The 123860-nt window shown below is 46.7% G+C and overlaps 2 protein-coding genes and 2 pseudogenes across 8 annotated transcripts; 2 read left to right on the top strand and 2 right to left on the bottom strand.

Moving 5' to 3' along the window:
- Positions 1-7028: 7028 nt before the first annotated feature.
- On the bottom strand, positions 7029-29777 carry LOC147185879 (uncharacterized). 3 transcript variants are annotated; one of them, XR_015099176.1, is made up of 3 exons: positions 29354-29777; positions 8533-9051; positions 7029-8134 (listed from the first exon to the last, which is right to left on the bottom strand). XR_015099176.1 is itself a non-coding variant. In XM_086102965.1 (3 exons), the coding sequence occupies exons 1-3, from the start codon at positions 29382-29384 to the stop codon at positions 7746-7748; spliced, it is 561 nt and encodes a 186-aa protein (XP_085959091.1). In that variant the 5' UTR covers positions 29385-29777; the 3' UTR covers positions 7029-7745. The 3 variants fall into 3 exon arrangements, 2 of the variants coding, with proteins under 2 accessions (XP_085959091.1, XP_085959092.1); XM_086102965.1 differs by having other exon boundaries at positions 8911-9051; XM_086102966.1 differs by lacking the exon at positions 29354-29777 and adding an exon at positions 28973-29346 and having other exon boundaries at positions 8911-9051.
- On the top strand, positions 20829-21928 carry LOC147185880 (uncharacterized; annotated as a pseudogene).
- A 12902-nt stretch (positions 29778-42679) lies between the features above and the next one.
- On the top strand, positions 42680-59727 carry LOC147185878 (uncharacterized; annotated as a pseudogene). The gene is made up of 2 exons (XR_015099396.1): positions 42680-43104; positions 58488-59727. The product of XR_015099396.1 is annotated as an uncharacterized LOC147185878 (transcript).
- An 8740-nt stretch (positions 59728-68467) lies between these two features.
- LOC147185877 (uncharacterized) lies at positions 68468-123473 on the bottom strand. Of its 4 annotated transcripts, XM_086102935.1 has the most exons (4): positions 122973-123458; positions 105015-105539; positions 73838-73954; positions 68468-69708 (listed from the first exon to the last, which is right to left on the bottom strand). In XM_086102935.1, the coding sequence occupies exons 1-4, from the start codon at positions 123133-123135 to the stop codon at positions 69674-69676; spliced, it is 840 nt and encodes a 279-aa protein (XP_085959061.1). In that variant the 5' UTR covers positions 123136-123458; the 3' UTR covers positions 68468-69673. The 4 variants fall into 4 exon arrangements, with proteins under 4 accessions (XP_085959061.1, XP_085959059.1, XP_085959060.1 ...); XM_086102933.1 differs by having other exon boundaries at positions 68468-73954; positions 122973-123473; XM_086102937.1 differs by lacking the exons at positions 68468-69708; positions 73838-73954 and adding an exon at positions 102209-104930 and having other exon boundaries at positions 122973-123449.
- Positions 123474-123860: the final 387 nt, after the last annotated feature.

The following is a 123860-nucleotide window of genomic DNA, read 5'->3' as shown; positions in this document are numbered from 1 at the left end:
ATAAGTTGGGGGGTTCACATTTTCAGCTAGTGGTGTGCCACGAGATTTTTTTCAATGAAAGAAGTGTGCCTTGGCTCAAAAAAGTTTGAAAAACACTGACTTACAACATGAAATGGGTGCAGGTGTTTTTGGTGCAGGCACGTAAGTGGATGTGTCAGTGTGGGTTCCAGGGCGTCATCGAAAACCCCTGAGTCGCAGGGCGCAGGAGAAGACTCCGAGTCGCTGGGCTTCACACCCTCAATATACAGAAAAGCTTGCCGAGCGCTGGCATCCATGCTGGAGCGAAACCTTTCACTGTACTATTTCGCCTTCTTGCCCTAACTGAACTGATATGTGCTTAGGATGAAGTCAGGCAATGAGATAACTTCTTGTTTGTACCACAAGATGTCTGCCAAACTGTCGTGGCTGCAGGCAAGCGTCACTGCTGCACCCTCCACGGTGTGGACGCCATTCCAGCTGGTGCACTGTCTGGCCGCTGATTCCTAACACTAAAGGGCAGCAAAAGCTATCAGACATCAGTGGAAAGCGGCAGTGACTTCACATGTCGACCTCACCCGGGGCTCCAAGCAGCCGTCAGGCACATACAAGCGCTCGACTGATGTCTGCACTCGCCATCTGCATGAACGCTGATTTGTCCCTGAGGAGGCGGGGCCTTTCTGAAGTAGTGACATCACACACACACAATGGAAGTGAGGAGAAGAGTGACCTCCTTCGTCGCAGCAGCGTTCGTCATTGTCTTGATTTAAGATAAGATGAGATATCCTTTATTTGTCCCACACTGGGGAAATCTACAGCAGCAAGATTGTGGGTAGAAAGAAGAAAAACAAAGTGTTTGCATTCACAAAATATAAAATATTTTATAATTTTGTATTTTATAAAATATAAATTATAAAATTTGAATCCTACCTTTCCTTTGGAAAGACTGGCTGAACACAAAATAATTTTTATGTGGCCTTTATTCCCGCCTGAACAATAAAATTTGTACAGCATTAATTTGAAAGTCTGAGAGGTTAACTAAATTTTAACAGTTAAAAAAGGGATCTAAGAGATCAAAGAAAATTATCTAATGATCCATCCATCCATTTGCCACCGCTTATCCAGCGTCAGGTCACAGGGGCAGCAGCTTTAGTAGGGAAGCCCAGACTTCCCTCTCCCCAGCCACTTCTTCCAGCTCTTCCCGTCGGATCCCGAGGCGTTCCCAGGCCAGCTGGGTGACATAGTCTCTCCAGCGTGTCCTGGGCCGTCCCCGGGGTCTCCTGCCAGTGGGTCATGCCCGGAACACCTCACCAGGGAGGCATCCAGGAGGCATCGTAATCAGATGCCCGAGCCACCTCATCTGGCTCCTCTCGATGTGGAGGAGAAGCGGCTTGACTCTGAGCCCCTCCCGGATGACCGAGCTTCTCACCTTATCTCTAAGGGAGAGCCCGGACACCCTGCGGAGAAAACTCATTTCGGCCGCTTGTATCCGGGATCTCGTTATTTCGGTCACGACCCATAGCTCGTGACCATAGATGAGGGTTGGAACGTAGATCGACCGGTAAATTGAGAGCTTCGCCCTTTGGCTCAGCTCCTTCTTCACCACGACAGACCGATACAACGTCCACATGACAGCAGACGCTGCACCGATCCGCCTGTCGATCTCTCGCTCCCTCCTGCCCTCATTCATGATGAAGACCCCAAGATACTTAAACTCCTCCACCTGGGGCGAGATCTCCTCACCGACCCGGAGAGGGCACTCCACCCTTTTCCGACTGAGGACCATTGTTTCAGATTTAGAGGTTCTGATCCTCATCCCAACCGCTTCACACTTGGCTGTGAAACGCTCCAGTGAGAGTTGGAGGGCCCTGCTTGAAGAAGCCAACAGTACCAGATCATCTGCAAAAAGCAGAGATGCAATCCTGAGGCCACCAAAACGGACCCCTTCAACGCGTCGGCTGTGCCTGTCATGATTCGGTTTGGGACCAGCAGGTGGCACTGTAGGGCTCCCCCTGCAGCTGCACACCTGTTGGTCATTAGGTAATTAGTGCTTTAAAAGGACTCCCAGCCCGACCACTCATTGTCGAGTCATTGTTTGCTCTTTGCTTCTGTCATGTTCGTTTGTTTGTTTGTCATGTTTCTGTTATTGATAGTTTTGAACTTCAGTCATGGTTTTTGTTTGCGACTTTGGACTTTGTTTGTTTAGGATTTAGTTTTCTGTGTTTTATCAATACACTTCTTCAAATACACCCTGCTCCTCCCTCCTGCCTGCTTTTTGGGGTCCACCATCACCGCGCAACGTGACAGAATGACCCGACCACCTGGACCCCGCAGGTACTAAGGACTGGTCCCTATTCCACCATGTGCCTGGCGGAGCGCGTCTGCGGCTGACACCCTTTTCCCTTTCAGGCAGCATTGGCGATGCGGCTGTCCTGTTTTTGTCTCGTCAAGCCGCGCCTATGGTGAGCCGAGCCCCGTCCGCGTCCACGTTGAGCCGAGGCTTGTTACGTGTCTTTTCGAGCTGAGTCACATTCACGTCGACGACGAGCCGTGCCACGTCCACGCCCACGTCAGGCCGAGCCCCTGTTCACGTCCGGCTGTCCCATGTCCCCCGTTATGTCGAGCTTCGTCCACATCAGGCCATGCCCAGCCAAAGGATTGCCGTCGCTTTTGCTCCTGTTCCCTGGCGAGGCGAAGGTCACCGTCGCTTTTGTTCCTGTTCTCCGGCGAGGCGAAGGTCGCCGTCGCTTTTGTTCCTGTTCTCTGGCGAGGTGAAGGTCACCGTCGTTTTTGTTCCCGTTCTCCGGCGAGGCGAAGGTCGCCGTCGCTTTTAGTTCCCGTTCCCCGGCGAGGCAAGCCTTCTGAACAACTTTGGGACGTCTTGGATCCGTCCCTTGAGGGAGGGGTACTGTCATGATTCGGTTTGCGACCAACAGGTGGCACTGTAGGGCCCCCCCCTGCAGCTGCACACCTGTTGGTCATTAGGTAATTCGTGCTTTAAAAGGACTCCCAGCACGACCACTCATTGGCGGGTCATTGTTTGCTCTTTGCTTCTGTCATGTTCGTTTGTTTGCTGTTGCTTTTTGCTGCTGTCATGTTTGTTTGTTTGTTTGTCATGTTTCTGTTATTGATAGTTTTGAACTTCAGTCATGGTTTTTGTTTGCTACTTTGGACTTTGTTTGTTTAGGATTTAGTTTTCTGTGTTTTATCAATACACTTCTTCAAATACACCCTGCTCCTCCCTCCTGCCTGCTTTTTGGGGTCCACCATCACCGCGCAACGTGACAGTGCCTAGGAATTCTGTTCATAAAGGTTATGAACATATGGATATATATGGATATGCATATGGAAAGTTTACTTTTAAAAAGTTGCCAGATTGTTCCACTGACAAGACCAAAGTTACCTGTATGTTTTGCAGTCGTAAACATGATCATTATAGTACGTCGAGTCTGAAATACCGCTTAATGGCCAAGCTCACAGCTGGCGTGAGTACCCCGTCCCCTCGTCTCAGACAGATAGCTATGGATCATTACAAAGCGAAGAAAATAGAGGGCAGCCTTGGCGGAGTCCAACCCTCACTGGAAACGATTTCGACTTATTGCCGGCAATGCGAACCAAACTCTGACATCGGCGGTCTAGGGAACGAACAGCCCGTTTCAGGGGGCTCGGTACTCCATACTCCTGAAGCACCGCCCACAGAACCCCCCGAGGGACACGGTCAAATGCCTCCTCCAAGTCCACAAAACACATGTAGACTGGTTGGGCAAGTTCCCACGTACCCTCGAGGACCCTGCTAAGGGTGTGGAGCTGGTCCACAGTTCCACGGCCAGGACGAAAACCTTGACTTCCCGACGGACCCTCCTCTCCAGCACTCCTGAATAGACCTTACCAGGGAGGCTGAGGAGTGTGATCCCTTTGTAGTTGGAACACACCCTCCGGTCCCCCTTTTTAAAAAGAGGGACCACCACCCCGGTCTGCCAATCCAGAGGCACTCTTCCCGATGACCACGTGATGCTGCAGAGGCGTGTCAACCAGGACAGCCCCACAACATCCAGAGCCTTGAGGAACTCCAGGAGCTTTTTAACCACATCGGTGACTTCAACCACAGAGATAGGAGAGCCCACCTCAGGGTCCTCAGACTCTGCTTCCTCCAAGGAAGACGTGTTGGTGGAGTTGAGGAGGTCTTCGAAGTACTCTGCCCACCGGTTCACAACGTCCCGAGTCGAAGTCAGCAGTGCCCCATCCCCACTGTACACAGTGTTAGTGGTGCACTGCTTCCCCCTCCTGAGACGTCGGATGGTGGACCAGAATTTCCTCGAAGCCGTCCGGAAGTCGGCTTCCATGGCCTCACCGAACTCTTCCCACGCTCTGGTTTTTGCCTCGGAGACCACCGAAGCTGCGTTCCGCTTGGCCAGTCGATACCCGTCAGCTGCGTCTGGGGTCCCACAGGCCATAAAGGCTCGATAGGACTCCTTCTTCAGCTTGACGGCATCCCTTACTGCTGGTGTCCACCAGTGAGTACGGGGGTTGCCGCCACGACAGGCACCAACCACCTTCCGGCCACAACTCAGATTGGCCGCCTCAACAATAGAGGCATGGAACATGGTCCACTCGGACTCATTGTCCCCCGCCTCCCCCGGTACATGGGAAAAGCTCTGTCGGAGGTGGGAGTTGAAACTCCTTCTGACAGGGGATTCCGCCAGACGCTCCCAACAAACCCTCACAATACGTTTGGGTCTGCCAGGACGGACCGGCATCTTCCCCCACCATCGGAGCCTACTCACCACCAGGTGGTGATCAGTTGACAGCTCCGCCCCTCTCTTCACCCGAGTGTCCAAAACATGCGGCCGCAAATCCGATGATACAACCACAAAGTCGATCATCGAACTACGGCCTAGGGTGTCATGGTGCCAAGTGCACATGTGGACACCCTTATGTTTGAACAAGGTGTTTGTTATGGACAGTCCGTGACGAGCACAGAAGTCCAATAACAAAACACCACTCAAGTTCTGATCGGGGGGGCCGTTCCTCCCAATCACGCCCCTCCAGGTCTCACTGTCATTGCCCACGTGAGCACTGAAGTCCCCCAGCAGAACAAGGGAGTCCCCAGCAGGAGTACTCTCCAGCACACCCTCCAAGGACTCCAAAAAGGGTGGGTATGCTGAGCTGCTGTTTGGTGCATATGCACAAACAACCCGTCAGGACCCGTCCCCCCACCCGAAGGCGGAGGGAGGCAACCCTCTCGTCTACCGGTGTGAACCCCAATGTACAGGCACTGAGCCGGGGGGCAATGAGTATGCCCACACCTGCTCTGCGCCTCTCACCGTGAGCAACTCCAGAGTGGAAGAGAGTCCAACCCCTCTCGAGAGAACTGGTACCAGAACCCAGGCTGTGTGTGGAGGCAAGTCCGACTATATCCAGTCGGAACTTCTCTGCCTCACACACCAGCTCGGGCTCCTTCCCTGCCAGAGAGGTGACATTCCATGTCCCAAGAGCTAGCTTCTGCAGCCGAGGATCGGACCGCCAGGGTCCCCGCCTTTGGCTGCCGCCCAGCTCACACTGCACCCGACCCCTTTGGCCCCTCTCATGGGTGGTGAGACCATGAGAAGGGGGACCCACGTTGCCTCTTCGGGCTGAGCCCGGCCGGGCCCCATGGGTGTAGGCCCGGCCACCAGGCGCTCGCCAACGAGCCCCACCTCCAGGCCTGGCTCCAGAGGGGGGCCCCGGTGACCCGCGTCCGGGCAAGGGAAACTGAGTGCCATCGATTTTATTTATCATAAGGGGCTTTGTGAGACGTGCTTTGTCTGGTCCCTCACCTAGGACCTGTTTGCCATGGGTGACCCTGCCAGGGGCATAAAGCCCCAGACAACTTAGCTCCTAGGATCATTGGGACACGCAAACCCCTCCACCACGGTAAGGTGACGGCTCACGGAGGGGTCAACAGAATACCGGCATTGACACAGAATGCCTGCTCTTTATTCACCAGAGGCTCATCAACCAAAGGAGTGTTCACACGGCAACATTTGCTCCGGTGCTGCGCCAGTGGAGCAGTCACACGTGCAAATTTGCTCCGGGGTAGCCCCTGAAAACAGTAAAAGTTTTTAAAAGAACCAACACGACAGCTCATTTGTTTTCTGTCGTTTTGCTTGGCTGCAGAAACTGCCTTGTGACCGCAAGTGGAGCTGCACCGACGCTGCGCCGGTGCTGACACACTCAGCGGCTTTGTACATGTGACCACTCCATGTGACCGGGCGAAGATCCTGTGGGACTTCCAGACAAGATGGTAATGGCGAACCAACCAGATATCGTGATCATAGATAAAGGGCAGAGGAAAGCCGTTGTAGTGGATGTAGCGGTCCCAAGTGATGGAAACATCAGAAAGAAGGAACATGAGAAACTCGAGAAATACCAAGGGCTCAGAGAGGAGCTGGAGAGAGCCCGGAAGGTAAAGGTGACAGTCGTGCCTCGTGTTGGTCGGAGCACTCGGGGCAGTGACCCCCAAATTAGATGAGTGGTTGCAACAGATCCCGGAAACAACATCGGACATCTCAGTCCAGAAATGTGCAGTGCTGGGAACAGCAAGGATACTGCGCAGAGGCCTAAAGCTTCCTGGCCTCTGGGAGAGGACCCGAGCTGAATGGGGTACGGACACCACCCGTGGGGTGAGACGAGGATTTTGTATTTATATGTAATGAAGAATCCAAAAGTATTATAAAATTATTAACAATGCAATTTTACAAATTCTTTACAACAACTAAAAAAAACAAATAAAAAAAACACTTCAATGCACTCAAGGAAAACTTCAGCATCTAAATAAGAAGGTAGATGTAATACGATTTGCCTGATGAAACCTGATTAGATGGGAGTGGAAAATTTCATTGATAACTGTTCATCTCGTCGTCACACTTGTGATTCTTAATCTGAGACTCCCACGAGAATATTTGGCCACAGTATGAGCAGGAAAAATGTTTCTCACAATTGTGGGTTTCTGTGTGTCCTCTTCGGTGTGCCTTCTCACAGAATCTTTTGCCACAATCTGAACAGGCAACAGATTTGGTTTGGTTTGGTTTGTTTATTTAACATAAAACATATACAGTAATAATTTGACAGACAATAAGGTAGATAAAATAATAAAAAGAAAGAAATCAGTCTTCATTCAACACAGTTATTAGTAGGAAGAAGTAGGAAGAAGGAGTAGGAAGAAGTAAAAAAACGTATCTAGTCCGACCCCGTTATGTGTTTATATCTAATAAATCATTTTTATATCAATCAGAAAAGAAAAAAAAGTAAGAAGAAAGAAGTCTCCATTAAGGCTCATACTTTACCCTTAACCGTGATATTTTTACAACTTTTGGTTTGTATCGGGATTATATACATCCACACCCTGGCACTCTTGTTTCAATTTTCTCTTGTATTCATCATGGATATTTCAATACCTTTCTCTATTTATCAACGTATCATTATATTTAATGTTTAGAATTTATCATTTTAACTCTGATTGATGTAGGTTGTTTGTTCTCACCAGTGTGTGTTCTGGTGTGTTTTTTAAGGTTCTCTTGTCAGAGGATGTTTGGCCACAAACTGAGCAGCAAAAAGGTTTCTCACCAGCGTGGGTTCTTATGTGGTTAATTCGGCTTCCCTCAAAAGAGAATCTTTGGCCACAGTATGAACAGGCAAAAGGTTTCTCACCAGTGTGTGTTCTGGTGTGTCTTTTTAAGGTTCCCTTCTCAAAGAATCTTTGGCCACAAACTAAGCAGGCAAAAGGCTTCTCACCAGTGTGGATTCTCACGTCTTTTCAAAGCACTCTGACAAGTAAACATCTTCCCACACTGACAACATTTCCAGGGTTTGTTGTCAGTGTGACATGTCAGATCACCATTAGACTCTTCATCCTCATCATCATCAAGATTTAATGATGTGTTTTCACCATCTTTCATGCAAGGGTAATCTGGCTCCTCCTCTCTTTTAATGTATGGGATCTGCTGTTCTTCCTCTCTGTTCTCCTCTTTCTCTTTAATGTGAAAGGGCTCGGCATCCAGCCGCTCCTCCTCTCTTTTAATGTATGGGACCTGCTGTTCTTCCTCTTTGTTCTCCTCTTCCTCTTTAATGTGAAAGGGCTCTGCATCCACCCGTTCAGGAAAAGCATCTTTGCTGATATCTGTAAGACACAAGAAGACAAAAACATCTATGGGATTCTAGTTTATAATTACAATGAAGGTTACTCAGAGAGCTAGATTAGTTCAGATTTCAACTCAAAATGTGTGACATGCCCAGCATCACATAGTCGTGGATTTTGCTTTCTTTGATTATTTTTATCCATGGTGGTTTACAACCCCCCCCAAAATAAAAACACTTTTCAATGCACTCAAGGAAAAGAAAACTTCAGCGTCTCAATAAGCAGGTCGATGAAATACAATTTGCCTGATGAAGCCTGATTAGATGGAAGCGGAAAATTTCATTGATAACTGTTCATCTCGTCATCACACTTGTGATTCTTAATCTGAGACTCCCACGACAATATTTGGCCACAATGTGAGCAGGAAAAATGTTTCTCACCATTGTGGGTTCCTGTGTGTCCTCTTAGGTGTGTCTTCTGACGGAATCTTTAGCCACAATCTGAACAGGCAAAAGGTTTCTCACCAGTGTGGGTTCTAGTGTGATTTTTTTTTTTAGTTTTCCTTCTGAGAGAATCTTTGGCCACATTCTGAACAGGAAAAAGGTTTCGCACCAGTGTGGGACAAGAGAATCTTTGGCCACAAACTAAGCAGGCAAAAGGCTTCTCACCAGTGTGGATTCTCACATGTCTTTTCAAAGCACTCTGACAATGAAACATCTTCCCACACTGACAACATTTCCAGGGTTTGTTGTCAGTGTGACATGTCAGATCACCATCAGACTCTTCATCCTCATCATCATTTGATGATGTGTTCTCACCATCTTTCGTGCAAGGGTAATCTGGCTCCTCCTCTCTTTTAATGTATCGGACCTGCTGTTCTTCCTCTTTGTTCTCCTCTTCTTCTTTCATGTGAAAGGGCTCTGCATCCAGCCGCTCAGGACAAGCATCTTCGCTGATATCTGCAAGACACAAGACGACAAAAACACCCATGGAATTCTGGTTTATAATTACAATGAAGGTTACTCAGAGAGCTAGATTAGTTCAGATTACAACTCAAAATGTGACATGACCAGCATCACATATTTGTGATGGATTTTGCTTTCTTTGATGATTTTTATCCATAGTGGTGGTTTATAAATTTTTTTTTATCCTTGGGTATTTGTGAAAAAGACTTGAGCAGAGCGTGACATTGCACATTTTTGAGTGGTGGCTAAATCCAGAGCGCAAATTCTACTGCGTGATTTTTACTTTTCGTGGGGCGTTTCTGAACCGCGAAAAAAAGCGATTACGATTAATCATCCCTTGCTATTTTGCGCTTCATTTATCGCAGTTTCCGTACATCACATTTTAATTTTTTTTCCAAAGTATTGTATTCAGAAAAAAATGCCAAACAATTCAGAGGTTTTGTACATGCCTGTACTATTAGGCAATGGGCACTGCCTCAAGGCGCATGATTGGTTTCCGGTGTGATGTCGACCAATGACAGCACGAGTGGATTTATCCTGTGAGCTGATTGGCTGCGTATCTTCGCAGCCTCGCCCAGCATGACGAGACACTTGAGAAGCCTTGTGTGTGTCACGTCATGCTGTTGATTCTCTGGCATACTGCCTCTTCTGTTTGCTTCATGCGCAGTGGCAGAGAGAGAAAGAGCGAGAGAGTGCGAGAAAGAGGGGTGGAGAGAGAGAGAGAGAGACAGTGCTACCAGTGCGCTTAGAGCAGGGGTGTGCAAACTACGGCCCGCGGGCCGGATCCGGCACGTTGGTGTTTTTAATCCGGCCCGCCGTAGATTGGTGCACAATTAAGGTTTGATTGCATTCATTTCGTTTGGACTTGTAATGACAGGTATTTCAACACCAGGTGGCACAGTTACTTCAAGTTGCAGAGCAACTTTTTAGCTTTTTAGGGGAAGACGAAGAAAGAGGGAGAGAGTAATGACCATGGAAGGGAAAGTGATATATATCTGATTAAACGAAGCGGGTAACAAAGTACGAAACATTCAGGAGACGCCTGGAGTCGGAAAGACTCAAATCTATGAGACTTTGAAAAACAAGGAAGCAATTCTTACTCAGTCCGATTCTGGCAATTTCCATGCTCAGAGTGAATTGCTTGTGGCTCGAGTAAATGAACATTTCCTAGAATGGTTTGATTGTTATCATGTTAAAAACTTTCCGCAAACTGGACCACTAATAAGAGTCGGAGAGCAGTCAAATGTGTAGAGCGTGAACAACAGGGGGCTCAGTACACATCCTTGAGGAGAACCGGTGCCGAGTGTGATGGTGGAGGAGAATGTTACATTATTACTGGCATACAAAGACATTGTGTTATCTTCTTTATTTTCTATTTCTATTTCAAACTTTTGGCCCGGCCCTCCACAATATTTTCTGCTTCTCATTTGGCCCCCCCGGGAAAATAATTGCCCACCCCTGGCTTAGAGGGAACATTGGTTCTGTTGCATCTTCGGTAAACGTAAATCTAAATGAAAAATACCTTTCATTGTATTGCCTCGAATCGGAAAATTTCCTCGCTACTGCTGCTTCCTACCGGTATGGAAGAGTACTACATGGTTACTCTTCCAGGCGATCGACCGCACAGGCATCCATCCATCCATCCATCCATTTTCCGAACTGCTTAATCCTCACTAGGGTCGCGGGGGGTGCTGGAACCTATCCCAGCTGTCTTCGGGCAGTAGGCAGGGGACACCCTGTACCGGTTGCCAGCCAATCGCAGGGCACACAGAGACGAACAACCATGCACACTCACACTTCGGGACAATTTGGTGTGCTCAATCAGCCTGCCACACGTTTTTGGAACGTGGGAGGAAACCGGAGTACCCGGAGAAAACCCACGCAGGCCCGGGGAGAACATGCAAACTCCACTCAGGGAGGCCGGAGCTGGAATTGAACATCTGCACTGTGAAGTCGACGTGCTCATCACTGGACTACCGGGCCGTCGGCATACATACAGTATTGGATAATTTCCCACGGCAGACCTGACAATTGCCACGGCACAGGGTTTGAAAAACACTGAATTAGACATTCATAATAAAGACCCAATGAGGAGATGACACACTGGTTCTGGTCCCAATCACTCAAAGGGGGAAATGAGGAGAAGCGTGAGGTTTCAGTTCTCTGTACGTCACCCCAATGATCTCCCCATTCGCCCTCTAATTTACTTCTCAATGGGAATCTAATACAGGGGTGTATCCAACCTAAAGGGTGAGGGCTGTTGAAAACACACTGAACTTGTTAGACTATGGGTGTGTATGTGAGTGAAAATTAGGTTCATGTGTGCAATCATGACAAAAACACCAAGTTGCAGCTGGCATTGGCAGCTCCATCCACGACCGACCTTGCTCGTTTTGTCAAAATACTTCTCTTTCCAACCACTTTCTTGGAAAGGTGGTTACGTCACTCATCTATGACAGTGCATTTAGAATTCTTCATTGTAAATGTGAACATATCTTTATTAAAAGCATAATTACTGTATGTCTTTATTAAAAGCATAAGTGTTCTTCATTGCAGGCATAATCAATTTATAATTGCAGGCATCAGCATTCTTCATTGCAAGCATAATCAATTTATTATTAATAATATGCAAATGTATGATAACTAAAAACAATCAACCGAACACCGAGCAAAACCTCCTTCGTGGGTTTTCACTTATCGCGGTAAGGGCCTGGTCCCCATGAAGATATCCTTTTTTTTTTTTTTTGCCCCACACAGGGGAAATTTACAGTCTCCAGTAGCAAAATTGGGGAATAGAAAGAAGAAAAACAAAGTTTTTGCACGCACAAAAATAAATGTCTCAAGATAAGTGAAATATAAATATAGATATTGATATGTAAATCCTCTCCGTGAGCCGTCACCTTACCGTGGTGGAGGGGTTTGTGTGTCCCAATGATGCTAGGAGCTAAGTTGTCTGGGGCTTTATGCCCCTGGCAGGGTCACCCATGGCAAACAGGTCCTAGGTGAGGGACCAGACAAAGCACGGCTCACAAAGCCCCTTATGATAGATAAAATCGATGGCACTCAGTTTCCCTTGCCCGGACGCGGGTCACCGGGGCCCCCCTCTGGAGCCAGGCCTGGAGGTGGGGCTCGTTGGCGAGCGCCTGGTGGCCGGGCCTACACCCATGGGGCCCGGCCGGGCTCAGCCCGAAGAGGCAACGTGGGTCCCCCTTCTCATGGTCTCACCACCCGTGGGAGGGGTCAAAGGGGTCGGGTGCAATGCGAGCTGGGCGGCAGCCAAAGGCGGGGACCCTGGCGGTCCGATCCTCGGCTGCAGAAGCTAGCTCTTGGGACATGGAATGTCACCTCTCTGGCAGGGAAGGAGCCCGAGCTGGTGTGTGAGGTAGAGAAGTTCCAACTGGATATAGTCGGACTTGCCTCCACACACAGCCTGGGTTCTGGTACTAGTTCTCTCGAGAGGGGTTGGACTCTCTTCCACTCTGGAGTTGCTCATGGTGAGAGGCGCAGAGCAGGTGTGGGCATACTCATTGCCCCCCGGCTCAGTGCCTGTACATTGGGGTTCACACCGGTAGACGAGAGGGTTGCTTCCCTCCGCCTTCGGGTGGGGGGATGGGTCCTGACTGTTGTTTGTGCATATGCACCAAACGGCAGCTCAGCATACCCACCCTTTTTGGAGTCCTTGGAGGGTGTGCTGGAGAGTACTCCTGCTGGGGACTCCCTTGTTCTGCTGGGGGACTTCAATGCTCACGTGGGCAATGACAGTGAGACCTGGAGGGGCGTGATTGGGAGGAACGGCCCCCCCGATCAGAACTCGAGTGGTGTTTTGTTATTGGACTTCTGTGCTCGTCACGGACTGTCCATAACGAACACCTTGTTCAAACATAAGGGTGTCCATATGTGCACTTGGCACCAGGACACCCTGAGCCGTAGTTCGATGATCGACCTTGTGGTTGTATCATCGGATTTGCGGCCGAATGTTTTGGACACTTGGGTGAAGAGAGGAGCGGAGCTGTCAACTGATCACCACCTGGTGGTGAGTAGGCTCCGATGGTGGGGGAAGATGCCGGTCCGTCCTGGCAGACCCAAACGTATTGTGAGGGTTTGTTGGGAGCGTCTGGCGGAATCCCCTGTCAGAAGGAGTTTCAACTCCCACCTCCGACAGAGCTTTTCCCATGTACCGGGGGAGACGGGGGACATTGAGTCCGAGTGGACCATGTTCCGTGCCTCTATTGTTGAGGCGGCCAATCTGAGTTGTGGCCGTAAGGTGGTTGGTGCCTGTCGTGGCGGCAACCCTCGTACTCGCTGGTGGACACCAGCAGTAAGGGATGCCGTCAAGCTGAAGAAGGAGTCCTATCGAGCCTTTATGGCCTGTGGGACCCCAGAGGCAGCTGACGGGTATCGACTGGCCAAGCGGAACGCAGCTTCGGTGGTCGCCGAGGCAAAAACCCGAGCGTGGGAAGAGTTCGGTGAGGCCATGGAAGCCGACTTCCGGACGGCTTCGAGGAAATTCTGGTCCACCATCTGACGTCTCAGGAGGGGGAAGCAGTGCACCACTAACACTGTGTACAGTGGGGATGGGGCACTGCTGACTTCGACTCGGGACGTTGTGAACCGGTGGGCAGAGTACTTCGAAGACCTCCTCAACTCCACCAACACGTCTTCCTTGGAGGACGCAGAGTCTGAGGACCCTGAGGTGGGCTCTCCTATCTCTGTGGTTGAAGTCACCGATGTGGTTAAAAAGCTCCTCGGTGGCAGGGCCCCAGGGGTGGATGAGATCCGCCCGGAGTTCCTCAAGGCTCTGGATGTTGTGGGGCTGTCCTGGTTGACACGCCTCTGCAACATCGCGTGGTCAACGGGGAGAGTGCCTCTGGATTGGCAGACCGGGGTGGTAGTCCCTCTTTTTAAAAAGGGGGACCGGAGGGTGTGTTCCAACTACAGAGGGATCACACTCCTCAGCCTCCCTGGTAAGGTCTATTCAGGGGTGCTGGAGAGGAGGGTCCGTCAGGAAATCGAGCCTCAGATTGAGGAGGAGCAGTGTGGTTTTCGTCCCGGCCGTGGAACAGTGGACCAGCTCTACACCCTTAGCAGGGTCCTCGAGGGTATGTGGGAATTCGCCCAAACAGTCTACATGTGTTTTGTGGACTTGGAGAAGGCGTTTGACCGTGTCCCTTGGGGAGTTCTGTGGGGGGTGCTTCGTGGGTATGGGGTACCGAACCCCCTGATACGGGCTATTCGGTCACTATACCACCGATGTCAGAGTTTGGTTCGCATTGCCGGCAGTAAGTCGGAATCGTTTCCAGTGAGGGTAGGACTCCGCCAAGGCTGCCCTTTGTCGCCGATTCTGTTCATAATCTTTATGGACAGAATTTCTAGGCGCAGCCGAAGCGTTGAGGGCGTCCGTTTTGGTGGCCTCAGTATTGCATCCCTGCTTTTTGCAGATGATGTGGTGCTGTTGGCTCCTTCAAACGGGGCTCTCCAACTCTCACTGGAGCGTTTCGCAGCCGAGTGTGAAGCGGTTGGGATGAAAATCAGCACCTCCAAATCTGAAACCATGGTCCTCAGTCAGAAAAGGGTGGAGTGCCCCCTCCGGGTCGGGGGAGAGATCTTGCCCCAAGTGGAGGAGTTTAAGTATCTTGGGGTCTTGTTCACGAGTGAGGGCAGGAGGGAGCGAGAGATCGACAGGCGGATCGGTGCAGCGTCTGCTGTGATGCGGACGTTGTATCGGTCTGTCGTGGTGAAGAAGGAGCTGAGCCAAAGGGCGAAGCTCTCAATTTACCGGTCGATCTACGTTCCAACACTCATCTATGGTCACGAGCTATGGGTCGTGACCGAAAGAACGAGATCCCGGATACAAGCGGCCGAAATGAGTTTTCTCCGCAGGGTGTCCGGGCTCTCCCTTAGAGATAAGGTGAGAAGCTCGGTCATCCGGGAGGGGCTCAGAGTCGAGCCGCTTCTCCTCCACATCGAGAGGAGCCAGATGAGGTGGCTTGGGCATCTGATTCGGATGCCTCCTGAATGCCTCCCTGGTGAGGTGTTCCGGGCATGTCCCACCGGGAGGAGACCCCGAGGAAGACCCAGGACACGCTGGAGTGACTATGTCACCCAGCTGGCCTGGGAACGCCTCGGGATCCCCCGGGGAGAGCTGGAAGAAGTAGCTAGGGAGAGGGAAGTCTGGGCTTCCCTGCTAAAGCTGTTGCCCCCGCGACCCGGTAAGCGGTAGAAGATGGATGGATGGATGGATATGTAAATAGTCAATATAAATATAGATATATAAAAGCATTAATGCAACTGGTATAAGGTGGCTGTGCAATTTACAATTGTTACTGGTTTTCACATATTGTATTTTTTTTTCCGCAGCCTGAAAGCAGTCGCAGGTGCAACAATTAATTTATTAAATGTAAATAAAATTAATTAAATTAAAGTAAAAGTAGTTAAATTAAAAAAGTAATTAATTAACCACGAGAAGTGGGTTATAACAGTGCCTATATACACACACACAAAGGTGTTTGTTCTGGACAATCCGTGACAAGCACAGAAGTCCAATCACAAAACAAAAGTCCAATCACAAAACCTCCCAATTACGGTTTCCAATTCCAGGTCTCACTGTCATTGCCCACGTGAGCATTGAAGTCCCCCAACAGAACAAGTGAGTCCCCAGCAGGAGTACTCTCCAGCACGCCCTCCAAAGACTCCAAAAAAGGTGAGTACGCTGAATTGCTGTTGGGAGCGTACACACAAACAACAGTCAGGACCCCCCGCCCACACCCAAAGGTCGGAGGGAGCAGTGGCGGTTCTTGGGGGGGGGGGGCAACGGGGGCCAGTGCCCCTGTAGCACCGATTCGGGCCCCTCCTGTGGCCCCCCCCTCCGAGCGTAGATTACGCAGTCGTGTCGAGTCGCCGACGCGAATGGTGGAACCAAAGTGCGTGATTTAACATTCTAGTCGGACCCTTTAGTGCGCTGCGCCACTTAAAAATGAGCAGGAAAATGAGAAGCAGTCCGCAGAGAAGGCAATTACCATGACACGAGTGCTATTTGCGTGTGTGTGCAACTTTTTTAGTCTCCCTTTTTATTTTAATTTTTTATTTAACAGGATCAATATATAAGACATTGCCTTTTAAAATTTTGATAATTATATGCATGTAAAAAATCTAGCTTGAGTGTATTTGCAATTTTTGTCCCCGGCAGGCTGGTACCATATCATCCCCTGGCTTGAATATTCTCAACAGATGGACACGGCGTATTGTTATGCTTGCAGACATTTTAGCCCTCCTAATACTGTTTTTTTTCTCATCACTGTAATGTTATGACTACAATTTCAAAGTCTGAAGAAATAAAAAGTCAAATAAGATTTCGAATCTGTCTTTTTAGCCCTGGGTTGAATGTGCCCCCCCCCCCATCAAAACCCCTGGCCCCAGCCCGGCCCCCTCAGTGAAATTGATCCAGAACCGCCACTGGGAGGGAGGCAATCCTCTCGTCTACCAGTGTGAACCCCAATGTACAGGCGCTGAGCCGGGGGGCAAAGAGTATGCCCACACTTGCTCTACGTCTCTCACCGTGGGCAACTCAAGAGTGAAAGAGAGTCCAACCCCTCGAGAGAACTGGTACCAGAACCCAGGCTGTGTGTGGAGGCAAGTCCGACTATCTCCAGTCGGAACTTCTCTACCTCGCACACAAGCTCGGGCTCCTTCCCTGCAAGAGAGGTGACATTCCACATCCCTCAAGCTAGCTTCTGTAGCCGAGGATCGGACTGCCAGGGTCCCCGTCTTCAGCTGCCGCCCAGCTCACACTGCACCCAAACCCTTTGGCCACTTCCCATGGGTGGTGAGCCCATGAGAAGGAGGACCCACATTGCCTCTTTGGGCTGAGCCCGATGGGTGTAGGCCTGGCCACCAGGCGCTCGTCAACGAGTCTTTCATTATAAGGTGTGTTTTACTTACACACACACACACAAATATATGTGCCTCGATGGGATCACCACCTTATCGTGGTGAGGCACTTTCCGTGTTTCCATGACCTCTAGATCTATGTCGGCAGGAGTCCTGTACTCCTGGCAGGGTCACCCAAGCCGAACAGGTCGAAGGGGAGAGGCCAGACAAAGAGTGATCCCAAACCGGCACCTGGGGGCAGGCACAGGCGCAGTCCAACAGACCGGACTACTGGCAGCCCCCTGCAACTCCTGCCAGAAGAAGGTCGTCATGGGTACCCTCATGCCACCGGAAACCACCTGGTAGGAGTGAAGATGGTGGGAGTGAGGACTGTGCACCCACACCCTCACCTTAATCCGAACCTCTGTGCAAGCTTCTTGCCCCAACCCCACAACCTGCTTCCCCCCAATCCCCCAAAGTCCTGTGGCGATGTGGAATTGCGGGGGGCACAGGCCAAGGATGTGGCTGGGAGTGCCTAGCCAAACCATGCACACAGGCTGCAATGGAGTGACGGTCGTTGACACTGCGGGATGGAGCAGCGCATCTCTTCGGCAGCTTCCATTGTGACTGAGCAGCTCCACACTGCTCACCCCTGTGATGGGGAGGGACCTAGAAAAAGTGGTCGAAAAATTGTCTGCTCTACACACTGCGGACGGTAAACCGCTATCATCGGAGCACCCACCTTGCGGTCGAAATGACTATAAACGAAATAGAAAAAATCTACGCGTAGCTTCGTGGAACGTCCACACACTGCTGGACCTGCCTGAAACTCCTAACAGGCCCCACCGGAGGACAGCACTTGTGGCCACAGAGCTCGCGAGGTATAACATCGATATCACAGCTCTCAGCGAGACCAGACTACATGGAGAGGACTCCCTGACAGAAGTTCGTGCAGGGTATACCTTCTTCTGGAAAGGGGTCCCTGAAGGCACTCGTCGAAACCATGGAGTTGGCTTTGCTGTGAACTCCCAACTGCTGAAGCGCATCCCAGAATCCCCTACCGGCATCAATGAAAGGCTGATGACATGGCGCATTCCCCTGGCAAAGGGGCGCTTTGCCACTCTCATCAGTGCTTACGCACCAACTCTGAATGCCGAGCACAATATTAAGGAGGATTTCTACAGAGCTCTGGACACCATCCTGCAAAATGCACCGGCGACGGAAAAGCTCATCGTCATGGGAGATTTCAGTGCTAGGGTGGGCACGGAACAGCTGGTATGGAGTAAAGTTATTGGTCAGCCTGGAGTGGGAAAAATGAACAACAACGGCCTTCGGCTCCTCTCCCTCTGTGCAGAACATCAGTTGGTCATCACTAACACCATTTTCCAAATGAAGAACAGGTATAAGACCACCTGACAGCAACCCCGCTCCAAACACTGGCATCTCCTGGACTATGTGATTGTCCGTCAAAAGCACATACGTGATGTCCTCATCAACCGTGTCATGCGCGAAGCCGAGTGTTGGACTGACCACCTCATGGTCAGATCCAAACTGCTCATGAGCATTCGACCCCATCATCCAATGACAGCTCCCAACAAAAGGCTCAACTGTGCAGCATTGAACAACCCCACCACCAAAGCCAACCCTCGGCGACTCCTTGCTGAAAACCTTGGCAAGATCCTGGAGGAATCAGGTGACTGACCAGCTCTGCACCAGGCTATCCAGAGTACAGCCTCGGAGGTGCTAGGCCAGTCAAGGAGACGCCACCAGGATTGGTTTGACTGCAACTTAACCGAGATAATTACACTTCTGAAAGCAAAGGATGAGGCCCATAAAGCTCTTCTGTCCTGCCCTACATCTCTCACCCGTAAAGCCACCTTTACTGCAGTTCGAACAGTGACCCAGCGAGCACTCCGTATCATGAAGGACCCCTGATGGGTGCAGAAGGCAAATGAGATCCAAAACCTGGCAGACTGTAACAACACCCAGGGCTTCTACAATGCCATCAAAGCACTGTATGGTCCCAAGAAGCGGGCAATTGCTCCAGTCCGATCGGCTCTGCACTCCTCAAGGACCACCATGAGATCCTTGCCCGTTGGGCAAACCACTTTGAAAATCTTCTCAACCACACCAACCCTGTCAACCCGTACATTCTGGACAATCTTCCAGACCTGCCAACAATCATGAGCCTCGACACCCCACCATCTTATACTGAAACCCAGCAAGCCATTGCGGGCCTCAAGAAAACCAAAAGCGCTGGACCTGATGGCATCCCCGCAGAGGTTTTCAAACACGGAGGTCATCTACTCACGCGCCGACTGCACCTCCTGATTAAAAACATCTGGGAACATGGGACCGTCTCGCAGGATTGGAAGGATGCTAACATCGTTATTTATAAGCAGAAAGGGGACAAAGCAGCCTGTGGGAATAGCCGAGGAATCCCTCTACTCTCCACCGCAGGAAAGATTTTGGCCAAAATCATGCTCGGCAGGCTGGTCAAGCACATCTCAGAAGGTGTTCTTCCAGAACCTCAGTGTAGCTACTGGAAGACTAGATCCACCATTGACATAATCTTTGTTTTAAGACAGCTAATGGAAAAAAGCAGAGAGCATCACAAGGACCTGTACATAGCCTTCATCGATCTCAGCTAAGCCTTTGACACCATCAACCGTGAGTTGCTCTGGAAACACCTCTCCAAACTTGGGGTGCCACCCAAGTTTCTCTGCATCCTCCATGCAGCTGCATGAGCTCTTTAAGGTGAACGTTGGGGTGAAGCAGGGCTGTATCTTGGCTCCAGTGCTTTTTAACATCCTCCTCTCTGCCATCACGTGCCTCTTCCACCACGGCATGGGACATGATGACGGTGTCCATATGTCCTTGACGGAAGCCTCTTCAACATCAGATGGCTCCAGGCTCACACAAAGACAAAAATCTGTCAGATCTGCGAGCATCAGGATGCTGATGACTGCATTATACTAGCTCACAGCTCAAACTCTATGCAGCACGCCCTGGACACCATTTCCAGTCTGTGCCAATCCTTTGTTCTTCAGATCAACATTAAAAAAACTGAGGTCATGTTGCAACTCGCTACCCCAACTTCCACATCCCCCAGCTTTCACATTCATGGCACTTCACTAAACGTAGTGGACCATTTCACCTACCTTGGCTCCACTTTGTCCTCAAACTGCTCCCTTGACACTGAAGTCCACACCCGTATCAATACAGCATCATCATCCTTTGGTCGCCTACGCAGCAGGGGCTTCGAAAACCGGAACCTGAAGATCTGTACCAAGATTGCCGTGTACAATGCAGTATGTCTCTCCACTCTGCTCTACGGGTCAGAGTCATGGACCCCACACCGCCAGCACATTACTACCCTGGAAGGCTTTCACATCCACTGCCTGCAAAAGATCCCTGGCCTGTCCTGGGAAGATCGAGTTCCCCATATAGACATCCTGAAAAGCACCAATTCCATCTGCATGAAAGCGGCCGTGGCGAAGAAACATCTTCGGTGGATCGGACACACCATTCGCCTGCCCCGCCAAGTCCTCTAGAGCCAACTGAGAGGTCCAAAGCATTCTGCTGGGGGGCAAAAGTGGCGCCTCAAGGATTACAGCATGGAACTCCTAAAGCGAGCCAACATCAACCCCACGCAGTTTGAAACACTTGCACTCAACAGACCAACCTGGCAAATCACTTGTGCCACTGCAGTCTCTCAAATACACCAAACTAACCAAGTCAGACAAACCGAGAGACGCACTCAACGACACCGGCGGGCAGCTGGTATCCCCCTGGTGTCCGGTTTCCCTTGCTCCATCTGTGGTCGAGTCTGCGGCTCAAGGATCGGTCTCTATGCCCACGAGAAGTGGTACCAGCGGCAGAGTCGCTGACACCCAACTTGCTGTTGGAATGAGGAGGTCCAGGAATGTATACAGAGAAAGAGGTTAGCTAACAAGTGGGACACTGAAAGGACTGAAGAGAGGAGACACGAGTACAGGGAGATGCAGCGCATGGTGAAAGTGGAGGTGGCGAAGGCCAAACAAGAGGCCTACGATGACTTGTATGCCAGGCTGGACAGCAAGGAGGGAGAGACTGATCTTTACAGGTTGGCGAGACAGAGAGACAGATGGTTAGGACGTGCAGCAGGTTAGGATGATTTAGGATAGAGATGGAAATGTATTGATAGGTGCCAGTAGTGTGATGGGAAGTGGAAAGAGTACTTTGAAGAGTTGATGAATGAGGAAAATGGGAAAGAACAAAGAGTAAAAGAGGTAACTGTTGTGGACCAGGAAGGATTAGCAAAGATTAGCAAGGATGAAGTGAGGACGGCATTGAAGAGGATGAAGAGTGGAAAGGCAATCTGGCCTGATGATTTACCAATGGAGGTATGGAAGTGTCTAGGAGTGGTGGCAGTGGTGTTCCTGACTGGGTTGTTCAACAAGGTCTTAGACGGCGAGATGCCTGAGGAATGGAGAAGTGTGCTGGTGCCCATTTTTAAGAACAAGGGAGATGTGCAGAGTTGTAGTAACGACAGAGGAATAAAGTTGATGAGTCATACAATGAAACTATGGGAAAGAGTAGTTAAAGGTAGACTGAGAGCAGAAGTGAGCATTTGTGACAGGAGTATGGTTTCATGCCAAAAAAAAAAAAAAAGTACGACAGATGCAGTATTCGCTTTCAGGATGTTGATAGAGAAGTACAGAGAAGGTCAGAGGGAACTGCATTGTGTATTTGTAGATCTCGAGAAAGCATATGACAGGGTGCCCAGCGAAGAACTGTGGGATTGTATGAGGAAGTCTGGGGTGACAGAGAAGTACGTTAGAGAGGTGGAGGACGTGATGACTGTAAGACAGTGGTGAGGTGTGCTTGTGCTTCCGGTGTGACAGAGGAATTCAAGGTGGAGTTGGAACTTCACCAGGGGTCAGCCCTGAGCCACTTCTTATTCGCGATGGTGATGGAAGGGGTGGAGCAGAAACTGGAGAGGTGGAGGTTTTTTCAGGTGTGATATGCGATAGAAGAGTTTCAGCTAAGATGAGAGGAAGGGTGTATCAAACTGTGGTGAGACCAGCCATGCTGTTTGGACTGGAGACAGTGCCACTGAAGAAAAGACAGGAGGAAGAGCTGGAGAGCAGAGAGATAGATGTTAAGATAAGATAAGAAAACCTTTATTAGTCTCGCAATGGAGAAATTCCCAATTCACAGCAGCAAAGTTACGAAAGGAAGAAGTAGAACAACAAAATATAGGAGCTGCTGGAAAGGCAGCCACTCTCGCGGCACCATTTTGAAGTCAAAATAACAAACAACACAACACATAGGACACAGACAGTCGTGCAATCTTCACCACTTTTCTGCATACACTTTGTTGTCTGAAGCAGTTCTAGATGAAAGAGGAGAGGATCAAAGTGTCCTTTCACCAGTGGATCAGAGACGTCATGCTGAAAATGTGCACACGTCTGCTACAAGCTAAGTTTTGAAAGCAAACACGAAGCTGTAGCGTCCATTGACGAAAAGAGATGAGTTCACTTCTCCTGTCCCACGTAATCCGCTTCAAACTCCAAGCCGCGACTCCCAGTTCCAAATCCGCATGGGCGCTCCGCGCTAACGCTCCTTTCTTCTCATCGTCGGCTCCTCAAGACTTACATCCATCCAGCCGCAGACCGTTCAACAGCACCGATCTCTTCGCTGAACAAAGCGGGGCTGTGAAAAATGCTGTCCATTACAGGCGCAAGACACAAGCGCCCCGGACTGTCCAGCAACGACAGTCAAATGGCGCCGACATTCCTCCCAGTCAAAAACAGTGCTGGTATACCCATGCTGCCGAGAAGGCGCAACCACCGAGCACAGAGTCTCCTCCTTGATGAATGTCGTGGCCAAAAAATGCTGAAAAAAGTCCACATCAGGTCCACACGACGTAAACAACACAAAGTGACAAAACAAACACAAAAAAAAAAAAAAAAAGCAAGGCTCATGAGAGCACTTGCTCACGGCTGCCTACTCGGGCGCCATCTTGACTTCAAAGTTGAGGTTCTCTTTGGGAGTGACCAGGTTGGACAGGATCAGGAATGAGTACATCAAAGGGACAACTCATGTGAGAGGTTTTGGAGAGAAAGTCAGAGAGGCCAGACTGAGATGGTTTGGACATGTCCAGAGGAGAGAGAGTGAATATATTGGGATATGGATGCCGAGTCTTGAACTGCCAGGCAGGAGGCTGAGAGGAAGACCAAGGAGGAGGTTTATGGATGTTGTGAAAGAGGACATGAAGGTAGCTGGTGTGAGAGAAGAGGATGCACAAAACAGGGTTAGATGGAGGCAATGATTGGCGACCCTGGAGTGTCGGCCCCTTCCCGACCCACGCCTCCTCCCGGAGATAAGGGGCACGCAGAGGCGTCTCGCCTTCTCCCGGGGGTCAGCAGAGGGTAGGAGGGCCGACACTGAAGTTTCTTCGTTGAGCCGCAGACCAGGGGACGCACCAGATGTTTCTCTGAGTTGGAGGCTGGAGTTGATCAAAAACTAAGTACAAACTTAGTCAAGAGTCCAAGTTGCAGGCTGGTCACAAGCGAGTTTTATTCAATCAAAACCCGGAGAGGGACAGATGTGCACATCGGAGCTCTGAATTCTCCAGAGACAAGACACAGGTTTTATAGAGCTTGGTGGGGCCAACACCTTCCATTTCATTGGCTGATACCAAAGAACGCCCTTCACTCTTTATCAATTCTAATGGTATCATGATGCGTTGTGTAATCCTGATTGGCTGTGACATTCTTTGTCAGCTAGATTCTAATGGTATCTATAAGCGGCTTCATATCTTGGTTCTGATTTATGGGCTTTGTTTTTAAAATATAATAGAGGCCTCTATTGGGCCGTTGTGTGATTGCATGTGAGTGTAGATGTAACTGTATCCCCGAAGGTTTGGCGACCTGATGATAATTATTGCAACTCCATAATGGAACACTTCAATCACAAAATCCTTAAGATCCATCACCAACTCCATCAAAACCTGCCTGCTCCCCCCCCATCTGAACCTTCTTCTCCTTGTCATCTCTTCTCCAGTTTTGTTCCACCAACGACTGCTGAATTATCCAACCTCATACTCAAATCCAAGCCCACCACTTGCCAGCTTGATCCCCTCCCTTCATCCCTTGTTAAATCCTGCCTTCCTTCTGTGCTTCCTCTCATATCTGCTATTATCCACTCCTCACTCTCTTCTGGTATTGTCCCATCACTCCTCAAAACTGCTGCTATCACCCCCACACTGAAAAAACATGGCTCTGACCCCAACAACTTTGATAACCTCCGCCCCATCTCCAACCTTCCATTTATCTCGAAAATCCTTGAAAAAACTGTTGCTGCTCAACTCCACTCCCACCTGTCCCTTCACTCTCTCTATGAACCCTTTCAGTCCGGTTTCCGCCCCCGCCACAGCACAGAGACTGCCCTAATCCATATTGTGAATGATCTCCTCATAGCATCTGATTCCGGTTTAGTATCCATCCTCATCCTCTTAGACTTGAGCGCTGCCTTTGACACAATCTCTCACCCTATCCTCCTCAATAGACTCTCCTCCATTGGTCTCTCCCACACTCCCCTCAGTTGGTTCCACTCCTACCTCACTGGCCGCACTCAGTTTGTCCAGCTCAAATCCTTCACCTCAAAGCCCTCCCCAGTCACCACAGGTGTACCACAGGGATCTGTCCTAGGTCCCCTTCTCTTCATCATCTACCTCCTGCCTCTTGGCCATATCCTCCGCAAATTTAACATCCACTTTCACTGCTTTGCTGATGACACCCAGCTCTACCTCTCCTGCAAGCCAAACTCCATACTCCCACCCCCCTCCCTCACCTCTTGCCTCTCCGAACTCAAAACATGGTTCACAACAAACTTTCTTAAATTAAATACTAATAAAACTGAAGTCCTCCTTCTTGGCACCAAATCCACTTTATCCAAAGTAAACAGTTTTTCCTTCAACATTGACAGCTCCCTAGTGTCCCCCTCCCCCCAGGTTAAGAGTCTGGGTGTCATCCTGGATAGCATGCTCACCTTCCACTCGCATATCAACACCATCACCCGCACTGCTTATTTCCACCTCCGCAATATTACCAGACTTCGCCCTTCCCTCACCCCCCGCACCACTGCTATTCTTGTCCACAGTCTTGTCACATCCCGCCTTGATTACTGCAACGCTCTCCTCTTCGGCCTACCTCAAAAGTCCCTTCATAAAATCCAGCTGGTCCAAAACGCCTCTGCTCGCATCATCACAAAAACATCTTCCCAGCAGCACATCACCCCCGTTCTCCAACAGCTTCACTGGCTCCCTGTTCAACATCGCATCAATTACAAACTGCTTCTATATACATATATGGCCATCCACAACCTGGCCCCTCCTTACCTATCCGACCTTCTCCAGGTGCATATCCCCTCTCGCTCCCTCAGATCCTCGTCCTCCCTCCGCCTGTCAGTGCCCCCTGCCCGACTGAGCACCATGGGAGCCAGAGCCTTCAGTCACGCTGCTCCAAAGCTCTGGAACAACCTACCTCCGGACCTCCAAAACTGCACACCTCTTTCCACTTTCAAGTCCCGTCTAAAAACACACCTGTTCAGGATTGCCTACAACACATAGCTCTTCCATTTCCTATGTTTTTATGATTTTATGTCCTGTTTTTATATAATATCTCGTTTACTAATTTTTACATTGTATTTTCTTATTGTCTGTACAGTGTCCTTGGGTGGCATGAAAGGCGCTTTTAAATAAAATGCATTATTATTATTATTGCAAAGCAGACAGCAGTCATCATGTGTATGTACTTCGCCGCGCACAAGCATTTTGCTTGTCTAATTATCGACATTTTTGCTCATCTAAGCTAAACAGACAGCAGTCATTTCGTGTATGTACTTTGCTCCTTCCTGTTCCAAGGTGACTATTGCCGAGCATGTTCATTGCTTTCCCTGACAACCATATGCCTGTCCTCTACTTGTTACGTTATGATATATTAGGTTATATATTTATCCATAAAACAGACACAAAACAGATGTAAAACAGACACCACAACCCCTGAAGGGAAAAGCCGAAAGGAAAAAAGAATAACAATTGACGTTGACGCACATGGCCCTCTTTTGTTCCACAAAGGTCCTCCTCGTACTCTGCTGTCCTTCTTGCGCACATTTTCACACGAAAATTAGAACAACACTGCACTTACAATCTCTGCGGAGCGATGTGTTGAGCACAAGCGCCTCTATGTTAGCGGCAAGCCGGCTCAGTTAAGCACTGCGGCCAGACCAGCCTCCACTCGCAAAGTTGAAGTTAAGACAGCCGCCACAGCTATTTTTAATCCTGAGCATTACGGTTATCTGTTTCCAGTGAGCGGCGTTGGCCACCTTCAAAATCAAAGCTCTCCAACAAATGCATGCACGTCAGTGGTTTGGATTTAAAATAATGCAACAAAATAATTTCTTAGCTGTCAGACAACCATGAGTTCACCCAGGGAGTATGAAAACTCTAAGAAGAGCACAGAGAAGCGTTCTGAAGTTTAGATGGAAAAAAAGGTCAATGTTAACTTAACATCAATGACAAAAATTTCACCTGATTTATAAAAAATAAAATAAATCATTAAAAAATACATTTTGGTTATCCCGCAACCAGATCAAGTCGAAGGCACACTGGGTCACCCCAGGTATCCAACCAGACTACTGTCATCAAGATCTGATTTTCCATTTCGAAATAAAAGCCTTCTGAAATGGCGTATTGACCTTTTTGCCTGATTTCAAAAAAAAAAATTTTTTTTAATTAATTTTAGTGATCGCGCCACCAGACCAGGTCTAACGCATACTGGGCCACCCCAGGTAGACAACCAGACTACTGTCATAAAGATTTGATTTTCCCTTTGGTTCTTAACTATGTTAGAGGTACAGAACCCAACCAGTTCATATGCACATTCACCGAACCCTTCATTGGTGAAAAATAAAAAAGGTTTTCTTTACAAATTCAAGACATAAAAAACGCATTTATTAAAAAGAGAAAAAACATCTACATAAAATTTCAATACATAAGAATACGTTTTTTGAATTGTGCACTAAATTTCTCCATTGTGAGACAAATAAAGGTTTTCTTGTCTTATCTTAAACCCTGGAGAAGCCACGGGGTCAAATTTGGCCCCTATAAATTCTGATACTCAAATGCTACCCTTAAATCCCAAAGGGTCAAATTTGGCCCGAATCCTAAATTGAATATTTTGGTGTTCAGTGAACATACAGCAGTCAGTAAATGTATAATTCGTCATTTTCCAAAGAAGAAAAGGAAGGAAAGTTAACATTGAATTTATTTGTTATGTCAACTTTGGAAGGCTTCTTGGTGCGATTCAGGACAATTTTTCATTCTCCCTGCGTTAACTCATCGTTGCTTGACCGCCGAGCAATTATTTTGTTACATTATAGTAAATCCAAACCACTGATGTGCATGCATCAGTTGGAAGGCTTTTATTCTGAATGTGGCCAACGCTGCTCGACGGCCCCACATTACCGTAATGCAGAGTATTAACAATCGCTGTGGCGGCTGGCTGGACCTCAATTTTGCGACTGGAGGCTGGTCTGACCGCATTACGCAGAGGTGCTTCCGAACATAAGGGGTGTTCACACGGCACACATTTGCTCCGGCGCTGGACCGATGTATTTTCTTGCGATATAGTTTACACCGGAGCAAATTTTGTGGAGGGTTCACACGTACAAAGCCGCTGAGCGTGTCAGCACCGGCACAGCATCGGTGCAGCTCCACTTGCGTTCACACGGCAGTTTCTGCAGCGGAGCAAAACGACAGAAAACAAATGAGCTGTCGTGTTGGTTCTTTTTAAAACGTATACACAACTCAAGCGACTACTGCACAGGCACGTCCTTCTCCTTCTCGGTCTCCGTGCCTTCTGCTCGAGAGTGACCGCCCCCGAAAACGTAAATCAACGATGACTTCAATGACACTCAGAAAAGCAAACATGTAAAGCGCCAAACAGAAAATCAAGAGAGGAAATCACAAAATAAATTCTATGGGGGGCGGGGGGTTGTGAACACACAACAAAGGAACAAACTACACAAAACACCCCGAGAGAGTCCAGTCTCCTACAAAAGGAAAGATGACGTTTGGGGACTATTCCCCCCACAGCCCCCATTCTAGTTGAGATGGTATAACCCAAGAGGTGCTTGCTGCCGTTACCAGCCAAGTCTTGTGTCTTTATTAAACAAACACATGACGGAAGTCCGACAGAGCACGAAAGCAACGCATTCTCGTCGTACATAATCAACTCTTCACGAGCATTTGCTCTGGAGCAAATTTTTAAACCACCTCCCTGAGGTGGATCAAATTTGCTCCGGTGTAAGCCGTTTTACGGGGCTATGCCAGAGCTAATTTGCACGTGTGAACGCTCTACCGGACCAAATCTTGCCGTGTGAACACCCCTGTAATGGCACTCACACCGGAGTTGGTGAGCTTTTGACAAAATCGCTGTGGACCAGATTTCCTCAAACGCATGGAGCAAGAACGTTTTCGTGTATTCTGACATTGGGGAAGGGGAAGCTCAATTTCGGCCGACATCATAAAATGTGTCCGTTCATTTTTACGTGACTTCTACTCTCTGTTCCTTTTGTAAAAAAATTGAAAAGGATGCCTTCACCATAAGATCGGTGATTAGCTCAGTTCGCTGTCAGTCAAAAAGAGATTCAGGCTCAGACAGATCATCCAATCATCATGCAGAAAAGCTGAGCTTCCACCCACTGTCCATAGACTCCCAGAGACACCGAGCGTCCAACGGGCGGGACAAAACCAGCATTTATCCAATGACTGGTCTTGTTTCAATGCATTAGGACAACCTACACTGAACTCTCGACACCCAGCGTCCACGCTGGAGACACTCAGCGTCCACACACTTTCAAGCACAGTGAAGCTGCGGGAATGAATGAGAAGAGAGTCGCATCGTAACCAGTAATAAGAAGCTGAATCCGAACAAAAGTTGTGCGCGGTTTTGCGTATGTCCACACAATTGTACGTACACACATATATTTGATCACTTACTTTTTGACATTTTAGGGGAAGCTGAGCTTCTCTTGCAGTCTTAGAGCAATCACCTCTGCATTGTATACATCAGGGGTGACCAACCAGTCAGAGACGAAGAGCCAATTTTTTTACTGTGTTACTGCAAAGAGCCACATCATACCCTTCCTCCCGCACGCGCGCGCGCACACACACACACACACACACACACACACACACACACACACACACACACACACACACACACCCCTTTTTTGGCCAAATCGACTTTTGAAGCGACCGGATCGCGCACGTGCAAACACACACACACACACACACACACACACTGCGGACAAGAAAGACAGCATACGAAGGCTGTTCAGAAAGAGTACGAAACAAGTGAGACCAACAGCGTGACCCAACCGAATCTGTGAAGAACAATTCTTGGCTGCATCCTGCGAATGGCGTCCAGCAGTTGACGTTGTCCCTTTGTGGGCCTCTTCTTCTTTACAAAGTTCCTCCTCGTATTCTGATGTCCTTCTTGTGCACATGGTGCGAAAATTGCAACAACCTTTTACGCTTACCATCTCCGTGCACCGATGTGTTGAGCACGAGCGGCTCTTTGTTAGCGGCTAGCAAGCTAACCAAAGCTAAAGTAGGCCGAGATACACCAATGTCCGCCGAGACGACTTGAATCGGACACGAAGCTTCAAGGAAAGATGTTTTAGTCCAGCGAGATGATTGTGGACGCCCCGGGTGGAGGTTTGAGCACGTTGAAGACAAATTCAGGAGAATTTCGTCAAGGCTTGTCGATCCCTCAACGCGCCCCAGTTCCGTACTGCTGTCAAGCCACCAATTGTTAATACTCTGCATGACGGAAATCTACCGACAGCGAGCCCCGTTGACCACCTTCAAAATAAAAGCTAGCAAACCGCCAGCGGTTTGGATTTAAAATAATGTTGGAAAATAATATCTTGGCGGTAAGGCAACGACGAGTTCACCCAGACAGAATGAAAACCACCAAGAAGACCAGGTCAACCTGATGGACATGTACTCTCTGCTCACGTAAGAATCACCTTCATTATTACCTTCTCCAAACACATTGTCAAGACCCTCCAAAATGGTCACGTTTCATCCGGGTGCGAACAAGAATGTGCATTCAGCAGCAAACCTGGCAAGTCTCACTTACCATGTTTTATCCGGTATATATCGCAAGAAAAATGAAATGCAATATCTGAATCTAATCTGGATTGGATTGGCTCAGTAATTCATATTATAAATTGTTTACATAGGACAGCAAGCTTTAATCCGGATCGAATCAAATTATTTTCAGGAATTTGAATTTTGAACAGATAATTCACATGAGAGAGCGAGCCAGAGACAGTCAAAGCAAGAGACAACCAAACATCCTCGGTGGTACCAGGGTTGTTCAAATATCGGATCAGATCTCAAATGCACAATTTGGATCAAATCTGGATTCAACTTGGCTCAGTCTATTTTATATTTTGTTCACATTGGACAAAATTTGACAATCCAATCTAATCCAATTTGAACAAAATCTGCTCTTTTTTTTCTTGATCCAAAGCCAATGTCAAGAAATGTGATCCAGCTAGGGTCTGGTGTTATTTCTGGGCTGCCGGACTTACTTGCCGTCGACGCGTAATGTTTCCGAATAAAGTTTGCAAGCATCCATTTTGAATATCATTTTTTTTCTCGCAAAGCGTTAGTTTGTCGTTACTTCGTATATGGCAGTGGTGTCAAACTCATTTCACAAGTGGGCCGGACCATTAAAGTTATACCATACTCTGCTATAAATAACCAAAATAATAGGTCTTTCCTTTGTTTTTGTCTCAAGAAGCACAAGAACATGAGGAAAATGTTGAAAGTTAATGAACATATCTTTTACAAAACATTTCATGAAGCACCGTGGATTTCATGAGACAAATGTGCAATTTACTTTCATCATTCACATATAAGATATTAAGATATCCTTTATTTGTCCCGCAATGGGGAAATTACAAATACATATATGCATTGCAACTAATTGCAGTGATTGTACAAAGGCACAAAACTAACAATTGGGAGTGAAAAATAGAGTTACGCATTTTAAGATGAAACGAGATTTATAAAGAAAGGAATTTTTAAAATATTTCCACATGTGCATATAAAATCTAAATGTCATCCCTGCCTACACCTTACAAACTAAGGAGAGTGCTATTAAATGTGAAAAGAAGTATTCACACGTCCTTGTCCTGCTGTGTTGGGTCTGTCTCTTCTCTGCTGTTGTCTTCTTCTCTGAACAAAACAATATTGTCTTCTACTCTGATCAAAACAGTCTGTCGCCTAGCGGATACCCCACAAATTGCACCTTATTAAAAATATCAATTCCGTGTCTTTTATGCGTTTTTTTTTTTCACTTTTAAATGATCCCGTAGGCCTGATCGAACCTCCTTGGGGCCCGATTCTGGCCCGCGGGCCGTATTTTTGACACCCCTGTTATATGGGCTAAAACCAATGTCTTACTTGATGTGATCGGTCGCTATATCCGCAAATTCAGAATCACAATCAATCCGTGTTCGCCTTCCTAAACCCCTTTCTCGCGAACGCCGAATGTTATGGAGACTCGTGACGAAGCTAAAGTCTGTCAAATAGATGCGGATCTGAGAAACAAGTTTCGATGGGACTGGTTGGATAGAAAGCTGACGATGTCCCCAGGAAGAACCAATAAAGAGGAACCAATGCCTGTGCTTGTGCTGGATTTGTGTTGGATAAAAAGAGAGTGAAAAAGACAGAGAGGACCAACAAGCTTTTAGCTCTTGCTAAAAAGCTTAAAATGAAGAGAAAATAAACATTCTACATCATGAAACTGTACATAGTTGTACGGACTGTAAATAGACATCCACTTTATAGGATAAAATGCATTCATAAACCAGGGGTGGGCAATTATTTTCCCGGGGGAGCCAAATGAGAAGCAGAAAATATTGTGGAGGGCCGGGCCAAAAGTTAGAAATAGGACTATTTGCTACAAAATGAGACGAGTAAGAGACCTTATGGCTTTTCTTTCCTCACACTCACTGTCTCTAACTTTACCATGTCTCGATCACCACACATGACAGCATTGCTCAGCTGATGTCGCGCAACGAACTTTTGAAGCCAGCCTCGGGACGCTTAGAAGTCTTCGATGCTCATGGAACTCGCCTCCTCTCTTATTAGCGGTCCAGTTTGCGAAAAGTTTTTAACATGATAACAATTAAACCCTTCTAGGAAATGTTCATTTACTCGAGCCACAAGCAATTCACTCTGAGCATGGAAATTGCCAGAATCGGACTGAGTAGGAATCGCTTCCTTGTTTTTCAAAGTCTCGTAGATTTGAGTCTAACCGACTCCAGGCGTCTCCTGAATGTTTCGTACTTTGTTACCCGCTTCGTTCAATCAGATACATATCACTTTCCCTTCCATGGTCATTACTCTCTCCCCTGGACTCTATACTGTTCGGATTACATGTCTTTTTTATACAGTGTAGCTGCTATCCTTTCTTAGCTGTGTGTGTTTAATGCACAGCATTTTGCATGCATATATGCACTGAGGATTGAGAGGAAGAAATTTCATCTATGATGCATGTCATACATAAACCATATATGACAATAAAGATGACCTTGACCCTTGACAATATCATTCACATCAATGCATTCATATTGTATCATTCAATGTGTTTCAATAATGTGAAAATCATGTGAATGAGGATGCTTGTGGACTTTGTCTTCACAAATTTTGATTTAGAAAAATAAGATGCTCCAGTGTTTTAAATTTCAGTCTGTTGCGTTTAATGCATGCTCTTTCCCCTGTTGCGGAGAACACACACACACAATGGAATAAGACATGTCAAAAATCCAAGAGGCACTTGGTGAGACAAGGAGATTTGAATAAATACCTTTTTCTCCAAAAGGAGATCAAAATGGCTCTACACGGCAGACAATTTGTGTTTGTCCGGAAGCTGCTCCATAATATGCACGTACTGTAGCAACGTCACTCGAGTGAAGCGCGTCTCAGCGGTCGATAGTCTGCTGTCCTCTGCTGTGCGCGCGTGAGCGCGAGCACGTACTCGCGGCGCCGACCCAACCCACGCCACATATTAAGCTTTGAACTACGACAACAGCTAAGCTAGCCTAGCCGATGTAATGATGGTCAGCAGACAAGGTTTACGTTTTATGTGACTTTTAAGAACAACGTGGCAGAGTCATCAAACATGCGGTGTACTCACTCGCAGTCACTTTCTGGAACTCCCCCTTATAGGCGGGACCTCTCAATCAACTGGAGTATGACGTACAGTACAAACGTTCATAAAGCACTTCTCATATAATAATAGTCTGTGCAGTTCACATGTCAATCACGTGATGTAATGAAGCAGCACATGAACCGACACATGGATTGCTCTGTGAGCCTGACGCATGCGTCAACGCATCGGTGTCCTGGACCCATCACTAATTGCCACTTCCACGCTCGTTGACCTGTTGTTTGCTATCGTTCTCGTTGTGTTTCTCGTTCTAGTTTCTCTGTACTATTTTCTCTGCTCGGCAGACCTTTATTTTACACATTGGATTTTTCTCGCGTGTTTTCCGATACGTTGTTTTTCTTTCGCATACTCGGTTCTTGCCTTTTGGATGCAAGCGTTTTTTGTTAGCCATTCTTATTGTAAATATTAAACTATTTTGTTTTTCACGGGGGCGGCCCGTTAGTCGAGTGGTTAGTACGTCGACTTCACAGTGCAGAGGTACCGGGTTCGATTCCAGCTCCGGCCTCCCTGTGTGGAGTTTGCATGTTCTCCCCGTGCTTGCGTGAGTTTTTTCTCCGGGTCCTCCGGTTTCCTCCCACATTCCAAAAACATGCATGGCAGGCTGATTGAACACTCCAAATTGTCCCTGGGTGTGGGTGTGAGCGCGAATGGTTGTTCGTTTCTGTGTGCCCTGCAATTGGCTGGCAACTGGTTCGGGGTGTCCCCCGCCTACTGCCCGAAGACGGCTGGGATAGGCTCCAGCACCCCCCGCAACCCTAGTGAGGATAAAAGCGGTTCGGAAAATGAATGAATGTTTTTCACGGATATCTTGTTGACGTCTGCGATTATTGGGATCCAAAACCTGCTTCGGCTCGCACGCAAACGTGACAATATCTTCACAGAAACAAAATCACAGGAGCTGACCAAGGTTGTGGTGACAGCAGTTTATTCCCTGTATGCTGACAGCAAAATGGGAAAAAGTAATGGATGATGTAAAACAAATACTCACTCAGAGATTCAAAATGAAGGACTTGGGGACATTGAAACATTTCCTAGGAATCGATTTTGAACAAATAGATGGACAAATTAAAATGTCACAGGAAAGATATGTGAAAAAGATTCTAGAAAGGTTTGAAATGCAAAACTGTAAACCAAGACAGACCCCTTGTGAACCAAAACTAGAATACACTGTGTCACGGTTTTGTTTTCGGTCTGGCCAGCAGGTGGCATGAGCGGACTTCTGTGCACACCTGCTGCCGATCTGTGATTAGTAGACTCAGTATTTAAGGACTCCTCCACTGTGCACCTGTTGTCGGAGTATTGTTTATTGCATTGCTTTTTCTCTGCTCATTGACTAGTTATTCTCTCCTTATCGGTGCGATTTGTACATTAAACTTTATTTTTTCCTACGGAGACCTTGTTTTCGTCTACGCTTTAGGATCCACCGTAAACTCGGTTTGTCCGAGACATAACAGAATACTCCGACCATATGGATCCTGTAGACATGAACAAGATCATGACCGCCTTGACCAGCCAGGGGCAACTAGTGGGCCAGCAAAGACAAGAGCTCGCAGAGCTCCGGGAGGCAGTCACCGTCCTGGCTCAGCGGCTTGAAATTTTGAGTTCCCGGATGAAACAAACGAGCCACCGAGAAACGCCACCCTCAAGATCCCCTACGGTTATAACCGAGACACCATCTTCCCCAATCGTAGGGCGAGAGCCTAATTTCCCTCACCCCCCTCGTTATGGTGGGGAACCGGGACTCTGCAAACAATTTTTGTACCAATGCTCTCTAATATTCGACCAGCAACCTTCTGCTTACGTGAAGGATAGCACCAAGGTGGCGTTCATTATGAGCCTGTTGACTGGTCAGGCGGCGTCTTGGGCAGTGGAAATAAGCAATGCTCAACCCGGGCTTCAGTCTTCCTTCCCTGAGTTTGTCGCCGAGTTTCGTCGCGTGTTTCAACATCCGGTTATGGGAAGGGAGGCCGAAGGACGGCTATTAGCTATTCGGCAAGGAAGACAATCCGTTGCCGAATATTCCATCTCATTTCGTATTCTGGCCGCCCGTAGCGGTTACGGGGACCGCGCCCTGTGTGGTTTGTTTCGCCGCGGGTTGAGTGTAGCTTTGAAGGACGAACTGGCTACCCGCGATGATAGCACCAACTTGGAGGAACTCATTAATCTGGCCCTTGTCATGGACAACCGCATGCGGGAGCGCGAGCGGGAACGCGGGCGGGGACGAACGGGGAAATACCCGTTTTCAGTCCCGACGTGCGGGTAGTCGGCCGGCTGACCACGAGTCCTGGCGACCGTCCGGACCCGAGCGTCATCCTTGTTCCGGCCCAGCCGACGCAGAGGGGGAGCCCATGCAGCTGGGAGGCGGACGCTTGGGACCAGAGGAGAGAGAGCGTCGGATTCGGGACCGGGCCTGCTTCTACTGCGGTCAACCCGGACATCGTGTTGCCGACTGTTCCGTGACACCGGCCCGCCCGTCCAGGCGCTCCGAGAACTGTGAGTTTGCACCCGGTATTGAGTCGCGGGAGTCGAGACGGGAGGAGTCCCGTCCGGGACATCCTAATAGACTGGAGCTGTACGGAACTCTCTATGGTCCCTCACGGGCCATTACGATTCGGGCATTGATGGACTCAGGGGCGGACAATTGTTTTTTAGACCCCAGGTTGGCTAAGGAACTGGGTTGCCCGGTGGAGGAATTAAAAGAAATAAAGCGGGTTCACGATCTGGACGGGCGGCTCTTAGCGGAAGTGAGAGAAATCACCAGTAAGACTAAGATTATCGGGCAATCACATTGAAAACCGAAATTTCTATCTAATGTGGTCTCGATCCGTACCCTTAGTTTTGGGGTTGCCGTGGCTGATTTCCTGGGAACGTCCCGCGATCGAGAATTGGAGCTCGTTCTGCTATACCCACTGTTTGCACTCAGCGGCGGAAAATAGAGGGCCGACCCGTAGCGAGCCACCAGAAGTCATTTGTTTGGATAATGTTCCGAGTATTTACCACGATATGCGTCAAGTGTTTAGTAAAGACCGTGCTCAGTCCTTGCCGCCTCACCGGCCCTATGACTAGATTGACCTATTGACTTGATTGATAACGCCCCCCCCCCTCCCAAATTCCCGACTATATCAGGTTTCACAGCCGGAACAAGAGGCTCTGAGGGAATACATCGACAGCTCACTCTCGGCTGGCCTCATTCGGCCGTCTAAATCCCCATTGGGAGCCGGGTTCTTCTTTATCAAAAAGAAAGACAAGTCGTTGCGCCCTTGTGTCGATTATCGGGGCCTTCATGAAATCACCATCAAAAACAAATACCCACTCCCATTGTTAGATTCGGCGTTCGCCCCCCTCCAATCTGCCACCATATTTTCCAAACTCGATTTACGAAGTGCGTACCATCTGGTCCGTATTCGGGAGGGGGATGAATGGAAGACGGCATTCAAGACGCCGTTGAGGCACTTTGAGTATTTGGTCATGCCATTTGGGTTAACCAACGCGCCCGCGGTGTTTCAGAGTCTCATCAATGACGTGTTAAGAGATTTTCTGAACATATTTTGTTTTATCTATTTGGATGACATATTGATTTTTTCCCGGACTCTTAAAGATCGGTCACCATGTCAGGCTGGTTTTGCAGCGCCTGTTAGAGAACCGGTTATTCGTCAAGGCGGAGAAGTGCGAGTTTCACGTCGAGTCCATTCTGTTTCTAGGTTTTGTCATCGAGAAGGGTCGGCTGAGAGCTGACGCTGCCAAGGTTAAGGCAGTAGTAGACTGGCCCACACCAACCACTAGAAAACAGCTGTAACGTTTCTTGGGTTTCGCAAATTTTTATCGCCGTTTCATCCGTAACTACAGCCAGAGAGCCCTGCCTTTGACCCGGTTAACCTCTTTCAAGGTCCCCTTTAGGTGGGACACCGACAAGGTGTTTTCAGAATTGAAGAAGGCCTTCACGAACCCTCCGGTTTTGCAACATCCTAACCCATCCTTTCCTTTCATTGTAGAGGTGGACGCTTCGGAATCAGGGGTCGGGGCGGTATTATCGCAGCGATCCCCAGTCGACCAAAAACTCCACCCTTGCGCCTTCTTCTCTCGTCGTCTCAGTGCAGCCAAAGCCAACTACGATGTAGGAAACCGGGAACTGCTAGCAGTCGTTTTGGCACTACAAGAATGGCGATATTGGCTTGAGGGGACTGAAGAGCCCTTCACTGTGTACACCGATCACAAGAACCTAGCATACATCCGCTCTGCCAAGAGACTAAACTCACGCCAAGCAAGGTGGGCGCTCCTCCTTACTCGTTTCAACTTCACACTTACCTACTGCCCTGGCTCCAAGAACATTCGACCCGATGCTCTCTCCCGTATCCATGACCCCGCGGAAAGGAGCAGCGAACCACAGTGTATTCTTCCCGATCATTGTATTTTGGGGGCCCTGAGGTGGGCAATCGGACGTAGGGTCCAGGAGGCCCAGAACAGAATCCAAATCCCTGCTGGCCGTCCTGCAGGAGAGGCTTTTTGTACCCCCACCTCTGCGCGCAGAGGTGTTACAGTGGGGGCACACGTCTAAGGTGGCGTGCCATCCCGGGGTGAACCGGACCTTGGAGCTCGTCTCTCAGCGGTTTTGGTGGCCGGAGCTACGGAAAGATACGCTGGACTATATCAAGGCCTGCTCCACCTGCGCTTGCAGTAAGGCATCCCACCAACCACCGGCGGGGTTGCTGCAGCCGTTACCTGTTCCGTCTCGACCATGGTCCCACATTTCCATGGATTTTGTCACAGGCCTGCCTCCTTCCCTGGGGGAAGTCAGTCGTTTTCACCGTGGTCAATCGCTTCTCTAAATCTGTTCATTTTGTTGCCCTATCCAAGCTGCCCTCTGCCCTGGAGACCGGCGACCTTCTCTTCAAACACGTCTTCCGTCTTCATGGGATTCCGGTAGACATCGTGTCGGACCGGGGTCCTCAATTCGTTTCCAGAGTGTGGAAACGTTTCTGTCATGCCATGGGGGCCACTGCTAGTCTGTCCTCTGGTTACCACCCACAGTCCAACGGCCAAACTGAACGCACAAATCAAGACTTGGAGGCAGCCCTGCGCTGCGTTTGTCTCCTTCGCCCCTCCTCGTGGTCGACTCACCTGCCTTGGGTGGAGTACGCCCACAACACCCTCGTCTCATCGGCAACCGGTCGGTCTCCGTTCATGTCTGCTTATGGTTATCAACCTCCTCTATTTCCTTCCCAGGATGGTCAGGTGGAACTCCCGTCAATTCAGCTCCACCTGCGACGGGCCCATCGCGTATGGAGGGAGACCAGAGCTGCGCTATCACGCACTGCAATGAGGAACCGGCAGATCGCTGACCGCAGCTGGCGCACAGCACCTAGCTATCAGGTGGGGCAGAAGGTGTGGCTGTCGACTAAGGATCTGCGAATGGCTGGTACTTCTCGCAAGTTGGGGCCTCGCTTCACGGGACCATTCGTGGTGGAATCGGTCATCAGCCCCGTCTCCGTCAAGCTCCGACTGCCGCCCACCATGAAGGTTCACCCCGTCTTCCACGTTTCCCTGTTGAAGTCAGTGGCCACCAGTCCCCTGGCTCCTCCTCCCACGTCGCCTCCTCCTCCACGGATTGTCGACGGCGACCCGGTGTACACAGTGCGAGATATTTTGGACTCTCGGCGCAGGGGTAAGGGGTTCCAATATTTGGTCGACTGGGAGGGCTACGGCCCGGAGGATCGGCAGTGGATTCCCCTCTCCTGGATCTTGGACCCGTCCCTGCTCCGTGCTTTCCACGCTGTGCACCCAACGAAGCCGGGTGGTCCGCCGGGAGGCGTCCGTTGAGGAGGGGTACTGTCACGGTTTTGTTTTCGGTCTGGCCAGCAGGTGGCATGAGCGGACTTCTGTGCACACCTGCTGCCGATCTGTGATTAGTAGACTCAGTATTTAAGGACTCCTCCATTGTGCACCTGTTGTCTGAGTATTGTTCATTGCATTGCTGTTTCTCTGCTCATTGACTAGTTGGCTTTAGACCTCGTCGTGTTTTCGCTTTGTATTCTCGGTACCCATGGTATAGTAAGTACTGGTTTTGTTTTGTGATGTAGCTTTCTTGCGTGTATTTGTGATACATTGTTTTTTGTTTGTATTCGCGGTCTTTATTTTTCTCCCTTGCCTTTTGCGCAAGCGCTTTTTGTTATTCGTTTTATTTGCCCTCTGGTCCTTATTGTTGAGCAGCGCTTTATGTTCTCTCCTTATCGGTGCGATTTGTACATTAAACTTTATTTTTTCCTACGGAGACCTTGTTTTCATCTACGCTTTAGGATCCACCCTAAACTCGGTTTGTCCGAGACATAACACACTGAAAATGCAGAAAAGAGCCGAGACAGTACAGGGAAGCAGTGGGAAGTTTCATATACTTATCTACATGTACAAGACCTGAAATCAATTATGTTGTCAGCAAACTATCTCAGCATTTCAGTGAACCAACTGTGGAGCATTGGAATACAGTAAAACATGTATTCAGATATTTAAAAGAACAACAAAACCAGCGACAAAACAAGGGTTGAGGGAATTTGCGATGCGGATCTTTGGAGGGTTTTCAAATGTGAATGTGCTGTGTTATGCAATTGTGTTGTTTTGCCCAGTGAGCTAACAGCGTTGGGGGTGTTGGAGATTCATGTTATGTGTAGCGCTCTTGCTCACTGCTTTTGTTGTGGAGAGGCATGCCGGATGTACATATGAACAAAACTTCCGCTTTCAGTTAGCAGACGCTATGCTCATGGCCACAGTTCGTGTTGATAATAATAATAATACATTTTATTTATAAGCGCCTTTCTGGACAACCAAGGACACTCTACAATAACAAAAAACACAAAACAATACGGGTTGAGCAGCGGCAGCCAAAACGCGCCAGCGTTCACTCAACCCAGAAGTCAGAAAGAAACCACAAGGGAGGGAGAGGGGGAGAAAAAAAAAACACGCTCGAACTATCCTCATTTTGAGGATAATTTGAGTTAGGCAAAAAACTCCTGCACAAGCATATGACAGTTACAACAGGTCACAAGACATAAACAATGAAGACGGTGAAACAAGGGAATGTATGAAGGAGTGGGTGATTGTGGGGGACTAGCTTCCGTGCATACTTTCATCAGGGGAAGGTCAAGATAGCAGATGTTGTTTTGGTAGCAGGCTGCCCAAGAATTTAAGACAGCCTTGAGTCCATGGCTTATGTCTCTTGAGTGGCGTCGATCAGCCAAATCCGTGATTTCAGTCAATATTTGAGCACGGATTCCAGTTTCTTCAAGTTCTTGACCATCTTCAGAGACGCTCCAAAACCGCAACAGTTTGTGGTTGAGCACAGTCTGAGTCTGAGTGTTGGACACCCGCACGATGCCATCCTTAGACCGGCAGCTTCTTCACTTCCAATAGAGCCGCTCCCGTCGGTTGTGTTACACCGTGCTGCCAAGCTGTTTTGGCAATAGAATAAATATGCCTGAACTGATCATCTAAACGTGTCTTATTATTACACGAGTTTACCGGCCATTCTTCGTGATTCGCACCTCCTTAACAGAACACATAGAAGCGCCCGACTCATGTCTGCACTCGCCGTCTGCATGAACGCTGACTTGTCGCTGAGGGGGCGGGGCCGTTCTGAAGCAGTGACATCGCACACGCACAATGAAGTCGTGCATTGCTCTGAGGAGATTGACGCCCTGCGTCGCAGCACCGCACTGTGGTTCGTCATTATCTTGATTTGAATCCAACCTATTGACATAGAATAAAGTAAATACGTATTTAATCAGTACAACATTGTTGAACGCAATTTTATTGACATTTGTGTGAAATAAATAAACTGAATTTAAAAGTAACATTTGAGTCCACACCGTTTAATTGAAGAACTCAAGCTGAAATATCTGCTTTGGAATACAGAAAAAAACAAAATCACCGCACATTTAAGGTTAACTCAACAAACCACACTGTTAATTTCACCCAAATAAAACAGCCGTCCATCCATCCATTTCCGATTCGCTTTTTCTCACAAGGGCCACATTTTTTATTACTTTTTTTTGAAACAAGCGCAAAGGTAAAAAAACTCATCCTCAACTTCAGCAGCCATCCATCCATCCGCACCAACGCCGACTGTCCAACAGCGCCGACATCTCCACTGAACAAAACAGGGTTGTGAAAAATGCTGCCCATTACAGGCGCAAAAAACACACACGCCCCAGTTCTGTCCAGCACCGACAGTCAATGGCGCCGACATTCCTCCTAATCAAAATCTGCGCTGGTACAGGCGTGCTGCCGAGAAGACGCAACCACCAAGCACAGATACTTCACCTTTGACGAATGTCGTGGCCAAAAAACGCTGAAAACAGTCCATATCCGGTCCACACGATGAAACAACAAACAACATGTGACAAAACAAAAAGGCAAAAAACGAACAAAAAAGCAAGGCTCTTGAAGAGCACTTGCCAAAGGCTGCCTACTCGGGCGCCATCTTGGAAAAAAAAAAGTAACATCAGATCATCATGAAAGTACTGTACTGTGGTTAGATACTGGGTGGCATAGTGTGCCCTAAATGTGGTCTGGCTACGGGAAAACAAAATTAAATAATTCGTCGATTTGTTTATTTATTTTGAATGAGGTGACATTTTAGTGATTGATGGAGAGTTCACATTGACTTTATTTTCTGTTTCAACGATAGAACGCTTCTTGGTGCTATTCTGAGAGAGCTTTCATACTCTCAGGGTGAACTCATCGTTGCCTGAAGAAATGATTGGAAACATTTTTATTTTACAAGACTGTATATATTAAAACTCGCCAAATCGTGTAGCCACCCTAGGTGCAGCTACTAGTGGCACCCTTCTATTAAGTTGTCAAGGGAAAGTGTGTCAATTTATCAAATCTATTTGAGTTAGGGTGCACTACTTCAGGTTACAGTGAGATTGGCAACAGCAGACACTAGTTAGAGTCAAGGGGAAACCTCCAACAGGAAGAAAACACACTGACTGAGTTTTTTACAAAAAAAAATATATTGAGTAAATATTTACAATAGGAGTAGATGGGAAACTGAACTAAATACCGTACACTCCTCTGAACCAGAATACAAAAAGATGAACAAGGAAAAAAAACACAAGTTAAATTGTTATCAGTTCTTATCAGTTGTTTTTGGTATCAGCTCTGACAAATGAAAAAAACGACTGAGATCTCAGATTTACAAAAAAATGCTGCTTTCGTCAGAAAAAAAAGGACACCCTTTCAACTGTCCTACCACCCTCCAGGGGACGGGTGGCTTTGAAGTCCAAGATTTAAAACGACTGTCAAGCTCATAAACGGACTGGTTTCTTCATCTCAAAACTACAGTATTTGAAATCCAAACCACTCACGTGCATGCATAAATTTGGTGTCTTTTATTTTGAAGGTGGTCAACGGTGCTCTCTGTTGGCAGCTTTCCGTGTTGCAGAGTTTTCACAATCGCTGTCTTGTCCGCAGTACAGGATTGGTGAGCGAGGAGGGATCGACACTCTTGACTAAATTCTCCTGAATTTGTTGTTAACATGTTCAAACCTCCACTCGGGGCGTCCACCGTCATCTCGCTGGACCAAAACATCTTTCGTTGAAGCTTCGTGCCCGATTAAAGTCGTCTCGGTGTTCGTTGGTGTTTCTCGACCTAGTTTAGCTTCGGTTAGCTTGCTCGCAGCAAACAAAGAGGCGCTCGTGCTCAACACATCGCTCTGCAGAAATCGTAAACGTAAAATTGTTGTTGTAATTTCAGTGTGAACAGTGTGGGCAAGGACATCAGAATACGAGGAGGAACTTTGCGGAGAAAAGGAGGACCACAAGGGACAACGTCAACTGCTGGACGCCATTCGCAGGATGCAGCGAAGAGTTGTTCTTCACAGATTAGGTTGGGTCACAACGTTCGTTTCACTTGTCTTGTACTCTTTTTAAAAGCCTTCAAATGCTGTCTTTCTTGTACGCAGTGAGTGTGTGTGCGTATATATGTATGTGCATATATACAGTTAGAGCTGTCAAACGATTAAAATATTGAATCTAATTAAAAATGCAACTGTCATAATTAACTCAAATGAACTAAAAAAATTAATCGTGATCACTCACGCATTTTTTTAGCCTTTCTGAATTTCCTTTTATATATTTTTTTGCCCTATTTTCCCCATTTTCATGCTCTCATCAACATGGAATCATGAATCAGTTTTCTATGTGCAAAATGCAAATATTTACTGAAATAACAATTTTGATTTTCAATTTTACATGAACAATTTTCTCTTGGAGCTGTTATTCACACATAATCGCTCACACAATATTACCAAGCATCAACAACAGTGAAAAAAATATTTTGTCACACGACAGCTGCTTTAACAGCTCTTTTTATGGAATCAAAACAGAGCAATATAACATTATAAAGTGCGCATCTAAGGTAAACTAGTACTCAGTCTTTAGTGGATTGAAGCCATGGTTGCATCCTTCGTTTTTCTCAAGTTTGCTTTGAACACAGCAGTCAGGCTATGTTGATTCTGTTGGTCCTTCTTGCGCGCAAGTCTCTCTACGGTTTTGTGTAGACATCATTTCGGATGACTACACTTGGTTCGATGACAATACTGGAGACGTTTTATTTTCAGTGTGGTCGCTACCACTGCACCGCTAAACTCTCGACGTGCATCAGCGCACAGTCGGTGCCAGACGAACACAGAGAAGCTCCACCCGCTTTATTTATACGGACACAGAACACAGAAATGAGGATACAAGATGTCGTTTCTTAACAAAATTCAATAAGATCGTGGTTCACGTCGTTCAACCCTGTCATCAATCGAGGACTCCCGTTTGATTGACCAGCCAGTTGTCTGCGACACAATTTGGGTGACTAAACATTACAGAAGGACTGCCCTAGGCGAAGATGCCGACAACAGATAAACTACCTGCGTGATCATGCTAAAAGTACTTTATACTTTATTCTGGAGTTCCCCGCTAACTTGAGTTAGCAATAGCTGAAGCAGGCTTGCTAACACGAAAGAGTGAAAAACGATCACGAGCAATGACTAAATACACAAACATGTTCTGGATCCATTGGGATGTGGAAGTCTTCTGGTACACGGCGATTTTGTAAATAGCTCAGCAACTCCGGGGTGAGTGCCATTACGTTCGGAAGCACCTCTGCGGACTGCGCCTCCATTCGCCGCCACTGCGATTGTTAATACTCTACATTACGGTAATGTGGGGCATGGGAGCGACATTGGCCACATTCAAAATAAAAGCCTTCCAACTGATGATGCACGTTTTTCTTTTGGGTTTAAAAGAATGTAACTAAATAATTTCTTGGCAGTCAACCAACGATGAGTTCACCCAGGGAGAATGAAATCTGCCAGAATAGCACCAAGAAGCGTTCCAAAGTTGAGATAAAAAAATAAAGTCATTGTTAACTCTACTGCAGTCGTTAAAAAAAACTAATTTTAGTTATCCCACAACCAGACCAAGTCTGAGGCAATCCCAAGTATCCAACCACAGTACTTTCATTCAGGTCTGATGCCCCATTTCAAAATAAAAGGCCTCGGATATCAGCAATTTTAATGTTTTAGCCTGATTAAAAAATAATAATTAAAAACTGAGTTTTAGTTATCTCGCACCCCCACCAGATCTATGGCACAATGAGATACCCCAGGTATCTAATAAGACTACTTTCATTATTATTATCCTCTCTGGTTTAGAGATGATAAAAACTGATGTTGTGAGATAACAAAATTGATTTTGGCGTTTCGTGTGCCCAAGACCTTGTGTGGTTCCAGAATACAGTATCTAAAATTCTTTTTAGATACTTTTTTTGACTTTTTTTGAAATCAGGCAAAAAGGTCAAAATGTCAGATTTTATTGCAGTGGTTCTGAACCTGGGTTTGATCAAACCCAAGGGGTTTGGTGAATCGGTCTCGGGGGGTTGATGGAGCCTCTGCCATGGAGGTTAAGGCACACCCAACGCAACATGTCAATTAGTTATGGCATAAAAATAAAAGGCGCAATCTACAATGCGTCCACTAGATGGTGCTACGCTCCTTCCATTCAACTCGAGAGGCGTTCATGACTGCCTCTGAAAAATATATATTAACTATTACTGTACTTTAATGAAACGACGAAAATTGAAAATAATGCATCTAAACAGAAAATCAAGCGAGGAAATCACAAAATAAATTCTATATCCCCCCTACAGAACTTATTTTGTGATTTTCTTCGTGGTTTCATTGAATAAGAATTAATTTACGTTTTTCGTAGGTGGCCATGAACGCCTCTCGAGTGGAACGGAAGAAAGCACGGAGACGCACAAAGACGTACCTGTACTTGCTGAGACTGTGAAAACCATTGATAAAGTCTGCGTTTAAAAAAATAATAAAACCACAACCACAGCTCTCCTTTTTTCAACAAATCCAGGTGAGTCTTTGTCTGTCTCCGTGCCTTCTCGTATTCCGTTCAACAGGAGAGGCGTTCATGACCGCCTCTGAAAAACGCATTGGCATTTCCGTTATTGTAGCTCCACCAGTACGACCAGATAAGATAAGAAAACTTTTTATAGTCTCACAATGGAGAAATTCCCACTTCACAGCAGCAAAGTTATGAGAGGAAGAAGTACAAAAACAAAATAGGAGCTGCTGGAAAGGCAGCCACTCTCACGGCGCCATCTTGAATTCAAAATAACACAACAAGATGTCAGTTGTAGTTATGTATTCCTTTGTTGTGAATTCACAAATGATGAAATCACAATATAAATTCCTTCGGGGGGGGCTGTAGAATTTATTTTGTGATATCCTCGCTTGCTTTTCAGTTTTGATGTATTATTTTTGTCATTTCATTGAAGTAATCGTTTGTTTACGTTTTTCGGAGGCGTTCTTGAACATCTCTCGAGTTAAATGGAAGAAGGCACGGAGACAGACAAAGACGTATTTGTTGAGACTGTTTTAAAAAATTAACAACACAGCTCTCCTTTTTTCGGAGCTGCAACACAAATTTATTTAATAAAGCAGCGACACAGTTCACTGAACCAACAGCAAGTTATAACATTGGAAGCATAAGGTGCTCGGTGAGCTTTTAAGAAAATGGAAGACTTTTTGGTGCGCCCTACAGTGCGGAAAATACGGTGTGTGTGTGTGTGTGTGTATGTGTGTATATATATACATATATATATACTGTATATAAAAAATCCTCGTCTCAACCCTTGGGTGGTGTCCGTCCTCCATTCAGCTTAGGTCCTCTACCAGAGGCCAGGAAGCTTGAGGGTTCTGCGCAGTATCCTTGCTGTTCCCAGCCCTGCGCTTTTCTGGACTGAGATGTCCAATGTTGTTCCCGGGATCTGTTGCAACCACTCATCTAGTTTGGGGGTCACTGCCCCGAGTGCTCCGACCACCACAGGCACTACTGTCACCTTTACCTTCCAGGCTCTCTCCAGCTCCTCTCTGAGCCCTTGGTATTTCTCGAGTTTCTCGTGTTCCTTCTTTCTGATGTTTCCATCACTTGGGACCGCTCCATCCACAACAACGGCTTTCCTCTGCCCTTTATCTATGATCATGATATCTGGTTGGCTCGCTATTACCATCTTGTCAGTCTGGATCTGGAAGTCCCACAGGATCTTCGCTCTGTCATTCTCCACCACCTTCGGAGGTGTTTCCCATTTTGACCTTGGGGTTTCCAGTCCATACTCCGCACAGATGTTTTGGTAGACTATGCCAGCCACCTGGTTATGGCGTTCCATGTCGGCTTTCCCTGCCAGCATCTTACACCCTGCAGTTATGTGTTGGATCGTCTCAGGTGCCTCTTTGCACAACCTACACCTTGGGTCTTGTCTGGTGTGGTACTGTATATCTGGGCCTCAATGGCTCTGGTGCTCAGGGCCTGCTCCTGAGCAGCCAGGATGAGTGCCTCTGTGCTGTCCTTCAAGCCAGCCCTCTCGAGCCACTGATAGGACTTCTTGAGATCAGCCACTGCAGTTATGGTCCGGTGGTACATCCCGTGAAGGGGCTTGTCCTCCCATGATGGTCCCTCTTCCAGCACCTCATCCTCTGTTCCCCATTGCCTGAGACATTCTTTGAGTACGTAATCCATTGGAGCCTTCTCCTTGATGTATTCATGGAGCTTGGATGTTTCATCCTAGAGTCTAGATGGGCAAACTACGGCCCGCGGGCCGAATCCGGCCCGCCGAAGGTTTATCCACAATTAAGGTTCGATGTGAATGATTGCATTCATTTCAATTGGACTTGTAATGACAGGCATTTCACCACCAGGTGGTGCATTGACAAAGTTGCAGAACAGGGGGGGGTATCTTTTCGACCACCTAGTACCTCTGTATCGCTCTACTTCTACTGGTCTGATCACAACCCATCTGCAGCAATGCACAGGCTAAAATAGGTCATCAACAACACGTTTGTCATTTAAAAAAAGTATATCAATACAGTAATTTCATGCTTTTGTTCTGTTGATGTTTGGTGTGGACTGTCAACAAATGCAGTTTTTTTTTTTATGTACCATAGTTCGTGCTGACCTGGCCCTTCTGTCAAATTTTAAAAGTCAATGCGGCCCCCGCCCCCAAGCCAAAAAGTTTGCCCACCCCTGTCCTAGATAGTGGCTCTCACACTCACTCGTCCCCGGCCTCCTTCCTTTCGGCTTGCGTACAGTCTCAGGGTGCTGGATTTGGGATGGAACCCTCCATGCATGGTTAGGAGCTTTTGGGTCTTAACGTCCGTGGTCAGAATCTCTTCCTTTGGCCATCTTATTATTCCTGCAGGGTATCTGATCACTGGCAGGGCATAGCTGTTTATTGCCCGGGTCTTATTCTTGCCATTGAGCTGGCTTCTTAGGACTTGCCTCACTCGCTGGAGGTATTTGGCCGTAGCCGCTTTCCTTGTTGCCAGTTCGAGGTTGCCATTGGCTTGTGGTATACCGAGGTACTTTTAGCTGTCCTCAATGTCTGCTATTGTTCCTTCAGGGAGTGAGACCCCTCCAGTTCGGACTACCTTTCCTCTCTTAGTCACCATCCGACTACATTTCTCAAGCCTGAATGACATCCCGATGTCACTGCTGTAGATCCTGGTTATGTGGATCAGGGAGTTGATGCCCCTTTCGCTCTTAGCATACAGCTTTATGTCATCCATGTAGAGGAGGTGACTGACCGTAGCTCCATTTCTGAGGCGGTATCCGTAGCCTGTCTTGGTGATTACTTGGCTTTGGGGGTTTAGTCCGATGCAGAACAGCTGTGGGGAGAGTGCATCACCTTGGTATATGCCACATTTGATGGACACTTGGGTAAGTGGCTTGCCATTGGCTTCAAGTGTGGTTTTCCACATCCTCATCGAGTTTGCAACAAAGGCTCTTAGGGTCCTGTTCACCTTATACAACTCCAAGCATTCATGTGTGTGGCATCGAGTCATAGGCTTTCTTGTAATCAATTCAGGCTGTGCACAGGTTGGTATGTCGGGACCTGCAGTCTTGTGCGACTGTTCTGTCAACCAGGAGCTGATGTTTGGCTCTTCTGGTATCCCTACCAATGCCCTTCTGTGCTTCGCTCATGTATTGATCCATGTGTCTACTTATCTTAGCCGCAATGATGCCTGACATGAGCTTCCATGTTGTGGAGAGACAGGTTATTGGCCGATAGTTGGATGATCAGGATCGTTCACCCTTCGGTTAGCCATCCTGGGTGAGTCCCATCCCTCAGCAGCTGGTTCATTTGTGCTGCTTGGCGCTCATAGAGTGCTGTGAGTTTCTTTCACTTACACATCGTCTTTTCAGATCTGATGATAGAAAAAGGCGAAGTGAAAACGTGTCTTCTGTCGTGTCTTTCCGTCGCATCGGGTGGGCGTTGCGTGTATTCAAGCTGGCCGCGGCCTTCCGTCTCCATCCGAGTTACGGCTCGTGGAGTAAGTTCCCATAACATGTAATATCGTAGTCAAAATGTTCATGCATAGGTTTTTATTCCGGGTGAACGAAATTCCTTTTCATAGTATTCCAGGGATGGGAATGTTTACTGAACTTTTTATCAAACACAAAATGTGTTTGCCTTGAAATGCTGGTGGCATTTTATTTACAAGACTCTTATTAACACGTTAAATTGTGTGTGCATTGGCATCTGGTGATATGCATCTGTGTATGTTGTGGAGGGAGGAGAAGGGTCCTCCTTTTGTGTTGTAAATTTGATGTTTTAATTGCACTTTTCAGTTGCACTTTTATGTTTGAAAAGTGCTATCCAAATTCACTTTGATTGATTGATCTGGCTCTTCTAATAGTCTTCGTTCTAAATCTAAACCATAATTCTAAGATAAGATAACCTTTATTTGTCCCACACTGGGGAAATTTGCAGTCTGCAGCAGCAAAATTAGGGGGGGGACAAAATGTTTCAGAAAAGAACTGTACACAGTTCAAGATAAGTGTTATATAAAATATAGCATTAGCAATATATTTGTAGAATAAATGTAATAAATTAGCAATAGCATAGAAAACACTGCGTAAGGTGGCTGTGCTATTTACAGTGGTTACAGGTTTCCACGTATGTTTATTCAGCAGCCTGACAGCAGTCGGTAGGAATCAGCGGCGGTATCTCTCCTTCTTGCAGCGCAGGTGTAACAGTCTCTGGCTGAAGGAGCTACGCAGTACTGTCAGAGCGGGCTGGAGGGTGTGGGAGGGACTGTCCAGCATAGCTTTTAGCTTAGCGAGCATCCTCCTGTTGCCCACCTCCTTCAGAGTGTCCAGGGAGCAGCCCAGGACAGACCTGGCTCTCCTGACCAGTTCAGTTTCCTGAGTAGGAAGAGTCGGCTCTGTCCCTTCCTAATCAGGGCGTCCGTGTTGGTTGACCAGTCCAGTTTATTGTTTAGAAGAACACCCAGGTACTTGTAGGAGGTCACCCTCTCTATGTCCGTACCCTCGATGTTCATCAGTGCAGGTGAGGACTGGTTCCTGCAGAAATCCACAACCAACTTTTCCCGGGGTTGATCTGGAGGTGATTCTGCTGGCACCAGTCCACAAAGTCCGCACGTGTTTGTCTTCTTGTGTCTTTCAGACATCAGCGAAGATGTTTGTCCTGAGCGGCTGGGTGCTGAGCCTTCTCACATTAAAGAGGAAGAGGAGAAAAAAGAGGTATCCTACTTGAAAGAGGAAGAGGAGCAGCAGGCCCATTATATTAAAGAGGAGGAGCTCGCCCACCCTTGCACAAAAGCGGAGGTGGAGGAGCCTAGAGGTAAGATCTAAAGCCTGAGCCCGACTCGAATAAAATGTCCGTCATTGCTTCAGGTCGGGTCGGGCTCTCTTGCTGACTTTTTAAAAAATAAATATCACTGTGATGTTGCTTCCCAAACATCACAGTGCGCTGAGGCGCTTCGAGGCCGTGAATAGTTTTGGCCACGAGAGACTGTGTTTTGCAAAAAAACAGAAGTCACCTCATCACAACACTGACTGTACTCTTACAATGGCAATTCAAAGAACTCCTTCCTGTCTCTGTCTCTGATGCACCCGTCATTGTTCTTCTTTGTCTCTCTGCTTCTCTCTCTTAAAGTGCCGCGCTAGATTCTTAAGGACGTACTGCTACTGTGGATAATGGCCCAATTTTCAACCCGTCAAAATGACGGACGGCCTTAAATTTTTCCCGTCAACTTTAAAAAAAAATCCGTCAATGATGGAAAATTGTCGGTTAATGTACCCTCTGCAGAAACAGAAATATAAAAGATGGAACTGTTTATACAGTCTTATTTAACTTCAATTTCGTTACAAAAGACAGGCTTTAATTTGTTCTCATAAATCGCCCCTCCTCCTCACGAGTCCTCACAAATAAAAGATGAAATTTCGGGTTTGCTTCGGGCTTGGGCCTGCAAATCAAGTTAATTGGTCGGGCTCGGGCCGGGTCGGGCTGTTTTTTTTGGGCCCGATCTTACGTCCAGATGAGCCCCCTGACATCATAGAAGAGGAGGAGGAGGTTATCTGCAAGGTGGCCATTACTGGTGTCCTCCTGAATCCACCAGCAAGAACCAAAAGCAGATGGCCTCTGAGCTCCACTGTCAGATCGTGAAAACATGCGCGTGCGCACACACACACACACACACACACACTGATGACAAAAGACATGGCAAGGCACAGAGAACTAGTGATGGGCGTCATGAAGCGTGTTGACACAATGACACACTCTGTTGATACTGTGTCGCTGACCACTGACACCTGCTGGACTTTCAGCCAACTGTTGGGGGAAGATTGGCCTCCTCTTCCCCGTGTATTCGTTGAATTTCGGACGAGGTGAATGTTGGTTCTTCAAATAAAGGCTGGAATCGATGAACAGTTTCTTCAAAGCTTTTAATGACAGAATATTCCGGGGACCCGCGGTTACAGACAATGGCTGCGATGGTCACGAGTGCGAAGCAGGAAGAGAATCACATCATTTTTATATCATCAGAAGGGCGTTACCGGGACGCAAGGTGTGAGATCACAACTTTCGTTTCTCCTAAACCGATTCTCAGCTTGGCGCATTCCAAAGTTTGTGCGTCTTCAGCAGGGAGTATTCCAATTCGAGGTGAGGATTGTTACAAGTACGGCAAGATGCACTGCGGGCATGCGAAAGTTATACAGCGTGGCTAAATATGAGCAGAATACAGACTTCACAACTCACTTGACATACTGAACTGACTGATTTGAAAATGAAGAGTATACAATATCATTCACACCTATGCATTCATATTGTATTATTCAATATGTTTGAATAATGTGAAAATTATGTAAATGAGGATGCTTGTGGGCTTTGTCTTCACAAATTTTTATTCAGAAAAAAAATTGCTGTTGCGTTTCTTGCATGCTATTTCCCCTGCTGTGGAGAACACAAGCTCGCATGGTAGTGGTGATGCCGGCGTACAGACAAACTGCTTTGCGAGGTTGGAGAGGTTTGGAAAAGTCGTGTGTTGGTCCTTTGATGATAATAGAGGGTCTTGACTGCGTGCAATTTTCCCCTCTGCCAGGTATCGCATCTGCTGTTGCACTTCTTCGCAGTCTCCCTACCTCATCATCCAAATGTTGCCACAGGTCTTCTAAAAAAACAAACCTAACAAAATTGGCATTTAGAGCAGTTTCCAAAAAAACAAACTAATAATGATGAGTAACATGCCAGATGTAGTTGCAGAGGTGCTTTTGTTGGTATATGATTTTTCTGTATGGCAAATTCGACATTTCACCTGCAATAAAATATGTGAAAAGTAAACTAAGAGTTACCTTGAAATTAATTTGAATTACAATGGAATAAGACGTATCAAAAATCCAAGAGGCACTTGGTGAGACAAGGAGATTTGAAGAAATACTTTATTCTCCAGAAGGAGATCAAAATGGCTGTACACGGCAGACAATTTGCGTTTCTCCGGGAGCTGCTCCATAATACGCGCGGACTGTAGCAATGCCACTCGAGTGAAGCGCGCCTCAGCAGTCTATAGTCTGCTGCGTTCTGCGCCAGCGTGAGCACGTACTCACCTGGTTCAACCAATCAGCGCCGACGCAAACCACGTCACATATCAAAGAAGCTTTGAACCATGACAACAGCTAAGCTAGCCTAGCCGACACGACGCTCGAAGTCAGACGGACATGTTTTTCTGATAATCTGTATGTTTTCCTTTTTGCCCAAATATATGCAGTATTTTTGTTCGAGCGAGGGTGAAGTCTGGCTTGCTTCGGCAGGCGGCATCGCATCGCTCGATGCACTTCCTTAGAAACACAGTTTGGCGGGCTTTTGCGCTATCGACTCCCGCTGGACTGAGTCGACGCAGTTCATGTATTGGTCACGTGATCGTCTTGAGTAGAACGTGCACCGAAGCAGGGATTGCTCTGTGAGCGCGACCCGTGCGTCGACGCATCCGTGTTGCGGAAGCCATCACTACAAGACGGCCATCATTGCTTTATTGGGCTGTAACATCAATATCTCAAGCTTCGGGGCCGAGTTGAGCTGACTTCGCTCAACTTACTTGGCCTCGCTTGCTAGCCGCTGCGTTGCAAAACAGATCACGTGTGAATGTAAAGTGTTGTGATTTTTCCCTAAAAATGTGCACAACAAGAGGAAGGATGGAGTACGAGGAGCAACTTTGTAGGGCAAAAGAGGACAGCGGGGCTGTTTTCAACAAGTCTTGATCTCGATTTGGCTCACGCAAAGCAGGTTTGGTCATTACTAGTTCTTTATCTATCGGTCATGACCTGCTTTTCTTCCTGTCATTATTAACCATTTTACGCGACGTCTCTGATCCACTGGTGAAAGGACGCGTTGATTCTTTCCTCCTTCATCTCAAACCGCTTTAAACAAAAGCGTGTGAGGGAAAAGTGGTTAGGATTGCACAACTGTCCGTGTTTTATGTGTTGTCTATTATCTTACGAACGATACGAAAAAACCTTTATTAGTCTCCCAATGGAGAAATTCCCAATTCACAGCAGCAAAGCTAGGAAAGGAAGAAGTAGAACAACAAAATATAGGAGCTGCTGGAAAGGCAGCCACTCTCGCGGCGCCATTTTGAAGTCAAAATAACAAAAATAACACAACACAACACATAGGACACAGACAGTCGTGCAATCTTCACCACTTTTCTGCATACACTTTGTTGTTTGAAGCAGTTAGAGATGAAAGAGGAGAGGATCAAAGTGTCCTTTCTCCAGTGGATCAGAGACGTCATGCTGAAAATGTGCACACGTCTGCTACAAGCTAAGTTTTGAAAGCAAACACGAAGCTGTAGCGTCCATTGACGAAAAGAGATGAGTTCACTTCTCCTGCCCCACGTAATCCGCTTCAAACTCCAAGCCGCGACTCCCAGTTCCAAATCCGCATCGGCGCTCCACGCTAATGCTCCTTTCTTCTCATCGTCGGCTCCTCAAGCCTTACATGCATCCAGCCGCAGACCGTTCAACAGCACCGATCTCTCCGCTGAACAAAGCGGGGCTGTGAAAAATGCTGCCCATTACAGGCGCAAGACACAAGCGCCCCGGACTGTTCAGCAACGACAGTCAAATGGCGCCGACATTCCTCCCAGTCAAAAACAGTGCTGGTATACCCATGCTGCCGAGAAGGCGCAACCACCGAGCACAGAGTCTCCTCCTTGATGAATGTCGTGGCCAAAAAATGCTGAAAAAAGTCCACATCAGGTCCACACGACGTAACAACAAACACAAAGTGACAAAACAAACACAAAAACAACAAAACAAAAGCAAGGCTCATGAGAGCACTTGCTGACGGCTGCCTACTCGGGCGCCATCTTGACTTCCACTTACTTTGTTAACTGTTTTGTTAAGCGCTTCGTTACAGTTGCAGCTGTTGTGAAAGTGCTATATGAATCAGCATGTATTGTATTCTGTCAAAAGCATTTAAGAGAGCCAAACAGACTTTTTATTTCTTTTCTCCCAGTTGTCTTTCCTGAACTTGAGGACTGCGTTCTTACTTTTTGGAAACCATTTTATTTTTTTCTGGGAAGGGGCGTCGATTCGACGGACAACGCCAGCTAGCTCCCATTGGGTGCTCTTTTCCTCATGGTTCTTGAATCCATCATTTATCTATTTGCATGTTTAGCTTAAACTACCATATTTTCACTACTATAAGGCGCCATTTAAAGTCTTAAATTTTCTCCAAAATGGACAGGACGCCTTATAATGCGAAGCGTCTAGTGTATGAGCTGAGTTTCAAAGCATGACTGAGAGCGCTTCTGGCCAACACGCTGTTTATATAGAGAACAGGCGGAGTGAGTGAGACAGGCATGCGGAAGTCTGCCAATGACTGAAGGGTGGGCGTGTAAGAGGACGCTAAAGGCACGTCCCTAGCAGGTACCAGTCGCCAATGAGTGAAGGGTGGGCGTGTGTAAAGTGGCTAAATAAAGTACAACCGAACTCAGTTTTGCTTCCGTTGCCTTTTTAAAAACGTATTTTTGGCGTGCGTGCATGCATGCCGTATGTTTAAGATGGCATATGTTTTACCATGCCTGGCTGCGCCCAATAATACAGTGTGTTTTGTGTATGTGTCAAACACAGAAATAGCACCCATTACTGAGACTGCGCCCAACAATACGGTGCGTCGAATGGTCGTGAAAATACGGTATGTCAGAATTTGTTATCCGCAGGACCGAATCGGGGAACAGTCCTGATCGACTCCCCTGACTCACGGGCCCGAACCCCCGTTTACGGCTCGCCCCCTCCTCGCGGTAACGCGGGACGGCCGGGGAGACGGGGGTTCTTTATTTCATGCGAGTCGATTACGAAAGCGATGCGGCTAGGTTCCTGACCGCTTTTGATTTCACGAAGCCAACCCGAATCCGCCTTCGCTTATTTGAACTATCATAAGTAACCGACAATTAAAGGTTAATAAGTGACCGCTTCGCTTTAACGATGGCTCTCTTTCGATTTTTTTACTTCTGTAGCAAGTGGTACAGACCTAGTATTGATTTAACAATCCCGGTCGGGATCGTTCTGATTTGTTTCGTTGCGCTGGAGTAAACTATTTTAATTAACTATTCATTTTTCGAGACGGATCACGCGGCCCGTTGTGAGCGAGCACAAAACCTTTGATTAATCTACGAAGGTTGAATGGTGATATGAATTAAATCATAAAAACAACTGCGGTGGACGATATAATGAATTTTGACACATTTATTAATATGACAATTATTGTGAAACATGCATTCATCAACCATTGTAACCGCAAGACGCGGAATACTATTGCGCAATACAAGAAAAACATTGTTTAAATGATATTTTTTGACTTAATATCAAATGAGAATTATGTAACAACACAGTGATTATAATGAGAATAAAAGGAGAGTAAGGTAAAAAAGATTACAAATGAATACGAGTAAAAATGATGATAAGAATAAAAATGAATAAATGAAATAAGCACCTGTCTATCATCATTGAGGGAGTCAAGATTGATCAGGTCTTAACCGCCCCGTGATTTTACTTATTCATTTTTATCATAATATTTTAGTACCATTTCTATACTTCCTATTTTTACATTATCCGGACAACAATTTTGGTTGAGAGATATTTAATACATACGGTTGGCTCGTTTCTTCCGACACGCAAGAGTAGTATATTGTCTATGTCTCCTTACAGACACAACGGCTAACCAAGGGTAGTTGGAATAAACTAGAGTGTTCGAGAAAAGCCACCCCAAGACCTGTATTCAAGTTCTGCCAGTTGATTGTATTATTGAATTTCTCGATCAGTCATCTTGGTAATCCTATTTCCGTCTGGTCCCGGAAATTGTTGGTCCGGGGGGGATCAGGGCTTCGCCCTGACTCGTCCACCCGCGCGCCACCGGACTGCGGTTTTTATAGCCCTGAATAGGCTCCTGTGGTTATGTCAACCACTACAGCTGGTCCGGTTTCTGCAAATGATGTTTTTTCTGTTCACAGCTGTTTTTCCCTTCAAAGGGTGAGGCGGCTTCTTTCACTTTCTCGCTGATCAGATTTCAATTTCCACTGCTGTGCAGTCAGGTGTCCTATCACACCCTCACAGCTCTTCTATTTGAATTCGATACTTTCCGGTTTATCTTTTTTTTTTTTCCATTTCGTTTGTTTATTGAACATAAAACATATACAGTAATAATTTGACGGAAAGTAAGGTAAGTAAAACAGTAAAAAGGAAAGAGAAATCAGTCATCATTCAATAGTTATTTTGTTCAAGAGAGTAGGAAGAAGTAAAGAAATCTTTCGCGCTTCAACCCGTAATCTTCCCTCAAATCAATGATAGACATCATGCACATACTTGAATTAAAATCACATGTCAAAATCACATCTATGCATCTTAAAAAGGATATCATGTTTACACAATTCATATTGATTCATTACCTCCCATGCAATCAACAGGTTTTTGATCTTGTCTGGTTCTTCATCAGGAGGCACCATTTGGGAGTAAATAACGTTCTCTAGCAATAATGTTGACACCAAGCAGTTTCAAAGTGTTTATCACAGCACACAACTATTCTAAATTAAATGAATAATACCATGTTGTTATTTCATGACAACACTCAAAAGGAAGAAAGAAAAATAATAATCATAAAAAAACAGTTAACAGTAAATTCTGTAAAACTGTATGATCACATCTTATGTATTGCCATTTGTTAAACATTTGTTTAAGGCGTATTTTAAAGGCATTGACTTTGGGATGTTCGATTTAACCATATTTAATTTATATACCATACTCTAATGGTCTAAATGGACCTTTTGCGAGCTGGCGAGAGCTCAGTGGACAATTTGTTTTGATGTTATCTAGTGGTCAAATTGGATAATGCATCCTTAGGCTGAATTTGAGTCTAGTTTTTAGGTCAATTTGATATTTAACTTTATCAATCATACCATCACTCCTACCATGAAATGGCGCGCCATCCGTCAACGACTGATCGCAGACAGACAGACTTTGACGATAGCATGACCTTACTCTGAACCTTGCAACATGACCACCACTTGAACCTTATGATGTGACCTTGACTTAAACTGTTTTAGCAACAAAAAATAATGTTAACACCTTTTGCGGGCATAGACCAGACGACGCTGTCAGTGCAACATTTGGCTAGATTGCGGTTTCCTGCTTGCAGCTGTGTTCCACCCAAAAGTAGAGGGCCTACAAGCAATTAGGGTTTTCGTGGAAGCCAGCATTAAGATGATTTCTAAAAAATGTTTTAACAATAGAGCACCTGTCATCATGTTATATGAAAACAAAAGCATTCGATTAAGAAGAAAGATTAAGAAATGAAAAGAAGCCGAAAACATAAGAATGATGGAACGGTCATCCAGAAACAGACAGGATGATGTCCATGACAGAAAGGATGTTATCCATTAGGAGTTATGCCCCGCTTAGCATATATAAGACTTGCAAAGAGATGTTGCCTTTGCGCATTTGTGCCTTGACCACAACGATTGCCTGTATCACACTTGTGTCCTGAATGTTCAGTGAAGCCTCTTGCAAGAACTTCTCCATTTCCAGCCTCTGATTTCGCACCTCACCTCAGCCTGAATCAAACGAACACGCGGAGGACCTGGGGGGGAGCAGAGGACGGTGAAAGGATCCCGCCGTGTCCACAACAACCTCTCCCTCCCCTGCCTCCAACATTCTCTGTGCCTTACCATGTCTTTTTTTATGTAGTTCATCAGGGTGTTCGTGTGTGTTTGTGTGCGCGCACGTGCAGCACGTGCTCATAGGTATCTTGGGATATGTGATATGTATCTGTATCTGTGTTTATTGGGCTCTTCTAATAACCGTCATTATAAATCTAAACCATAATTCCACACGTGTTTGTCTTCTTGTGTCTTTCAGACATCAGCAAAGATGTTTGTCCTGAGCGGCTGGATGCAGAGTCTTCTCACATGAAAGAGGAAGAAGAGAAAAAAGAGATCTCCCACTTAAAAGAGGAAGTGGAGCAGCTGGCCCAATATATTAAAGAGCAGGAGCTACAGCACCGTTGCACGAAAGTGGAGGTGGATGAGCCCCCTGATATCAAAGAAGAGGAGGAGGAGGAGGTTATCTGCAAGTTGCCATTTACTGGTGTCCTTCAGAAGAGTATAAATGAGGCGGACAGAGAGGCTCCAAGCACCAACTCATGTCAACACATGACAACAAAAGGTGTTGGAAACCACCAGGAAGAATCAAAAGTAAATGGCATCTTAGCTCCACGATCAGAAAGTGACAACATGTCATTAAATGCAGATGAGGATGAAGATGACTCTGAAGGTGATCTGACATGTAACACAGACAACAAACCCTGGAAATGTTCTCACTGTGGGAAAATGTATGCTTGTAAAAGTGCTTTGGAAATCCACATCAGAACACACACTGGTGCAAAACCGTTCACCTGTTCAAACTGTGGCCGGAAATTCTCTTGTAAGGCAAGCTTAAAAAATCACACAAGAACCCACACTGGTGAGAAACCTTTTGCCTGCGCAGTTTGTGGACAAGCATTCTCTCATAAGGAAAGCTTCAAATGTCACACAAGAAGCCACTCTGGTGAGAAACCTTTTGCATGCACCGACTGCGGGCAAAGATTCTCTCAGAAGGGAATCTTAAGAATACACACAAGAACCCACGCTGGTGAAAAACCGTTTACCTGCGCAGTTTGTGGCCAAATATTCTCTCGTAAGGGAAACTTAACATGTCACACAAGAACCCACACTGGTGAGAAACCTTTTGCTTGCACAGTTTGTGGGCAAAGATATTCTGAGAAGAGACAGTTAAGAAACCACGTAAGAACCCACACTGGTGAGAAACCTTTTGCCTGCACAGTTTGTGGCCAAAGATTTTCTGAGAAGGCAAGCTTAAGAATACACACAAGAACCCACACTGGTGAGAAACCTTTTGCCTGCGCAGTTTGTGGCCAAAGATTCTCTCGTAAGGGATACTTAAAAATTCACACAAGAACCCACACTGGTGAGAAACCTTTTGCCTGCCCAGTTTGTGGCCAAAGATTCTCTCATAAGAAAAGCTTAAATACACACACAAGAACCCACACCGGCGAGAAACCTTTTGCCTGCACAGTTTGTGGCCAAAGATTTTCTGTTAAGACATACTTAACAAATCACATAAGAACCCACACTGGTGAGAAACCTTTTGCCTGCGCAGTTTGTGGCCAAAGATTCTCAAGGAAGTATCAGATTAAGAATCACAAGTGTGATGATGAGACAAGCAGTCATCATTGAAGTTTTCACCTCTCACCTGAGAAGGTTTCAGGTTTGCATTCGCCAAGGCTGATTGTATTTTATAAACCTTCTTACTGGGATGCTGAAGTTTTCCTTGAGTGCATTGAAAGGTTGTTTTTTTTGGTTGTTGTAATGATTTAGAAAATTTTGCATTTTCATCAGGGTTATACTTTTGGAATCTTCATGGGAGTTAGTTTTCATTTGGTTAGAGTTGTGGTTTTTAAATGTAGTTTGTTGTGAGGAGGTATGGTCATGTGTATTAGTTCTTGGGTTTTTTTCCCCTCCTCAAAATTCAACAGTCCTTGAATCGTATAAAATGTATTCTGTCTTCAGTTTTGCTACATATGCTCATTTCTCCCCACCCACCTACTGTCAATCACCTTTGGAGGTGCTCAGAATTGAAAAGCCAGTTGGGAGTTTTTTTTAATGAGCAACGAACCAATATGAGTCTAATCTGTGCACAACATGCTAATTTGTGTTTGTTTGATGTAAATGTTAGTGTCTCTATCCTGTATCATTTGGGCCATGAATAAAATATTACAAATGTCAGTGTCATTACTTTTTGCATGTTATGCTTTTTGAAAAATAACATACAACTGAATATTCACTCACTTTGTGTCAGTTTGAACTTTCCTGGGTTCTGTTTAATTGTCTTTTGTCCACACCGCTTCCTGGAAAACCCCTGGATTTCTTCTGATCCAGTCTGTGCCACAGTAAACAGGAATGAAAATACCTCTGAGCTCAAGGTTCCTTAGCTCCTCTTTCAGAGGCCTCATCATGGTGCGCGGATCACTTTGCCTTGGTCATTGCCACAAGTTTCACACTTTCATCCACTAGCATTTTGTATTCTCCAGCCAGACAACCATTTCCTGTGAAAAAATCTGCAAAGTCTGTTTTTATCTGTTCCATTGTCCTTCAGTGTTGCTCTCAGCCCGTTGTTAGCCCGTTCGCCCGACATGTAATTACGAGTGACACGGTTTAAAATCAGCCATTTTGGTGCCCTCAGCATAAATGCTATGTCGTGCCCCCCTCCCAGCTCTCACAACTACCTATCATAAATGAATAATATCTGGGTATTTGTCAGTTTTGCTTTATTTTACAACATATTTAGCAAAAATATCTTACAAAATGGGGCAGTCCTACGACCCAGTGGTTAGCTCATCGGCCTCACAGTGCAGAGGTCGTGGGTTCGATCCCGGCCTCAACCTCCCTGTGTGGAGCTTGCATGTATTCCTCAGGCCTGCGTGGGTTTTCTCCGGGTACTCCGGTTTCCCCCCCCACATTCCAAAAACATGCATGGCTGGCTGATTTCACACTCAAAATGTCTCCCTATGTGTGAGTGTGAGCTTTGATGTTTGTTTGAAACAGAAAAAAAGTTATACTGGAGATTCATTTGCAGTGCGTTCTCTGCGCTGGATAGGGTTTCTTGTGCGCTGAGAGTGTGCGACCAGTGTGCAGTTGCGCATCTTAGAGGGAACATTGGTGCCATTGCATCTCTGGTAAAAGTAAATCTAAATGAAAGATACCATTCATTGAATTGCCTCACGCTGGAAATTTCGATTGCCTTATGCTTCGAGACAATTAACTCGCTGGTGCTGCCTTTGGGAGGAGTTTTGTTTCTTGGATGCATACAATGTCTACTTTTTCTTCACTCAGCAAGTCCTCTCGTAGTGGCAGTTCTCGGTTGATACCGTTTGCATTCCATTGAAGGATACGGGTCTTCGACTGTTTGATCCCGGTGGTCTTGGGGTCAAGTCGTGGCTGAGTTGTTTGGGCGGTGTTGCTTGACAGTTGGGGACTTACGCAGTGGGGGCATCTCCACCGCTGTAACTGTACGGCATCTCAAGCTAGTCTGCGGGTGGGCAACATGCAGTTGAAATGGAATTTGCTTTTGCAACTTGAGCAGACCAGTCTATGGGCCCCCTGCCGAACTCGTCTCTGGCACTCAGCACATCGTGCTCCTTCAAGACTAATGTCTGCATTTGGCTGGGGTGCTGCGTCGGAAGTTGATGGAATAGTGTATGTGGGTGGAGGCAGTGTGGTAGTGTCCTTGGTGGGGACACCGTTACAGCAAAACCTGTACAGTATTATACCTATTTTTCAATTTGTGCCTCGTTTTATATGGGATTCTTCTTTCATTAAAAAAATGAAAATACATATATTTTTTAGCTGTATTTCAATGTTGGTGTTTCATAGTGATGGGTCCAGCGACACCGATGCGTTGATGCATGCTCACAGAGCAAACCACGTGTCGGTACATGTGCTGTTTCATTACGTCACGTGATTGACACGTGAATTGCACCGGCGCAGTTTAGACTGCATCGGCTGCTTGGCACAGTCCCGGCTGCGCCACTTAGTCCAGGGGGTGTCGACTCAGTGCAGAGGGCGTTGACGCAGCAAAAGCCCGCCGCACAGTGTTTATAAGGAAGTGCGTCTGGCGACACAATGCCACCTGCCGAAACAAGCCAGACCTCACTCACGCTCGCTTGTCGAAGTTCGTGGTACAGACTTCGTGTCACTGCAGACTTCGTGTTCGTGCCTTCCTTGCCAATCGTGATGGGTCCATGAGGCCTCCTGAGGTGTGTCGACACACTGTGTTGATACTGTGCTGATACTGTGTCGCTGACCACTGCCACCTGCTGGACCTTCAAGATCCCTGCAGCCAACCCACTTAACAGACTGAACTGACTGATAAATTTGTTTGTTTATTGAACATATAAAATATACAATTCGGTAATAAATTGGCAAAAAGTGAAGGTAAGATATAAAAAAGGAAAAGAAAATAGTCATCATCACAAATATGTGTTCAAAGGAGTAGAAAGAAGTAAAAAAATCTATCGAGTCCTACCCCTTATTATATATGAATTGATCATTTTTCAAAATATAAAAGAAAGTCTACATATGAACAAATGCCTTTACCCTTATGTATGCTGTACTTATCTATTTTTACAACTTTCGGTTTGTATATACTCATTGGAGCATATTTATATGTCGATTTTCTCATATTCATAATGGATGCTCCATTTCATTAATATATTAAATAATCTCATCAATGTATTTCTGATGTATTGCTATATTTCATGAGTGTATCGAATTTATCAGCTTAATTCTGATTTGTGTAGTTTTCTTGTACTACTCTCGAATTCATTTTTGAACTCAGCAAGAGAGCTACTCATTTTCAGGTCCGTTTCAGAATTATTCCACAGATTTACACCTATTACAGATACACTCCTTTGCTTGATGTTTGTTCGTGTTTCGAATTTTTTTTGTATAGGTTACAAAATTATGACAACTTTCTCGAATTTCAAAGAGCTTCTGGATGTTTTGGCAAAGGAGGTTATTGTGTGCTTTGTACATTAATTGGGCGATTTTGAAGTCAACCAGGTCATGAGATTTCATTGTTTAATTTGATAAACAGTGGATTCGTGGGTTCCGTCTATTTGGAGCCAGTGATTGTTCTGATTGCTTTGTATTGTAGTTTTAAAACAGAGTGTGTTTTACTGGCATTTCCCCATATTTCCACACAATAGGTCAAATATGGAAGTTATAAAAGTATAATGTGTACAAGGATCTCTTATTCAGCACATCCTTAGTTTTCTGGAGGATCCTATGGTTTGGGATATTTTTCTTTTAACATTATCTATATGTGGCTTCCAGCATGGTTTTGCATCTATTACTGTTCCAAGAAATTTTCATAAGGTAGTTCGTAGTACAGTAATCGCAACAAAGAAATGAATTCAAGAAATTTCATCTGTGCTGTATGTTGCATATACAGCACATTTGACAAAGTTGTTAGTTGTTCTTGAGTTGATTTCTGTGTCTTACATGCCTAAAAGCAGGGACCTTTAGATCTTCAGTCTAATGTTCTCCCAACTGAGATATTTCAGCCCTTTACAACTTGAACTAGGCCCTCTTAATCAGTCAATTAATGGGACCTGATCGGCCAAAATCATAAAAGTCAGGAAAAGGACAGGAATTGCATAAAAGAAAACGTTTCTGTGCTTTACATGCCGAAAAGCGGGGTTGCACAAGTGACCGTATATTCTTCAGTCTAACGCGCTCCCAACTGAGCTATATCGGCCTTTTCTGGCATTAACTAAGCCCTTTTCACTAGTCAATTAATGGGATCTTGTTGGCCAAAATCACAACAGCAAGTGAGAGGACACACTGGAGGGCACAAGTAAGTGAATAGCTTCAGAAATGCGCTTACGGGATAATGTCATTGCGTGAAAATGATATACCCTTTTGTTTTATTGAACTTTCTCATTTACCCTTTTTATATCTTTGATATCTTTCAATTTTCTATCCTTTCTACTTTTCTTCGCGGATATATTACTATTTTCATTATCTAAGAGTGACTTGGAATAAAAATTGTAATCAGCATTAAAAGGTTGGAGATGTTCTTTTTATCATCATAATTGTGTATAATAAACCAGCCGGCTGGTGGGTCCGCATTATGTGAGAAAAGAAGAGCATCACATTAAAAAACCCCGTTGATTGCAATGAGTCCTTGTCTTAATACTCTCACGATAACCGAAAACTCTACCATCACACCCTCCTATGAATAAAAAAGTGTGAACGGCAAGGAGGCTCCGAAGATCGATGTCTAAGGACTTCCGTATAAACTTCCATCGAACTAAATTACCGTATTTTCACGACCATTCGACGCACCGTATGGTTGGGCGCAGTCTCATTAATGGGTGCTATTTCTGTATTTTACACATAGACAAAACGCACTGTATCATTGGGCGCAATTTTAAAGTGGTAAAACATACGGCATGCATGCGCGCACGCTAAAAACACGTTAGCTTGTAGCATACGGTAGCATGCCAAGACATACAGATACAAGCTAAAAACACGTTTTTAAAAAGGCAACGAAGCCAAACGGAGTTCCGTTGTATTTTATTTAGCCATCGTACAATGTACTCACGTTTTTCGATCAATCATCACCCAGAAATCCATCAAAGTCCTCATCCTCTGTATCAGAATTGAACAATTGTGCAAGTACCGGTAATCCATCAAAAACGCCGTGTTCCCTCTCGTTGTCAGTCACTCCCATTGCCATGTGGCTCCACAGAAATGATGCCGGCTTTGCCCAAAACTCGTGCAAGCAGACACGTTCGTCCAAGCGGCCACAATCCATTCGCAAATTGTGGCGTAACTCGCCCGGCGCTGCCTCTCACTCTTTGTAAAGTTGTGTTTGCCATCGATCATCCATTGTTCCCATGCCGTTCGCAACTTTACTTTGAACGCCCGGTTGATGCCGATGTCCAGCGGTTGGAGTTCTTTAGTCAAGCCTCCGGGAATAACTCGGAGTTCATTTGCTTGACTTGGTTTTTCACCGCTCCTGTGAGATGGGCACGCATGCCAAAAGCATAACCGATGGCTTGAAGTTTGAACTGAGCTTCGTAGGCGTGTCTCTTTGTAGAATTTATTTTCGGGGGTTCTTAGAAACCAAAACCGAAGTTGTTTTGCAACAATGCACATAGCCACACTCTATACAGGTGTTGGTACCTGCTTGTAGCGTCCCTTTAGCGTCCACTTACACGCCCACCCTTCACTCATTGGCGGACTGCTTCCCCGCATGCCTGTCACTCACGTCTGCCTTTTCTCTCTCTTTCTCTCCATATATGTATATATACACGCCCACCCTTCACTGATTGGCCGACTTCTTTGCCGCATGCCTGTCCACAGTCACTTCCGCCTTTTCTCTATATAAACAGCGTGTCGGCTGTCAGTCAGGTTTTGGAACTCAGCGCATAGACAAGACGCTCCGCATCATAAGGCGTCCTGTTCATTTTGGAGAAAATTTTAGACTTTTAATGGCGCCTTATAGTCGTGAAAATACGGTATGTATCTTTTACTCCGGCTTTAGGTTATGCCCAAACCTATAAAAATGAGACTTATAAAACAAACCCGAATGACTGTAACAACGGTGATTAAACTTTACCTAGGTGTGATACCAATTGCAACAGCATAAGAATGTATGAGAGTGAGCTGCCGTAAAAGCGCAGTATTCGCTCCGTTAGTTCTCCGACTCTGAAAAGACTACTACTCGTCGGGGACGCAAAGACGGAGAGAAGGAAGATCGGGTGGACTGCACAAAATCAGTTTTGTATGAAACGGAGGCAGTTAGAACCTAGGCGAATCTCTCTCAGTGGTCGGCTCGCGAAATAAAGGGAAAAAAACGGTGAGGAAGACAGGACGAGGCCTTGGGTAGTGAAAATCGGTAAGAGAGCGTCGAGATCAGTTGTCACCGCTCCTCCCTTTTTCCACATCCTGACACCTCTAATTCTCTGCCGGGTTCCCTTGTACATTAGCCCGTTATCGGGAGAGCTGATCTTCGGGATAAAAATCATATTAGATGGTGGGAGAGAGAATGAGGGGGAAAAGGACTTGATGAAGTCTTTTCCATATTTCTTCTCCTTTCCCTCGTCTGATTCCCGGTTCGAATTCCCGTCGCTGACAATATATACAGTATATATATATATATATATATATATACACACACACACACACACACGCGCGCACGCACAGATCTGTCCGATCACGCATGAATGAGTTTACACAAAACGCTATTCAAATACTCAACGTTCAATGATTAATCTTCCTTTTGTGTGCACATGTGCACCTTATGTGGCTTCCGTTCTTGCCGAAATTTTGAAATCTCCAAGATATGGCGAGGCCATGAGAATGCGAGGCGAGGGTATTGCTGTTGTGGCGACGCCACTCAAGTGAAGCGCGTTTCAGCAGTAGATAGTCCGCTGCTCTCTGCTGTGTTTGCTTCAGCGCGAACATGTACGCAAGCGCGTCTTTTGATTTCAACCAATCAGTGGCAACACAACGACGTCACATACCCGACGTCACACACGACAACAGCTAAGCTAAGCTAGCCGAGTCGATACTCGAAGTCCGACGGGCACGTTTTTCTGCCAATCTGTGTGTTTCCTTTTTTGTCCAAATATATTTTTTACGACAACTGTCTTGTCCACGGTGTCTTTTATTCGTTCCACTGGGGTTTACCAAGTGAGTTTATAAAGAGAAGAAAATCTCTTTCCTGTTACTAGTGTTAGTGTCTCAACATGGCTGCGCTCGTGAAAGCAAAACAACGGACTCAAACGCGTCTTCATTCAATGTTGTCAACTAATATCCGGATTAATTTGAGGCAATTTTTCCTCAATTCTCTGGAGAGATTTTCATAAAAAATTGAAAAACCCAGAATTCCGTGAAAATCCGGAGGACTTTCATCTCTGAGTCATCATAACAACAAAATAATCTCTGTGCCTTACATGCCAAAATGCAGGGTTGAACCACAGATCTTAATAATTTGTGTGTGACACTCTCCTACCTGAGCTATTTCTGTCTTTTGGTGGGCGGGCTCAGGATGGTCCACAGTTGGTCAAAAGACAACTGTGGTCAAGAGTCCACATGATGGTCATCAAATCCTGTAACTCTTACATGGAAGCTGAGCTTGCAGCACCTCCTCTGGGTGAGCTGGGTAACATACACCAGTATGACATAGAGGAATTGGACGAAGAAGACGAGGAGATTGATGAAGGATCCAACCATCCTTATGTGGAGAAGCTGATCCACAACCTGCTGAAGGAGACCAAAGACAAAAGCAAAGCGTGGATGTGTCGACCGGCAGGAGACCATATGGAACTGGCCTACAAAAAGGTTCTCAATTCATCCATACTCATGGCTCACACTGGACTAGAAAGAGTGCTGTGATGCAAATGAATCAGCACTCAACGAAAAATGATCAACATCAATAGACAAAGGACTTGTGTGGAGGAAACACACACGTGTGTTTTTAATACTGAAACCTAGGAGCAAACCAAGGACCCTTATGTCCTCACTCTCATGCTTTCCCAGCTGATTGATTTCAGCCTGAGCTAGGTTCTGTGGTCACGGTGATGCTTCCCGTCATGTCCTGGCATTCTGACCCAATTAAAGGTTGGTGTGCACTGGTGTGAGTGTCAGTGGGACACGACGACGTACCGCGGACGGCGGTGCGGAGCGAGAATCAGTCCTGGGTCCAACATTGACGGTGGACCAATGGACCTGGACCATGATGCATTGTGTTGGGCCACCCTGGGCATTCCAGATGTTGGCTTGGTAGGTCCAGTACAAATTTTATTATTAAATATGTTGAAACTGAAGAATTCTTGCTTTTAAACAAAATATTGTATGATCTGAAAATTGTTGTGGTGCTCTGAGCAGTTAGGTGAGGCAAGAAAACAGTGTGAAAAACAAATTGCCTTAATGTCGGACCCTGCACTATTTCACGGTACCCAGGACGATTACTTACGGTCACCTGGTAACACCAAGTTAAATGTGAATATTGTTAGGTTTATGCTGATAATCTGATGCAAAGCATACATCGGGAACAGGAAGACTCAGTAGGCAGGCATGGTTGTCTTTCTTGCAAGAGAGAGTGTGCGAAAACATGTCTCGGTTTACAATCTTGGAGCAGCTCTCCAGCTGGCTCTGCCATGTAAACCATGACAGGTTCCGGGGCAACTCTGAAGAGACCACGTTTGTCTCCTTGCATTTCTTGAAAAAATGTCCCTGATACACGATCTTCTAATGGGTATGGGGAGCATTTGGATTGGATTGGATTGGATTGGATTAAACTTTATTGTCAAATGTCCTGTATGTGAAACATTCAGCACAGATTAAATTTCTTCCCTCTCACACAAAACAAGAGGAACCACTGCGGGTGTCCGCGCCGCCATCAAAAGAAAAGTTAACAAAAAAAAAGAGAAAATAATACAAAACAACACGAGACAGATAATTGTGCACTCTTAACCACTTTCCTGCATACACTTTGTTGTCTGAAGCAGTTACAGATGAAAGAGGAGCGAATCAAAGTGTCCTTTTCACCAGTGGATCAAAGACGTCATGCTGCAATGTGCACACGTCTGCTACAAGCTAAGCTTGAAAGCAACAAGAAGCTGTTACATCCATTAACGAAAAAGAGAGATTGGCTCTCCTCTCCTGTCCCATGTAAGTCCGCTTCAATTCCAAGCCGCGACTCCCAGTTCCACAAAAGCATCGGCGCTCTGCGCTGACGCTCCTTTCTTCTCATCGTCGGCTCCTCAATCCATGCATCCATCCAGCCGCAGACTGTCCATCAGCACCGACATTTTCGCTGAACAAATTTGCACATTTCACAACAGTTTCAGTCGAGGAGACATTCAATGAGAACACACAGTTCATTCCTGTGGTCTCAGGTGGCTCCTGCTGGAGTTCGGTGGTCCGCGAACACAGCTGTGGATGTCCCTCACATTGTGTCCTGGGGTTGATGTTATCTTCTCACAAGCAATAGTTACTTTGATCAGAAGCCGTTAACTGAACAAAAGGATGTTCACTTAAGAGCCAAAACAGGAGCCGGCTGAGCTCTCCCAAGCCGACAAGTCTCCCATAATAAACCTCCCCCATTGCAAATGAGGTACAGTATTTGCGAAGTCAAACTCTGGAACGGGTGGCCCGGTAGTCCAGTGGTTAGCACGTCGGCTTCACAGTGCAGAGGTACCGGGTTCGATTCCAGCTCCGGCCTCCCTGTGTGGAGTTTGCATGTTCTCCCCGGGCCTGCGTGGGTTTTCTCCGGGTGCTCCGGTTTCCTCCCACATTCCAAAAACATGCATGGCAGGCTGATTGGACGCTCTAAATTGTCCCTAGGTGTGAGTGTGGGCGTGGATGGTTGTTCGTCTCTGTGTGCCCTGCGATTGGCTGGCAACTGATTCAGGGTGTCCTCCGCCTACTGCCCGAAGACGGCTGGGATAGGCTCCAGCACCCGAGTGAGGATCAAGCGGTTCGGAAAATGGATGGATGGATGAACTCTGGAACAAAGGTTTTGAAGTTAAACTGAGAGTAAATATGGGATAACAGAATTACATGTATTCAAACAATAGGCTCCAGCACACCCACGACCCTTGTGAGGATAAAGCAGATCAGAAAATAGATGGTTGGAGGATGTTTAGTCATTCACAGTCTTCCTTTCTTTTGAGTGAAATTGGGAACTCATTTTTTGCTGACTTCACAGCTCGGACCTCCCGGCCCAAAGGGCGTTCAGGAATTCCATTCTGACCTGATTTGAGACATGTTACAATGATGGTCCACATTTAAATACAGGCAACCTTCTGTTTTTATTTCTCACTCCAGGAAAATATTGCCTCACCAGTCATGAATCTCTCCGATATTGAGGTAGGGATATTGAAGAAGACATGGCGGATCCATGGTTTTTGAGCAAAGAAAACTTTATTCGCCAGCAAGTATCACACAGTATCAAACAACAATTCATACGGCTCCTTCACATTTCATGACAAAATGGAAAATGTCCCACCATGGAAAAGATGGTTGGAGGCTAAGATCAAGGCGGCTCGGAAAGATGTGAGTCAATTGACAGAGGCCCAGAGAGGTGTGATGAAAAGGCCAATACCCGAGAGATACATCCAGATGACCATACCTGAAGCACTCGAAACTGCCAAACAAAGGCTCCAAGCCTTGTCCAGCCGCATACACGAAAGAGAATGAGGCCAGACGAATAAACAGGCTGTTCGCAACACAACCTGCGAAAGTGTACGCTCAGTGGAAGGGTCCTAATAACAGAGCTACCCACCAAGACTGGAAACTGAAAGGTACTGGAAAGGCATATGGGAGAAGGAGGTTGCACATAACAGCAGTGCACAATGGCTGGTGACCCTGAGAGAGGAGCACAGCAACCTCCCTGAACAGAACCCAGTTACCATAACAGTGCCAGACATACAGAAAAGAGTCTCAGATATGAAGAACTGGACAGCACCAGGCCCGGACATGGTCCACACCTACTGGCTAAAGAAACTCACAGCACTCCATGAGCGCCTAGCAGCACAAATGAACCAGCTGCTGAGGGATGGGACTCACCCAGGATGGCTAACCGAAGGGCGAAAGATCCTGATCATGAAGGATCCCTCAAAGGGTGCAGTCCCATCCAACTATCGGCCAATAACCTGTCTCTCCACAACATGGAAGCTCATGTCAGGCATCATTGCGGCTAAGATAAGTAGACACATGGATCAATACATGAGCGAAGCACAGAAGGGCATTGGTAGAGATACCAGAGGAGCCAAACATCAGCTCCTGGTTGACAGAACAGTCGCACAAGACTGCAGGTCCCGACGTACCAACCTGTGCACAGCCTGGATTGATTACAAGAAAGCCTATGACTCGATGCCACATACATGGATCACTGAATGCTTGGAGTTGTATAAGGTGAACAGGACCCTAAGAGCCTTCGTTGCAAACTCGATGAGGATGTGGAAAACCACACTTGAAGCCAATGGCAAGCCACTTACCCAAGTGTCCATCAAATGTGGCATATACCAAGGTGATGCACTCTCCCCACTGCTGTTCTGCATAGGACTGAACCCCCTAAGTCAAGTAATCACCAAGACAGGCTATGGATACCGCCTCAGAAATGGAGCTATGATCAGTCACCTCCTCTACATGGATGACATAAAGCTGTATGCTAAGAGCGAAAGGGACATAGACTCCCTGATCCACACAACCAGGATCTACAGCAGCGACATCGGGATGTCATTCGGGCTTGAGAAATGTAGTCGGATGGTGACTAAGATAGGAAAGGCAGTCCGCACTGAAGTGGTCTCACACCCTGAAGGAACAATAGCAGACATTGAGGACAGCTACAAGTACCTCGGTATACCACAAGCCAATGGCAACCTCGAACTGGCAACAAGGAAAGCGGCTACGGCCAAATACCTCCAGCGAGTGAGGCAAGTCCTAAGAAGCCAGCTCAATGGCAAGACTAAGACCCGGGCAATAAACAGCTATGCCCTGCCAGTGATCAGATACCCTACAGGAATAATAAGGTGGCCAAAGGAAGAGATTCAGACCACGGACGTTAAGACCCGAAAGCTCCTAACCATGCATGGAGGGTTCCATCCCAAATCCAGTACCCTGAGACTGTATGCAAGCCGAAAGGAAGGAGGCCGGGGACTAGTGAGTGTGAGAGCCACTGTCCAGGATGAAACATCCAAGCTCCATGAATACATCAAGGAGAACGCTCCAATGGATGACGTACTCAGAGAATGCATCGGACAATGGGGAACAGAGGATGAGGCGCTGGAAGAGGGACCATCATGGGAGGACAAGCCCCTACACGGGATGTACCACCGGACCATAACTGAAGTGGCTGATCTCAAGAAGTCCTATCAGTGGCCAGAGAGGGCTGGGCTAAAGGACAGCACAGAGGCACTCATCCTGGCTGCTCAGGAGCAGGCCCTGAGCACCAGAGCCATCGAGGCCCAGATATACCACACCAGACAAGACCCAAGGTGTAGGTTGTGCAAAGAGGCACCTGAGACGATCCAACACATAACTGCAGGGTGTAAGATGCTGGCAGGGAAAGCCGACATGGAACGCCATAACCAGGTGGCTGGCATAGTCTACCGAAACATCTGTGCGGAGTATGGACTGGAAACCCCAAGGTCAAAATGGGAAACACCTCCGAAGGTGGTGGAGAATGACAGAGCGAAGATCCTGTGGGACTTCCAGATCCAGACTGACAAGATGGTAATAGCGAGCCAACCAGATATCATGATCATAGATAAAGGGCAGAGGAAAGCCGTTGTCGTGGATGGAGCGGTCCCAAGTGATGGAAACATCAGAAAGAACGAACACGAGAAACTCGAGAAATACCAAGGGCTCAGAGAGGAGCTGGAGAGAGCCTGGAAGGTAAAGGTGACAGTCGTGCCTGTGGTGGTCGGAGCACTCGGGGCAGTGACCCCCAAACTAGATGAGTGGTTGCAACAGATCCCGGGAACAACATCGGACATCTCAGTCCAGAAATGTGCAGTGCTGGGAACAGCAAGGATACTGCGCAGAACCCTCAAGCTTCCTGGCCTCTGGTAGAGGATCCGAGCTGAATGAGGGACGGACACCACCCGAGGGGTGAGACGAGGATAAAATGAAGAATCCAAAAGTATTGTAACATCATTAACAATGCTAATTTTCAAATTCATTTCAACAACCAAAAAAAAAAAACCTTTTCAAAGCACTCAAGGAAAAGAAAACTTCAGCATCTAAATAAGAAGGTAGATGAAATACAATTCGCCTGATTAAATGGGAGGTGAAAATTTCATTGATAACTGTTCATCGCATCATCACACTTGTGATTCTTCCACAAAAATCTTTGGCCACAAACTGAGAAGGAAAAAGGTTTCTCACCAGTGTGGGTTCTTGTGTGGTTCATTAAGTATCCCTTACGAGAGAATCTTTGGCCACAAACTGAGCAGGCAAACGGTTTCTCACCAGTGTGTGTTCTGGAGTGTGTTTTTAAGTTTCCCTTCCTAGAGAATCTTTGGCCACAAACTAAGCAGGTAAAAGGTTTCTCACCTGTGTGTATTCTTACGTGCATTTTTAAGGGTTCCTTCTGAGAGAATCTTTGGCCACAGACTATGCAGGAAAAAGGTTTCTCACCAGTGTGGATTCTTCCGTGCTTTTTTAAGCTTCCCTTCTGAGAGAATCTTTGGCCACAAACTAAGCAGGAAAAAGGTTTCTCACCAGTGTGTGTTCTCGTGTGTCTTTCTAAGGTTCCCTTCTGAGCGAATCTTTGGCCACAAACTAAGCAGGAAAAAGGTTTCTCACCAGTGTGTGTTCTGGTGTGTCTTTTTAAGTTTCCCTTCTCAGAGAATCTTTGGCCACACACTGAGCAGGAAAAAGGTTTCTCACCAGTGTGTGTTCTTGTGTGTATTTTTAAGTATGTGTTCAGCGAGAATCTTTGGCCACAAACTAAGCAGGCAAAAGGCTTCTCACCAGTGTGGGTTCTCACATGTACTTTCAAAACACTCTGACAAGTAAACATCTTCCCACACTGAGAACATTTCCAGGGTTTGTTGTCAATGTGACATGTCAGATCACCATCAGACTCTTCATCCTCATCATCATCAACATTTGATGATGTGTTATCACCATCTTTCGTGCAAGAGTGCTCTGGCTCCTCCTTTCTTTTAATGTATAGGACCTCTTCCTCTTTAATGTGAAAGGGCTCTTCATCCAGCCGCTCAGGACAAGCATCTTCGCTGATATCTGCAAGACACAAAAAGACAAAAACACCCATGGAATTCTGGTTTAGAATTACAATGAGGGTTACTCAGAGAGCTTGATTAGTTCAGATTACAACTCAAAATATGACATAACCAGCATCATATATTAGTGGTGGATTTTTCTTTCATTCTTTGATTATTTTTATCCATGGTGGTGGTTTATTAATTTTTTTTATCCTTGGGCATTTGTGAAAAAGACTTGCACAGAGCGTGACATTGCACATTTTTGAGTGGTGGATAAGTCCAGAGCGCAAATTCTACTGCGTGATTTTCACCTTTCGTGGGGCGTTTCCTAACCGTGAAAAAACGCGATTACTATACATTGATCCCTTACTATATCGCGCTTCATTTATCGCGGCTTCTGTACTTCACATTTTGAATTTTTTTCCAAAGTACTGTATTCAGAAAAAAAATGCCGAACAATTCAGAGGTTTTGTACATGCCTGTACTATTAGGCAACAGGCACTGCCTCAAGGCGCATGATTGGTTTCTGGTGCGATGTTGACCAATGACAGCACAAGTGGATTCATCCTGTGAGCTGATATGCTGGGTATATTCGAAGCCCCACCCAGCGTGACGAGACACTTGGGAAGCCTTGTGTGTGACACGTCATGCTGTTGATTCTCTGGCATACTGTCTCTTCTATTTGCTTCGTGCATGGCGAGCAGAGAGAGAGCGAGAAAGAGGGGTGAGAGAAAGAGACAGAGAGTGAGAGAGAGAGAGAGAGAGAGAGAGAGAGATTGGTCTTGGGCTTCACCGAAAGCAGCAGCCCGTTTCTGTTTGCCTCCTCCTCATCAAAACCGATGGATTGTCTTATCCTAAACACATCGGCAGGAGCTAGCTGGAGGCTAACGGCGGCTACACTGTCAGAGCGGAAAATGAGAGCCACCTTCGACGCCACCATCACAAGTCTCTTTACCTGTCTCAGGGGACAGTGCTGATGAATGTTAATGATTGTATCATATTTTATAATTAAATATTTAAGTAAATACATGTACTATAGTAGTCAAATTTGTTAAGTAGAATCACTGTTTTCATATTTTAAACATGCTGGTACCCACATGCACATACCGCATGTCAGGGTTATCAATTAAACCAGTGTTTTTCAATCTTTTTCCAGCCAACGCACATTTCTTTCATCGAAAAAATCCCATGGCACACCACTGCCTGAAAATGTGAAAAAAGTGTATTTTAACAATTCAGTGTTATGTTACGATAAGCGTTTTTTAAACATTGAAAATTGACGCAATATTATAACACATTGGATAGGAATCAAATCAACATCAATCCAATATTTGGTGCATTCGTTTTAATGGCAAGTAAAATATAGTCAATTAAGACTTCAACTTGCTCAGGGTCGAAATTTTTTCTGTGTGACGGCCGGTTCTTTTTCTCCCGGTCGTTTACGCTCTCCCGCAATATTGTACCAATCTCTTTTCCCATCTTGAGTCTTTGTATAATTCCAACATCATTCAAATGACTTTTCTGCTGAATTTATCTCTTGTGGTAGTCCGACTCCCATTTAGTCCGCATTTTTCCATCGGAAAATTTAAGATAAGAAAACCTTTATTAGTTTTGCTTACAGTTTCAGCTTTGCTGCATGCCTTTCCAGCAGCGCCTATATTTTGTTCTTCAGAATCAGAATCAGAATCATCTTTATTGGCCAAGTATGTAGAACACACAAGGAATTTGTCTCCGGTATAACACGCTGCATTAGTATCATCGTAAACAAGGACATGACAAATAGGTATGCAAAGACATTTCGTAATGTAAGTGAACCGTAGTGCGGTGGTACCACCCAGTGACAACTGTGAGACAATGTGCAAAGTATCAAGCAGAGCTGAAGTGAACAGTGGTAGAATACAATACTATGACAGTTTGTGCAGTTGGTGCAGAAAATCATTGAACCATTTTAGAGTGACCAGTAGCAGTATTTGTAGTACAAGAAGAGTGACTACGTCAGTGACTGTTTAGGGAGTTAATGGCTCGAGGGAAGAAGCTGTTTAAGTGTCTACTGGGTTTGGTGCGCATGGATCTGTAGCGCCTGCCTGAGGGGAGTAGCTGGAAAAGGTGGTGGGCAGGGTGCGGGGGATCCAGGAGGATTTTCCGTGCCCTTGTCTTGATTCTTGCAGTGTGCAAGTCCTCAAGAGTGGGTAGGGCGGTGCCAATGATTTTTTCCGCCGTCCTAACTGTCCGTTGAAGTCGGATTTTGTCCTTTTTTGTGGTGGCCCCAAACCAAACCGTGATGGAAAAACACAGGATTGATTCGATGACTGCCGTGTAGAACTGTCGTAGCACCTCCTGTGGCAGGCCTTGCTTCCTCAGCAGCCTCAGGAAGTACATCCTCTGCCGGGCCCTTTTCAGGATGGAGATGGTGTTGACTTCCCACTTCATGTCCTGGGAGACTGTGATTCCCAGGAACTTGAAGGTCTTGACGGTTGACACAGGGCAGTTGGATAGTGTGAGGGGCAACTGTGGAGAAGAATGTTTCCTGAAGTCCACGATCATCTCTACAGTCTTGAGCGTGTTCAGCCCAAGGTTGTGTCGGCTGTACCAGAGCTCCAGCTGCTCCACTTGTTGGCAGTACGCAGACTCGTCGCCGTCTTTGATGAGACCGATGACCGTGGTGTCGTCTGCGAACTTTATGAGTTTGACAGCTGGATTTGTTGAGGTGCAATCGTTGGTGTAGAGGGAGAAGAGCAGTGGAGAGAGGACACATCCCTGTGGGGCTCCAGTGCTGGTGGTGCGTGTTGATGATGTTGTTGCTCCCAGTCTCACCTGTTGTGTCCGTCCCGTCAGGAAGCTGAGGATCCACTGGCAGATCGTAGGGGACACACTGAGGTGGAGAAGTTTGGGGGTGAGGAGTTCCGGGATGATGGTGTTGAATGCAGAGCTGAAATGCACAAACAGAATCCTTGCGTAGGTCCCTGTACTGTCGAGGTGCTCGAGGATGTAGTGCAGACCTATGTTGACTGCGTCTTCCACAGACCTGTTTGCCCGGTAGGCAAACTGGAGAGGGTCCAGCAGGGGTCCGGTGACGTTCTTTTGGTGGTTCAGCACAAGGCGTTCAAAGGACTTCATGACCACAGACGTCAGGGCGACAGGCCTATAGTCGTTCAGTTCCGATGTTGCCGATTTCTTGGGAACTGGGATGATGGTAGACTGTTTGAAGCAGGATGGGACCTCGCACAGCTCCAGGGATCTGTTGAAGATTTGTGTGAAGACCGGAGCCAGCTGGTCAGCGCAGACTTTCAGGCAGGAGGGGGACACTTTGTCGGGCCCCGCAGCTTTCTTGATCTTCTGCTGCTTGAAGAGCCGTCTCACGTCCTGTTTGTGGATCTGTAGTGGAGAAAAAGAGGGTGGGGGGGTAGATAGAGTAGTTTCTGGTAGAGGTGGGTGTGTGTGGGAAATGGGGGTGTCCTTTTCAAATCGGCAGAAAAACATGTTTAGTTCATTAGCAAGACCCTTATTGTTCACTGTTTGGGGGGATGGCATTCTATAGTTGGTGATTACTTTCAGACCATTCCACACAGATGCAGAGTCGTTAGCAGAGAACTGGCCTCTTTCTCTTTCCTGAGTTGCCTGAGTTTGGGAGTAAACCATGGCTTGTTATTGTTGAAGGAGCGGAAGGACTTCGTTGGTACACACATGTCCTCACAGAAACTGATGTATGATGTTACAGTGTCTGTGTGTTCATCCAGTGTGCCCGTTGAAGTTTCAAAGACGCCCCAATCAGTGCAGTCTAAGCATTCTTGTAGAGCTAGCTTTGCTTCATCTGTCCATTTTTTCACAGTCTTAACAACCGGTTTAGCACATTTGAGTTTCTGTCGGTATGTAGGTATTAAGTGGATTAAATTGTGGTCAGAAAGACCCAATGCTGCACGGGCGACCGATCGGTATGAATTTTTGATTGTTGTACAGCAGTGGTCTAGAATGTTGCCTTCTCTGGTGAAACAGTTGATGTGCTGCTTATATCTGGGAAGTTCACGGTTAAGATGTGCTCTATTAAAATCGCCCAAAATGATCAGGGGTGACTCTGGGTATTTTAGTTCGACTTTGTTTACTTGTTCGGCTAGCGTTTGTATCGCCGTGTTAGCGTTAGCTTGTGGCGCAATGTAAACACTGACTAGTAAAAAGGAGGTGAACTCACGTGGTGAGTAGAATGGCTTGCAGTTTTAAGACTACGACTCCAGGTCCGGGCTGCAGTGTGCGTCGAGCTTCGTGACATCAGTGCACCATTCTTCGTTGATATACAAGCAAATCCCACCACCTTTCGATTTCCCTGATAGCTCCGTGTCGCGGTCGGCTCAGAGAAGGCGGAAGCCGGGTAGATGTAGCATGGAATCCGGGTGGCGGTCACTGAGCCAGGTTTCAGTGAAGCAGAGCGCAGCAGAACGTGCAAAGGTGTTGGTGGTCTTTGTGAGGAGAAGTTCATCCATCTTGCTTGGCAGAGATCGTAGATTAGCAAGATGGATCGATGGGAGCGGGGTTCGAAATCCGCGCTGCCGGAGCTTGACGAGCACGTCGGCTCGCTTCCCCCTCCTCCGGCGGCGTTTCCATGCTCCGTACAGCGCAGCCGCTCCGCTCGCGATTAGCTCAGAAAAACCTTGTGGATCTTCGTGTGCTGGTGAAAAAAGACCGAGCGTAGACTCCCCAATGCGCAGCAACTTTTCCCTCGTGTAAGTAAGCCGCTCAGGGTCGCCAAAAACGAAAATGACAAAAACAGGGATAATACTAGGGAGCGTGTGACCGAGGCTGCCATACCTGTCGGCGCCTGATTTCAAATGTTCTTTCTTCTTCTTTCTTTCATAACTTTGCTGCTGTGAATTGGGAATTTCTCCATTGCGAGACTAATAAAAGTTTTCTTATCGTATGTTTTGTAGAGCAGACCTTTCTCACTCGAAAAAGAAAATATAAGATAACCTTTATTCGTCCCACAATGGGGAAATTTGCAGTCTACATCAGCAAAATTGGGGGATAAGAAAAAAATATATATAGATCACAGAGTTTCACTGCTTGTTCTTCTATTTGCACATACTCCGAGAGTCATTCCAATTTAAAAAAAAAAAATGCAGTTCAGTCTTATTTTGGTTTGGGGAGTCGATGTATCACATTCACTGCCCGGTCGTTTCACCATGATAAAGGATGAGCATTCGTGTCACTGATCGCCCCCGCACAGTTATCGTTATGGATGCGTAAGTACTGTCAATGCCGTGATTAGCTGCATGGCGTCATTGCATCGTATCGTGTGATTGGCTGGACACCTGTTACACACTGAATTACACAGCAAATTGATTCAGAAAATAAAAAGTTCAAATCTAATTCATTTGCAGTGCATTCACTGTGCTCGATAGATTTTCTGGCGCGCTGAGAGTGTGCGACCAGTGTGCTTAGAGGGAACATTGGTGCTGTTGCATCTCCGGTAAATGTAAATCTAAATGAAAGATACCTTTCATTGTATTGCCTCGCATCCAGAAATTTCACTTGTCTCGAAGCGGAAGTCAATTTCCTAGCTACTGCTGCTTCCTACCGGTATGGAAGAGTACTACATGGTTACTCTTACAGGCGATCGACCGCACAGGCATACATATTGGATAATTTCCCACGGCACACCTGACAATTCCACAGCACAGGGTTTGAAAAACACTGAATTAGACATTCATAATAAAGACCCAATGAGGAGAGGACATTGGTGCTGTTGCATCTCCGGTACACGTAAATCTAAATGAAAGATACCTTTCATTTTTTTGCCTCGAATTGGAAATTTCGCTTGTCTAGAAGCGGAAGGCAATTTCCTCGCTGCTGCTTCCTGCCGGTATGGAAGAGTACTACATGGTTACTCTTCCAGGCGATCGACCGCACAGGCATACATCTTAGATAATTTCCCACGGCACACCTGACAATTGCCACGGAACATGGTTTGAAAAACACTGAATTAGACATTCATAATAAAGACCCAATGAGGAGAGGACACACTGGATTCTGGTACCAATCACTCAAAGGGGGAAACGAGGAGAAGCGTGAGGGTTCAGTTCTCTGTACGTCACCCCAATGATCTCCCCGTTCACCCTCTAATTTACTTCTCAATGGGAATCTAATACAGGGGGGTATCCAACCTATAGGGTGAGGGCTGTTGAAGACACAGTGAACTTGTTAGACTATGGGTGTGTATGTGAATGAAAATTACGTACATGTGTGCAATCATGACAAAAACACCAAGTTGCAGCTGGCGTCTCACTGCCCAGGTCTCACTGTCATTGCCCACGTGAGCATTGAAGTCCCCCAGCAGAACAAGGGAGTCCCCAGCAGGAGTACTCTCCAGCACACCCCCCAAAGACTCCAAAATAGGTGAGTATGCTGAACTGCTGTTGGGTGCGTACGCACAAACAACAGTCAGGACCCGTCCCCCCCACCCGAAGGCGGAGGGAGGCAACCCTCTCGTCTACCAGTGTGAACTCCAATGTACAGGCGCTGAGCCGGGGGACAATTAGTATGCCCACACTAGCTCTACGCCTCTCACCGTGGGCAACTCAAGAGTGAAAGAGAGTCCAACCCCTCTTGAGAGAACTGGTACCAGAGCCCAGGCTGTGTGTGGAGGCAAGTCCGACTACATCCAGTCGGAACTTCTCTTCCTCGCACACCAGCTTGGGCTCCTTCCCTGCAAGAGAGGTGACATTCCACATCCCTCGAGCTCGCTTCTGTCGCCGAGGATCGGACTGGTCCCCGTCTTCGGCTGCCGCCCAGCTCACACTGCACCCGAACCATTTGGCCCCTCCCATGGGTGGTGAGCCCATGAGAAGGACGACCCACGTTGCCTCTTTGGGCTTAGCCGGGCCGGGCCCCATGGGTGTAGGCCTGGCCACCAGGCGCTCGTCAACGAGCTCCACCTCCAGGCCTGGATCCAGAGGGGGGCCCTGGTGACCCACCTTTGAAAAACATCCGGGCAAGAGGAACTGAGATCCATTCATCACAAGGTTTTTTTACACACACACACGAATTACATCACCTTTTAGCGCGTTATTTTTCTTAAATTGCATTAATCTATATTTTAATCGCTGCCTCTTTTGTTTCTGTAAGTGGCTTGCTTTTTTCTAATCGCCCTTTTTTATGCATTGGCTTCCTGTGTTCGAGTTGTTGAGGGTGGGGAAACAACTGTCAGTCACAGCCTGAAGTGGACATTGATTGATTGGCTGCCATTATGTTGGGGCTTGTTTAGCCAAAGCTCCCATTGGAGTTGAGTGGGCGTAGTCAGCAGCGGTGAGGAGTGGAGAGGTGAAAATGGAGCAGGATGTGAGAATTATCGGCACAATGAATGGAAAGTGTCCAGTGCTGTTCAAAATAATAGCAGTGCAATGTGACTAACCAGAATATCCCTGGTTTTTAGTATATTTTTTATTGTTACATGCCAGACAAGTTACCAGTAGGTGCAGTAGATTCTCAGAAAACAAACAAAACCCAGCATTTATAATCGGCACGTTCCGAAGGCTGTGCAATTGGGCAAATAGTTCAAAGGGGTGTGTTCAAAAAATAGCAATGTCTGCTGTTGAGTGTACAAACTCAAAACTAGTTTGTATTTCCAAAACAAAAAGGTAGGATTTAGCAATCCTAATATTTAGTTGCATGACCACAGTTTTTATAACTGCTTCACATCTGTGTGGCATAGAGTCAACCAACTTGTGACACCTTTCAGTTGTTATTTCACTCCATGATTGCTTAACAACATTCCACAATTCATTTATATTTCTTGGTTTTGCTTCACAAACCGCATTTTTGATATCACTCCCCAAATTCTCGATTGGATTGAGATCTGGGGATTGGGCTGGCCACTCCCTACCATTAATTTTATTGGTTTGGAACCAAGACTTTGCTCGTCTACTGGTGTGTTTGGGGTCATTGTCTTGTTGAAACACCCATTTCAAGGGCATGTCCTCTTCAGCATAAGGCAACATAACCTCTTCAAGTATCTTGACAGACACAAACTGATCCATGCGATAAATGGGCCCAACACCAGAGTAGGAGAAACATGCCCAGACCATGATACTTGCACCACTATGCTTCACTGTCTTCAATGTGTACTGAGGTTTGAATTCAGAGTATGGGAGTCGTCTCACACACAGTCTGTGGCCCCTGGACCAAAAAAGGATAATTTTAGTTTCATCAGTCCACAATATAATAATAATAATAAATGCTCTTGCGACGCGGAGGCCCAGTCTCATTCGGCTGGGTCGTCGCAGTGCGTAGAGCCGATCAGCTTCACCAGGGCCCGCCAATGACCACGGTCATGGGCCAGGTCCGCTGCATCCTCCAGGGTAAGGCCCTGGTGTTTGAGATCCTCTCTGATGACATCAAGCCATCTGGTGTGGGGTCTGCCTCCTTGTGGGTCCTGGCCTTGCCGTGGCAAGGAGGCTTGTGTGTTCCAATGATCCGGAGAGCGTTACCGTCTGGAGCTTGCTCCAGCTAGGGTCTCCCTTGGCGGGCCGGTCTTCCGGGGAGGTTCCAGACTATCAAGGTCCCAACGGTGTGTCGGTACGCCGCTAAGGTGGCAGCCCCATCATCCGACTATCCTGCAGAGGGCCAACAACCCACTCAGGAGAAATTTATTGTTACGAAACCGACCAGAAGTAACCGGACTGCCCAAACCAAGATAAGATAAGATATCCTTTATTTGTCCCGCAATGGGGAAATTACAATCAGAATTCAGAAAGGAAAAAACGCTGGGTCGGGAGAGGGAAAAAAAAAACACGCTCGAACTATCCTCTTCCGAGGATAATTTAAGTCCAGGCTTAAAAAAAAGACCCTAGCACAGAAATAAGCATATGACAGTTACAACAAGTCACAAGACATAACATGTAATAAGGGGGAGGATGAATGGGAAGGGGGGGGGGGGGGGGGGTTGAGAGGGGTAACCGTGACGCGGCCGAAATGACCAGCTGCACGGATTCACACGAGCGCTCTGCATGTCGAACCACGTCACGGGGGAAAAAGAATCGGAGCGATGAAGACGGTGATAACAAGGATGTGTATGCGTGTGTGGTTGTCCAGTTATGTATGTGTATGCGTGTGCAGGTCATAGCTGCATCGTCGAGGTCTGCTCATCGTGAAGACAGTCCCGGCTTATCAGTCTTTGGCCGAGAAGGAGGGGGGTGGTGGTGGGGGCCCTAGACTCCGTGCGTATTTCCATCCAGGGGAAAGGCCAGATAGCGTTGTTTGTTTTGGAGAGACGGCCGCCAACAATTCCAGACAGCCTTGAGTCCTCGGTCTGTATCTCCTCAGTGGCGCCGATCAGTCTGATCCAGAAATTCTTTCCGCAGCGTGGATTCCAACGTCTCCATGGTATTATCGATCGCGCGGAGTCACTCCAAAATCACAACAATATTGCGGTTGAGCTCAGTCACCGCTTGAGTCTGAGTGTTGGACATTCGCGCCAAGCCATCCAGAGTGACCGGCAGCTTCTTCACTTCCAATAGAGCCGCTCCCGTCGGTTGAATTTTGCGATAGAACAGCAAGCTGCCAACACCAAACAGCAGCATAACTGTTATCAAAAGGCCAATAATGTAGATGTCTTCCACATCCTCCACGGACAGTACTGTCAGGCACACCGGTCTCCACTTTCTCCATGGATCCAGGGCGTATCCGGCAGCAAGTGTCCCCGGAGGGCAAGCAGGCTCCCCACTGCCCGCTCTTTTCGTCGAAATTTTTTTGTCAATTACATTGAGAGACCAGCCAACTAATTCCATGGTTAGTTCTTCGGATGAAAACACGGTAGGAGGCTAGGGAAAAAAATTGGACAAAAAGACAGCACAAGAAGACTAAGTGGCGAGCAGGGAAAAAAAAGTGGGGGGGCAGGGAGCAGAGCAGAAGCGTCCGCCTTCGTCGAGAGCCAAGCAGAAAAAAAAAAAAAAAAAAAGACAAGACAAGACATCGGAACGCCCCCGACCAACGAGTACGGATTGACCTACGCCTATAGACGCACATTGCTACATGGAACGTCCGAACACTTCTTCGGGCTGGAGCTCCTTCACTGCTGTCCTTGGAGCTCTCCCGCTACAAAATCACCATGGCGGGTCTGTGTGAATCAAGATGGCAAGGCAGCGGCGAAATTACAGGAGGAGAACACTGCTTCATATGGAGTGGCCCTGAAATCCGGACGGGCCTCCATGGAGTTGCGCTGGCCATGTCCAAACATACACGGCAATCACTTCAGAATCAGAATCAGAATCATCTTTATTGGCCAAGTATGTAGAACACACAAGGAATTTGTCTCCGGTATAACACGCTGCATTAGTATCATCGTAAACAACAAATCATTGAACCATTTTATCAGCTGGATCCCAATTAACGATCGACTCCTGTCTGCACGGTTCCTCCACCGACATGGCAAGATGACAGTCATCGTTGCTTACGCCCCCACAGATGTCGCCGATGATACAGTGAAGGACACCTTCTTCGACCAACTCCATCAGGTCGTTAGCCAAACCCCACCACATGACATCGTCATCATCCCCACTGACGCCAATGCAACCTTCTCTTCCTCCTCCAGAGAAGGACCATCTCACCTAACCCCCACACAACCCATTGGCACCACCTTTGTCGACAACACCACAAATGATAACGGCAAACGTCTGCTTCTCCTCTGCCATTCAAATAACCTCTGTATCACCGACACATGGTTCCCCCGCAAGCAGATCCATCACTGGACCTGGTATAGTCCTGATGGAAGAACCCGGAAGGCGATAGACCACATCATCATCTCCCGCCGCTGGCGATCCTCCGTCACCAACTGCAGGGTCTTCAGAAGAGCACAGTTGGGCAACACCGCCTGTTGGTTGCCCAGCTACGACTTAAAATACGAGCAGACCCATCTATCAGGCCACAACCACGCTTAATGTCTTCCAGACTCTGCGACCCCACCACTGCCTCTGCATATCGCCGCTCCATCATCAATGCCTTCACCGCCTTGGCCGATGATGACATCGCGGACTGGGAGACTTTCAAACTAAAGGTCAACCAGTCTGCCCAGGATGTATTGGGAACATCAAGATCTCTTCCCAAACAACCATGGATCTCACAGCTGACCCTCGACATCATTGACCGCCGCCGTGCTGCCCGCCTGCGCAGTGATATCACAGAGTACCGGAGGCTGAATGCAGCACGAAATCCGGCAATTGCAACTGACAGGGAGAGATACTGGGGAGAAGAGGCTGAACGCATGGAATCAGCAGCACAGCGCAACGACCTTAGACAGGTCTTTCAAATGCTGCACCAAGCCCGCATTGGACCACGCATCAAGACCGTCCTCATGAAGGATGCCAGTGGAAATCACATCACCGCTGAAATAGACTGCCTTGAACGCTGGAAAGAGCACTTCAGCAACCTCCTTCATCATCCTCCAGTTCCCACTGACCCCTGTCTTGTTGCTGCTGCCAACTCCACCACCCCCAACCCCAACTGCAAAACTGACCCAGTCACAATCGACAAGGTCAGAGCAGCAATAAAATCACTAAAAAATCACAAGGCCCCTGGAATCTGTGCCATCACTGCAGAGCTGCTCAAAGAAGGTGGTGACTCCATGGCCCAGTGGCTCACCCACATCGTTAACCATGTGTGGGTGGCAGAACAGCCCCCCACAGACTGGACCCGAGGCATCATCCTGCCATTCTGGAAGCGGGAAGGCGACAAGCAACTCTGCAACAACTACAGAGGCATCTCACTGCTCTCCATACCCACAAAACTGTTCACCCGGATCCTTCTCACCCGCGCCCTTCCCGCCATTCGAAGCCATCGCTTCCCCCAACAAGCTGGCTTCATGCCCAACCGGTCCACTATAGATCACATTTCCGCAGTTCGACTCATTGTTGAGAAGGTCAGAGAGTTTCGGAAGGACCAACATCTCTTTATAGCCTTCATAGATCTCAAAGCTGCCTTTGATACAGTTGACCACCTCTCCCTTTGGAACATTCTGAAATAATAATAATAATTATAATAATACATCACATTTGCAAGCGCCTTTCATAACACTCAAGGACACTGTACAACCAAGAGCAATAATAAAACACAGATAAAATAATAAAGAAAGAAAGATTTAAGGTGGATAGGCAAGTCTGAATAGGTGGGTTTTGAGCTGGGTTTTGAATATGGAAAGAGAGTCAATATTACGAATGTTGGGAGGAAGTGAGTTCCAGAGTTCGGGGGCAGAGCGACTGAAGGCTCTGCACCCCATTGTACTGAGACGGGCAGAGGGTGGAAAAAGGTGGAGGGAGGATGAGGACCTGAGTGAGCGAGAGGGAATGGAGATTTGAAGAAGATTTGACAGATACGGGGGCGCAAGGTTATGGATGGCTTTGAATGTATAGAGAAGTAGTTTGAAGTTGATTCTAAATTTGACAGGAAGCCAGTGGAGCTGTCGGAGGATGGGGGTGATATAATAGAAGGAGGGGGTTCTCGTGATGATCTGGGCTGCTGAATTCTGAACAAGTTGAAGTTTATGGAGGAATTTTTGATGGACACCGAAGAGGAGTGAGTTACAGCAGTCGATACGGGAAGTGACGAGACTGTGAACAAGGATAGCAGTGGTGTGAGGAGTAAGTGAGGGACGGAGGCAGTTTATATTGCGAAGGTGGAAATGAGCGGACCGGGTAATGTTATTGATGTGGGAGTGAAAGGATAGTGAACTGTCAAGGATGACACCCAGACTCTTCACCTGGGGGGAAGGAGATATAGTGGCATTATCAATTATGAGGGAGAAACTGTCGGCTTTGTTTAGAGTAGATTTGGTACCGACGAGTAGGAGTTCTGTTTTATTGCTGTTTAGCTTGAGGAAATTATGGGTGAACCAAGATTTGATTTCTGAGAGACAGTGAGAGAGGGATGAGGGTGGGAGAGAGGCGTCGGGTTTGCTGGAGAGGTAGAGCTGGGTGTCATCCGCAAAGCAGTGAAAGTGTAAGCCAAATTTACGGAAAATGTTTCCGAGCGGAAGGAGGTAGATAATGAAAAGGAGCGGACCTAGGACAGAACCCTGGGGAACACCAGAAGAGACGGGGAGGGATTGTGAAATAAAATAATTAAGTTGAATGAACTGACGAATGTCAGAGGTGAAATTCCATGTCCCAAGAGCTCGCTTGGCTGCCGCCCAGCTCGCATTGCACCCGACCCCTTTGACCCCTCCCACGGGTGGTGAGACCATGAGAAGGGGGACCCACGTTGCCTCTTCGGGCTGAGCCCGGCCGGGCCCCATGGGTGTAGGCCCGGCCACCAGGCGCTCGCCAACGAGCCCCACCTCCAGGCCTGGCTCCAGAGGGGGGCCCCGGTGACCCGCGTCCGGGCAAGGGAAACTGAGTGCCATCGATTTTATTTATCATAAGGGGCTTTGTGGGACGTGATTTGTCCGGTCCCTCACCTAGGACCTGTTTGCCATGGGTGACCCTGCCAGGGGCATAAAGCCCCAGACAACTTAGCTCCTAGGATCATTGGGACACACAAACCCCTCCACCATGGTAAGGTGACGGCTCACGGAGAGGCAGTTCATGAACTGAGAGCGGCCAGTGAGATATGAGTGGAACCAACGTAGAGGGGTGTTGGTGATGCCTATGGTAGAGAGTCTGTTGAGGAGGATGGTTGTGAGAGATTGTGTTGAAGGCTGCACTCAGGTCAAGGAGGATGAGGATGGAGATTAGGCCAGAGTCTGCTGCCATGAGAAGATCGTTTGTGATTTTTATGAGGGCTGTTTCAGTACTGTGACGGGGACGGAAGCCGGACTGGAATTGTTCATAAAGACTATCGTCGGTGAGGTGGGAGTGGAGCTGAGAGGTGACAGTTTTCTCAAGAATTTTAGAAATGAAGGGAAGATGGGAAATGGGTTATTGAAGTCATTGGGATCTGAACCGGGTTTTTTCAGGATTGGGGTGACAGCTGCAGTTTTGAAGAAGATAGGAACAATTCCAGTCGACAGAGAGGAATGGATAATGGCTGAGATGAAGGGAAGTAGAGAGGGTAGGCAGGATTTGACCAGAAGTGTGGGGAGGGGATCGAGCTAACAGGAGGAAGTCTTGGATTTAATGATGAGGTCTGAAATTAATGAGAGATGGGGGAGTTCAAAAGAAGAGAACAGTTTGCAAGGGGTGAGAAGGTCAGAGGAGGGGAAAGGTACAGAGGAGCCCAGATGCTGGTGGATTTTGTTGATTTTTTCATTGAAAAAGAGGAGAAGTGCGTTGCAGGTGTCACGAGAATAAAAGTGAGGTGGTAGGGAGTCAGGGGGTTGAGTGATTCTGTTCCAAAGGGAAAAGAGAGTCTTTGTATTTCCAGCATTGGAGCAGATGAGTCCAGAGTAGTAATGTGATTTTGCTTGAGAGATGAAATCCTTGTAGAGGGATAGTTGAGCTGCATAGATGTCCTTGTGAGCAGTGAGACCGGTTTTCCTATAAAGTCTCTCAAGCTGCCGGGTTTGGGATTTCAAGGAACGGAGATGAGGGGTGAACCAAGGGGCAGACCGAGTAAAAAGGACAGAGCGGGACTTGACAGGGGCGAGCGTATTGAGGATGCTGATGAGACCAGAGTTATATCGGAAAACCAAATCATCAGGAGTGGACTCAATGTCCGGAGTCAGGGGTGGTCAGCCATGCAGTGAGAGAGTCAATGTTAATGTCTTTAATATTACGGTAAACGATGGTCCGGGGTGATTTGGCAGTTGAGAGCTGGAGCGTAATGTTGAATGAGATAAGGAAGTGGTCCGTTATTGGAAGTTCGTCAGCAGTACAGTTAGAGGGGGAAATACCAGAGCAGCAGATCAGATCCAGGGTGTGACCTTTGATGTGTGTGGGAAAATCTACAAATTGATCAAAACCAAAACTGTTAAGTGAAGAAGTGAAGTCAATGGTGAGAGGAAGAGCAGTGTTGTCCATATGTATATTAAAATCTCCCAGGATTATTACATTTGGTGACAGAGAGGAGAGATGGGTGAGGACAGCAGACAGTTCATTTAAGAAGTCACGGTGGGGTTTGGGGGAGCGGTACACTGTGGCAATAATCGTGGGAATGGATCCGGATATTTGACAGGCAAGGCATTCAAAGGAGGAAAGTGGAGGGAGAGAAACCGGAAGTACTTTGCACTTCTCGCGGTATAGTATCGCGAGACCTCCTCCGCGACCAGAATCGCGGGGCTTGGAAATGTAAACAAATCCCGGGGGAGTGGAATCGTTCAGCTGTGAGAAGTCCCCGGGAGTTTGCCAGGTTTCATTTAAGCAGAGAATGTCAAGCTTACGGTCCGTGAGGATATCTTGAATGGGATTACCCTTCCCAGTAAGCGAACGGATGTTAAGTAGCCCGAAGTTGACGGCGGCAGTCTCGCTGCTGCGAGGACCATTAGCCGACCTAGCCAAGCCGGCTAACGCACGATGGTCGATGGATCGGCCGGCGTTTCTGGATGGCCGACGGGAGGAAGACCAGAAGAAGGTGATGGTGTTGGATCGGTTGAGGCAGAAGCCCCGACGAGACCCACGGTGAATGTATTTCCGGGAAGGAAAGCGAACAATGTCCAGGAGCAGGTGTAGAGCAGGAGGAGGGCCCAGCCATTGGAAGCGGAGCCTAAGGAGCTCAGCCACCAAGTACTGGAGCAGACCCTCGACAGGTCGATGGAGGAGCGACAGGATGGTCCACAACAGTAGAACCCAGACACAGGCCCTGCCAACCCTCATCACGGGGCACAACGGAGCGGAGATGGCACGGGCAGGTCGGACGCTGAGACGCCGGGACGAAAACAGTCGAAGATGGTTGAGAGTGCGAAGCAGGCGTGGATGGGGGCTGGAGTGGAATGACTGTGAGATGATGATAGTGATTCCGTGCGAAACAGTAAAACAATCGAGCGTAAAAACACTGTAAAAACACCGTAAAACACAAAAGTTTGTGGGAGAGCAGCGGCAGCCAAAATACGCCAGCGTTCACTCAACCCGGAAGAAGGTTGAAATACCTTGGAGTGCCACCCAAAATAATCACATTGTTCCAGCGACTCTACAACAACTCAGAGAGCTGTGTTCGTGTGAATGGGAAGGACTCAGAGTGGTTCCCCATTAACAGCGGGGTCAGACAGGGCTGCGTGGCCGCTCCTGACCTATTTAACTGTGTCATTGACCACCTTGTGATCCGAGTCCGGGAGCAAGTCTCAGGCGTGTCGTTCGGCAACTTCCACCTGACCGACCTTGAATACGCTGATGACACCACCCTGTTCAGCAACTCCCTCCAACACCTCAGCAGTGCTCTCTCCATATACCAAACAGAAGCAGCAAAGCTGGGCCTCCAAGTAAGCTGGCAGAAAACCAAACTTATGTATATCAGGGGCGGACCCCACCCCTCCCCTCTGTTCTTTGGCACGGACGAAGTGCAATTTGTCAATTCCATCATCTACCTGGGCTCCACTATTACTAGCAGCGGCGATCTCAAGCCAGAGATTGACCGCAGACGCGCCCTCGCGGCCGCGGCAATGCAGTCACTGTGGCGGCCCCTCTGGCGCCACCACTCAGTGTCCCAAAAGACCAAGATGCGCATTTATGACTCAGCAGTTCTTCCCATCCTCCTGTATGGTGCAGAATCCTGGCCTTTAAACAAGACCCTGGCCAAGAGGATCGACGGCTTTGACAGCAGGTCACTCAGAACCATCTTGAACATCAGCTGGCACCTCCATGTTTCCAACTCAGACCTCTGAAAACATACTCTTCAGCCCCCTGCATCCCGACTGGCCGCTCAGAGGCGCATCCGTTGGCTTGGACATCTCCTCCGATTACCCCCGGAACACCCAACTCGTGCCATTTTCTCATTTGATCCAGCGACAGCCGGCTGGAAAAGGCCACGCGGCAGACCCCACACCAGTCCACAAAATGTTCCTCCATTTTTGTTTAGGCCAGTTGATGTGTTTTTTGGCGAATTGTAACCTCTTCTGCACATGCCCTTTTTTGTAACAGAAGGACTTTGCTTGGGATTCTTGAAAATAAATTTGCTTCACACAGACGTCTTCTAACTGTCACAGCACTTACAGGTAACTGCAGACTGTGTTTGATCATCCTGGAGCTGATCATTGGCTGAGCCTTTGCCATTCTAGTTATTCTCCGGTCCATTTTAATAGTTGTCTTCTGTTTTCCTCCACGTGTCTCTGGTTTTTCTACCCATTTTAAAGCATTGGAGATCATTTTAGCTGAACAGCCAACAATTTTTTGCACCTCTTTATAGGTTCTTCCCTCTCCAATCAACTTTTTAAACAAAGAACGCCATTCTTCGGAGCACTGTCTTGAACGACCCATTTTCCTCAAATGCATGTTCAACCTGTGCTGGCTTCATCATCCTTAAGTAGGCGCCACCTGATTCACACCTGATTCACCTGTTTTTGTTTTTTTTCTTCCCCAAAATTGATGAACTCAGAGATTGGTTGCAACACTGCTATTTTTTTTAACACACCCCTTTGAACTATTTGCCCAATTGCACAGCCTCCAGAGCGTGCCTATTATGAATGCTGGGTCTTGTTTGTCTTCTGAGAATCTACTGCACCGACTGATAACTTGTCTGGAATGTAACAATAAAAAATTTACTAAAAACCAGGGATATTCTGGTTCGTCACATTGCACTGCTATTATTTTGAACAGTACTGTATAAGCGGCTTCATATCTTGGTTCTGATTTATGATGGTATCACAATGAGCTTTGTTTTTAAAATATAATAGAGGCCAGTACTGGGCCGTTGTGTGATTGCTTGTGAGTGTAGATTTAACTGTATCTCCGTAGGTTTGGCGACCTGATGATAATTATTGCAAAGCAGACAGCAGTTATCGTGTATGTACTTCGCCCCGCACATGCATTTTGCGAGTCTAATGATCGACATTTTTGCTAATCTAAGCGAAACAGACAGCAGTCATTATTTGTACGTACTTTGCTCCTTCCTGTTCCAAGGTGACTATTGCCGAGCATGTTCATTGCTTTCCCTGACAACCATATGCCTGTCCTCTGCTTTTTACGTTACGATATATTAGGTTATATATTTATCCATAAAACTGACACAAAACAGATATTAAACAGACACCACAACCCCTGAAGGGAAAAGCCGAAAGGAAAAAAGAATAACAATTGACGTTGACGCACATGGCCCTCTTTTGTTCCACAAAGGTCCTCCTCGTACTCTGCTGTCCTTCTTGCGCACAGTTTCACACGAAAATTAGAACAACACTGCACTTACAATCTCTGCGGAGCGATGTGTTGAGCACAAGCGCCTCTATGTTAGCGGCAAGCCGGCTCAGTTAAGCACTGCGGCCAGACCAGCCTCCACTCGCAAAGTTGAAGTTAAGACAGCCGCCACAGCTATTTTTAATCCTGAGCATTACGGTTATCTGTTGTCAGCGAGCGGCGTTAGCCACCTTCAAAATCAAAGCTCTCCAACGAATGCATGCACGTCAGTGGTTTGGATTTAAAATAATACAACAAAATAATTTCTTAGTTGTCAGACAACCATGAGTTCACCCAGGGAGTATGAAAACTCTCAGAATAGCACAGAGAAGGGTTCTGAAGTTTAGATGAAAAAAGGGCATTGTTAACTTTACATCAATGACAAAAATTTCACCTGATTTATAAAAAAATAAATCATTAAAAATTGCATTTTGGTTATCCCGCAACCAGATCAAGTCTAAGGCATACTGGGCCACCCCAGGTATCCAACCAGACTACTGTCATTCAGATTTGATATTCCCTTTCAAGATAAAAGACTTCTAAAAGAGTGGTTCTTAACCTTGTTAGAAGTACTGAACCCAACCAGTTCATATGCACATTCACCGAACCCTTCATTGGTGAAAAATAAAAAAGGTTTTCTTTACAAATTCAAGACATAAAAAACACATTTATTAAAAAGAGAAAAAAAACAACATAAAATTTCAAGACATAAGGATACGTTTTTAAAATTGTGCACTAAATTTCTCCATTGTGAGACAAATAAAGGTTTTCTTGTCTTATCTCAAACCCTGGAGAACCCACGGGATCAAATTTGCCTTCTATAAATTCTGCTACTCAAATGCGACCCTAAAATCCCAAAGGGTCAAATTTGGCCCTAATCCTAAATTAGGATTAAAGCATTGAATATTTTGGTGTTCAGTGAACATATAGCATACTTTAATGGTTAATTCATAATTTTCCAAAGAAGAAAGGGGTTCCCGGGTTCTCCAGGGTTGAAATGAATCAGCCAGTGATGATCAAGTGGGAGTGTCATAACTAAGTGACACGTTGAGTTGGGTGTGCCTTAACCTACATGACAGAGGCTCTGTCGAACCCCTGAGACCGATTCACCGAACCACTTGGGTCTGATCAAACCCAGGTTAAGAACGACTCCTCAAAAATCTGACATTTGGATCTTTTTGCCTGACTTCAAAAAATGATTAAAAAATTGATTTTAGATATCCCAAAACCACACATGGTCTCTGGCACACTCGGCCGAAACCAGTTTTTGTTATCTCACAAAATCAGTTTTTGTTATCTCACAACCAGACAGGTTTTTTTTAGATACCTGGGGTATCCCAGTGTGCCTTAGACCTAGTTTGGTTGCGGGATAACTCAAATACATTTTTGAAAGATTTTTTTTTTTTTTAATCGGGCGTAAAGGTCAAAATTGCTGATATCCGAGGCCTTTTATTTTGAAATGTGACATTTGATCTGAATAAAAGTACTGTGGTCGGATATTTGGGGTTGCCAAGTATGCCCGAGACTTGGTCTGGTTGCAGGATAACTAAAATTCGTTTTTTTAATGATTTTGTTTTAATCAGGTCCTTGAAGTAAAGTTAACATTAACTTTATTTTTTATCTCAACTTTGGAACGCTTCTTGGTGCTATTCGGGCAGATTTTTCACTCTCTCTGGGTGAACTCATTGTTGCTTGACAGCCAAGAAATCATTTTGTTACATTATATGAAATCCAAACCACTGATGTGCATGCATCAGTTGGAAGACTTTTATTTTGAATGTGGCCAACACCGCTCGACGGCCCCACATTACCGTAATGCAGAGTATTAACAATCGCTGTGGCGGCTGGCTGGACCTCACTTTTGCGAGTGGAGGCTGGTCTGACCGCATGACGCAGAGGTGCTTCCGAACGTAATGGCACTCACGCCGGAGTTGGTGAGCTTTTTACAAAATCGCTGTGGACCAGAAGATTTCCTCAAACGCATGGAGCAAGAACGCTTTAGTGTATTTTGACGTTGCCCATGATTGTTTTACACTCTTTTGGGTTTGCAAGCGTGCTTAGGCGATAGCTAGCACAAGTTTGTGGGGAATTCCGGTATAAAATATTTAGTACTTTAAGCATGATCGCGCAGGTAGTTTATCTGTTGTCTGCATCTTCGCCTGGGGCGGTCCTTCTGGAATGGTGAGTCAGTCACCAAAATCGTGTTGCGGGCAACTGGCTGGTATATCAAAAGGGAGTCCTTGATTGACGACTGTGCTGAACAACGCCAAGAACAACCATTTTGCACATCTTTTACATTAATGGCCAAAAGACGTTTTTCTGTACACAGGTACAGTAATCCCTCGCTATAATGCGGTTCACTCTCCAAATTGTCCCTCATTGTGAGCGTGAGTGCAGATGGTTGGTCGTCTGTGTGCCCTGCGATTGGCTGGCAACCAGTTCAGGGTGTCCCCCGCCTACTGCCTGAAGACAGCTGTGAACGGCTCCAGCACCCCCCCCCCCTTGTGAGGATGAAGCGAAAACTTGTACTTGAACTTGATATGTATACACACACACTGCGGACAAGAAAGACAGCATCTGAAGGATGTTCAGAAAGAGTACAAAACAAGTGAGACGAACGTTGTGACCCAACCTAATCTGTGAAGAACAATTCTTGGCTGCATCCTGCGAATGGCGTCCAGCAGTTGACGTTGTCCTTTGTGGTCTTCTTTTTCTTTACAAAGTCCCTCCTCGTATTCTGATGTCCTTCTTGTGCACATGGTGCGAAAATTGCAACAACACTTTACGCTTACCATCTCCGTGCAGCGATGTGTTGAGAACGAGGGCCTCTTTGTTAGCGGCTAGCAAGCTAACCGAAGCTAAACTAGGGCGAGAAACGCCAATGTACACCGAGACGACTTTAATCGGACACGAAGCTTCAAGGAAAGATGTTTTAGTCCAGTGAGATGATTGTGGATGCCCCGGGTGGGGGTTTTAGCACATTGAAGAAAAATTCAGGGGAATTTCGTCAAGGGTTGTCTGTCCCTCAACGCACCCCAGTTCCGTACAGCTGTCAAGCCACCAATTGTTAATACTCTGCATGACGGAAATCTGCCGACAGCGAGCCCCGGTGACTACCTTCAAAATAAAAGCTTTTCAAACCGCGAGTGGTTTGAATTAAAAATAATGTTTTAAAATTTTCTTGGCGGTCAGGCATGAAAACCACCAAGAAGAGTTCTTAAGTCACGACAGAATATTAAGTCAATGTTAACTCTCCATCAATGACTAAAATTTCGCCTCATTAAAAAAAATAAATCACTAAATTAATGAATTTTTGTTTTCCTGCAACCAGACCAGGTCTAAGGCAGAGGTAGATTCGTAGATCCGGTTCCTTGAGAGCCACATCCTGCCTGTTTTAGGTGCCTCCCTACTCCAACACACCTGATTCAATTGTTTAGGCCTTGACAGAGCTTGCTGATGAGCTCATCACTTGAATCCATTCATCCATCCATCCATTATCCGAACCGCTTTATCCTCACTAGGGTTGCGGGGGGTGCTGGAGCCTATCCCAGCCGTAATCTGTTGCCAGCCAATCGCAGGGCACAAAGAGACGAACAACCATGCACGCCCTAACTCACACTAAGGGACTATTTTAGAGTGATCAATCAGCCTGCCATGCATGTTTTTGGAACGTGGGAGGAAACCGGAGTACCCGGAGAAAACCCACGCAGGCCCGGGGAGAACATGCAAACTCCACACAGGGAGGCCGGAGCTGGAATCGAACTCGGTACCTCTACACTGTGAAGTCAACGTGCTAACCACTGGACTACCGGGCCGCCATCACTTGAATCACATTCCAAAAACATGCATGGCAGGCTGATTGAACACTAAAATTGTCCCTAGCTGTAAGTGTGAGCACGGATGGTTGTTCGTCTCTGTCTGCCATGAGATTGCCTGTCATCCAGTTCAGGGTGTACCCCACCTACTGCCCAAAGATGGCCGGCATAGGCTCCAGCACCCCCCATGACTCTTGTGAGGATAAGCGGATCGGAAAATGGAAGGATGGATGGAGCAAGCCTCAAGTAGTTATTTTGTGTGTGTTGAGTTAATTCGGTGCTCTTAATTAGCCTAATGAATATTTGACATGTTTTGTTCAAAATTTTTAAAGTTCCTTGTGAAAATGCCTCATGTTTACGCTCTACCATCTTTCAATCGAAAGAATGCCATTTGCTCTCGTCGATGACACTCATCCCCATTTTGCTGTCAGCATAATGGGAATAAACTGCCGTCACCGCAACCTTGGTCAGCTCCTGTGATTTTATTTCTGTGAAGACATCGCCGATGTCACACATCCATCAGTCGTTGTACAGTATTTGTAAATTAGTGTTCACCTATTGTGAGCAAAAAACAAGGAAAGTGTTGGGTTTTTTTTGTTTTATTTTGGTTGTGGAGCATTTGTGACCCAGGTTTATTTTGTCGCCCAAGCGGGAATGCTGAGAATATTTGTTGTTATTACTAGTAGTCGTAGTGGTAGAGGTACAGTATGATTATAATTTCAACCAGAATTCAACAGCAATTTCTGATTTACATTCTTTTTTTTTTGGACTACCATTCTTATTTTTGTTTGTTTGTTTCATTATTCTTCATTTCTGTAAGAGAATTTTCGACACCTGTAGCTTGTGTGTGGAATTCAGGATCGAAATGGATCATTACAGAACAGGTCACGAGATCGTCTTCAGGCGTTACATTGTCGCCCTCTCCTGGTCCGTAGGAGGAATGCTGTTGGTGACAACATCCGGAAATCGAAAAAGAAACCCTTATTTCCATTTGTCTTGTGCTAAACTCTATTTTCGTTAAAAATTGAATATCAACCTGTTTTTAGACTTTTTCTTCTTCGTTGCAGACAAAATTATAGAACATCAAGCTGTATTTCAATGTTGGTGTTTCCAAATTAAAAGAAAGGTGAAATAACGACTTGTTTTCTACTTTAAAAACCACAACTCGCAACCAAATGAAAACTAACTCCCATGAAGATTCCAAAAGTATTATAACCATGATGAAAATGCGAGATTTTTTAATTCAGTAAAAAAAATAAAAAAAATTCAATGCACTCAAGGAAAAAAAAACTTCAGCATCCCAGTAAGAAGGTACATTAAATACAATCAGCCTTGGTGCATGCAAACCTGAAACATGCTCAGGTGAGAAGTGAAAACTTCAATGATGACTGCTTGTTTCATCATCACAAAATGTGATTCTTAATCTTAATATGCTTGTTACCTCCCTAACAGCGTCTCGGTTGGTTTATGATCGCCGATCGTTGTTATTGATTCAACAACACGTCGGAGATTCGGCCGCGTTTTGGCAAGACGGTGGTGAAAAGACGCTACCTCCGTTCTTGGCTAACCTGCCGGCTAATCTCTTCCGCGTTCGCTCGCCCCCTTCACAGAAGCGCCGCCGCCGTCGCCGCGGCGGCAAACGTAGCGGTCAGCTCGTGAAGCTAAAACGGGATCCGAGACACACTTCGATCGCTCCGGCGTGGTGTGCCCTCGACCCCGTCGCCTCGTGCTTGCTAACAGTCGTTGGCTCTCCCATCGCGCCACGGCATTTCTACCCCCCACGCCTTTCTCGGGGAGGAATCCAGCGAAAGCTTTTGAGGGAATTCCCCCGCGCTCGGCGATCGGAAGAGGCAATCCCTCCCGTTGCTACTCCCACAAGGATCGCGTTGTTAAACGCCCGGTCGCTTACGAACAAGACCCATATTCTGAGGGAGTATTTCCTTTCCAATGACTTGGATTTCCTGTGTCTGACGGAGACTTGGGCAGGTACTGGTGAGTACAACGCTTTGCTTGAATTGTTGCCACCTGACTGTGGTTTCCTCGATACCCCGAGGACATCAGGCCGTGGTGGAGGAACGGTGAGCATCTTTAAGAACAATTTTAAATGTAAACGGTGCACATTCACCACATCGGCAACCAGCTTTGATGCAACCTTCTTTGAAGTCGGTCGTGTTTTCCCGGTGCTCTGTGCTGTCATTTACCGTCCTCCTAAATACAACAAAGACTTTTTAAGCGACTTTTCAACCTTTCTTGCGGAAATCAGGCTGAGATATGATCATATCCTCCTAATGGGGGATTTTAATATCCATGTGTGCTGTCCGGAAAAAACGCTAGCAAAGGACTTCTTAAGACTTATCGACTCTTTTAATTTCGTGCAGTATGTGACCAGCCCGACACATGAACAAGGTCATATTTTAGACCTTGTCCTTGCTTATGGTCTACCGGTGTCAAATCTGGAAGTCCTTGAAAATGGGATTTCTGATCACATGGCAGTTTTATTTGACGTAGTCTTATCGCATGCTGCTGTGAAATCTGCCGCTCCTAGTTTTAAACGCCGAATTTTTAACCCTCGCACTGCTAGTCGTTTCTCTGATGCCTTTAATAACCTTTGCGTACCCTCGTCTAACACAGAGGAACTCACCTCTTGGTTCAACTCATCATGCCGTGCCATCCTGGATTTGGTGGCTCCTTCAAAAACTGTGCTCCCAAAACCTAAACCCGAGCCATGGTTTAACAACATTACCCGCGCAGCTAGGCAGGGGTGTCGCAAAGCCGAACGCAAGTGGAAAAATGACAAATTGCATGTCTCTTATCGAATTTGGAAAGACTGCTGGCGTAACTACCAGCTCACAGTAAAAGAGGCCAAAAGAGAATATCTGTCGGACCTTATTCAAGCTAACCGTCACAACCCACGCGCACTATTTAAAATGATAGATTCTGTACTCAAACCCCCTCTGCCTACTTGCTCGGATTCTTCACCCGAGATGTGCAACAGATTCCTTCAGTTTTTCATTGATAGGGTCTCTACAGCTAGGACTCCGGTCTCAAATACCGCATCTGACCCCTCTGTCCATGTTCCATGTTCAGCTGTGCTAAATTCTTTTGAAACTGTGTCCATGGCGCTTTTGGAGGATGTAGTTCGCCAGATGAAGCCATCTGGCTCCCCTTGCGACTCTCTTCCCCCTCACTTCTTTCAGGAGGTTCTCCCGAGTGTTGGCGCATCAGTCTTGGATATCATCAACAGCAGCCTCTCTTCTGGTGTAGTTCCCGAACAGTTTAAACATGCTGTGGTCCAACCCTTGATCAAGAAACCTGGTCTTGATCCAGATGTGCTGTCAAGTTTCAGGCCCATTTCCAAACTGCCTTTCATTTCCAAAATTCTGGGAAAAGTGGTGCACATGCAGTTGAAAATTTTCTTGGATGAACATAACATCTTGGAGGTCTTCCAGTCAGGTTTCAAGACGATGCATAGCACGGAGTCAGCCCTGTTACGCGTTTCTAATGACATCCGCCTGGCAAATGACTCTGGAGACCACGTGTGTCTAGTTTTAGTGGACTTAACTGCAGCATTTGATACAGTGGATCACAGTATTCTGCTGACTCGTTTGCAGCACTTGGTGGGCATTGGCGGCAGTGCTCTTGAGTGGTTTAGGTCCTATTTAGCTGACAGAACCTTCTGTGTCAGCCTTGGCTGCTCTGAGTCACGCACTGCTCCCCTGTCATGTGGTGTTCCACAGGGCTCAATTCTGGGGCCTCTGCTGTTCTCGCTGTATCTGCTCCCATTGGATTCCATCTTAAGGAAACATGGTATTCCCTTCCACTGCTATGCAGATGACTGCCAGATCTATGTCCCACTGAGCAAGAAAGACGCCTTCTCATTAAGGCCACTCCTATCCTGTCTGGAAGAAATCAAAACCTGGATGGCACAAAATTTCTTGAGATTCAATGAAAAGAAGACAGAGGTGATATTGTTTGGTCCCAGTGGCCCTTGTACATTCCATCCTGTAGACTTGGGCCCCCTGTCTCCTTATCTTAAGTCAGCAGTCTCAAACTTGGGCCTTAAACTGGACAGTGATTTCAAACTCGATCGGCAAATTGGTGCCGTTGTTAAATCCAGCTTCTTTCACCTTAGACAGCTGGCCAAAATAAAACCTCTCCTCTCACATGAGCACTTTGAGACAGTAATTCATGCCTTTGTCACATCCCGGCTCGATTACTGCAATGCCCTTTACTTTGGAGTCAGCCAGTCCTCCATTAAGCGCCTTCAGCTGGTCCAGAATGCCGCTGCTCGCCTCTTGACTGGTACTAGTAAGAGGGAGCACAGAACTCCTACTCTGGCATCCCTTCACTGGCTCCCCATTCATTTTAGAGTTATTTTCAAGATCCTCTTCTTTGTTTTCAAATCTCTGAATAGCCTTACCTCTCTGAGCTCATCCGCCCCTACACACCTGCCCGGCACCTCAGGTCTGTGGACCAGACTTTATTAGAAGTACCAAGAACTAAACTGAGGCTCAGAAGGGATCAAGCCTTTTCTGTTGCTGGTCCCTCTCTCTGGAATGACCTCCCACTGAAAATTCGGCAGGCCTCCTCACTGCCCATCTTCAAAACCCTCCTCAAAACTCACTTGTATTCTTTGGCATTCGACTCAGCATGACTTAGATTTGTTCTTGGTTTTACTGTTTGGTGCTTTCTACCGCCTTTATTACCGATTTGTCTTACTGTTTATTGTGCATGTTAAATTGCTCCATGTACAGCACTTTGTATGCAGCGATGGCTGTTTGACAGTGCTCTATAAATACTGTTGACTTGACTTGACTTGACTTAATCTGATACTTCCACGAGAATGTTTGGCCACAAACTGAGCAGGCAAAAGGTTTCTCACCAGTGTGTATTCTTGTGTGTATGTTTAAGCTTCAATTCTCAGAAAATCTTTGGCCCAATACTGCACAGGCAAAAGATTTCTCACTAGTGTCGGTTCGTGTGTATTTTTAAGCTTCCCGTCTTAGAGAATCTTTGGCCACAAACTGTGCAGGGCAAACGGTTTCTCACCAGTGTGTGTTCTTGTGTGTATTTTTAAACTTTCCTTCTCAGAAAATCTTTGGCCACAAACTGCGCAGGCAAAAGGTTTCTCACCAGTGTGGGTTCTTGTGTGCATTTTTAAGCTTCCCTTACAAGATAATCGTTGGCCACAAACTGCGCAGGCAAAATGTTTCACACCAGTGTGGGTTCTTGTGTGTGTTTTTAAGCTTCCCTTGTGAGAGAATCTTTGGCCACAAATTGCGCAGGCAAATGGTTTCTCACCAGTGTGTATTCTTTCTAAGTATTTTTAAGCTTCAATTCTCAGAAAATCTTTGGGCACAAACTCCGCAGGCAAAGGTTTCTCACCAGTGTCGGTTCTTGTGTGTATTTTTAAGCTTCCCGTCTTTGAGAATCTTTGGGCACAAACTGTGCAGGCAAAAGGTTTCTTACCAGTGTGGGTTCTTGTGACATTTTAAGTTTCGAGAGAATCTTTGGCCACAAACTGTGCAGGAAAAAGGTTTCTCACCAGTGTGTATTCTTGTTAAGTATTTTTAAGTTTCAATTCTCAGAAAATCTTTGGGCACAAACTGCGCAGGCAAAGGTTTCTCACCAGTGTCGGTTCTTGTGTGTATTTTTAAGCTTCCCGTCTTTGAGAATCTTTGGGCACAAACTGTGCAGGAAAAAGGTTTCTCACCAGTGTGGGTTCTTGTGTGATATCTTAAGTTTCCCTTACAAGAGAATCTTTGGCCACAAACTGCGCAGCAAAATGTTTCTCATCAGAGTGGCTTCTTTTGTGACCTGTTAAGGTTTCCTTACAAGAGAATTTCCAGCCACAGTCTGAACAGGAGAACGGTTTCTCACCAGTGTGTGTTTTGATGTGTCTTTTACAAGCATACGTTTTCCCACAGTGAGCACATTTCCAGGGTTTGTTGTCTGTGTTACATGTCAGATCCGATCCGATCCGATCCGATCCTGGGCAATCGGCCCCCGTCAGGGACTTGCCCCCCCTCCCGGGTCCCACACCCGGCACGAATCCCGTTGGTGTCTTGCAAGGTTCCCCGCCAACATTTCCTTCCCACACCTCCCGCAAGCCACCCTTCTCCCTCCGCGACCCCCCTCCCCTTTCGCCCTTCGTTTCCCCCCAGCCCCCCCTCCACGCGCCCCGCCCGCTCCCTCCCTTCTCCCTCCCCCCTTCTCCCCCTCATTCTCTCCGTCCACTCTTTCACAGCCTCTCACGTGTCTGGCATAGTTTGCTTTCGTCACCCACCTTTCACACCCTCCGCACTGTCTCCTTTCTCCCTTCTCCTCATACGCTCCTCCCGTGCAACTCCTTTCGTGACTTATTTTATTCCCTTTCGACCCAAACCTCCTCCCACACTTCCCACACTCAAACTCCACCTGTTCCTCGTTCCTGCGGTGTATGCGTTTTTCGTGCATGGTTAGACCAGCTCTACTCCTGCATACTTTTCCGCACCCCTCATACCTACATACCAACCCGTCATTCACTCTCCTAACATTCCTTCCCAGTCTCTCCTCGTTCCTACCCACCTCATATCTGTGACCCTTCTGATTTTCCCATTTATACAGGTGATCCATTCGCTCGCTCACTCTCCGCTTCCATCCTTCCCTGTCACTCGTCAATCTTTCCACCTCCGTCCAGTCCATTCCTGCATTCCTCATCACTCTCTTCCAGTACAACACCGTCTTCCTTTTGCGCCCCATCTTCTTCCCTCTTCCTTCCAGTTCCTCCCACCATCCCAATACCATAGCTTTTGTTAGTCTTTCATTCCCCATACGCATCACATGTCCGATTCTCTGCAACACTCTCCTCTCAATTTTCCACTCAATGGATTTTACTCCCAACATTTTCCTCACGTCATACATATTCACTCCCCTTTCTTGCATTTGCCTCAGTGGTTCTCCATTTGTATCACTCCACACATACCTATAGCACCTATCCATCCACTTCTGTAGTTTCCCCACATCCCTCTTCAACCACGTTCTTACCTGACAGTCATACAACAAGCTGCTCTCCACACACGCCTCTACTACTCTCCCTTGCCACCGCTTTGATAGTCGTGTCCCTTTCAGCCACCCTTTCACACTCCCCCATAGCTGTCCTGCCCTTTTGATCCTGTTCTTCACGTCTGCCTGAGTACCAATCCAGCTTCCTCACACTCTAATCTCCTCCCCCTCTTGCGTTCCAAACTCCAGCACCTCCTCCTTCTCCTCATTGTTCCTCTCTTCCCACTGCGTCATCACACTTTTCACCCTCCTTACACTCTCGTGTATCTCTCCTTTCGTTCCCACTATAGTAGTGTCATCTGCAAACAAGGCGCTCAATACCCACACTTCTTTTGTTTCCGAGCTCCCTCTCTCCCAGCCATGTTCACCTGCGAATGACCCTCCTGGTATCCACCTCCACACCACCATTTTCTCCTCCCTGCCATCTCGGTTCCTCGCCGCCAGTGCCTGCCTCATCACCGCCTGATGGTAGATATTAAAGAGGATCGGCGATGTAGAGCATCCTTCTCGCAGCCCTCTTGCTGGCATCCATCCTCCACTCACTCCCTCCCTTCCCCTCACCTTGTACTCTGTCGTCTCATGCAGGTCCATAATGGTATCCAGACATTTGCCTTTTAGCCCATACCGTTCAAGCAACATCCACAACGCTGGTTTACTCACTCTCGGATACGCCTTTTTCAAATCTAACAGTCTTGCACATGGCCAGTCATCATCCTTCATATCCTTCACCCCTTCCTGAGTCACTCTTCTCTTACAATCTTTTACATCCTCCTGTATGCGTACCATCATCTGCGTTACATCCGCTGTGGACCTCCCTTTCCTAAAGCCCGCTTGGTTTTCGTCAAGGAGCCTCAGGTGTTCGGCCCACTAACTCAGTCGCTTCGCTAACATTCTTCCTAACACCCTGCTGCACATACTCAGCAGGCACACTCCCCTGTAGTTGTTTCTGTCATTCCTGCCCCCCTTCTTATGTAACGGTACCATCAGTCCCACTTTTACACTTCTATCCCACTGGTCCGCCCTCTGCTCAAACATCTCCCTCACTATCTTAATCCCTCTTTCTAACACTTCCTCACACGCATTCCGTAAATATCCTATTCTCACCCCATCCTCTCCCGGTGCCGACTCTCGTATCTCCCACACAGCCTCCATGATTTCCTCCCTCTCTGGCACCTCATTCATGATCTTATTTGCTTCGCTCGCCCTATCGTCCCTGAGATCTACGGCTCCTCGAACCGCCTCCTCAATCACTCTTGGTTCTTCCTCGTACCTCTCTCTCGACACACTTTCAAAATGCTCCCTGAACTCATTTGCTGTCACAGTCGTGCTCCGAGCGGCCGGTTTATTCCTCTTTCCTATCTTCCTCAAACATTTGTACATTTCGCCAATCCTCCCTCTAGAACATGCTTCCTGACAGTCCTCAATCACTCCTTCCCACCAGTCTCTTTCCAGCCTCCTCAGCAACTTCTTCAATTCCTTTCGCGCTTCCTTCACTTCCGCTTTTAGTCTGGTGAGCTCTTCTTCCATCTCCCCCACTCCTCTCCCTCCTCCCCTCACTCTTAGCCTTCTCCTCGCATTCAGTGTCTCCATTTTCTTATTCCTTCTGTCTACCCTCTCCCATACCCTCTTCTATCTCCTCCTCTCTCCCTACCGTCCAAGGGTTGGATATTTCTCTTCTCTCCCTTCCACATACCTCCACTGCTGTTTCCACCATTATTTTCGCCAGCTCCGTCCACCCGCACTCCTTTACCAGTCCTTCCTTGTTCAACTCCCCCAATTTCTCTCTTGTCCTCTCCTCATATTCTCTTTTCTTCTTCTCCACTTTCAACACCTCCCACTTCGCTTGCACCCCTCTCCTCTGGATCCTCTCTTCTGTCCTCCATCTCTTCCACTTCCCATTCACCTGCATACACACCAGCCTATGATCTGACAATTCATACTCACTCATTCAATTCTGAACAGTCTGAACAGGAGAACGGTTTCTCACCAGTGTGTGTTCTGATGTGTCTTTTACAAGCATACGTTTTCCCACAGTGAGCACATTTCCAGGGTTTGTTGTCTGTGTTACATGTCAGATCACCTTCAGACTCATCTTCATCCTCCTCCTCCTCATCATCTTCATCTGCATTTGACGACGTGTTGTCACTATCTGATCGTGGAGCTAAGAGGCCATCTGCTTCTGATTCTTCCTGGTGGTTTCCAACACCTTTTGTTGTCATGTGATGACATGAGCTGCTGCTTGGAGCCTCTCTGTCCGCCTCATTTATACTCTTCATAAGTACACCAGTAAATGGCACCTTGTAGATAACCTCTTCCTCCTCCTCTTCTTTGATGTCAGGGGGCTCATCCACCTCCACTTTCGTGCAACGGTGCTGTAGCTCCTGCTCTTTAATATATTGGGCCTGCTGCTCCACTTCCTCTTTCAAGTGGGAGATCTCTTTTTTCTCCTCTTCCTCTTTCATGTGATAAGGCTCTGCATCCAGCCGCTCAGGACAAACATCTTCGCTGATGTCTGAAAGACACAAGAAGACAAACACGTGTGGAATTATGGTTTAGATTTAGAATGAAGGTTATTAGAAGAGCCCGATCAACACAGATACACAGATACAAATCACATATCACAAGATACCTATGAGCATGTGCTGCGCGTGCGCACACACACACAAACACACACACACACGCACACCCTGATGAACTACATTAAAAATAGGCATGGCAAGGCACAGAGAATGTTGGAGGTGGGGGAGGGAGAGGTTGTTGATAAGGCTCTGCATCCAGCCGCGGGATCCTTTAACCATCCTCTGCTCCCCCCAGGTCCTCCGCATGTTCGTTTGATTCAGGCTGAGGTGAGGTGCGAAGTCAGAGGCTGGAAATGGAGAAGTTCTTACAAGAGGCTTTCGTGAACGTTCAGGCCACAAGTGATACAAGCAATCGTTGTGGTCTAGGCACAAATGCGCAAGGGCAACATCTCTATACAAGTCTTATATATCCTAAGCGGGGCGTAACTCCTAATGGATACTATTTTTCTGTATTGGACATCATCCTTTCTGTTTCTGGATGACCGTTCAAATGTTCTCGGCTTCTTTTAATTTCTTAATCATCCAATGCTTTCCTTTTCGAAAGACATTTGTTTTCATATCACATGATGACAGGTGCTCTATTGTTAAAACATTTTTTAGAAGTCATCTTAATGCTGGCTTCCACGAAAACCCTAATTGCTCGCAGGCCCTCTACTTTTGATTGGAACACAGCTGCAAGCAGGAAACCGCAATCGAGCCAAATGATGCACTTACAGCGTCGTCTGGTCTATGCCTGCAAAAGGTGTTAACATTATTTTTCGTTGCTAAGACAGTTCAAGTCAAGGTCCTATCATAAGGTTCAAGTGGCGGTCATGTTGCAAGGTTCAGAGTAAGGTCATGCTATAGTCAAAGTCTGTCTATCTGCGATAAGTAGTTGACGGAAGGCACGCCATTTCATGGTACGGTGATCGTACGATTGATAGTTAAATAAAAAATTTGTCTTAAAAATTAGACTCAAATTCAGCCAAAGGATGCATTATCCAATTTGACCACTAGATGACGTCAGAACAAATTGTCCATTGAGCTCTTGCCAGCTCGCAACAGGTCCATTTACAGAGTACGGTATATAAATTAAATATGGTTAAATTGAACATCCCAAAGTCAATGCCATTAAAATATGCCTTAAACAAATGTTTAACTAATGGCAATGCATAAGATGTGCTTTAAAACTGGATCATACAGTTTTACAGAATTTACTGTTAAGTGTTGTTTTATGATTATTATTTTTCTTTCTTCTTTTTAAGTCTTGTCATGAAATAACAACATGGTATTATTCATTTAATTTAGAATTGTTGTGTGCTGTGATAACAAATCCTTTGAAACTGCTTGGTGTAAACATTATTGCCAGAGAACGTTATTTACTCTCAAATGGTGCCTCCTGATGAAGAACCAGACAAGATCAAAAACCTGTTGATTGCATGGGAGGTAATGAATCAATATGAATTGTGTAAACATAATATCCTTTTTAAGATGCATAGATGTGATTTTGATATGTGATTTTAATTCAAGTATGTGCATGATGTCTATCATTAATTTGAGGGAAGATTACGGGTTAAAGCGGCAAAGATAAACCGGAAAGTACCGAATTAAAATAGAACAGCTGTGAGGGTGTGATAGGACGCCTGACTGCACAGCAGTGGAAATTTCTGATCAGCTAGAAAGTGAAAGAAGCCGCCTCACCCTTTGAAGGGAAAAACAGCTGTGAACAGAAAAAACATCATTTGCATAAACCGGACCAGCTGTAGGTTGACATAACCACAGAAGCCTATTCGGGGCTATAAAAACTGCAGTCCGGGGGCGCGCGGGTGGACGAGTCAGGGCAAAGCCCTGATCCCGCCCGGACCAACAATTTCCGGTACCAGACAAAAATAGGATTACCAAGATGACACATTCATTCATTCATTTTCCGAACCGCTTGATCCTCACTAGGGTCGCGGGGGGTGCTGGAGCCTATTCCAGCTGACTTCGGGCAGTAGGCGGGGGACACCCTCTATCGGTTGCCAGCCAATCACAGGGCACACAGAGACGAACAACCATCCACGCTCACATTCACACCTAGGGACAATTTAGAGTGTTCAATTAGCCTGCCACGCATGTTTTTGGAATGTGGGAGGAAACCGGAGTACCCGGAGAAAACCCACGCAGGCCCGGGGAGAACATGCAAACTCCACACAGGGAGGCCGTAGCTGTAATTGAATTACCTCTGCACTGTGAAGTCGACGTGCTAACCACTGGACTACCGGGCCGCCCACCAAGATGACTCCTTATCGAGGAATTCAATATTACATTCAACTGGCAGAACTCGAATACAGGTATTGGGGTGGCTTTTCTCTAATACTCCGGTTTATTCCAACTACCCTTAGTTAGCCGTTGTGTCTGTAAGGAGACAAAGACAATATACTACTCTTGCGTGTCGGAATAAATGAGCCAACCGTATGTATTAAATGTCTCTCACCCAAAATTGTTGTCCGGATAATGTAAAAATATGATAAATATTAATAAGTTAAGTCACAGGGCGTTTAAGACCTAACCCTGATCTTGACTTCCTCAATGATAATAGACAGGTGCTAATTTAATTTATTCATTTTTATTCTTATAATCATTTTTACTCGTATTCGTTTTTAATCTTTTTTACCTTACTCTTCTTTTACTCTCATTATAATCACTCTGTGTTGTTAGATAATTCTCATTTGATATTAACTCAAAAAATATCATTTTAACAATGTTTTTCTTGTATTCCGCGATAGTATTCCACGTCTTGCGGTTACAATGGTTGATGAATGCATGTTTCACAATAATTGTCATATTAATAAATGTGTCAAAATTCATGATTTCGTCTACCACAGTTGTTTTTATAATTTAATTCATATCACCATTCAACCTTCGTCATGAATCAAAGGTTGTGTGCTCGCGAACAACGGGCCGCCTGATCCGTCTCGAAAAATGAATAGTTAATTAAAATAGTTTACTACGGCGTAACGAAACAAATCTGAACGATCCCGACCGAAACAATCGAAAGAGAGTCGTCGTTAAAGCGAAGCGGTCACTTCTTAACCTCTAATTCTAGGTTACTTATTAGAGTTCAAATAAGCGAAGGCGGATTCAGGTTGGCTTCGTGAAATCAAAGGCGGTCATGAACCTAGCCGCCGCATCTCTTGACCATCTTGCAGAGACGCTCCAAAACCGCAACAGTTTGTGGTTGAGCACAGTCTGAGTCTGAGTGTTGGACATCCGCGTTATGCCATCCTTAGACCGGCAGCCTCTTCACTTCCAATAGAGCCGCTCCCGTCGGTTGAATTTTGCGATAGATCAGGAAACTGCTAACACCAAACAGCAGCATACCTGTTATCGGACGGCCGAAAATGTAGATGTCATCCACATCCTCAACGGACAGTGTTGACAGGCACACCATTCTCCGCTTCCTCCAAGGATCTAGGGTGTACCCAGCAGCAAAAGTCCCCGAGGGGCAAGTAGGCTCCCCAATGCCTGCTCTTCTCATCGAGAAAATGTTGTCGATGGCATCGAGAGACCGGCCAACCAATTCCATGTTTGTTTTTAGGATGAAAATACGACAGGAGGCTAGGAAAAGTTAGACAAAGACAGCACATGGACTGAGTGGCGAGCAGGGAAGGGTGGGGGTGGGGGACAGGAGCAGAAAGCAAAAGCGTCCGCCTTCGTCGAGAGCCAAGCAAGAAGTTTGTTTTCCACATCCCTCTTTGGCCACTTTGAGCAGCTCCTCTGCTAAGTTCTCAGAAGTGTGCCTTTCACTGAACTCAAAACAATCCAGCAGACAGGTCACCATTTGGAAATTTTCAACAAAGTGGCATGTAACTGACATGTCTGATGTAGTGGTTCGGGATGTCCAGCAGTCAGTTGTTAGACACACAGCTGTGGCTTTTTTGACCCGTTCTTGGAGTGCAGCACGTTCTCTGTCATATAGGCCTAGGATGATTCTTTGAGAAAGTGTTTTCCTGCTTGGAATTGCATACATTGGATTGAGAGCATGAGTATATCTTCTGAATCCTTTGTCATCCACGATTGAAAATGGCTGAAAATCACTTGAAATCATTTTACCCAATTCCTCGTCACTTGTGTTCTGTTTTGCTGGGTTTATAGCTTTTTGCATATAGTGGCTCATAGAGCTATGGGTTGTACGTCTAGGCGGTTAGGACATTTGCAGCAGCAGCAACAGTTGCAGACACACTGGCACCTTCATTAATAGCTGGTTCCCTTGCTTGTCTTTTCTCGTAAAACTGTACTGATGGGTGGACTGTTACTATGTGCCTGTGCAGGTTATTTGTGGAGCCTGATCAATGGGATATTTTAACCTTGCGCAGTCTACACCACAGGTGTCAAACTCAAGGCCCGGGTGCCAGATCTGGCCCGCCACATCATTTTATGTGGCCCGCGAAATCAAATCAAGATGCTTGCTCAAGTCTGAACGAAAATTTCAAATTGTCATATGTAATCCACAATAACAGTCATTATTCTTGACTTCTGATTTTGAAACTAGTTATTCATTAATTTGTTGTATCTGTGATATGTGGAGGGGATTAAACATTTATGTGGTTTTCCCAAATTCATAATGGCCCTCCAAGGAAAACCGTCACTAAAATGTGGCCCGCGACAAATATGAGTTTGACACCCCTTGTCTACACTCTGCCTTTGAACTAGCAATTAAGTTGAAATGAGTCCAAATTTCACTGCGTTTCCCACCTTTCCACTTTCCACCTACAGTATGTCTCCCTGTCTCTCCTGTTCGTGTGCTGCTCACAGTGTGCTGCTGTGTGTCTCTAACCCCTTCCGCTTCTCCTCATTGCGGCGTGTGTGCGTGTGTGTGTATAACCCTCCCCTCCCTCTTCTACCACAGATCTTGAACAATCATGTGAGGCTTTAACCGAAGGGGGGAAAAAACAGGAGAGAAAAAAAGTCTGCTCCGATTCAGAGCGGCTCCCTATTAGAAGCCGTCTCCCGTCGTTCACGTCAAAGCATCGGCTCTAAGAGCCGGTTCGTTCGCGAAAGACACATCACTGGAGCGCATGGGCATGAGTTGTGGACAGCAGCAGTGTTTTTAATTGCTGCATCTTTTTTGTTTATTAAAAAGCGAACAGATTGCATCAGCGACTGAGTGCATCCTTGACCAGTATTGAAGGGCATTAAAAAATAATTGTCCTGTATGATGACTATTTTCTTTTCCTTTCTTACAATTTTACTTACCTTCACTTTCTGTCAATTTATTACTGGATATGTTTTTATGTTCAATAAAAATCTCTCCTGTTTGTGTGCTGCTGTGTGTCTCTAACCCCTCCCGCTTCTCCTCACTGCAGCGCGCGTGTGTGTGTGTGTGTGTGTGTTTGTGTGTGTGTGTGTGGGTGTGTGTACCTCCCCTCCCTCTTCTACCATGGATCTTGACCAATCACGTGCGGCTTTAACCGAAGGGGGGAAAAAACAGGAGAGAAAAAAAGTCATCTCACATTCGGAGGCTACCAATTAGGAGCCGGCTCCCATTGTTCACTTCAAAGCGCCGGCTCTCGGAGCCGGTTCCTTCACGAACTACACATCACGAGTGCGGCTCCGTCTCCAGCAGGGGGTATTTCAATTCTAGGTGATGATTTGCTTCAAGGACGCCAAGCTACACTGCGGGCATGGTAAAGTTGTAGAGCATGACGAAATCTTAGCATATAAATATATCTATACATATGTGTGTGTGTGTATGTATATAGATATTGAAGTCAGTAAGATGCTCATATGACTAGCAGACGAGTTTGTACTGTTCAATAAAAATAAAAAAAAGCAGACGTGTTTGGTGAGACGCTTCCTCGTGTAGCGTCCATTGTGAGTAGACGAGTTTGTATTGTTCAATAAAGATTTTTTTTTTTAAAGCAGACGTGTTTGGTGAGAACTATGTAATATCGGACTGTTATTTTTGCATCGTGTATCAGCCTCTAATCAGAGCACCAAAGAAAGCAAGTGAAAGTGGTAAATGTAATCATGGTCAGCAGGCAAGGTTCACGTTTTATGTGACTTTTAATAACAATGTGGCAGAGCAGTAAAACATGCAGTGTGCTCACTGTAACAGTGGAACTCCCCCTTATAGGCGGGACCTGTCGATTAACTGGAGTATGACGTACACAGTGCAAACTTTCATAAAGTACTACTCATATAATAATAGCCTATTATGTGACAGTAAACCTGGTGAAGAAAAGAGGAAAATAGTGCGCAAAACTATAGAATTTAAGAAAGATTTGATCGCGAAATATGAGTCAGGTGTGCGTGTGCCTGTGTTGGCTAAGGAGTTCGGGATGCCGAAATCCACCATCAGCAGCATCCTAAAAACGAAAGACCATCTGTCCGATGACAGCTGGGATAGGCACACGCCCCACGACAAAAAGAGAGAGAGAGAGAGAGAGAGATGTTCCTTAAATTTTTATGCTACAATGTTAATGTTAAAATTGGTGAAAATAAAACGTATTACAGTTTGTTCGGACAGTATTTTACATATTACTTGCTTGCTTATTACGTGTGTACAGTTTATGGTGTAAAATTGAAAAAAAGTGGTTTAAAAAAAGTTTTCTTGACTTGGTACGGATTAAAATTTTTTACATTGATTCCAATAGGAAACATGGTTTCGGTTTTCGAACATTTCGGTTTTCGCATTATGTACGAAAACCGAGGTTTGACTGTAACATTCCTACCAACTGCTGTCAGGCTGCTGAATAAAAAATAGCAACAATAATATTTAATAATTGAATGATGTGGAAAACAACTGTAAATAGCACTGCGATTTATCCATTTCGTATTTATATTGCACTTAATTGGACGGTGTTTGTTTTTTCTTCTTCTTTCTGCCTACATTCTTGCTGCTGGAGGCTGTAAATTTCCCCAGTGTGGGACTAATAAAGGATATCTTATCTTATCTTATCTTATCTTAATATGTCTGACTGTAATATTATAATCTATATAATATATAGATGGATAGAATTATTTATTTATATGTGCCACATTTGATGGACACTTGGGTAAGTGGCTATATATAAGATAAGATAAGATAAGATAAGAAAACCTTTATTAGTCTCGCAATGGATAAATTCCCAATTCACAGCAGCAAAGTTATGAAAGGAAGAAGTAGAACAACAAAATATAGGAGCTGCTGGAAAGGCAGCCACTCTCGCGGCGCCATTTTGAAGTCAAAATAACAAAAATAACACAACACAACACATAGGACACAGACAGTCGTGCAATCTTCGCCACTTTTCTGCATACACTTTGTTGTCTGAAGCAGTTCTAGATGAAAGAGGAGAGGATCAAAGTGTCCTTTCTCCAGTGGATCAGAGACGTCATGCTGAAAATGTGCACACGTCTGCTACAAGCTAAGTTTTGAAAGCAAACAAAGCTGTAGCGTCCATTGACGAAAAGAGATTACCGTATTTTCACGACCATTCGACGCACCGTATGGTTGGGCGCAGTCTCATTAATGGGTGCTATTTCTGTATTTTACACATAGACAAAACGCACTGTATTATTGGGCGCAATTTTAAAGTGGTAAAACATACGCCAGCTTAAACATACGGCATGCATGCGCGCATGCTTAAAACACGTTAGCTTGTAGCATACGGTAGCATGCCAAGACATACAGATACAAGCTAAAAACACGTTTTTAAAAAGGCAACGGAAAACTGAGTTCCGTTGTATTTTATTTAGCCATCGTACAATGTACTCACGTTTTTCGATCAATCATCACCCAGAAATCCATCAAAGTCCTCATCCTCTGTATCAGAATTGAATAATTGTGCAAGTACCGGTAATCCATCAAAAACGCCGTGTTCCCTCTCGTTGTCAGTCACTCTCATTGCCATGTGGCTCCACAGAAATGATGCCGGCTTTGCCAAAAACTCGAACAACAGTGCAAGCAGACACGTTCGTCCAAGCAGCCACAATCCATTCGCAAATTGTGGCGTAACTCGCCCGGCGCTGCCTCTCACTCTTTGTAAAGTTGTGTTTGCCATCGATCATTCATTGTTCCCATGCCGTTCGCAACTTTACTTTGAACGCCCGGTTGATGCCGATGTCCAGCGGTTGGACTTCTTTAGTCAAGCCTCCGGGAATAACGGCAAGCTCAGAGTTCATTTGCTTGACTTGGTTTTTCACCGCTGCTGTGAGATGGGCACGCATGCCAAAAGCATAACCGATGGCTTGAAGTTTGAACTGAGCTTCGTAGGCGTGTCTCTTTGTAGAATTTATTTTCGGGGGTTCTTAGAAACCAAAACCGAAGTTGTTTTGCAACAATGCACATAGCCACACTCTATACAGGTGTTGGTACCTGCTTGTCGCGTCCCTTTAGCGTCCACTTACACGCCCACCCTTCACTGATCGGCGGACTTCTTCCCCGCATGCCTGTCACTCCCGTCTGCCTTTTCTCGCTCTTTCTCTCCATATATGTATATATACACGCCCACCCTTCACTGATTGGCGGACTTCTTCCCCGCATGCCTGTCACTCACGTCTGCCTTTTCTCGCTCTTTCTCTCCATATATGTATATATACACGCCCACCCTTCACTGATTGGCCGACTTCTTTGCCGCATGCCTGTCCACAGTCACTTCCGCCTTTTCTCTATATAAACAGCGTGTCGGCTGTCAGTCAGGTTTTGGAACTCAGCGCATAGACAAGACGCTCCGCATCATAAGGCGTCCTGTCCATTTTGGAGAAAATTTTACACTTTTAATGGCGCCTTATAGTCGTGAAAATACGGTAGTTCACTTCTCCTGTCCCACGTAGTCCGCTTCAAACTCCAAGCCGCGACTCCCAGCTCCAAATCCGCATCGGCGCTCCGCGCTAACACTCCTTTCTTTTCATCGTCGGCTCCTCAAGACTTACATCCATCCAGCCGCAGACCATTCAACAGCACCGATCTCTCCGCTGAACAAAGCGGGGCTGTGAAAAATGCTGCCCATTAGAGGCGCAAGACACAAGCGCCCCGGGAATGTACATGTATATTTATCTATATATATATAAAAATCCTCATCTCACCCCTCGGGTGGTGTCCGTCCCTCATTCAGCGTGGGTCCTCGACCAGAGGCCAGGAAGCTTGAGGGTTCTGCGCAGTATCCTTGCTGTTCCCAGCACTGCATATTTCTGGACTGAGATGTCCGATGTTGTTCCCGGGATCTGTTGCAACCACTCATCTTGTTTGGGGGTCACTGCCCCGAGTGCTCCGATCACCACAGGCACGACTGTCACCTTTACCTTTCAGGCTCTCTCCAGCGCCTCTCTGAGCCCTTGGTATTTCTCTTTTCGTCAATGCATGCGACAGCTTCGTGTTTGCTTTCAAAACTTAGCTTGTAGCAGACGTGTGCACATTTTCAGCATGACGTCTCTGATCCACTGGTGAAAGGACACTTTGATCCCCTCCTCTTTCATCTCGAACTGCTTCAGACAACAAAGTGTATGCAGAAAATTGGTGAAGATTGCACGACTGTCTGTGTCCTATGTGTTGTGTTGTGTTATTTTTTTTATTTTGACTTCAAAATGGCACCGCGAGAGTGGCTGCCTTTCCAGCAGCTCCTATATTTTGTTGTTCTACTTCTTCCTTTCTTAACTTTGCTGCTGTGAATTGGGAATTTCTCCATTGCGAGACTAATAAAGTTTTTCTTATCTTATCTTATTTCTTGAGTTTCTCGTGTTCCTTCTTTCTGATGTTTCCATCACTTGGGACTGCTACATCCACTACAACGGCTTTCCTCTGCCCTTTATCTATGATCACGATATCTGGTTGGTTCGCCATTACCATTTTGTCAGTCTGGATCTGGAAGTCCCACAGGATCTTCGCTCGGTCATGCTCCACCACCTTCGGAGGTGTTTCCCATTTTGACCTTGGGGTTTCCAGTCCATACTCCGCACAGATATTTCGGTAGACTGTGTATGTATGTATGTATATATTATATATATACCGAGAGGTACATCCAGATGACCATACCTGAAGCACTCGAAACTGCCAAACAAAGGCTCCAAGCCTTGTCCAGCCGCCTAAAGCGGTACACGAAAGAGAATGAGGCCAGACGAAGAAACAGGCTGTTCGCAACACAACCTGCGAAAGTGCACGCTCAGTGGCAGGGTCCAAACAACAGTGCTGACCCACCAAGACTGGAAACTGAAAGGTACTGGAAAGGCATATGGGAGAAGGAGGTTGCACATAACAGCAGTGCACAATGGCTGGTGACCCTGAGAGAGGAGCACAGCAACCTCCCTGAACAGAACCCAGTTACCATAACAGCGGCAGATATACAGGAAAGAGTCTCAGATATGAAGAACTGGACAGCACCAGGCCCAGACATGGTCCACACCTACTGGCTAAAGAAACTCACAGCACTCCATGAGCGCCGAGCAGCACAAATGAACCAGCTTCTGAGGGCTGGGACTCACCCAGGATGGCTAACCGAAGGGCGAACGATCCTGAGCATGAAGGATCCCTCAAAGGGTGCAGCCCCATCCAACTATCGGCTAATAACCTGTCTCTCCACAACATGGAAGCTCATGTCAGGCATCATTGCGGCTAAGATAAGTGGACACATGGATCAATACATGAGCGAAGCACAGAAGGGCATTGGTAGAGATACCAGAGGAGCCAAACATCAGCTCCTGGTTGACAGAACAGTCGCACAAGACTGCAGGTCCTGACGTACCAACCTGTGCACAGCCTGGATTGATTACAAGAAAGCCTATGACTCGATGCCACATACATGGATCACTGAATGCTTGGAGTTGTATAAGGTGAACAGGACCCTAAGAGCCTTCGTTGCGAACTCGATGAGGATGTGGAAAACCACACTTGAAGCCAATGGCAAGCCACTTACCCAAGTGTCCATCAAATGTGGCATATACCAAGGTGACGCACTCTCCCCACTGCTGTTCTGTATCGGACTAAACCCCCAAAGCCAAGTAATCACCAAGACAGGCTACGGATACCGCCTCAGAAATGGAGCTACGGTCAGTCACCTCCTCTACATGGATGACATAAAGCTGTATGCTAAGAGCGAAAGGGGCATCGACTCCCTGATCCACATAACCAGGATCTACAGCAGCGACATCGGGATGTCATTCAGGCTTGAGAAATGTAGTCGGATGGTGACTAAGAGAGGAAAGGTAGTCCGAACTGGAGGGGTCTCACTCCCTGAAGGAACAATAGCAGACATTGAGGACAGCTAAAAGTACCTCGGTATACCACAAGCCAATGGCAACCTCGAACTGGCAACAAGGAAAGCGGCTACGGCCAAATACCTCCAGCGAGTGAGGCAAGTCCTAAGAAGCCAGCTCAATGGCAAGAATAAGACCCGGGCAATAAACAGCTATGCCCTGCCAGTGATCAGATACCCTGCAGGAATAATAAGGTGGCCAAAGGAAGAGATTCAGACCACGGACGTTAAGACCCGAAAGCTCCTAACCATGCATGGAGGGTTCCATCCCAAATCCAGCACCCTGAGACTGTACGCAAGCCGAAAGGAAGGAGGCCGGGACTAGTGAGTGTGAGAGCCACTGTCCAGGATGAAACATCCAAGCTCCATGAATACATCAAGGAGAAGGCTCCAACGGATGACGTACTCAGAGAATGTCTCAGACAATGGGGAACAGAGGATGAGGCGCTGGAAGAGAGACCATCATGGGAGGACAAGCCCCTACACGGGATGTACCACCGGACCATAACTGAAGTGGCTGATCTCAAGAAGTCCTATCAGTGGCTAGAGAGGGCTGGGCTAAAGGACAGCACAGAGGCACTCATCCTGGCTGCTCAGGAGCAGGCCCTGAGCACATGAGCCATTGAGGCCCACATATACCACACCACGTTGTCCTGGGTACGACGTTAAACTGCATCCAACTGGTCCTCCAGGTTGGGGGTTGGGCGTGAGGTTAACAACCTCACCCTGTAAAACAAAACCTGTTACAGAAACGACGAGAGGAAGCCATTCCGGTAAACCACGGCGAAGAAGAGACGGCACATCCTTGGATGTATCTATGACGGGGCTGGGTGAAATCCAGCAGGAAGCCCGACCCCTGATGACCCCGATCTTTGGAACCAAAACCAACACCAGAGTAGGCACCTGGAATGTGAGCACAATGTTCCAGTCTGGTCGCATGGACCAGGTGCTGAAGAATATGAGGGACTATCGCCTGGACATCTTAGGCGTTAGTGAAATGAGGTGGACGGGGCAAGGGCGTCTCGTGGTTGATGGAGCAACTTTTCTGTACTCTGGGAAGCAAGACCACCATTCCCATGGAGTCGGCATCATCCTCTCCAATAGTGCAGCAAAAGCATTGATTGGATGGAAGCCGGTGAATGAACGGATTATTACAGCAAGGCTCTACACCAGATATGCCAAAGTAACCATCGTACAAGTCTATGCCCCAACCGAAGCTGCCTCAGCGGACGATAAAGACACCTTCTACAACCAGCTCCAGACCGTGCTTGAGGAAATCCCCAGACATGACATCAAAATGCTGATTGGAGACTTCAACGCAAAACTGGATAATGACAGAAGGGGCCTGAATGCCACAGTTGGACCACATGGGTCTGCAGGCTCCACGAACGACAACGGGGAGAGACTGTTGATGCTAACCAGTACCAACGGCCTCAGCATTGGCAACACCTTTTTTGAGCACAAGCGGATCCACAAAGTAACCTGGGTTTCACCTGGTGGCGGGACCCAGAACGAACTGGACTACATCTGCATCAACACAAGGTGGCGCTCGTCATTGCTCGACGTTCGCTCCCACAGAGGTGCAGATGTGGGTTCAGACCACTTCCTTGTGGTGAGTAAAATCAAGCTGAAGCTGAAGAAGGTGAAAAAGGTGCAGCCCAAGAGACCTTACGCAGTGGACAAGCTAAAGGATAACAACATCTCAGAAAGCTTCTGTGAGGAGTTGAGTAGGAAGCTCAAGGTATCACAACACCTTGCAAACATTGAGGAGCAGTGGAGTATGTTCTCTTGTGCCATTGCTGAAACTGCAGAAGCAGTTATCGGCAGAAAGAGGGGTACCAACAAAGAGAGATGGATAACAGACAACACCTGGAAGTTGATTGATGAAAGGAAAGTGGCCAAGATAAAAAGAGAACAAAAGAGGAGGCTCCGGAGCTGGAGGATGGAAGACGAGGAGTACAGGCGCTTGGACAGGGCAGTGAAGAAGAGTTGCAGGAAGGATAAAAGACAGTGGCTAGAAGAGAAAGCAAGAGAGGCACAGGAAGCAGCCGAGAACAACAACACGACGACCCTATACAAGATCGTGCGGGAGCTAACCAACTCCAGGAGCAGCTCTAGCGTGCCAATCAGGAGCAAGGATGGCAGGACACTTCTAAGCGACGAGGAGCAAGAAGCAAGATGGCTGGAACACTTCAGGGAGGTTCTCAACCAACCAATGCCTCCCGTGCTCTTCAATTTCGATCAAGAGACACCAGCTCCAGCTCTAAATATTACATCGAAAGAGATATCCGAGACTGAGGTTGCCAGAGCAATCAAGGGCCTTAAGAACAACAAGGCACCGGGACTCGATGAGGTAGCTGCCGAGATGTTGAAACACGGCCAAGACGCTGTTGTGGAGAGCCTTACCCACCTGTTCAACCTGATTTGGCATGCTGAAGAGGTTCCTGCCAACTGGAGACGTGGGGTCATTGTCACGCTTCCTAAGAAGGGAAACCTCGCAGACTGCAATAACTGGTGGGGCATTACACTGCTGTCAATCCTCAGCAAGGTATTCTGCAGTGTCCTGCTACATCGCCTTAAAGATGAAGTGGATAACATCTTGAGGGAAGAGCAAGCCGGTTTCAGGAAGGGAAGGTCTTGCGCCGAACAGATCTTTACTCTTCGAAACATAGAGCAGTGCCAAGAACTTCAGACACCACTCATGATCAACTATATCGATTTCAAGAAAGCCTTCGACAGCATCCACCGGGAGTCACTGTGGCAGATCGTCCAGCTGTATGGTGTACCCCTCAAGTACATCAACATCTTCAGGTCATTGTACCACAACTCAACCTGTTGTGTCAAAACCAACAGTGGCACAACTGATGATTTTGACATTGTCACTGGTGTAAGACAGGGTTGCATTCTGTCACCCCTACTCTTCATCATCATAATTGACTTTGTGATGAGGAAGTCCATCACAGGGGAAAAAGTTGGTATCAAGTGGGGAGGGAGCAGACTAGCTGACCTGGAATTTGCAGATGATTTGGCTCTGTTAAGTCACACCCAGCCCGCACTCCAGGAGTTGACCAACAATCTGCATGAGCACGGAGTTAAGGTCGGTTTACGAATTAGCCAGGAAAAGACCAAGGCCATGGCCGTCGGACAGCACCAACACCTTCAACCACTCACTCTACACCAACATGACATAGAGTACATTGACAGCTTCACATATCTTGGGAGTAACATCTCAAATACAGGTGGTGTGGAGAAAGACGTCAACAGTAGACTTGGTAAAGCTGCGGGAGTGTTCCAACGCCTCCGCAACATCTGGTCATCGAAAGCCATCACTACGACCACCAAGATACGCCTCTATATGTCAGTGGTTATCCCAACAGTGATTTACGCCTGTGAGACATGGATGAAGACAGCCAACATTACCAACAAGTTAGATGTCTTTCATCGGCGTTGCCTGAGATCCATCCTGAGGATCTCATGGAGAGACCACATCACCAACGAGGAGGTGATGAAGAGGGCAGGAGTGGCTGAACTGTCAGACATTGTCTCTGAAAGGAGAAGGAAAATGATCGGCCACGTACTCCGGCTGCCAAGAGAGAGACCGGCAAGTGTGGCCATGGACTGGATGCCAGAGGGTGGAAAGAGGAAGAGAGGTAGGCCAAAGAAGACGTGGAGACAGACTGCCAAAGAAGACCTCAGTGAGATGGGTGTCAGCTGGCATGGAGCAAGAAGGGTCGCCAGTGACCGGAACAAATGGAGGAGGCTCGTCGCCCAATGTTCCAAATAGGAGCGGACGGAACTAACTAACTAACTAACTATACCACACCAGACAAGACCCAAGGTGTAGGTTGTGCAAAGAGGCACCTGAGACGATCCAACACATAACTGCAGGGTGTAAGATGCTGGCAGAGAAAGCCGACATGGACCGCCATAACCAGGTGGCTGGCATAGTTGACCGAAACATCTGTGCGGAGTATGGACTGGAAACCCCAAGGTCAAAATGGGAAACACCTCCGAAGGTGGTGGAGAATGACAGAGCGAAGATCCTGTGGGACTTCCAGATCCAGACTCACAAGATGTTAATGGCGAACCAACCAGATATCGTGATCATAGATAAAGGGCAGAGGAAAGCCGTTGTAGTGGATGTAGCGGTCCCAAGTGATGGAAACATCAGAAAGAAGGAACACGAGAAACTTGAGAAATACCAAGGGCTCAGAGAGGAGCTGGAGAGAGCCTGGAAGGTAAAGGTGACAGTCGTGCCTGTGGTGGTCGGAGCAGTCAGGGCAGTGACCCCCAAACTAGATGAGTGGTTGCAACAGATCCCGGGAACAACATCGGACATCTCAGTCCAGAAATGTGCAGTGCTGGGAACAGCAAGGATACTGCGCAGAACTCTCAAGCTTCCTGGCCTCTGGTAGAGGACCCGAGCTGAATGAGGGACGGACACCACCCGAGGGGTGAGACGAGGATTTATATAGTGCATATACACACTATATACAGCAGCAGCAGTCGATAGTCTGCTGCTCTCTGCTGTGCGTGCGTCAACACATGCGGCTTTTGGTTTTTACCACTCAGCGCCAACGCAACCGATGTCACAGATCAAAAGCTTTGAGCTACGACAACAGCTAAGCTAAGCTAAGCTAGCCGAGACGACACGACACGACGCTCGAAGTCAGACGGACACGTTTTTCTGCTCATCTGTGCGTTTCCCTTTTTGTCCAAATATTTCTTTACTTCAACAACTGTCTTGTCCACGGCGTCTTTTTTTCGTTCCACTGGGGCTTAGCGAGTGTGTTTATAAAGAGACGAAAATCTCTTTACTGTTATGAATGTTAGTCCTCAACATGGCTACGCTCATGAAAGCAAAACAACAAACTCAAACGCGTGTTCGTCCAATGTTGTCAACTAATATCCGGGGCCGGATTCATTTTAGGCAATTTTGGCTCAATTTTCCAATGGAATTTTTGATGAGAATTTGAAAATCCGGAATCCCGGGAAAATCCGGAGGACTTTCATCAGTGGGGGAATGAAGTGCTGCGGGTGGTTGGGAAAATTAAGTATGATTTGGACTCCTATGCTCTAAATTAGGGGTCGAGAACCGATGGCTCTTTTGATGATTGCATCTGGCTCGCAGATAAAACTAAATATTCTCAATTTTTTAATCCAACAATTGATTTTTCACTGCTTATGTCCTGTTCAGGGTTGCATTTGGCAGCAGGAGCAATTTTAATTGGATGATACTGGCCTAGTTTGGCCGTTGCTGGGTAAACAGGTAAACACCCCCTTTTGGATTGGATTAGATTGGATAAAAGTTATTGTTTTGAATCACTCTGCTCGGTCATGAGCTCAAAGCTAACCCTTCAACAAAGCAGTTGGTGAAAAGAAAAAAGAAACGAACGAAGGATTCGCCTTTGTGGAGAGAACAGGTTCTGCGGTGTGTCTAATTTGCAATGACAAAATTCCATTGATGAAACGGTCGAATGTAAAGTGACACTTTGACACGCGCCGTGCTATGTTGGCATCAAAACACCCTGAAGGACACAACAGGATGCGTGCAAGCTACTGACCAGGGTGCAAGCTAGCCAGCAGCAACTCCGCGTTTGGACCCGGCAAGCCAATTATAATTCCGCTAGCTTTGCGAACACTCGTGAGGCACGGAAAACCATTCACATTATTGGTGAAATATTATAACACAATGATTTCAAAGAATACATTCAGAGACGTATTATACTGACATTTTGTTGAATTCACTTTAAAAATACACAATATTGTATGGCTCTAACTGAAATACATTTCCAAATATTTTGCTTCCATGGCTCTCTCAGTAAAAAAGGTTCCCGACCCCTGCTCTAAATTGACCCGAGGTGTGACTGTGAGCGCGAATGGTTGTTCATCTATGTGTGCCCTGCGATTGGCTGGCAACCAGTTCAGGGTGTGCCCCCGCCTACTGCCCGAAGACAGCTGTGAACGGCTCCAGCACCCCCCACCCCCCGTCCCCCTCGCGACCCTTGTGAGGATGAAGCGGATCGGAAAATGGATGAATTTGATCAAAATAAACTTGTACTTGAACTTGATATGTATATACATATACACACAACACACCGCGTAAAAGAAAGACAGCATCTGAAGATGTTCAGAAAGAGTACGAAACAAGTGAGACGAACAGCGTGACCCAACCTAATCTGTGAAGAACAATTCTTGGCTGCATCCTGCGAATGGCGTCCAGCAGTTGACGTTGTCCCTTGTGGTCCTCTTCTTCTTTACAAAGTTCATCCTCGTATTCTGATGTCCTTCTTGTGCACATAGTGCGAAAATTGCAACAACACTTTAGGCTGACCATCTCCGTGCAGCGATGTGTTGAGCACGAGCGCCTCTTTGTTAGCGGCTAGCAAGCTAACCGAAGCTAAACTAGGCCGAGAAACACCAAATGTCCACCGAGACGACTTGAATCGGACACGAAGCTTCAAGGAAAGATGTTTTAGTCCAGCGAGATGATTGTGGACGCCCCGGGGGAGGTTTGAGCACGTTGAAGACAAATTCAGGAGAATTTCGTCAAGGCTTGTCGATCCACTGCGGTCAAGCCAGCCTCCACTCGCACAATTGAAGTCAAGTGAGCCGCCACTGCGATTGTCAGTGCTCTGCATGACGGTTGTGTGAGCCAGCGAGCGGCGTTGGCCACTTTCAAAATAAAAGAGTCACCACTCATGCATAAACGTCATTTGTTCGGGTTAGAATAAATTAATAAACGTATAAAATAAGTAATTTTTTGGCTGTCAGCACAAAAAAGCGTTCTCAAGTGGAGATAGAAAATAAAGTCAATGGTTATTCCACATCAATTTCATCTGATATGTTGACATTTTTGACCGTTTTGAAAAAAATCCTAAAAAGTAAAATTTGTTATCCGGTGAGGGATGTAGGTCTGAGGATAACTACAGCTCTCCGGCTTTCTAACGTGACATCTCCCGTCCGAATCTGATTATGCATTCAGGAACGAGAAGCCTCTGAAATTGTCACATAGCATGGTGGTGGTGGACCCCAAAAAGCAGGCAGGAGGGAGGAGCAGGG

This window comes from Hippocampus guttulatus, chromosome 22 (assembly GCF_054856545.1).
Source record: "Hippocampus guttulatus isolate MCC_2025c chromosome 22, RoL_Hgut_1.0, whole genome shotgun sequence".
Classification (NCBI taxonomy): Eukaryota; Metazoa; Chordata; class Actinopteri; order Syngnathiformes; family Syngnathidae; genus Hippocampus; species Hippocampus guttulatus.
The sequence above is the reverse complement of the archived record's forward strand: the minus strand, read 5'-3'. Positions and strand labels throughout refer to the sequence as shown.

Bases quoted from the DNA above. Each gene is read 5' to 3' on its own strand.
- LOC147185879 (XM_086102965.1), bottom strand. From the start codon at position 29,384: ATGCAGCCAAGAATTGTTCTTCACAGATTCG. The intron at 9,052-29,353 runs GTTGGGTCACGC...TGTGTCTTGCAG, and splicing joins AATTGTTCTTCACAGATTCG to ATATCAGCGAAGATGCTTGT. The intron at 8,135-8,910 runs GTGAGAACACAT...TGTGTCTTACAG, and splicing joins TTACCCTTGCACGAAAGATG to ATATCAGCAAAGATGCTTTT.
- LOC147185877 (XM_086102933.1), bottom strand. From the start codon at position 123,135: ATGGTCAGCCTAAAGTGTTGTTGCAATTTTCGCACTATGTGCACAAGA. The intron at 105,540-122,972 runs GTTGGGTCACGC...TGTGTCTTTCAG, and splicing joins AATTGTTCTTCACAGATTAG to ACATCAGCGAAGATGTTTGT. The intron at 73,955-105,014 runs GTGAGAAACCGT...TGTGTCTTGCAG, and splicing joins ACACATCAGAACACACACTG to ATATCAGCGAAGATGCTTGT.